General features: G+C 40.7%; 2 protein-coding genes across 2 annotated transcripts in view; both read left to right on the top strand.

The window, feature by feature from the left end:
- Positions 1-3,631: 3,631 nt before the first annotated feature.
- Positions 3,632-83,022, top strand: LOC126409044 (cGMP-inhibited 3',5'-cyclic phosphodiesterase 3A-like). The gene is made up of 16 exons (XM_050074926.1): positions 3,632-4,871; positions 44,315-44,365; positions 56,266-56,511; positions 62,168-62,313; positions 62,416-62,525; positions 62,849-63,092; positions 63,356-63,432; positions 63,535-63,728; positions 64,968-65,105; positions 66,961-67,072; positions 67,592-67,699; positions 67,976-68,175; positions 68,378-68,581; positions 68,795-68,956; positions 73,315-73,582; positions 73,875-83,022. The coding sequence occupies exons 1-16, from the start codon at positions 3,948-3,950 to the stop codon at positions 74,189-74,191; spliced, it is 3,501 nt and encodes a 1,166-aa protein (XP_049930883.1). The 5' UTR covers positions 3,632-3,947; the 3' UTR covers positions 74,192-83,022.
- Positions 83,023-87,265: 4,243 nt separating this feature from the next.
- Positions 87,266-117,822, top strand: part of LOC126409139 (solute carrier organic anion transporter family member 1C1-like) — a 55,387-nt gene continuing 24,830 nt past the window's right edge. Inside the window, exons 1-7 of the mRNA XM_050075090.1 lie at positions 87,266-87,706; positions 95,353-95,525; positions 106,714-106,855; positions 115,345-115,477; positions 116,014-116,135; positions 116,210-116,356; positions 116,972-117,070. Coding sequence (XP_049931047.1) covers positions 95,430-95,525; positions 106,714-106,855; positions 115,345-115,477; positions 116,014-116,135; positions 116,210-116,356; positions 116,972-117,070 — 739 coding nt within the window. The 5' untranslated portion in view covers positions 87,266-87,706; positions 95,353-95,429. The remainder of the gene's footprint in view (positions 87,707-95,352; positions 95,526-106,713; positions 106,856-115,344; positions 115,478-116,013; positions 116,136-116,209; positions 116,357-116,971; positions 117,071-117,822) is intronic.

Genomic DNA, 117,822 nt, shown 5'->3' with positions numbered 1-117,822 from the left:
CGCTACGGCTGTATCTAGGCTAACGGCTAACATGCTAACTATTATTTCTATGTCACTAGTCACTTGAAAAAAATTTAGGACGATAGGAGACGGGTTGAAATAAACAGAAATTTCCCTTTAAGAAACTTTAATATTTCGTTCTACGACATAAAATACATCAGTTTGAGGGCTTTAAGAAACTTTAATATTTCGTTCTACGACATAAAATACATCAGTTTGAGGGCTTTATGTTCAATAAGACGGTTACTAACAAGCTGCTAAATGAGACCACAGAACAACATCATGCTGAACACTGCATCGTCGTGATGGTGACCTTGAAGTCATACTGCCATTGTGTAGTTTGTTTATAGCCTAACGTCAGCTTTTTATTTCTGGCTACTGCATTTATGCTTCGGAGATCATGAAGGTGGTGTTAATTCATGACAACCTGGTCTCACACTGAAGTCATCGTAATCCGACACTTGGGCAGTGACTTGTGGCAGTAACGTCGGCATACGTGTCCGGTTGCCGTTATAGTTAAATGGCGCTCGGCAGCATCAAGGAGAAACAGCAGGACAAGAACTAAAGTAAAGGCAGCGGAAGTCAAAGTAGGGCGGGCAGGGTCCAAAAAACATCGACTTTCACCTGAGAGAGCGGCGTTTTTTCCTAAACCTAACCAGGTGTATTGGCTGTTGGAGGGAAAAAAAGCATCAATATTTGTTGTTGTACTGACGTAGAGCGTTTATTTTGAAAAAGACTGTATGTAAACTGTAAATTTCCTGTGAAAAAGGAAGTGTATTTTGAAAGAAGACAATGCATGTAACAGGCAGAACTTGACACGGTGTCCCAGAACATCAACAAGCAACGCACCCAGGGTACCTTTCACGTCATATCTGAAAGAGGAAGGTCCATGACCAAACGTCAATATGTGACGAGGTCGGAGTGAGAATGTGTTGTTTATGAAGGTTATCTGGCTGAACAGAACCTGTAAGTATTGTAAACCTTTGTTTGCCACAGAGCTTATTTTCTGCAATAATCCAAAATCCAATGGAAAAATCCCTCTGACTTTCTCTAAGGGAACCAGGGCAATGTTACCATCTGTGTTGGCCTACAAATAAACATCATTCCTGCAGCACTCTGTTCTAAACCATTTGATGTTAGTAGCACAAGGCAGGCCTGATTAAAAAAAACACACACACAAAAAACAAAAACAAACATTGTAATGCTTTTTCTTTCTCACTACTGATTTATAAGATTCAGCTGCATTAATAGAACTATAGAAAGAGACGACAGACTTGAAAGAGCTTTATGTAATTACTGTGCATCCTTTTAAATCCTCTCATAAAATGTAGGGCAAACAGGTGAAGGCTGCTAACTTGTCCTCAGCCAGCCTGCCACACAGGAGGCAGAGGATGATGTGATTTAGGTTTTTAATCCGGAAAAAAAAGAAAAAAATCATGGGTTGCATGATGATTATTACTGGAGCTAAATTCTGCTCTTTGTTGTTTGTCGGATTGTGCTTCTCATTTATGGTGTAGATATCTGTGGAGTACATGTAACTGGCGGACTTGTGTTGTCTGCGTTGTGTTGATATGAAGAGGCCATGGATATCTTTGGAGGTGATCTCTGTTTATTCCTGACAACAAGAGGTAAAAACAAGATCCTCCGTCAATTAGACCACAAACTCAAGCCCCTCTTCTACAGTGCACAGCAGCAAAAGGGCAGCCAAGTTACCGAAAACATACCTGACAGCAAGAGGCAGAACCAAAATCCTCCATCAATTATGACCGTGTAACTTGGCCCCTACACAAATTAAGTGGCACAGGAATATGTTAGCATATTATACAATAAGTTCACGCGGAAAAATTAACTTATAAACAGCTCAACAGCGCTAAAACACAGAAATTACTACGAGAGCAATGTCACTTACCTCTCCCATGGGAGACAGGTAAGGCAGGAGACACCCCTTTATAGGAAGGGTCCCCCAAAGGTAAACGTAGGGGTACAGAAACCGTAATTATAATACTTAACATTAGGGCTGAAACGATTCCTTGATTAACTCGGATAATTCTATCGCTAAATCCAGTACAAATATACAGTGAGCTGTGCTTCACATGGATGGTTGTTTCTGTTGCACAACTCGCTTGTTACTTTCGCTGTAGATAGCCTGCACAGCTGTAATGTGGATGTGAAGCACGGACTGCAAAACTATGGAGGAAGAGGGACAAGAAAAGAGCGAGAGACACCCCAAAGAAAATGAGAAAGTGTCAAGGGTGTGGGATGATTACAAGTTAAAACGAAAACAGTTCAGTGTGTGTTGCAAAACAGAGTTAGCATACCACAATAGCATGTCCTCAATGCTACAGCGTCTAAGTAGAAAACGTTAATGTCACGTTTAACTGCATTTAACCTTAATCAGTGATTGCTAGGATGCGTATTAGCCAAGTTTTGCCGTAGAAGATAGCAACACATGGAAAATGACATGCAGTAATCAACTTGTTACAGCCTTAGCTCCATTCATGTTATTATGTCAGTCACACACACATTAACACACACACCCATTACTCAGTCAAGCACTTTTGCACACATGCACCCCCTCAGTCACTCTCAGACACACACACACACACACGCACACACACACACACAGTTGAAAATGTAGCCTAAATGCACGTATCGAGTACAGGTATTTTAATTTGGATTGCAGTAAGTAGGGTCAGCAGGTGTAAGGCACCCTGTAACCACAGTGAAGTCTAAACTAGTCAGTCATAGGAACTTAAAGTATTATATTTATGAAGGCCAAGTAATAAATATCAATACAAAAAAATTATACTCTTAAGTTGCAGATTCTTACATTGGACAGCTTTGTGCAGAGGGGTCCACCATGTTCAACTGAGCAAGAACAAATTTGTTGCTCATTTCTCTTAGTTCAGAGACTTTTTAGTATTTTCTTTTTCTCTATATGTCACTATTGCATTTAAATAAAGCTAAAGCAGTTTAATGAAAACGCAGTATTTCTTATCCGATTACTCGATTAATCACCAGAATAATCAATGGATTACTCGATGAATCGATGGCTGCAGCACTACTTAATATTACAAGTGTACATCTGACTTTGCTACACATATTACTGCTGTATATTTGACCCTGTTACTGTACATACATCCATGAAAAAATGACCACTGCAGGCTGAAGGAAAGTGAAATAAGTAGCCTCCTCTGGCAGTGAAGACGTACAGATATCTATATAGTGAAGTGCCTTTGACATGTGAGTTTGGAGTGACCTCAGGTTGATAAATGCTGTAGCTTAATGCTGCGTGATATCCTTTTTTGGTCTCCTGACATATTTACACAGTGGAGTACCTTTAAAATTTATTAGGGGATTACTATAGGTGATTCACATAATGGGCCGCTCCATCTCCCAGAGCACGTCAGGAAATCTTGGTGTAAACATGGCATCCATCCACTGCGAACTGAGTCACATCAGGCTGCAGAATGAAGCGAAACACGAGGAAGAGCTGAAACGTGACGGAGGAATCACCGGAGCGGCACAAAAAAAGGGATAGTGTCTAGTGGGAGGGGAAAGAGAGAAGGAGAGAGGGAGAGAGACTATGTGGAGGAGTGGAGACAGTCCCCTAGATGTGTGAAACGCCAGGGGTTGCGTTTTTGGTTCACTGGTTGACTACCAGAGGCAACCCAATAATGTAATGGGAAAGTTCTCAACCACAAAACTTAAAGAAAAGTTGTGAGCCCCATGATATGGCAGTGTTTTTAAGTGATATGCATGCTGTTTGAACTTTTGTTTTGGAGCCAAGCATCACTGACCAATGTTTTGCTGCCAGCTGCGCACAGAGAAGACGCATTATCATGGGAATCATAGGTGGGACATGTAGACCACTGAGACACTCACACAGAGCCTAAATCTATTATTTTCCCGGACGGTCAGCGAAGCATTCCGCTTGACTGATAGCGATGGCCTTGGAGGCAGACAGCGACAGAGGTTCATCAAGAAGCGCTCATGAAAAATATCCCCGGGCAGCGTTGGAGCGCAACGGCTACGTGAAGACATGTGTCACCCCGTTGCACCAGGACGCAGGGAGCCAGTCGTGGCTGAGACTCGCCGTGACATGGACTTGCCGAGGAGTGTCGTCTGCGGTCTGCGTTGCCTCCGTCTCCGTTATTCTCGCTCTGCTGCTCAGATTGGTCGACTGGGATGCAGGCAGCAGCAGCAGCAGCAGCAGCAGCAACGGAAATAGCAGCGGCTCCGGTTCTCGTCTTCATTTCGCGGCGGGCTGCGCTGTGGAGCTGCTTTTGACCGCTTGTTACTGCGTCTCCCCCGTTTTTACACTCGTATGTGCCTTCTTCTGGGTCGGACTGTATCTGATTCGCAGCAGGGTGCTCATCCGCACCGCGGTTTTTTTGTTAGCAGTGTGCCACTTGGGCGAAGCCGCGGCGCAGTCCCTCCTGCGCGGCGCCGAGGAGCAGCTGCTGTCCCTCCCCGCAACCCTGGTAGTCCTCGGCTGCCTGGGCAGCGGGGCTCTGCTGGTCGTCCGGCTGCGTCAGGGAGTGTCCATCCTCGTCTTCATTAGCGTCATCAGGGCCGTCTCCCTCGTCTCTCTGAGCAGAGTCCGGGCCAGCTGGAGACCCTACCTGGCCTACCTGCTGGGGCTGCTGGGGGTTTTGCTTGCGAGTTATGCTGACCGGCTCCTGCCGGCCTCAGGGACCAGCGGGACGGGGTGCTGTGGCTCTGTGACCGGGGCGAAGGAGGAGGACATCCCTGTCTTCAAAAGGAGACGGAGGTCCAGCTCCATAGCGGCCTCGGAAATGATGGCTCACAGTCAGAGCAACAGCAAGTCCCACCGCAGGACTTCGCTGCCTTGCATTCCGCGGGACCAGGTAAGACATGTCCAACTTCGGACATCTGAACCAGAACAAACTCAGGGTTTTGTTATTGCTTTTTGTGACCTTTCACTTACTGTAGACCTGCAACGCTTTCTGGTATCCTCTGTGTTTCGCTGATGGCATGTGTGACAGCTTTACGCGCGTTTCCTTCATGACACCGAGAAAACCGGGGCAACACAGACTGTAATAACACGCTTTATTATCACCATAGCAAAGGTTTGTGTGCTCCGTAGACCTACATGTACACTCTCCGAGACCCATACTGGTATTTTTGTGATTTACTGCTGCTTTGGTGTTTGGAATTGCAACATCCTCTCCACCGTGCAATCACTGCTGTTTACTCTCGCTCTGACACCGCTGTTAATTTGGTCATCATCATTGTGCTGTGTTTGTGCTGCTGATAAGCAAATGGATGGCTCACTTAGCATGCCAAGTTACTGTGTGCCTGCCTGCCTGCGTGTGTGTGTATGCGCGCGCGCGCATGCATAGGTGTGAGGTCACATGTAAATATTTTGAAAGCCTCTGTTTATCCTGGGTGCTGGCTAGTGGTGTGGTGCACGTGTTTCCAAACTTAACACATGATGGAGCCAAATTTGATACAACTGTGTCCTCATGAGAACCTCCTCTTATGGTGCATGATTACTGCAGTAGTGTTCCTGGAAGCAACACCAGAGAGGGCTGTGAATAATTATAGTTACACTGTATATCACTGTGTTTATATTCTGATGTGTTCATTAACATTTAACAGAGGTGCCCCTGCTGTTGATCCTGAAGGTGTCTGGACTATTTTGGAAACTGTGCAGAGAGTGGTGAATGAAGGTGTAGTGATAAGGGAATATGTACACAGTGTGATCCAGGATAATTAGCTAAATGTGACCAAAAATCCATGAATGAGGTGGATGTGCTTTGCCCTAAATACTTTTTCAATGAGCTAACTTGGAGCTTGAAGCACACTCTGTGTTTGTTATCCAACTTGAGCTGTTCACATCCCAAAATAGCTCTGATTTCAGCTTCTGTACACTTCACTTATATCGTGTTGGTTTATTTTTCATCGAAAAACATTTATTTTGGGGATGTAAGTGTGACAATGTTAAGGATCGTTGTCTATGAATCAGTGCATCAACATCTGGCTTGTGTTGTGATTAAAGGTCCAGTGTGAAGGATTTAGGGGGTTGTATTGGCAGAAATGGAATATAATAAAATAAGTATAGTTTTTTTTAGTGGATATTCACCTGAAAATAAAAATTGTCCTGATTTTGTTACCTTAGAATGAGCTGTTGATAGGGAGCAGGTCCTTGTTTACGGAGATTGCTATATTCACCGCTATGCTTCTACAGTAGCCCAGAACAAACAAAATAAAGACAGGCGTTTTCACGTTGGCCACCATAGTTACTGTAGCAGCCCCTCTGTGACGACAGCTTCAGAAAAACACAGATTTTTTTTAACATAAACTGTTTTATTTAGTGTTTTTACCGGTTTAAATCGCAGATTTGGAGAGGAGGAGAACACTGTGGATAAATCAGCTCCTGGTAAAAACCTGAATGCCTGTATCTTAATTTATTACAGAAAAAAAATCAGCACACATCAGCATGTGGTGGGCGAGCTGCCCATCTCTGACATGCCAAAAAGCATCAGAAGAAACACTGATTTGTAACGTGAAACTTTTTTATTCAGTGTTTTTACTGGCTTTTACCCTTTCTGCATCCGCATACACCTGGTCTATTTGTTTTGGAGAGGAAGAGTCAGGAGACGGCACTCCTCACTGCCAGATACCTCTAAATCCCCTAAATCAGTGGTTCCCAACTGGTGGGTCGCAGGTCCAAGTGACTTGCAAATGTGTCAGTTGTGAACACAAAACAAACAAAAAAAAAACACTTTGTTTTGGAGTGCAGTGAATATGCAGAGCTTTTATTCTGAAGTGCTGTTTCCTGCTGTAGAGTGAGTGACTAGCGGATAGCTACTTAACAGAGACAACAAACTAGCTCTACGACATGGCCAAACGTAAGTATGAAGCTTAATACAATAAACTGTGTGGACCTTGAACTTCTGACTAGGGAGAAATCTGGACCTTGTGTCTGGACCAGTTGGGAACCACTGCTCAAAATCTTACACACTGGACCTTTAAATGTGCAGATTTGAACAACATGATTCAGACTGTGATTGACCCCTGGTTGCAGAGTGGCGTACCGTATTTATTTTTATGGTTTACAGGCAAAATGTGCTTTCATGAAAGCTGGTAGCTTTGCAGCCTAATGGCATGTAGAAAAAACCCCACTTTTTATAAGTGAATGGTATTTATTTTTAGCTCAGTTACAGACAGCCAGAGTTTGAAGTCCTTCAAGAAATATCTTGTATACTGCATTTTTTCCACAAAGACACTTCTTTGATTTGCCATTTCCATATCCTATATCGCCTATATCTGTATACTGACAGTCTTTGTTGGACACGGTTTAGTTCAATCTCAATACTGAGCCTCCACCAACTATCCATGGACTGCCTACTTTACAATTCACTTTTTAGTGCCGCAGCATAACTTGACAGAGAGTTGAATGTTCACTTTAAAGAGGGACCCAATATAAAGCACTCTTCAGATGAGGCATGCTCTGCAAGGTTAACCTCACACCCACATCTAATCTTTGTTTTGTGCTTTGCTTCATAAAAGGAATCATAAGATATCACCATGCCAAAAAAGAGCTTGGAAAAAAATCAGTCATAATAATCTATTTGATAACACAAATACGTTGAGGGAAATTTAAGACTGTAAATACATTATTAAATTAAAAAATGAAGGAAAACATGACTCATCTTTCAGGCCTGGGAAGTGGTTTCTGTTTTTTTGTGATTTCTGTGTTTTCAGCTTCAGCATTTTTCCACACCTGACTATATCATCTGATACGTATGCCTGACACTCACTTGCTCTCTTTTGCGCACCTTGAAAACAGATCACATTTTGATGATGTTATTTACGGCTGGGTGTTGACCTCTCGCTGAAACAAGTGATGCCTCCGCTGATCATCCTTTGATACTGGTGAATGCCTGCTGCGCTGAAGGTTACTCTCCTGCAGTCTTTGCCCCTAAATGTGCTCATGCCCTCTAGTGACAAACTGAGATAAACACTGAGAAATTTGGGGGGAATGAACAAGGAGCTGGCACTGTTGTTGCCAAATGGGAGATAGAGACGGTGATCCTTACACATCCATGTACAGTGGGGATTCACAGTGATCACTGTGAGTGGGTGTGCTTGTTTTTCCTCTGTTTGCAAAGTTGCCCTGATCTCATCTATAGATTTGACTAGAGAGGGAAACAAAGTGCGACTGAGTAAGAAATACTTGATAGCAGTAATTAAATGCCTCATCAGCTCTCCTCCTTTGATTGAATATACACTTTTGAAATGAAGCAAACATTAACGACCTCCTTCCTCAAAAGCACAACCCTTCAGTTAGTCACTCCAGTGCTGTTTGTAATCAAAATGGTCAAGCCAATTTTACGGTGTTAGGCATATCACTCTTCAGCAACCGCCATACATTTAGCCTCAGATTGGGCTAGTTTATATACGTAGTCTATGTGGCTGATGGTGACTCATCACTGGATCACACACCTTTCCAAGTGCCCTGATCTAGAATCCCACATGTTGTCCCATCTCACAAATGCCATTCTCTCATTTGGAAGCTGGAGCTGATCCCACATCAGCTGGCCGACTTTAGATGCCTGGTTGTTCACTGCTAATTGGTATCCAGGGAACGCTGACTTAGTGGACTATCTGCACTATTAGAACAGCTCCATTACCCGCTTTACCTCGTCGTCTCTGGAACAGGACTGATGACAAATTGAACTTTGAAACTTAAAACACCTCACAATTGACCAGATGCTGAGGACAGCGTGTCCTCCTGTAGTGTGTCCTCTGTGTAATCTGAAGGACCGGTGAGAGGAACATGGAGATTGATGTAGGGCACAGAAAGAGAGAGAAAAACACAAACAAATGGACTGTACTTTGGGTTTCAAAGTCGTTAAAGACATTAGTTTTACAGTATATAATAGAATAATCCTAAATCCTGGCCACTGGACAAATGGAAGTTCAATGTCAGTCCTGTCCTTTTAGCTCCGTTGTCGTCTTTTACCTTCCAAGACCCTCGACCATCTTCGCCATTTAGCCGCTAACTCTGTCCGTCTGCTGTTTAGTGCTGTGAATTTAATATACAGGTCTTTGTCACAGCTTTCACCTGAGTGGAAATTCACCAAAGATGTCCCTCAAACTAAATGAAGCTAAATACGCTATCATGCACTCTTATGCCTGCTAGATGTACAAATTGGGACTGTACCTGATTTCATATTATGTCAGCCATATCAGATTTAGCTGTTCAGTATGAATATTTGACTATTCATTCTTTTTTTCCCTGTTTGAGAGTTTGAACAGGGTTCAGTGGGACATTCAGGGTGTCAGTGATTTTCATGTAATATACAGTAGATGATTAGAATCTTCAACTTTCAGAGGGCAGCCATAGTATAAATTCAAGTTATGCAATGCAACACTGATCAGAGACAATGCTGCAAAATAATGATGGTTTATTAGTGTTAATTTTTTTTTTTACTAACTGTAGAGTAAGCCCTTAAGTGTTTTAATGAAGGCAAATGAGTGAACAAGGGAGTGATTTCTAAAACCATCCCAGTCTGCATATTAAACCACCCTAAATGGCAGGGATCCTCAACTTGCTTTGCCTGGGGGCCACTTTTGCAAAATGACAGGCCAGGGGCCAGATAATAAACAACCATAAATAATAATTATCAGTATGTATAATAAGTTAATTGCCTGTTTTCAATCTTTTGACATTCCAAATCCAGTCGTGGCAGCCCCACATAGATCAAGTGTATGCAGGAGTGTAACTAGGATTTGAGGACATTTGGGGCTTAGCTTGGACCTTTGTCCAGGGGTCCAAGGGATCTTCCACTGGCACTTGATAAACAATTTCCATATAGATGCCTTTTTATTAGGGATGGGGGGGAAAATTGATACAGTATAGTATCGCGATATTTTTGTGTGGCAATATCTAGGGGTGTAACGATACATTGATCCACATCGATACATCGACTCATTGATTAACGATCCGATTATATTGATGCAAAATGAAAACATCGATCCATATCGTCATCTTAAAGATACACATTTATTTTGAAATTCACATAGCACGTCTGTGTCACCATTTCTAGGCAAGCGCGCCTCCGCTCAAACAACAAACAGAGCTCAGAAATAAAATGGTCAAATCATATTCTAGTTGTTTTTGTGAGTTGATGTAAATGATTGTGTTAGATGGGCATATGATATGGTGTCATATCGATCACAGGCTCCTGAATCGAATCGAATCAAAATCGTATCGTGACAGACTTTGTGATATCGGCAAACATCGTATCGTCATCCAAACAAATCGATATAATATCGTATCGTGATGAAGCTGGTGATTTACACCCTTAGCAATATCGTATCGTCACACAGTGCCAAGTTTCGATTTTTGTATTTATATTTTATTTTTTTATTTCATTTATTACAAATACAAATTAAACTTGAGGTAGCCTATTAGAATAATATTATCAGTTGCTTTTTCAGTCCACTAGACACGTTAAAACTAGACATTTTGGTGCTGTAAATAATGGCTGAAGTGAGACGAACAGACTGAAGACTTGATCTTATTTGATAGAACAGATGTTAAAAAAGTTTCTTTTGGGGACACAGTTACAGTTGAAAAAGGTAATGAATCGCAAAATATATTTTATCGTAATAATCAGCATAGCGCAGCATATTTAAAATCGCAACAATAGTGTATCGCGACTAAAGTATTGTGATAACATCGTATCGTGAATCCTTTGGTGAATCCCACCCCTATTTTTTAACGCACCCTGACGCCTTATGAACATCAAAGTACAAAAAAAAATTCCCAGTGTGAGTCCATTTATTTTCATTGTTAATTTTAAAATGGTCAACGAGCCACCCAGCACCCTATCAGGCCGTGAGTTGAGTATTAGTGCGGCATGGGATCATGACCCCGAGGCGGAGAAAGTAAGAATCCTGCCATAAATATTTAATACTTTAAGAATATATTTTATCTCCTGACGCCTCTTACTACTACCTCATGTCATTAAACTAAATATTTGCGCCTTTACATGAACACACTCATAGATTATATTTGTGTGGACCATTTTGGAACCTGCCATTTGTCCATTCGCTCGCGGTATTACAGGACATTTAACAAATGAGTCAAATAAATCAGTTTCTCACATTTGCTCTCTCTCACTGTCACCTTTCATTCTCTCCCAAAGTCTGTCTCTGACACAAACACACACAGTTTGTAGGTACAGTTTATCCATACTGTAGATAATGAAGCTCTCCAGAGTGCAGTTGTACCTGAGAGAAGCGGGGGTTTTCATCAAGCGTTGCTTGTGCAGTATTTATGAAGCAGGCTGGTGCAGCCTGCCAAGCCAGAGGCAAGACAGGCACTCTGCTAAACTGGAAGCTGGAAAATAGCTTTGGTTATGTGGCTTTATTTCTGTTTTTTTTCTTTTAAAGGTGAGAGGGATTTATTGTTTTGGTGTTGTATGGCTATGCAGAACAAACAAGCTTATATTAATGTAATGAGACGTGTCTATAGTGTCTTTATGATGCCAGGTTGTGTCTTAATATTTGAGGATTTTGACATGAATTTTACTCCACTGTGATCTTTCTGGGCTAGCTCCACACAGAGGCCTGTGACAGAAGTTGTTTGTCTTTTAGCCAGGGTCTCAGTGGGATGGGGATTTCGGGAGGGGGGGGGAGGCCTCTGCTAGTGGTTTTTGGGTCACATGCAATTGAAAAGCACTCGCTCTATACAAGATAACAACAGCCATAAATAGAATGTCTAAAAAAAGCAGCAATATTTCCAAGTGTTTTTTGTTTTTGTTTTTTTACGTTTCGTCATGCAGTTTTCTTTCTCTCCATGTTACACAGTCACAATAGTTCATTACAGAAATGTTAACATACACTTGTTTCATCTAAGGCCATAGAACCTCTACACCAGAAACAAATCAAAGTATAAAGCAAAAGCAGGGTGAAACAAATTGGTTTTCTTGTGATTTTAAAATCTTTCTTCACTTGAAAATGGAGGTCAGATGTTGAATGAGGCCATACTGTGCTGCTTTACATACTCATCATCTCAGCGTCATATACAGTGGAGGGGGGGAGACAGATATAAGATATGAAAGCAGGGACATGTGCTCAGAGATCTATTTGAGGAAAGGCCCATATTCTCTGATTGACGCAAATACATTTCCGGGGAGACACGCAACCTTTCCAGCTGCTAGAGCCATCTGACTTTGTGTCACACTGAGGGTTATTATACCTTGAGAAAATGGAGACTGTTGTTTTTATTTCTAATGAATATTACGTAACACAGTTAGGTTTTTAAATCCTTTTTCACAGGAAAGAGCATTTACAGTTTGCTTTTATTTTCATTACATTGGACACAAGCTCATGGCACATTCAAAATACATGCACATCAGGTAAAGATAAAACTCCTGGTTAGGTATGTGACGATATACCAATTTAGTGGAGCCATTATAAAAAAATGCTCACAATAAGCTGATTGTGGTGAACTTCCATTATCAGGATATTGGTGAAATTTGTACCAAATTTGTGTGTTGTATCAGTACTCTACACCTTGAAGGTATCAACCGCACCACTTGGTACCCAGTACCAAGTAGTATCAAAACATCTTCAGTCAAACGATACCTGCATTCAGTCGTTTTTGTGCTGGGGTCTGATCCTGGACTATCTCGGATCAGCAAACTTTCTGTTAATGCTGTCTCTGGAGTAGGGCTGGGCGATACGTCCTGAAAATTAATTAAATCATGATATTTTTAGGCTATACCTCGATACATGATATATATCTCCAGTGTTGGGCAGGACAGTAACGCCGTTTGTTTTGGCAGTAACTAATACTCTAACACATTAGTTTTTAAATTCAGTAACTCAGTTACCGTTACCAAACAATGCGTTACTCCGTTATTTTTGGCCAGGTTTTAAAACCGCGCACAGCATGCAGTATTCCTTCACAAACTGAAGTTCCCTTTCACTAAAGCATTTTAGCCCTAAACAATAAAAGATAGTCAAGTCAGATAGAGGTATATGAACAATTCTTACCAGAGCATCTTAATAAAAGACGTCTCTCACCAAGTCACTGTCAACCTGCTGGCCTCACCACAGTGCTGTAACGTTACACAAAGCGGTAGCGCTTCTGTAGATTTTTAGTCCCAGTAACATTATATCCAGTGACGTGATATCCATTGTTATCCCGAGGAAGCTTTTAGCTCATTTTCCATATTTGTATCCAAGTACCGTAGTTGTAAAACTTTCAGCTGCCTGACAGCGAGTGACTCCACTGTAGAAGACAGTTGCATGTTTCCTCTACCGTTCAGTTGTTTTGTCAAGTTGTAGTCTAACAGTCCCTTGGTTAAATTCCAGCCGCTGTCGCTTAGGCAATGTAGCTACGAGCCAATACAGTTAGGGAAAGTTTTGGGCTGCTAGGCTGAGTTTCCCAAAACATGATCCTTCTTAGCAATGTTGTCTTCTTTGTGGCTTAGAAAAACTACACTGCAAAAAAGAAAAGCACCTAGCGCCCTCTAGCGTCCCCACTCAGTCATCTACAGCCAGGACGTACTCAGAGTATAGATGACAAGTGTGCGTGCGTCATGGTCATGGCGTGATGGCAAGCCAAGACCAGAGTCCTAAGTCGAGTTTTTAGGGGGAACTAAAAAGGGGAACTAAAAAGTTACTTTTCTCAGTAATGCATTACTTTTTGGTTTAAGTAACTGAGTTACTAACTGAGTTACTTTTTAATGAAGTAACGGTAACTAGTTACTATTTTTCAGTAACTAGCACAACACTGTATATCTCAATGTTTTTAAATCTTCTCAAATGCATATAACATAATATTTCTGACAAAATATGCTCTCTGATGCAAAAAAAAAGTTGTATGGATAACTATTGTTTTGTTTTTTGTTCAGAAAATATTAACACAATAATGACTAAGTGAGTAAAGGCAAGCGTTAAAACAAATAAAAAGTCTGGTAAGATGATAAATTTACATCACTTTACTGTAGGGCTGCAACTAACAACTAATTTGATAATCGATTAATCTGTTGAATATTACTTCGATTAATCGATTATTAATCGGATAAAAAGTCAATAACTACATTTCTATCCTTTCCAGTATTTTATTCAAAAAACAGCATACTGGTCTTCTTGTACCATGTTCTTTCAAACAACTTGCCAAATAAAANCATAACATAGATCCAACGAATCGATGACTAAATTAATCACCAACTATTTTTAGAATCGATTTTAATCGATTTAATCGATTAGTTGTTGCAGCCCTACTTTACTGTAATGCAGCCTTTAAAGCGAGGGAGAAAACACCATTTATGCCATATCACGATACAACGATATCCAAAATCTAAGATGATATGTTGCCTTATATCTTGATAACGATATATCTATATTGCCCAACCCTACTCAGAAGCCACTCTCCTCCTGGCAAGTCTGCCATGTTAGCACAAGCTAGCAGAGCAGCACCGCTAATATCCAACTCTGAGCTGTTAAACGGTCCCAACAAACTCACATTGACATGAAACGCCTCAACTTGGTTTTTAAAGCTGGTATTAACGGTTAGATAACATTAGCCACGTAATGCTAACTGTTAGCCCAGTCACTGTGTTTGCAGCGGGATGGACTCTCGCAACTGTCTCTGGTGTGGAGCTCACACTCCAGCAGCAGCTACAACCCATACAGTCTGTGGTGTGGTGAAGTTGAGCGAGTTGGCAGTTCAATGTGTCAAGATGCCACCAAAATGTTTGAAAGTACACCTCCATTCACAGTATGGATATCAAATGTAATCTTATCCTTGTCGGTATCACTTTAAGGGTAATGGTATCACTACCGGTATCGTAATTTTTCAAACAATACCCAGCTCTACTGGACAACCAACAATAAAACTGACTCTGCAAAAAACAGGCTGCATACACACGAAACTCAAAAAGATCTCGATGAATCATTGGTATCATTCATATAGAAATATATGAAGCCATTTCAAGTAGTTGAGAAGCCTGGCTTTTTAAGACTGTTTGTTGTTTACTAAAAAAAGGATGTGTGTCATAGTTGCGATGCCATGAAAATTTTTGTTTCTTAACAAAATGCAAGGCTAGGGCACTTCATTTTAAGAGTTTTAAGCATATTTTGATTATTTTCAGCATAATATCGTGAATCGCAATTATTCTGGCCAGGGTCATCGTGACATGAGAATTTCATATTCTCCAATGCCTACTCCTGGTGTTAATTTCTTAGGAAAAAAGACAGATGAATGCAAATTCAATCAGAGGCCAAAAGCGCCGGAGCATAATCGGATGAATGATCAACTGTCCTACTCTTGGGGGCTCTTGATTGTTCGTTGCTAGGAGAAGAGAGTGAAAGAGTAGTGTTAAGGAGAGAAACTGAGAAGGGGGAAAGGAATGGAGTGAGATGTGCAGAAATTAGACAAGGTTTAGGAAAAACACGCTGAGAGAGTGGGGATTCAGTATCCAGGTCTGTGTTGCCAGAGGTGCAGCTGTGGCCTTCTTGAATGGATCATTTCATTCAAAAGAAACACTGAGAAACACATGAAAGGTAGACAGAGCGAGGGACGCTGAAGATAGTGGAACAGAGATGGAAAGTCGGGTTAAAAAAAGACGTGATTGAAGGAAAAGAACACACTGGCATTAGCACAGGCTGCATCCAGCCCCAAGCAGCAGTCAAATAGCCAAATGTGGGTGAGTGAGTGTTTGTGTGTGAGAGAGAGGGGCGGTGGAGGAGGGGGGCGGACAAACTAGCTTGAGGGGACCTAATGCAGGAGCTACTGCGTGAGAGGAGCAGGGAGGGAGTGAGAGGAGGGGGAAGAAGAGAGTGTTGAAAGATTTGCTGGGGAGGGTGAGGAAAAGAGGGGGAGTGAGAGGACGTTTGCTGCCAAGCGCAGCAGAAGTGTTGATGGTAAAAGGACAACTATCTGGTCCCCGTGTTTCAACCTCTCTGCTGCCGTTTTCATAAACACACCATCGCTCCCAGCTCTCACACGGGCACTCTGTTGAGGCAAGTTCGTGCCGATTGCATGTGGTTATGTGCGACAGATATTCCGTGTCTGTTTCTGTGTGTTTGTCTCCGCATAATGTGAATATGGCCCTATGCCATATGCTCCCACAGAGAGAAGAGAGGGCCGGGCAAAGCGAGCAAAAAAATGTGTGTGTATGTGTGTGTGTGTGTGTGTGTCTGAGAGTAGCCTCCACAGCTTGCCTCTGAAAGGCAGCAGCAAATAATTTTAACCTGGCCTGGCCACTACTGTATACACGTGCTCACAGACACACACACACACACACACATACACGCACAGTGGCTTCCCTGCTGGCTGTCCAGATGAGGTTTGGTGGCCTTGGACAAGGAATGCCTTGTTACTGGATTCAATGGCGTGTTTTAACTCCAAAATATGCTTGGTGAGAGGTGAGAGGGGGAAGGGTGGTTGGCCTGGGCAGGGGGCAGCATCAACGAGGAGAACCTCGACCTGTCCATACGTCCGACTGTATGTCTGTCTGCTTCTCTCTTGCACTGCAGTAAACACTCAGTCAGCAGGAGAGAGTTATAAACAGTTCTGCTCTGACTGTTTTATGTGAGTGCTCTACTTTTGTGACATTTGTTAGTTTGAGCTTTTAAGAAAATCAATTTCATTTAAATAATTAAGGCATCAAGCAGATTGTTTCTCTTTATATCGACAAGATCACTAGACGCTAATGCTCTTTTGATGTATGTAAATCTGATTTCAGAAACATCTGATGTGGCTTATGACCTTCTGTGAAAACATGTTTCACATTTGTATTGAATTTTTATTTTGTTCAAGATCAAGAATGCGTCATGTTTAATAATGTATACACAAATAGTCCCACTATGTTAAAAGTGTCAAAAGTTATTCTGGAAAATGCAAAGATTCAGACCACCTGCAGGGTAGCACTACAGGGATCTGAACTCTTACCCTTAGCATTAAAATACAACCTCCTTACTACTCAACTACTGAACAAATCAGCTGGTCAAGGTAGGCCATAGTCGGCTTTGACAGGATGAATTATGAATTAAATGAATCCGCTTTTACGTCTAGAACCTTCCATCTACAACGGGCTTGAGACGCGCCCTCGTTGAGGACTTGGCTCAGAATCCATGGTTACTCTCTTATCCTGAAGCCTGAAGCCTCCTTAAGGAATCTGATCCCGTTTGATCCGGCGGTGGGAACCTCTAGCCACCGCATGCCTTTGCTGACGTCGACCCCATGAATTATGTGAATTATGAATTGAATGAAGTTCTTTTTACTTGAGTTGAGTATATTAGATATTTGAGATTCGTCACAGGAAATTGGAAAATGTAGTTTGGAAATTAATGAAGTATCAGATGACATGGCACGTCTACTTTTTAACTACAAGAGCTCCCAACAGATGGGTAGAAACATGAGATCTACCCAGGTGCAGGTAGTTCCCTGACGACCTCTTCAACCCTGCCCACTGACTCCAAAGCCAGGAAGTCTAACCAGCCTCAGAAGTAGAAGGCAGAGAGTGAAGTTACAAAACATAAAATATTCACAACAATTTAACTATTGGGGATACAATCCTGAAAAATAACCCGACATCAACCCGCTGGTTTCTGGTGCATTGTCAAAGTATTCAGAAAGTGAAGCACTTTCCACCCTGGGATTTGAACTTTGACCCTCTGTATCAGCAGAGAGTCCCCTTCTGACAACTTAATTGATTAATACCACATGTGCAAAACTGGGGTAATTATTTTTTTTATTTTTATTTTTTAAAAAAAATCTTTTTAGGCTAAAAGCACTTACAAGCCTTAATTACTACAGATCCGAATCATATCCTCCATAAGGAGTATGAATTGATGCCTTCAGGCAGAAGGTACAGGTTACCCAACTATAAGTTGAACAGGTACAAATTTTCATTTATCCCACTGTCAATCGAGCTACTTAATAGCAGGAAATGAAGGTCAACTTTTTAAACTTAGGGGCAATGTGCAATACTTGGGGATGTTGGGGCGGGGGGTATATATTTGTCTTCTTAATTTATATGTTGTCTGTATATGTGGCGGCTGTGTGACGGTGGACAGTCTCTCGCAGCTCCAAAACAAATTTCTTCTAAGGAAGACAATAAAGATCTTATCTTATCTTAGTGATACAATTCTGAAAAAAATCTCACATTATTCTGCTGGTTTTGGATGTATTGTTTGATATTTTGGTGAAATTTGGTTAAAAATGAGATGAAATAGAAAATGCTGTGTGCATACGGTACAAATTACAACAATACTGAATATCACTGCGTGCTCACCGTTAAACTGACCTGAACCCCATTTGAAACATGCGATATCTAGTATCCAAAGAATGTCTGAGTCACTTTTGGTAACACTTGAATGAAGACTTGTGGATACACAGATGTTAATTATTTAGCATATTCTTAGAGATGGACTTCTGAAGTGGCCCGAAGTTTCAGCCTAACAAAATTCCGACACAGTTTAGTGGATGTGCCACTGTGTTCCGCTCTGTAGGATGTACTGGTGATTTATTGTGATTTTTTTGAAGTTTAGAATGAGGAATATCCTGAAATTTAGATCTGTTTAATAAGCCACACCCTCTTTAGGCAGTCATTACCATATTTCATGCATTGACCGAGTCATGACTCTAGATGGTGCAAACCTAATTTCGTACTTTCTCTGTAGCTCATTATGAGATATATGCTTTTTGCATTTGTGGTGCCCTCTAGTGGCAGAACGCCCAAGACTGCTTAGCAAAGCCTGGACAAAGCATCTGCACATGTGCACCAAGTTTGCTTACAATTGCTTCAGCCATTTTTGATTTATGAGTATTTATGTAAAATTGAACTTACTGTGTAGACAAATGTTTAAACATGTATAACCTCAAAACGGATTCACATATTGAAATTTCTGTGATAACCTTAGATCAGCATTGTCTGAAAACAATCCTGCCAAAGTTTCAGGACAATTAGACAAACGATCTGAGATTGAGTTTGTGAAAGTATGATTTGAAGAAAATTGAGAAAAAGTCATTAATTTTGACATTTTTAGAGCAAAGATGCAGATGAAATGAGAGATTAACATGGTGAGAGAAATGTGACTCTAAGCCGAGTCATTTTTGAGAAAATTGTGGAAGCATAATTTGATTGTTACAGCGTCATTTTTTGTGCCTGAGTCGTGGGTAGTGGGGAACACAGAGCATGGGCAGTTTGGGAACGCTGGAATCAGTTAGGAGACAAGAGACAAGATTTTTTTTTTGTGTTTGCAGTAATGGTTTGCATTTACTGTCATGTGTTCTTTCATAGCTATGTCCTAGGTTTGTAGACTTAGTGAACACCTACTGACCTACCTGGGAGCTGCCCAAGAGTACAACTGTCTTGCAGTGCATTGTGTGCTCATACAATGGCTCATGTGATATCTTATGAAAATGCACATACAATTGTTCATACAGGCTGTTCTTATTCGCTATTCGTACACTTTCCTAAGAAAATTAATGCACCAAAAGTCTTGCATATCCTACATAATCATGAGCCAGTAATTTGTGTCTAACCTATGTATCTGGGAAGGCTGCAATCACGTGACCGATGCACTGACAGGAGGAAAGAAGGAAGTGGTTATCATGTGAATCGTTGTATGAGGATACATTGGTTCATAAGATGATATGTAACGAATTGGTACCCCTACCGGTTAGGTTAGGTTTAGGAAAATAATTGTGGTTGGGTGTTGTCACAGTACGTACTTAATGTAAAGTTGCCTAGGTTTGGTTTAGGAAAGCAAAGTTACGTTGGTAAAGAAACATGGTTGGGCGTCATCAGGGTAACTCACTAGTTCACTTGGTCTCATATGGGACACAAACACTGGTCTCCAGAAGGAAAGTCCTGTGTTTATTTGACCCATCCTCCACCCCAGCCTGCTTTCTTACACCGACTTTTGTTCTTAATACTACTTATTTCTTCACTCCTATCGACACATCCATCACGTGATCGCAGCCTTCACGATTATATGGGTTATATGACTTACTGGCTTGTGATTACGTGGGTTATTTATGCATTCTGGTGCATTACTTTTTGTAGGTATATGTTTTAGTAGCTTTTCGTAGCCAACTTTGAAATGCAGCAGTTGGCATCATCAGGGGTCCACCTAAGTGATGTAATTTCCTGTCACGTGGTGCTTTTGCACAGTAGTAACAAGATGGTGCTTTGAATGGCGGTTACATCATCTTGTCACTTCTGCAAGTTGACTTGACTGACATCATTACCCAAATAATTATAATATTCAGTAGCTACATTGGCGTTCTATTACTTTAATTACTATTAAATCATTTTACTGGGAGATTATTCCTGAGCACCGACCACAGGCCGGTGACGGCCCTACTGAAACTGCTCCGTTTATTATTATTAATGGGGTGTTTTATTAAGAATTTCACTTTGTTAAAGCAATTTTGATTATTTGGTACAAAGTTTTTAAGGTTACACCACATTTACATTTTTGCCAACATTCCCCACATATTCTCTCAAAATGCATTAAAACCAGACACTTTTGACTAGGTCTTCACTACTACTACTTAATGTTGAAATACTGACCCTTTTATATTTACCTAAACCATGCAGACACAAAAAATCAATGTCAAGTCATGATCCACATATGAACAGTCATGAGAACAGCCTGTGCAGTGTTATTGACTGAGCTACCTCACTTCAAGAATAATGTTGGTTTCAGTTTATCTTTTTGATAATTATCAGCCAATCCCATGAAAACCAACAAACAATTCATCCTGTTAACAAGCAAAGCTCCAGGCTACTATTCAAGGCTACAGGCCTCAGTGCCATCATCATCCAAACACTATTAAAAACACATTAAAGAGCCACACAGTTTCACAGGGTGACGTGTTTCCTCTGGTGGTGAACACTGACAGTACAGTTTACTCTCATCTCATCTCAGTTAGATGTACATTTCCTCTTGTTAGCAAGATAAATTCATTGTTTGTTTTGGACATTTTCATGGGACTTAATGGGAAAAAATGGCAGCATAATTCTTTAAAAGCTGGATACTGGTTGATCTTAGAGGAGAGATCATTACTTATTCAGTAATCTCACACATTTTGGGCGCCATTTGTAAGAATCCTCATTTAAATGTAGAACCAATTAAAAATTCTGCCTGTGGCCTTCTTTTTTCCTGCATTGTATGATGACAGTTTCTCCAAACCTCTGTTCCTCTACATAGATAGGAGATTATTTATTTACGACACTTTAATGCTGCCACCTCATTTGCAAAGCAGCATTATCAGGTCACCACTTCAGTAAACTGTAGGCCACAAGTGAGTTCTAACTGTTAAAAAAACCTATGGGACTGAAACCAGGAAAAACATCTGAAGCCTGAGACTGGAGTCCTGTGCCACAGCCTCGGCACCAGTATGTGTAAAGCTGGGAAATGACCTGGGGTGTATACGGTTACAGTGCTAAAGTAACACTTTGTGAGTAGCTGTTGGAAGATGTTAAAATGTCTCCTAAAAGAAGTTGTCATTATTTAAAGCTGCGCTGATCAATATTTTTGTATTCGCACTGGATTAGGATTGCAGCTATCGATTATTTTAGTAACTGAGCACTGCCAATTAATTTGTTGCTTAATTGAGTAATCAGATGAAAGATATTAATGCTTTATCAGAGAGCAATAATGGATGATAGGATCCATAATGGATGGATGATAATGAAGCTCAGGCTTTCAGAAACTGACTGAAGCATTTAATTTCTGTGGTTATCCCTAAGTCAGCTAACGCAAGTTTTACTTAAGACAATAAAAATAGAAAATAAAATGCCACAGCTGGGGTTTCTGGGTTTTGTGTCATCAACTGGACTTTTGCCAGCGGACGAGCAGGTAGCTCCAGGCACTGGCAGCCCAGAGGGAAGCTAACGTTAATGCTAACATTAATGTTTATCTGTTAGGTCTGCTCTGTGGACTGGATGCTCTCTGTTGAGATGCTAAACTATTGACGTTATGCTGTTGTGGTGAGCTAGTTTGAGTTTACAATGGAGGCCCTGAGTTTTTCTTTTGTTTCAGCTTGAAATGATTCCAAACTTTGGACTCTTTCTGTTGTTGTATCTAGTCCGTCTCAGCTCCCTTCTGCTCGATGAGGCATTTTAGTGTCCTTTAGCTCATTGTTTTGATTTTGCATCTCACAATTCACAGTAGAAAAGCTCTTAAAAACCACAGTTCACTACTCATCCAGCATCAAATAGCAGGTGGACAAGTTAACAACTACCTGGTGAACATAGTGAAGGATTTAGCCTCTGAAGAGTCAGATTTTTCCATCAGGGATAGGTTTAGACCAAAAACAGAGTTAAAAGAGTGTGAATAATTGACTTTGTCAGGTTGACACAAACATGTCGCTCTGGTAATATGTCAGTGTTGTATTTACAGCTTGTCATGACGCCCTTGAGTGGGCAAAAAATCAGTTACTGCAAATTAAATGAAAATGACTGTTTCCAGCACACCTTTGCCAAACTGTCTCATGTGATCAGAGACATGGCTGTGTGTTTAATTTAAACTTTAAATTCAAGAGATTATGCCAGATTTTATGATGTCTTTAATGTCTTTGCAATAAGCACTAAAAGAGATAACTCAAGCTATTTTGTTTTGCGTCAGTCATTCATAGTGAATTTGTGGAAATCTGTAATGTACCATAGTCTCAGCATTTGAAGCAGCTTCTGTTGGCATATTAAACCTATTTCCTTTTCAGGACCCTATCTGGTGTGTATTCTGTACGGCTGATGATGCGTGTATAACACACATTGCATGAGGACATGTGCGGACACAAACTGTACACTCACACACACACACACACACACACACACACACACATACATGGCCTGGCCTTCACAAAGCTCCCAGATGTGCTGTGTCCTTGTAAAGCAGGATCTTTTTCCATATTGAGTTGAAGTGTCATTGTGGGTTAGATTGACCTGATCAAGCTGCGTCTCTGTCACACACACACGCACAGCACATGCTTTCAGCTGTTAGCCTTATATGTCTGTATGTACGTTTGTCACGAATGTTTCAATACAGTCAGTGGCTCGGTTTCCACAACTTGCCTCCATAGTACAGCCCCCCCCCACCCCCCCCCCACTGCTCAAATACAGGTGTGTGTGTGTGTGTGTGTGTGTGTGTGTGTGTGACTTCCTAGTGGTTTATGCTCGGTCAACAGTCTGCGACAGTGTGTTTGTCTTGGACGCCTCCAGCCTGCCTGTAGATTACCCGATCAGATAATCAAGGGTATAATTGCATCACATGCATCTGGGAGTGTTTTTCCCTTCCATTATCCCTCATAATGCACGCATACATGTCGCACACACGCACACACACACTCTCTCTCTTACACACACATGCACACATATTGCTGCAGACACACCTTGATGACGTACATACAGAAGCTAATTGCCAGAGGTTGTCTGTGTTGAGAGACAATAAGCTTGTAGTCACCTGGATATAAAAATGTGAATTTATATATAGATTTTTTTTTTTTGATACACATAAAACATGTATTTGTTCCCATGCATGTTACACAAAACTGCAGTACATACTCACACTTCAGAGTCCCACCAAAAAGGATGTCCTCCCAAATCCCAAATCCCACATGTGTACATTAAGGAGCAGATATTGTGCATTAGGTTGCTGCAAAACCCCGAATATACCTTACTCTGAGACGTTTTTGAAAGCATAACATCTGAAATTCAGAGCAAAGCTAAGCAGCTATTAGATAAGCCCACATCATAAGTCCCCACAGTCTAAATTGGTATCATCTGATCTGCTGTCTTAAAAATTTAAAGGAAGTGGTTGATGAAAAAAAATCCCAAAACTGATCAAACATTTGGAGTCATCTTAAATTCAAAATATGCACTTCAAATCTGTAAATGAATAGCATTTCTCTGGTAGAGCGTGTATCAGGAGGAATGCACCCATCTGAATATATCCAGCTATTTCTTTACATTATTTAATACATTATGGATATATGAGGTGATAAGAGGTGTGGTATGCGTTAAGCTTTGAAGGGTATTTGAAAAGTACTTTGGTGCATTATTTCACAGTCTCAAGCTGCAGTGTCGACGGGGAAAGGCTTTAGTGACTCTTGATGAAATAAAAAAACTGAGAAGACATGAAAATGACTGGACCACAGCATAATTTGGGTAGTATTTTCCCGCAGGGCATTTTGCCTCCGGCCATTGGCATCTCTCTGTCTCTGTTTGTATCTCTTTCATCCTCAGCCTTTCTCTGCCCTCCTCTCTTTCTCCCTCTCACTTTGTGTCACTTTTTTGTCTGCCTGTCCCTCTCTGTTTTCTCTCCCACTCACCCGATTTCCTCCCTGTCCAACTTTCACAGGACAAATGCCAAAGGCAGTATTATTGTGTCCTCAGCTGCCATCACTCACTGTGTTATGTAAGACACTGCTGATGTGTGTGTGTATGCATGTATGCTTGTGTTTTTGCCTGGCTTCAGTCCTGATATGCCTTCTCTGAATTCACAATCATCCCAGCGTATCCAGACTGAGGCCAGGCTTGTTTCAGCTCTACAGATGTGTTTCAACCGTGACCTCTTGTCCTATTAGGCCACACTCTGATTTATGTATCAATAATATTAGCATCAGTGGGCTGGAGTGAGTACAGAGAAGCAGGCTGCAGTCCTTATTTACCAAACAGTCAGTTTATATGACTTTTAAGATGCTCATTGGTGTCTGACGCTGACCTGTAGAGATGGACAAGAATAAAATACTACTTTATATGTCTGTCTGTCTGTCTGTCTGTCTGTCTGTCTGTCTGTCTGTCTGTCTGTGGACAGATTTTTGTCATTGCAATAGCATTTCAACCACTCAAAATACCGTCATGGAACTTTTACAGGTGTGCAGTTAACATCAAAATGAAGGCTGCGTTCAAAGATGGGTGTGGTCCAAGCAAAGAAGCCAGACATAGGGGCTTAGGAAGTAGGAGAGGAGCCCCCCTCTCCTTAATGCCCATGGCTCGCAAAACTTCACGTGTGTAGTCTGGGTGTAATGATCCATCGATCTACATTGATATATTGAGTCAGTCGTCATTGATCCAACATGATCGATGCAAAGTGAAAACATCAGTCCACATCAGCATCTTTAAGACACACCTTTGTTATGAAATTCCCATGGCATGTCTTTGTCACCATGAAATAGTGCAAGACAGAGAATGGCAAGCAGCCAAGAAAAGGACAATGAAGATATTTACTTCTGTCTCTGGAGCAGTGCGAAAACATTGAAATTTTGGGAGCAGCAGTCACTTAAACTAAGAAAAAGTTTAAATAATAAAAGTCAAATTTTTTTTAAAGATATTTTTGGCCATTTTTAGCCTTTAATTGATATGACAGACAAGTGTGAAAGGGGGTAGAGAGAGAGGGAGTGACATGCAGCAAAGGGCCACAGGCTGGAGTCGAACCCGGGCCGCTGCGGCAACAGCATTGTACATGGGGCGCCTGCTCTACCACTAAGCCACAGACGCCCCATCGAAGTCAATTTAAAGTAAACCTTAGTGCGCTGAACCGCTTACAATTATTTACTATTTATTTATTTGTTGTTTTTTTCCTTTAGAAAGACATGCAGGTTTGATTAATTGGTGACTAAATTGCCCATAGGTGTAAATGTGGTTGTGAATGGTTGTCTGTCTCTAAGTGTCAGCCTTGTGGTAGTCTGATGACCCCGCCTCTCAGTCAGTGTCAGGTGAAATAGGCCCCAGCCTCCCCAACCCTGAATAGGAGAAGGGGTTTTGGATAATGAATGAATGAGTGTCTTGAGCAAAAGAAAAGAAAGGGACGGCAGCTTCTTCAGAAACCTGTGTTAAATGGGTATATGATGTATTGATCCAGGCTCCTGAATTGAATTGATGTACAATGTTCTCCCTGTGTCAGCGTGGGTTTTCTTTGGGTACTCCAGCTTCCTCCCACCGTCCAAAGACATGCAGATTAATTAGTGACTCTAAATTGCCTGTAGGTGTGACTGTGAATGTGAGTGTGAATGGTTGTCTGTCTCTATGTCCAGCCCCCCCCGCGACCCTCAAGAGGATAAGCGGTTACGAAAATGGGTGGATGAATTGAATTGAATTGAACTGAAATCATATCGTGGCAGCAAATACTGTATTGTTTTCCAAAGAATTGATATCAAATCATATCATGTCATGATTAAACTCGTGATTTACACCCCTGATGTGTAGTTGATGTCAGTGGAGGCTGAGTTTGAAGATGGGTGTGGGCTGAGCTAGGGCGTCAGAAGTAGGGGGGGTAGGAAGTAGGCAAGGGGCCATTGGACCATACTGTCCACCCCTGGCCCACACCTGTTTTAAATCGTGGATCACTGTATCGCCGCATTACAAGATGGTCTTTAGTTTTGAACTGTTAAAGGAAAGTGAATCAAAATCCAACTGGAAGATGTGTTCAAATAAATGAGGCACAAGAGCGAGTGACGTTTCTGCCCATGTCAGTGCATGTTGGGTTTTTTTGTGGCAGGAGAGGAAGGCAGTTACAGTAACGAGGGGTAGCTACAGTCAACCTGAGTATAATATAGAGATGTAAGGCCATTGTGATTGAAACAAGCGTACCCTTTTCCCACATTTCACATCAGTGTTTTTCACATTCAAAAAAGGAAATTGTTTTCAAATCAAGCAGTGAAGTGGTTTGTGTAGTGTACCATGGTGAGCCTATTTTCCCTACTGCTCTGCATACTTTACAATGTGACAACTGCACATTCATACAGAACATGTGAAACTACTTTGTTCAGCCCCACTGTGAGTGAAAACAACTTTCAACTGAATCCTAAAATGACTTCATTAAAAGAAATACATCACTTTGCACCACAGGCATTCAAAACCAGAGGATCACATAGACCACGTTTTTAATTTCTCCAGTGCATTGTGCTGATTTGTAATACATTCTCAAGGTGTCTCGAACATCTTTCTGGGTCTGTTTAACCAGGTATGGAGCAGAGAGTTTATTCCAGGTCAAGTTTTAATATTCAGAAATAATTGGATCCCTTCTATAAATGGCACCCTGTTTTCTCCGCGAGCTGCGGTAAAGCATCACGAAGTGAGCGCTTGGTTCTCATCTGAAGAGCAGACGAAGGAGTTGGCCTTGGGCTGTGATGTGTATACGGGATGGTAGACACACTGCACACACAAACTGTCTTTCTATCTCTCCCTCTCTGTCTCTCTCTTGCTCCGTCTCAATCAAACACCCACATAAACACACACAGAGCTTCATATGAACTCGTGTATATACGTGTGGCCTGTTTGGTTCCTGTCAGCCTGATTCAGCTTTTGCTAATGTCAACGTGTTCCCTTGGTTCATTCAGATTATTTTCTCCAACATCGTTCTCTTTATCCGCCTCCCACTTTTTTTTCCCCTCTCCACCTCTCTCTGTCCAATCTCATTCAGCAAGGAATTCAATGAGCAAGTCCTTATTGGATGAAGCTGCTCTGGTGTGAAACAGGCTGAGTGTCTTTGCTTTAGCCTGAAGACAAGGCTACCCAGAAGAGGCGCTTTCTTTCTATGGATTTGTTCTCCTTCAAGTTTTATACTCAGTGTCTTTGTTTCTGTTGTCAGTCTCGCAGACCAGTGTTTACTAAGTGTTATCTTTTGTGCACACACACACACACAAAAACAGGGGCACATTCAATCTCAAAATGGTGTGCACTGCTTTGCTATGGTTTCCAGGTTGAGCGACATGTTTCTTTGAAACAATGTAAAAAGGTGAGCTGTGGGTTTTAGGTATGTTTTCGCTTGTTTGGTGAGTGTGTCAGAGGTGTTACCCAATCAGCAATGACATTCATACATTTTTTGATTGTGTTTTACACTTGATTCAGCAATGTTAACATATGTTTCCCATGCCAATAATGCCCTTTAAATTGAATTGAATGTAACGCCACTGTACTAAAAGTGTGTTTGTGTAACAGAGCCAGATTAACAGCCATAAAATAGTAAAATTGTAGAATCTAACAGTTATAGTTTTTTTTTTTGTTGCAAAGAATATTGATTGGAATAGTTTATAACTTTGGACACAGACTTTGTTTTCTGCTTATATATTAACTATACCATACCCATTGAGTGCACAGTTGCCCACATACAGTTTCACATGGTGTGTGTTTGGGATACAGGTCATAGGAAATTGCAGATTAAATAGTCAACTGAACCCATTAAGAAGAGCAATGTATTCAGACAGTTTTTGTGAATTTCATAGTACGATTGCTTTATTGAAAGTACAGTAGTACCATTGCCAATAGTGGGATAGTTAGTGGGCTAAAACTGTACATTAGTAGTTGAGGTAGCACGTTGAAAGGAAGATAGTTAAAGTGTTTATATGTTGTATTGACTTAAAAGTGAGGTGCACTGGTAGTTCACATGGGAAAGGTGTGGCTAGCCCTTGTTGCAGCGGTGGGGGTTGGAATCCGGCTTTCGTTCTTTGCTGCATGTCTTCCTTGCTCTCTGTCTCTGTCATGCTTCACTGTCCTGTCAAATATAGGCAAAAAATGCCTATATTTCGAGAGATCAATTTTAAGTGTTTTTCAAAAAAAATTCAAAATGGAGGAAAATCTATATAACCGGAAGTTATGGGTTCTTGAGGCAAATTTGTTCCTCATGAGGAGAGGCATCTCTGTGCAAAGTTTCATGTCTCTACGACATACGGGGCATGAGATATGCCCATTCAAAGTTTGCAATTTCAATCGGTTGCTATAGCGCCCCCCTTTGGCCAATTGATGTAATATTGCTTCATTCGCATCCTCCCATGACCCTCTACCACTGTGCCAAATTTCACATGGATTGACCAAGTCAGTGAGGAGAAAAACGTGGAACAGACACACAGACAGAGTTTTCATCATTATATAGTAAGATATTTTTGGGTGCTTTCAGACCTAAAGTTGCCTTCCTTTGGTCCAAATCAGGGACTAATTTTGTCACAAAGTTGCATAATTGCTCATTTACAAGTGAACCAGGTAAAATGCCTTGCTCGAGAAAGCTGCTCTTGATTGGTCAGAATCCAGGAAGTTAACAAAATGTTGAAGACGAGTACACTTGCAAGATAAATGTGACACTTTCTAATGTCACAATGGAGGGACAACTACGCAGGTTGATTTAGCGCTGGTCATCGTGGACTATATCGCTGTCATTGTTCATTGTAGTCAAACCATACAGTTTGAAAATGAGGCGCGGCTCCAACTAGAAAACAATGTTTTGATCCATTGCAGTCACAGTGTCATGTGACTGCAGTTGGTTCAGATAGAGGTCGGAACACGTTCTCACCACAAACGAACCACACCAGACTTCGTTTGTAACCAGACCGAGACCTCCTCTTCAAGAAGGTCTTGGTCTGGTTGTTTTGGTGCACACCTGAGTGTGATTGCTGTGTTCACACCTGCCCAAACGAACCACAAACTTGAGGGCAAACAAACTTGAGTTTGACTGAACCGAACCAAACAGGGCAGGTGTGAAAGCACCCTTTGTCGCCTGATTAGAGCTCTCAGGCAACAACTCCCTTGGTCTCTAGTTGGAAAGTTTACACTTTTACTGTTGTTATTAGTTTGTAGAGTTTGATGATATTACGTACTTTCAAGCATAGGTCCATCGAACTTCAGCCTGACTAGAGGTCCAGTCAAAGTGATTGACCTTTAAGGCCTTGAAGTATCCAAGCAGTTTATCAAATAATGAACTATACACACATACCCTATATTTATTTTTACCTATGGATTTGAGTTTAAAGCACTAATCATATTTACAGCTGTCTGCAGGAAGTGATATTTGTATGTAGCACATTTTCAAATATCTGACTTTAATGCTAAAGGATAGGGAATGTAGTTAATCTATTAACACAGGGTGTCTACAGGTCCTTAAAAAAGTCTTAAATTGTCTTCAATTCAGATTCGATGGGTCTGAAATATTTTCAGTCACATTGCTGAAAAAAATCTCCAGCCTGACAGACCCAGTGACTGTTTACAATCACTGGACAGACCCAAGAATTGCAATAATAAATAGCATTATGACAGCGATGAGATTTTGTTTTCTCTTTACATTAAACACATTTAACTGAAACTCACCTTATTGCTGTCATTTTTCCTCACTGTTCATTTTGGACTCACATCAGTGTGTTTACTTGAAATAGTACTTACACGTGTGTGTCACACTTACAGGTTTGGTCGTAAATTTCATATCAGGTGGTATTACAAAGGTCTTAAAAAGTGCTGTGAAGTCAGACTTTTCCCATCAGGCATTGAGCTCCTGCATTTGATGAAAAAAGCAGTTCAAGGACCTAGCTCTTAACACTTCAACTTGGGAGATCTTTAGCTCAAACCTGAAATGTTTGCACCACAGATCTTATTGTGAAGTATGGCAGAGAGTGTTGTGGCATAAATATCTGTTATCTTCCTTGAAGAGTATTATTGGGAAGATTTTGCAGGGGGGGGGGGACTTGAAAGAGCAAAAACTTTAGGAAACGCGGACACAAAATGGGATGTAAGTCATTATGCATGCAGCTCCAAATGGAAGACCAGTGTCTGGACGCTCACGTTGTTCCCACGGGACTCAGCCTGAAATGCTAACGCCCGGCAACGTCAGTGTCAGTCAGGGAGAGCAGAAAGCTGACAGAGAGAAGTGGGTTGTGGGAGCTGTGACGCACTCCCCTCTCACAGTAATAGGAGTAGAGAATGACAAGCTGGCGTCAGTAGCCTAACATGGGTACAACAACACGAGGGAAAAGCACTCCACTTAGCCGTGGAGCCTTGGAGAGGAGGAGGAGGGGAGGGAGGAGGAAGACAGGAATGAAATGGTGTGTGTGTGTGTGTGTGTGTGTGTGAGAGAGATGAGTTTTGAGCATGCATGAGGGCCCATTTGCGTGTGATTCAGTGAAGTAAATATGACAAGTAGACCATGCAAGAATACGGATGCACGCTGATATCATTTTAACTGTTTGAATGGTATATACGGATATCTTTCGTTATTATTAGTACTCTATTGTGTATCATGCATTATCATTCATTCACTTACTCATGTATTCATAGTAGTGCAGGTTTTAGTTGTTTTGGTATTAGTTTATTGATATTTTAGTATTTCCTACTAATTTTCATTGTTAAGGTCAAGTCACCCTGGAATCAATAAAATGTCTTTCACTGCACAACTTTCCAAAAAAATAAAATGATAAAAAAAAGCAAAGATATAAAATCTCTTACCATGGTATATGTAATTTGACATATCGTGATATAATATATCTGGAACGATTCACAAATAAATACAAATAAAATAAACAGATGGTAATACAGTGACTTAAATATCCAGCCAAAAAATGAAATGAAAAAAAACAAAAAAAAAAAAAAAACAGAAAACAATACCAAACAACAACAACAATAAAACAAACATAGGATTTCATTGCGTTGAAACATTACCTATAATTAACCAAATAAAACTACATATATTACATAGATATTCTGGAAAGGAGTTGTGGCAAAATAAATGTGTTCATTTGCACATCTCTATAATCTCATTATTTACAGTGTCATATTGCACAACACTGTCCAGCATTACTAAAATATGGTAAAAGCTGCATTTAGATCAAACAGTAACCCCCTGGCCTGAAAAATGACGATCATGGTGAAATGACATGTTGATCTCCTTGATGAGGACCCACTGTTGTTTTACACAAAATAAGATAAATAAATAAAACATACTTTTTACATTGTATCCCGTTTCTGCCACTATCTCCCCCTAAATCCAGCCTGGTTAAAAAAACAACAACAAAAAAAAAAACAGATTTGATCTCTACAGCTAAATTCCTGATTTGTAATTTTTATGACTCACCTGTTTACATTTTAGAAGCTCAAAGTTAAGCATGATTAAGGACATGGCTGCTTTGAGTGACAGGTTGTCTGCGAGGTGTCACCACAGTCGAGTCAGATCCAACTCTGGCTCCTCCACAACACCAACCTCTCACCCAAATATGGTCAGGTCTGGCTCAACAAACAAAAACATAAACAAAAAAACATGATGGTGGCAGCCAAAATGCCAAACTCGAGGCGTCAAAACAGGAGTCCACAAACCAATGGGTGACATCATGGTGGCTAAGTTCATTATTTTGACACAGTTTATGGCTTAGATACAGGGGAATTGTCAGAGGCGCTCACTGTGGTCCTTTCTCTACTAACCTTTTTGCTGTTCCAGTATTTACCAGCATTTTTTGCCCTGTTTCTTCTGCCAAATACTGAGAAAATAACGGTTTCTTTTTGCTAAATGTTCGACTTTCTTCACTTGTCAACACAGGTATTGTAGTTAGCTTGCATAAGCCCCTGTGCGAGGAATGCATAGTCCAGTGATGCAGTATTGGGTTGTTTTTGTTGGTCCAGATAACCAAAACATGGAGCTGGAACTGGCTAAAAGGTGTGTGAAGCTGCAGAGTTGGGTGTTGATTCTTAATTGTTTGGGTAACAGTAGCAACCCTGTCATTTGTCAATGTCGATGAAAAAGAGTAGATTATTAGGTGCAGTGTTTAGCACAGGTGAGGAAAAATTGTGACTTCAGAAAAATCTTAGGATAGTTTCATTGCAGCATTGTTGTTAAAGAACGAACGAACAAAGAACAAAGGTTGCCATTCAAAAATGAAACGTAAAGTTTGTTAACATGATTAGTTAACAAACCTCAGTTATTGATTAGTGGTTTTATCTGTTAAAGAACATACATACTTATAGTTAAAGACACAGTCAAGACAGATAAGTCATATTTCATTAATTTATGGGGTTAAAATTTTGAGCATGTGGTGTAATTATGCGCTAGTTATACTGGCTAGTTACATTAAGCATTAAACACATCAACAGATACAAAACATCATGCTACAGGACACATGACCACACGCAAACCCACTGTTGTTCCTGTCATGAGCTGCTGTTTATGTGTCACACGTGAGAAAGACACAACAAAGATGTAAATCTAAATTTGCTGACAGATGCATGCATGCATATATATGACAGTACATGCAACGGCTTAGTCATGCAACACCGCTGTGAACCACACGCACACGCACACACACACACACGCACACGCACACACACACTCTTGCCTGAGGCTATGTTGGTGGCTGCCATCAGCACAGTCCATTCACAGGGGACAAAAAAGGGTAGATGCAAATAAAATGATGAAAACAATTTTGATATTCTGCACTTCACACGAATATTTTATCTATATATTCTCTGAGAAGTGATTATTCATCTTAGCACATACTGTATATGTCCTACGAAGCATAAGAGAGACTTTTAAAAGTGGCCTTTCTCCTACTGTCTTGTCAACTTTTACTTATTAATAGCTACTGTAAACGAGTCATCTGACTGTGACTTCTGGGATTGCAGCAGATTTAGGGGAACTTGCACCGGTCATTAATGATACACAACAAGACTTTTTATACCTAACATTTAACCTTATCATCCAGTTGTGTCACCCCAGTCGTAACTATAAGTGTATGAGTGATAAGTATATACTCTAGCGCAGAGAGGTTTTAGAGGTTTAGATTTAAAGTTGTGATAGGGTCATTGTGAGTCTTTGTAATACTATTATATTCTCAAATATACTGAAGAACATAAAATATGTTGAGCAAATTTTCAGTCTGCATTGGGGAAGTCTATCCAAATTATTCCTAACCTATAGACCTAAATAACCTTTTATGGTGGAATATAATCAGTAGAAAAGCTTTTCTAATCTCAAAAAGAACATTTTAATTGCCTTTTTAGCCATGTTTTTATTTTATTTTAGTAGTAGTATGACTTTTAGACACACCTACTGACTTTTATAATCCCATGGCTTTTCCTTTAGCGCCACCACAAGATTAACATTTGTGCTTTTTAGAGACATGTCTTGACAACTGTTGGATAGATTGCCATAAAAATTGGACTTTTGTGTCCCATCAGAATCCCTTAAGTTCTTTATCTATCGCCATCATCAGGTCAAAATTTCACTTAAGTCTAATACATTTGTTTTTGACTGAATACTAGGGTTGGGTCGGTTCTCGGTAATACCAGTTCGGTTTGGTACTCCGTCTTGGACTGGGTTTTTTTTTTTTTGAGACCGACCGGTGAAAGTGGACGTCCGCAAGCCCTGTGCGCGCAAAGCAAGACCGCGCGGACTTCGCTCCACGCACCAGTGTCACACAAAAGACTGTTCAGCATGTATTTTTCACATCGCGGGGATTTTTCACGGACACTTTTACACGGAGTCCGCTCCGCTTATAGTACGCCCGAGTCTGTGGGCACCTGTGTCTGCCTCTCCGCCAAGCGCACAGCAAGCAGGAGAGAGAGGGGGGTGGGGCGGGGACTGAGCTAGGGGGTGCGACTGTGCATGAGCCTCTACTGTAGCCTGGAGTTTGTTTAACAGTGACGGGGAGTCGATAATGGCGGACAATTTAGTCTCGACGAAATCAAAGAATGCGCCAGTATCGCAACACTTTGGCTTTGAGCCAGACGAAGGAGGCAACCCTTGTTTGCACTGATTGAGTAAGCTGCAACATTTATTTGTAAGGAATAAAAGAAACAACGTGTTACTGTCACTCTGTTGTCCTAAGGTCATTTTTTTAATTTTAAATGAGTCAATTGCGCCCCCAAGTGGCGAAAATCCGATATTACCGACTTGATGCGTTTTTTTTACAAAAACCTGACCTTTTTTTTTTCTCATAACGACCCAACCCTACTGAATACCACCAAACTTAATAACATTTCCATCAGCCTCCATTGCACTGCACTGTATGTTTAGTGCTACAATAATTAGCACGTTAGCATGTGGAGAGCTAATAATGTTAGCTGTTAGCAGCTGGTGGCCAGTACTAACAGCTAACGGAGATTGCATTGAGTTACATTATGATACTTTCAAGCTCTACGTGGTAAAATGAGTACTGGGCAAAGGTAAATTATAATGTTCTCATAATATGTTCAGTGCAATCTTGCAAGAAACATTTCTAATCACATTTGTTTGAAGGAAAAATTTCTTGATGTTTTTACAGCAAAATAAAACAAATTAGGGAGAGAATTATGATATATTATATATAGTAAAAAAGCCTTTTAAATGTTTTCAAAAACTATGTTTTCCATGTGAGAGAACGTTATATTAAAGGTTGCTTCATAAATGTCTGCGTATATAATTAAATCTGCGCTCAGTGTAATGAAGGGTGGAGTGAATTTAAAACAATTCAGTTATTTTTTTTATAATAAATATTTCTTTGTTTCCCTGGCACAATGGGGGGAATAAATAACATTAAGCTCAACTTTTGTCCAAATTGTTATTTTAAACATCTGTAACAGTATTAGTCAGTATTGGCGCATCCCTAGTTAACACTTAACTTAGATGGTGATAATAGTAAACTGTGTACCTGCTAAACAGCATGTTAGCATTGTCATTGTGAGCATGCTAGCATTTAGCTGAAAGCACTGCTGAACCCTAAGTACTGCCTCACACAGCAGCCATCACGGCTGCAGACTTTCAATAAATAAAACCGTTTAGTATTGATTACATGCTGAGATCATCCTTAGTTTTAAATAGTTGTAGTGTTGGGCTCAGTCATAGAAGCCCTGATCAGTCACACATGTGCGCACAGACACACGAACGCCTGCTTGACGGGCTGACGTGAGCGTGTAATGAGATCGATAAGCAATCGCTGGTGTGGTCTGGTTTCACGGTGCATTGACAGGACCTCTGATACACTGATTGGAAACAATTAGCATCAGTGAGCGGGGCTAACATGGTTTTGAGTGATGACGGTGATGAGTGCACGTCTGAATTCACGTGTGTGAGTGTGTGTGGGTGGGTGAGTCATCATCATCCAGCCCAGGAGTCCCATCTCTCTCCCTCACACACACACACACACGCACACACAGGCAAACCATGCATACACAGGCAGCTTTGCCAAATCCTTTTGGCAAGCTAGTTGTGTTGAGTAGGTAAACAGTGATTCTTGGGGTCACTATGATTCAGTTAGTATAGAAAACATCATGTGCTGTATCATCACTGAAACTATTGGCTTTTACTACACTAAAAGGAATACAACAAAACAGGCTGTTAAACAGATCCAGCAGGTCAACACACATCACACCCTTTTTACTGTACTTTCTTTACATTTCTTTACATAGGCTTTAGGATTCATGTTAAGGTATTCGCCCTTCATGACCTCCTCCATCCCTATGTCTCCAGTCGGTCTTCGGACCAGGGCCAACTGGCTGTCCCGCACTCTAGACTTAAAACAAAAGGTGATTGTGCCTTTGAGGTAGTGTCTACAATATAGAACTGTCCTCCACTAACTATACCATCTGCAGTCTCATTAGAAACCTTTAAAAAACAACCGAAGACCCATCTTTTCAAAATGGCCTTTGTCCCAACCTAAATTGTCTAGTGCTTGTTCCCTGGTGTGTTTCTTTGGGTCCTTAGCAGCCTGTATTTACTCTTTGGTTTATGGTCTTTTCTTTTGGACTTGCTTGAGTTTCTTGAAGACGTTTTAGCTGTCATCCAAGAGGCTTCTTCAGTTCTTGCTAAACAATTTGGGAAGAATGCCCTTCGACTGGTACGGGAATTCGAAAGAACATCTAGGAAGCTGGCTGATTACAGCAACCACCTGTTATTCAATTTAAGATGCAGGCGACACAGGATCTCAGAACTGTTGGGTGAGAGGTGAAACATCTTCAAAAAACTCAAGCAAGTCCAGTTGCCTACGAAATAGCACTTGAAATTATCATGACCTGGATGACTGAGACTCTTCACCAGCTTGGTTTGCCTTTGTTTTTATTAGGTGCATGTTTTTACTGTCTTGATTTGTGAAGCACTTTGTGAATTTTATTTCTGTTTCAGGTGCTATATCAACCATTTTTTAAATGATTATCATTATTGAATTAGGGTATTGAGCAACAACACTACACTACAAGCAAACTTACTTCAATAACGTGTCTTTTCAGAAGCCTAAAAAGTGACGAGCTACAACAGGGAGTGCTGGTTAAGATGAGATGAAAGCAGATCAACTAACCTTATTTTAATACTTAAATATTATTGTGTTATTGACCTTCGGTAACTGTGACGATTGAAACGTATCATATTATCATTTTGCTATATTCTGTTTTCCCAGCATGTGTTATATGCTCCTTTTGTGTCTTGTTTTTGCTTTAATTATTTATATATGTAATATTTCCTAGTGGTAATGTAATGATAGAGAAACTGTATCTATATTCTACTGTATTTTCTTATTCTTTAAATTCTGGTTTGTGTGTCTCTCCGTGTATCTCTTCGCTCTCTCTCTGCTGTCCTCTTTTCTGCCTCAACTGGGATCTAGTAAGAACAGTTGCTGGTCAGTAGGGGTTTCTGTCTGGCTTGCTGGGTTCTTCAGGACTGGAGTGTCTGAGTCGTGACAAACAGAGAGTGTCTGTGTGTGTGTGTGTGTGTGTGTGTGTGTGTGTGTCTGTTAATGTGTGTGTTGGTGCACGTGTGTGCACTTGCGTGTGCTTGTGCCTCTGTGTGTGTGCAAGTGTGTGGGTGTGTATGCGTAAAGATAGACTCACATGCAGTCATCCGGGCAGCTCTTCTGTCCCTTTAGCCCTTACATGGCTTTGTCATAGTATGTCATTACACACAACATAAAACACACACACACATACGCAAACACACAACTTTGAGTTTACATAAGAACCCAGGGTTAAGGATAGTAACACAGTGTGATTCAGTGCTGTAAACAACCCTAAATGTTTTCTTATGTTGACAGAGTGGATTTCATAAAGTGCTTCAAGAGCAGTTCAAGGAAAAAGGGGATTTTCGTGTCGAGTACACAATAATTTGTCATATTTCCATGTTGCACCTGTGGTGGATTGAAGTAGCATTTTGTACAATGCAAAAGAAGAATGTTTTCTTATAACTTAGGGGGCTGATGAAGACGGTTTTAATGATGAGATTGATGAAGAACATGCAGCGTAGATGTCATTTAGAAGCAGTCAAGATTAACGTAAGTCATTCATAATATGCATGATAGGGTACAGTGTGCCATGTATTATTTGGGAGGGCCTGATAAGTAATGCCTCTCAAAGACAAAGCTCAAATTTGTAACTTTGGTATGGTGTCTTTTAGTATGGTCGGCTGTCATCTGTTTTTTTCTCAGTCAGTGTGACGTATCATCCCCTGTGCCGAGGATTGTGGGTCAGAATAGCCAGAAAAACATGCTGGCTTGCATGCTGCAAAATCGGACCGGATGTAGTATGACATCCTGTTATTTTTGGCATATTGCATTTTACATACTATGTGTTAGGACATACTAAATGTTTTTCTGTCATATTAAATAGTATAGTAGTTTGAGTATTGGAACGCACAGCCAGTCCAGGTCTGTCCAGTGCATGATGGGATTGTATCCAGCCCTCCTTGAACTCGAAAGATTTTTATGAAATATGTTAACTTCTGTGAATTCACAGAAAATTTGTGTTGCTTGCTGTGTTTTTTTTAATTAAAAAAAGGACAAAACTGCACAATTATATAAAATCATAGTTGTTTTTAAATAGCTGTCACATGTATGGATTTATCACATACACACAGGACACTTGTGCCTGTGAACAGATTTACAGCAAAAACACCCCTGAGACCAGCAGTGTTCATGTAAACAAAAAGAGCTCCCTCTGCAGTGTGCAGTGTGTTCATGCATGCAGTGTAACACTCAGGTGTGTGATTGAATGGACCATCCTTACTTGCACACACCATCGACTGGTTTTTTTTTTTTTTTTTTTGTAACCTATGCTGATATGACGCGTTGCTTATATTTGCATGAGTGAAATTAGAAGCACTCTACTTAAGTCTGAATGATGGAGCTGTCAAAGATTATGTGGCTCAGAAGTGCATTAGACCTCTGTGATTTCCCAGCCTCTTATAGACTTGACATGAGAAGTGTATTTGAGCTGTAATGGAGGCCTTCAAGGAACAGCAGAGCACAGAGGAGGATTTAAGGGCCTGGGTAAATGACAGAAGCTGAAGTGTGTGTACTTCGTGTTAGAGAGAAAAGGGACTCATTTGGTTTTCTCCAGTCTGATTTCTGTCATGTTGCAGCTCTGTAACTGCATCATTACTTTAATATAGCGGCTTGTTTACCAGCCTAACGCTTAAATAAACATTATCAACAAAAAAAGAACGACACACACAATGTTCCAAAATGAGTTATACATATTTTACATGATCATGGAGTTCAATGTGATTCTGCATTACAGTGCTGTTATTCTTCCAAACAACATCCCCCCTCATCCTGAGGGGCTCACATAAAACATGAATCCGCTGTATTAGGCAGATTATCTCATCTGCCATTCAAGATGCAAAGTCATCTCCAGTGGATGACAGTCGCACTGTCAGGTCACCTCATTTTATGCCGTTTTATACATCAGCCTACAAACTGTGACAGCTAGGGCATAACACAGACACAACACACACTCACAGACGCACACAGACATGCACACTAGGCCTGGGACCAGTTTTTAAATAATAATTATTATCATTATCAAGAATTAAGCAATAGAATAATCCATTTCTTTTTGCACAAGCAACATTCTGCACATTGACCTTATGCAGTCAGTTAAATAAAAGATAAAGTAAAGCCTTTATTTAATGTCCAGCTGAAATAACATTTTTGTATCACTTATTTTTTTATTGTAACATAAACACATAAACAGAGACACTCTCTCTGGTACCAGTCCCATGTGATTTCCTATGCTTGGCATTAGATATGCTCCATGACAAAATTCAAATGTATATGTTGGTCATTTGGGTTTCTTGAGGCACCAGCGACATAGTTCCAAATTGCATCCCCTTTTAAATCTTGTCCCACATTCAGATATATCCCTCTCCCACGCTTTCGATCCTGATGTAGGCATAAACTTTTGAGAAATTATTTATTATAGATGTATGACACTAACCGTCTTGGGGTATTCTGTAACCAAGTTAGACTAGGATGGGGTCTTCTGGATCTGACTTCTAGAGAACCCCATAGTCTGTACAGGCTGAACTTATTCTGAAGTAGAAATAAAGAGACTGCTCATCAATGTTATATTGAATTGTTATTATTGAATTCTAGAAAATTGAGGACAGTGTTTCAGTGTCTTCAACAGTTGTATACATTTATCCTCCCAAGGTTTGTTAGTGAATGGTTTCCTTGCAGAAAGAAGATGACCGTTGTTCCATAACTGAGATGATTTGCATGAATATTAATTTTAGAAAATTTTCTGCTGCTTTAAACACTTGTAGTATATGTGTTAAAATTATAAAACCATAATAAAAACCATGGTAGATATAACCATATTGCCGTTATTAACTCTTGTTCTATATTTTTACATAATGAAATTCTATCCTCCATCTAATAACTGAGACTTCTTAATACAAATTGCTGGTAATATAATTTAAAGTCTGGACATGCCCAACCCCTATCTGACTTTTTGAATTGAAGAGTTGATCACTTTATTTTTGGTCGTTTACCATTCCAAACATAGCGCTGTAATAATGAGTCCAGTTTTTGCCAATATCCTGCTGGAGGTGCAAATGCGATCATTGAGCTGATAAAATTAATGCAGGATAAGATGTTCATTTTGATGACCAATATACGTGCTAAGACTGATGCATGGAGGTGTCCTTATCTTTTAATATCTTCATGTATTTTTTCAGAATTAAAGAGTAATTTGTTTTAGCCATAGATAATAGAGGAGTACTAACTTGAATGCCCAAGTAAACAACCTAATTTGTGCCATTAATCTGGGGAGGAGGAGACACCTTACTTTGGTCTGTATTAATAAGCATCAGTGTTGATTTTGACAGCTTAACCTTGTATCCTGAAAAACATCTAAAGTGCTCAAGTGTTTTTAAAAACACAGGAGAGAGTTTGTTGAACATCTGCCATATAAACGAATGAGTCATCTGCATAGAGTGATATTGAATGCGATGCTATTGTGATAGGACAATTTCTAATTAATTGTGCAAGTGGCTCGATAGATACATTAAAGATTAGAGGGGACAGAAGGTCCCCGTGCCATGTGCCCTGCTCTATATCAAATAAGTCTGAGTAGCCTCCTCCCACACAAACCTGTGCTGACGGATTAGCATACAGTGTTTGAATCATATTGACATATTCATCTTGGAACATAAATTCCTTTAGAACCCTCCAAAGATAGGGCCATTGAAGACAATCGAATGCCTCTTCAGCACCCAGAAACAGCAGGCCACAGGCAGGTGAGATTTTGTGTGTTGCATTCAGAGAGCTTGTGAATATCATCAGAGGCGAGATGCCCTCTGATAAAACCTGTTTGATCTGGGATAATTATTTTCCCAACCACTGTCTCAAGTCTTCTGGCTGAGGCTTTGGAAAATATTTTGAAGTCAGCATTTATCAGTGAGATTGTGACTGGCTGATTTCAAGGGGTCCTTACCGGGTTTACCTGCGTCTAACTATGATTAGGGCTGTATTTAGGCATCCGAGGAAAGTGCCTTTTACAGTAGCGTAATTTAGTGTTTCTAACCATATTGGTCCAAAAATATTTCAGACTGCAAGGAAAAGCTCCACCGGCATGCTATTGATACTTGCCGTATGGCCCTTGTTTGTAGCTTTGACTGCTTTAAGTAGCTCCTACAGTGTAATAGAAGAGTGCAGAGATGTGGTTCTCTCTACTGACAACACAGAGAGGTCTAATTCACTAAAAAAAAAAAGAAAAATGGAGAAGTCAACTTTGGTAGGAACTGAGCTACTTCTATGCAGTCCTTAAAAGTAATTCTTGAATGTTGCATTTATTTCCTCTGTTGAAGATACTCCTCCACGTTTAGCACATCTATTTGCTGGACCTTTGAGCTTCTTGTTGTTTGAGAGTTAGTACCAAAAGATGGCACTGTCTGCTGCCTTTTGCATAGCACTTATGTTTGGTTATAGGTATCATATATTCTTCCCTACTTCTTAACTAATCATTTAATTCTGCTTGTTCTGTTTTGAACTCATTTTCTTTGTTTATGGCATATTTCCTTTTTAGATAATTCTCCAAACTAATACATTGTCCCTCTAGGGTGAAAATCTTTTGAAGCTGGCTTTAATGTAGCTAGGCTATTAACCATATGGTATTATTTTATACAAAATCCTTGAAATTAAAATTTTTATGATTTTTTGGGGGGTTTTTTAGTTTGTTTTTTTGCTGGTTAAAAGACCACCAGAGTGGCGAGTCTTTCTTAGGGAGCTCTGATTCCAGGATTAAACAGTTAGCTTGGTATCATCATTAGGCATGGAGGTGTCACTTGTTACCGTGATATAAATATGAACTGATACCTGGGACACAGTTTTTCAATAAGGTGAAACACGCCAGGTAAAACATGCAATGGTAAATTTTGAGATGTTGAGCTATTTTGCTTCCATAACATAACTTCTTTCAGATTAGTGGAGAAGAAACATCAAAAATACAATTTAGGTGTGTATTTAAACTGAATAATTTTAGTTTAGTTAGTTTAGTTTAATTTAGTAGATTAATGCAAAAAGTGCATTTTTTTTTAGATAATGTTTCATTTGCATATTTACATGTAAAATTTCAGAAAACTTGTAATGCAAAGAAATAACTGCCTAAATAGAAGTAGTCATCTGGGGAAGTGTCATAGTGATATCTATTAAACATTTGACCATATATATTTATAGTGTGTAATTTTCTTTTTTTTTTTTGTCTGAAAGTTTTGGGAATTTTACAGTACATCATTTTAGAAAAAAATGTTGTTTTTTTTTTGTTTTTGTTTTTTTTTATACTCTGAGCCAAAAATCTCGACTTCAGTAGCACTTACGTACACCAGACTTTCCAGTTTTATTCTTTTCTACATTCTGAAGGTTTTTACAGAGGGCTCTCAACATACATTATTTAAGCTAACAACATTTATTCCTAAAAACATGGCGAAAATCGATTTTTTTTTATGGCTGTTGGCAGTTTTTCTCTGATTTACGGAGTGATAAGAGAAATTAAAAATTCCCTCTGTAAAAACATTTGACTCTAATTTGACTCAACAAAATGAAACAATAATTTTGAACCTAACTTAATCCAATTTTCAGATTTTTGCTCTGGAAATGTATGCAAAATTGTGGATATTTAATTAGATAATGCATCATTTGTATATTTAAACATACTATTTCGGAAAACTTGTAATACAAAAAACAATTGTCTTAATTTAAGTCATAAACTTGGGAGGTTTCATGTTGATATCTGTATGTTAAAAAAAATGTACCCTATTTCATTTGGCCACATTCATTGATTAAGAAATGCAGTTTTATATGATAAGACATTATACAACACTTTTTGTTGTTGTTTTGACTCAAGCAACAGAACCTTAGCAAGGTTGCATGCTGGCGATCAACCTTTCTTCTTGCTGTGGTGACAGACCCTGGAAGGCAAGGGACCAAAATGATGAAACCCTGTGTGGTGTAAAACTCCACTGGACAGATTTTGTAAATGCAAAAAACCCACTCACTTTTATTTCACACAGTGGGGATGCAACCTAGAAGAGCATCCTAAGATGCCGTAGATTCCAAATTAATGTCTGCTGTCAGGTATGATCACTTGTGTGAAACCCTCTCTATGAACATAAAATAATTAATCAAAACTAAAGCACAAAATGCTCAACTTGCTCCAACACAACAATGTTTAGTTTCTTGATTCAGTCTTCTTCGTCCCCACTACACCTGCTGTTAGCAACATGAAATGTAGATCAGAGGAGAGCGTGCTCCATGATTTCTGCATTGCCTTGAAGCGTCACAATTCAAACAGTTACGTCTTGCTGCCATTTGGGACCGCTCGTTATCTACTGCAGCTTTTAATGACCCCTCTTATATTCTGGGTGCACAAAGAGGAAACAGGAGGAAACAGGTAACGTAGCTCCATTAAAGGTGCCTTCCAAAGACTTCAAAGCTGTCATATTTAGAGAAATCCACTCGGAAACTCATCGTCTGGCTGTGAAATTGAATTACAGTTTTCTCTTATTGAGCAAAAGTGGAAAATCATTGCAGTGAGGGAACAGATAGAGGGGGTGGTGGTGATGGTGGTGGTGGTTGTGGGGAGCTGTATGTGGATCAGCCCTCCAGCATTAAGGGTGATGTGCTCTTTTCTTTTTCTTCATCAGCAGCGCCTGCTCTTCTTTTATTTTTAGATGGCATGATGGAGAGAGGGATGAAGGGAGGAGGAAGTGAAGGACAGCAGAAGAAATGAAAAGAAGATGTGTTTAGATAGTACTGTATTGTGTCACATAGTGGACAGGTCTCTGACGGGAGCTTCTGTTTGTGTCTTTCTATCTCCAGACTATGTGCCAGCCAGAATGGGACTACAAGAGAGCTCTGAGCAGATCGCAGGTCAGTGCAGCCCTGAGGGAAAGAGAGGAAGAATGTGTGTGTGTGTTTGACATAATTTCTTCCCATTTGAGTATAGTACAATGGCACTGGACCCATTACTGCGGGACATTTTTAAGCAACTAATTTTAATTAGTGTGTGAGTTCACAGATGTGTTAGGATTTGAAGGTTGTTTAGCAGAATGCCTGAAAGTAGGGTTGGGCAATATGACGGTAGAAATGGATCCATTAGAAGAGATTTGGCGATACCATTTCCATCTTGAAAGAATTTTAGTTTAGTTTGAGCGTTTTTTTTTTGTTTTTTTTTACTTTTAATTATTTTTGTCATACATATTTTCATTGCCCTTTTTAGTTTTAATTTTTAACTTTTCATATAAGATTCAAGATAACCATTTATTTCAACATAGTCAATAGGAATTTGGCTTAGTTGGCTCACACAAAAAAAGCTGTTTTACATATATTTTTTTACCACTTCAGGATAACATTGAGCGGGGAGTGGGGTGAGGAACACACTGTGATTCAACACTCTAGCTAACATTAGCTAACGTTACATAAACATACCGTACATAAACGTGAACTTGAAGCAGCAACCTTGAGCCTTTAGCTACGGTTAACAGAAGGCTAAACCAGTGGTTCTCAAATGATGTGCCTCGGCACATGGTGTGCCGTGATGCCAATCCAGGTGTGCCGTGGGATTTTGTGATAACACATCATTATGGCAATAGTCAACTGGGTCTGTACAAAAAGTTCTGAATGAATTTTTAATTGACTGTATCAGTATGTTGTGCACATTCATTTCCTAGTAAAGAGGCAAACTCTGCTAAAAAGTGTAATTTTGTTTAATGTAATTTAAAAAACCTTCATGGGGAACCTATTTGTTGCCGTTTGCATGTGGGAAATACACGTGTGTGACACATCCAAAGCCCTGATTGGCAGCCAGTGTGAGGGATGATAACATTTAAAAGGAGAAAGCTGTGAGTGGAACAATGGATCGCTTTATTGTATGGAGCACATCACAACAAAGCACAAACAAAGACGACCGACCACTGAAAGAACAGAGAAAAAGATGTCAGTAGACAGTATCACCAAAGCTACTACCTGTATTATTTTTTCTTATTGTTATTGTCTTACACTGGGATAAGAGTGATAACACACCTTATAGAAGCTAGTGTACAGATGTAAATACAGGTGTGACTTGAGATTTTAGCTTGCCCTTTGGTGTGCCTTGGGCACAAAAAGTTTGAAAACCTCTTGGCTGAACTATCTGCATTTTTTCTCCATCTCTGAAACACTTTGCTGATATTAACACATGTTCCATTTTGTTAATTGTCCGATTCTTTTGTCGACATTTGGGTTGCTTTGCAGTGTAGGCACTTGCTGCCAGTGTTTTTGAATAGTTTTCAACATAGATATTGCTAGTTTGACTTCTCCCAATAAGACTGCCACATTTACTTTATGTATTACTCACCACCTGTGTATTACATTGGTTTGAATTTAATATTTAAATCATCAATAATGTTCTCCATACTGGACGTGCAGCTCCAGCTCTAGCCGAGAACAAACCTCCCATCCAAATAGACTTTTAATGAATCAATATGTACCTCAGTTTCCTGATGCAGAAAGCCCTGTTCTGATAATGCACATTACTCGCTGCTCAGTTGTCATGCATCACTTACTATCACAGGAAACACTTGACAAGTAGTGGGCGTAGTATCAGTGGCCAACTGAGCCCCGAACAACAATTTTATGGTCCATAGTCGAGTCACTTTGATCTTTGTCCCGATGTATCCTAGCAACCAGGTATGTTCAATACAACTGATTTCAGCGTACTGCAGGTCTTCTCATTTCTGAGCCAATGGTGAACATTTGCAATTGGCAGATGCCGAGGTAGGGGCGGGTGAGAGGACGGAGGGAGGTTCATGAAGCAGCAGAGAAGAGGAGAGCAGAGCAGAGGAGAGGGCGAGGAAGTGTTTGTGGACTACATTATTGAAATGTCATTTGCTCTGGATCGACATTGTTACGACCGTGACATTTGAAACAAGGGTTTAAGGAAGAAAAGAGAGCATAAAGCTGCTGTGCCACATATATAGGAATCTAGATAGCGAGACCAGGATTGAGTTTTCAAACTGGACACGAATGATGCAGAGAAGGCACTCAGCAAGTACTATGGGACGCCATCAGGACAATCCACATCCTCCTAAACAGGTTCAGTATTGGTTTAACTGGAGTCTCTCCCATTCAGTCTGGCTGTATGTTCTTCACGTTCATGTGCATGCACTTTGTCTGTGTGTGTGGGAAAGGGAAGCCATTTAATCAGTAATGATGAGACGGTTTAAATAGGACAACTTGAAGCAATGTCTAAATTAAGCGTCTTGAGTTTTTAGGTCAATTACGCATGTGAGAGACTGGTGCTCCTAAGCAGGAGGATGAAGACACTGTTGGGTGATTCAGTGTCACTCTTGTTCTTCGATGGGTGCTAACTGTTGAGTAGTAGTTTCATTACCTTCGACTTCAAAGATTGCATCATTATTTATTATTATAGATATTATAAACCACCTTGGCACACTTGTTAATATGAGAGAAAGGAATATTAATTGCAAAATGACGTCTCTGGTGTTCATACATCTTGACAAGCTCATACAACACAGCCTGTGCTCCCTCAAACACATCATTGTAGCCATATGAATTTAACAATTCATAGCCTCACAATCCTGCTACTGTTTGCTATTCTCCAACCATCCTCCTGTATCCAGAACATAAACTTGACCTATGGCATTGCTTGGTCGGCCACTACTGCCCCAGCATGAATTCTTAAAGCAGAGAGAGGTGTGAAGGCTTCCTACATATTTTCTGTATCGGTGGTGGTGTAGCACCATCGGCTCCCCACTGTAGTGCTGCATTTACAGTTGTTGTAGATGAGACTGTGGAGGAGCTCAGCTGGCCTGCTCGAGTGAGCTGTACTCTTTTTCACTTGACTGCCCATGGCCTGCCTGTGGACCCGGCTCCTCTCTCTCTCTCCGTCCATCACTCGCTTTCTCCCTCTGTCGCTCTTTATCTCCCTCTCTCTGCTCTCACCATCTGCCTTTATGCCTGATCTGCCTACATATCTCCTAACTCTCTCTCAGGAGAGGGCTGGGGGATGGGGCAGAGAGGGAAAACTGAAACAGTGGGAAATAGCAGAGACAAGGAGGAAGAAGAGGGGGAAAAGGAAACTTGAGGAAAAATAAGGGGGGGGGGGGGGGGGGTGATAGTGAACATCCCCGTGATAATAATGTAGACGTACATCTGCGCTCAAAGGAAATAGTCCCATGTGTTGGGTCCAGGCATTATGACTGGAATCAAATCATAGCATTTTGATTGCATGGGCTGTCTTCAGATAGGTTTATGTTAATTTATTTAGAAAGGAACAGAGCACAGTAATGAACATGATCACTTAAGTCACGTAAATGTGCCAGATTTAGCCATACAGGGTAATTTTCATCTGCAGTCCCTGGCAGGTATATGTGTATACAAGAAAAAGACATAGGCACAGATAAAAGCAGACTGATGGCATGTCCACAGAAGGGCACATAAGCAAAGAGCAGGCATATAACCATAGACAAAAGCCCACAGCAAAGCATATGAGCAAAAACATAAGCACTATTAATAAAACAATGACATAACCATATGACCAAAAACATTAAGAGCGTACTATACAAAAGTACAACAGAAAACACAACATAGACCAAAGCACTTAGCCACAAACAGACACACAAAAGCACAAAGCAAAGCACATAAGCAAGGACAACAGCACACAAGCACAAGTAGCGAGACAGTGACATCACCATAAAAGCAAAGCACCTAACGTTAACACAACGTACTATACAAAAGCCCTAACAAACAGTAATGAAACAAGAACATAAGCACTAATTCAGGTCAAGACAACAAAAGGTATAAGTCAGGTTTCCTTATGTCCTTATTTGAGATTCGTGCACTTGGTTGCCTTTTAAATTGTTGAATTTTAAGGTACTGTAATATAAAAAGATATGTTAAGGAGATTTGCATTGGTAAAGAATTTCTTTCACAGTTAGTTTCTTTATTTGGATTGATGACGGTGACGTCACTCTAACAACAATATTCACTTCCGGGTAGACAGCTAGCAATCGATATCAACTGTGGAGACGTGTCATCGGCAAACTTGTTTATTTCTGTTTCATTTTCAGAAGTAACTGTAACATTTAAATGTATATAGCAAAACACGGTGGTCTGACCTGTCTGACGTTTCTGCTGGGCTTAGTTCATGTGCTGTGTTGCTTTGCTATTATCTTTGCTAAACTAAATCTACTGGCACGGAAACTAAGCAATGTACGGCTGTGGATGGAGGCAGCAGCAAAACGTTGTTTAACCACTTTACCCACTTTAAAAAAGAAGTATTAGTCCAAGTGTTATTGAAAAAAAAGACACGAACATACAAACAAGCAGATAGACAGAAAGAAAGTAGTATTTGCAAATAATGAAAAGCAGTTGTCAGTGTATAGTTACTTTGATTTACACATTTGAAAAGGAGTGGGAGGAAGTATAAACTTATTAAATCTCCCCTCTTCTCCATAACTCATTGAGTGAAATGAAACAGACAGCTTCCTTACACAGATAATATGGGGTGCCGTTTGTAAAGTGGCTCACGCTGAAAATAACATCAACATTTTGCCACATTTAGTTTCAAACAATGTTTAAAAAAGTGTTGTGAATTTTTTAACGTCACCTTTTACCACATTTACAGCAATATTTGTTAACTTAGAAATATATTAAATAGTTAAATCTAAATATTAAATATGGCACCTAAATGTTAAATCTAAATGCTAAATCTAACTCTAAATATTAAATCTAAATCTAAATACTAAATCTAAATGTTAAATCTAAATATTAAATCTAAATCTAAATCTAAATGTTAAATCTAAATGCTAAATATAAATATAAATGTTAAATCTAAATGCTAAATATAAATATAAATATAAATGATAAATCTAAATGCTAAATATAAATATAAATAGATTTAACATTTAGATTTAGATTTAGATTTAACATTTAACATTTAGATTTAGATTTAGATTCAACATTTAACATTTAGGTGCCACATTTAATATTTAGATTTAACTATTTAATATATTTCTAAGTTAACAAATATTGCTGTAAATGTGGTAAAAGGTGACGTTAAAAAATTCACAATACTTTTTTAAACATTGTTTGAAGCTAAATGTGGCAAAATGTTGATGTTATTTTCAGCGTGAGACACTTTACAAACGGCACCCCATAAGATAAACCTATACTGAAGACTTTTCTAAATATACCATTGTTATTACCTTTTAACTTTGTCACAGTAAAATAACCCATGTGTATGTGTACAATAGTAATTACCAAATACCTATCTCACAAAAATCTTTCTTAGTATAAATGACCAATAATCCGTGATGAGTATAAACCAGTCCAAATGTATGATATATATAATACCAGTTGACGCTTATTTCTTGCTTTAAACATTATTGGAGCAGTTTGACACAAGATCAGAAAATTTTATAAACTTTGACTGAGTTGGTGTGATCCCAATACTCAGCGTTATGAATTATTCGTATTGCTCTTTTTTGGAGAATATAAAGTGAATGCAGTGAACTTTTGTGATTGTTGCCCCAAACCTCTGCACCGTACTTTAAATATAAATAAGTGTATGTGATATCTGGAATATTTTCTGTGCTGTACCTTACACACTAACCAATCGAGGCAGTCATTGACTAACTCCCCTGTTCTGTTTTTGTCAACGGAGTCTGGTTGCTTTGAGATAGCAGCTTCAGTTCCTGTCAGAAAAGTCTTTCTGACGACAAGGTAAAGTGGGGAAAATATTCCAAATATAGCGTACACTTAACCTCATGTTGATTTTTTTCGGTGGGGCTTTTTTAGGTGGTTAAAAACTAACCAATCCAGGCAGCATTTGCTCTGTGCTGTTTGATTTTTATGCGTGACGTGGGGGCTTCTACCCACAAGTTTTTGGATACAAACATTTGGTTTATGTAATGCAATCAATTCAATAGAATAATCTAGCAATAACTGTTATAAAGCTTTTTTTGTTGTTGCTGTATCACACATATTGACTCAATATCATGGTCATGTTGTAATGTATATAAACCTGTAAAGTGTGACCACATGTTGTATGTTTCCATCTAAATGGCCAGCCCCACTCTGGACGGATATCGGTTTACCTTTTAACATTGATGATGTTATGTGGCTTCGACTAGCGATCTAAATCAGTGGTTCTATTCTTAGGAGCTTGATGTACACAGATCTTATTTTACTTATCTGTGCTCATCATCATAGACCTGGGTTTAATACTGTCTTTTGTTACAGAGCACTGCATTTGTTGAGGGACTTTGACCCATCATTCTGTGCTCAGCATGTACAGTATTACTCTGAAAGCCTGACAGAGTGGTCCCAAGGGGCAATTCTGGTACATGCGTGCATGTTTGCGTGTGTGTGTGTGTGTGTGTGTGTGTGTGTGTGTACCCTCATTTGTGTGTGTGCCCACTGTTGATTTACTCATTGACCATCACTCCGCCCGCTGTCTCCTGTGGGCCTTTATGCTGGGAGGAATCGATAACCTTCTCCCTCGCCTTGCCTCTCCACTGTGTCTCTACCAGAGCGGCGCTCTGTGGCACTCCATCAGCTCACATGCTTATGCATGTTGCTCTGAATGGACTTACAAATGCACACATACAGTATACTGTGGACTTGTTTTTTTCAATACTCAATTGTAAGAATTCTAACAGAGAAAGGGGCCACAAATAAGCTATAGAACTAGCTGCAATACACACACACACACACACACATTCAAGCCCCCCCTATCTGACTCTCTCCCTGACATTAGCCGAACAGAGACCATTACTGCCAGGTAATGGGTGAATGTCACAATAGCAGGATGTCATAAAGCTCTGGAGTGGTCTAATGGGTTTTGTTCAGGTTGAGGTGACACATGCACACACTCGCACATGCACGCATACAGACACACACTCTTCCAGGAAACTATCTTCCTATGTGCTTGATGCATTTACTTATCACATCGCAGCCCCGAGCTCTGACATGTTTGAAGAGCTAATACAATCTGTTTAAGGAAGCAAATTATGAGCATCATCTGTCACTGTGTTTAAATACAGAGGGAGGGGGTGCTGCTGTTGTTGCCTTTTATGCTCCCCCTCCCTTTACTCCACTTGCGCATCTTTATCTACCTAAGACGGAGCTCTACCAGACAAATATTGGTACGTGAGATAGAGAAAAGAGACAGTGTGAGTTAAATAGAGCAAAATAAGTAAACTCCCAGGGTCAGTATATGAGAAACGACTAAATGAAACTGGAGTGAAAAAGTTCGGCACAGATACAAGCAGAGTGGCAAAAGCAGAGGTTGCTGCCAGTCGCCAAGCCTAGCAGCCTCAGGGGGCAGGCAGATGGGAGAATGAGGGCTGATGGAGTGATCATGTGAGCTCATCTTGTGTTTGCACAAAGGCGGAGAGGAGGATGCAGGAGGAAAGCAGGAGTCTGTTTGAATACCTTGAATCACCTGCTCCATGAGCTCTCCATTCATTTCCATTTCACTTTTTATTTTACTTTAACAGCTTTTTATTGTTGGTTGTGATTTGCCTTCATCAAGGTGTCAGCGGTAGCGATACATACATTATACAACACGGATTGTTATCAAATTAATGATGGGCAAAATACAAACTACATAGACAGTGTTTGTACAAAGTTCAGCCGCAACTGCAGCGGCTGTAATCATTAGGCTACATCGTGTTTTTTTTTTACAAGTGATTTTTTTAATACTGAATAGCGTATGAGCTGTTGGGAATAACTATTGTTTAACATACCCTTCCTCCACTATGTTCATGATAACCAAATTTATCCTTGCTATCGAAATGCTTTACACACACACATATGAGCACCAGTGTTCATTTTACAGTTATTTTAGATTTAGTCTTAGTCTTGAGAGAAAATGCTTATTAGTTTGAGGACACATTCACACTGGCGCTATTTGGTCCGTTTTAAACGAACCCTGGTCCGCTTCCACGGATAGTTTGGTTCATTTGGAGTGGTGTGAATGCTCATTCAAACTCTGGTGCGGACCAAACGAGCGAACCCTGGTCCGCTTGAAAACTGGGGGTCTCGGTTCACTTGCAAGTGAACCCTGGTGCGGTTTGCGTACAGTGGGAAATGCAACGGACTATCCAGCGAACCAAAGAGAGGAAGTGAACCAAAGACAGGAAGTGACGTAGAGCGCAGTGCACCTTATTTATGAGAAAAGTGATTAATTCTCTCTTACGTATGATGTACGGACATATTTGTAATCTGAAAACTTTTAAATCCTTGCAATACCTCGCTCGGCGTCTGCGTAACCACAGCAGCACGTCGTAGTCTCTCACTCTCCGCCGTCTTTTTCGGTACTGCTGCATTTGTCTCATGTACAGAGCAACATGCTGGATAGCTCGCTGCCTCGCCTGCTGCTGCTCTTCTTGTAAAAAAACAATTAGGTTTGAACACCAAAGTAAAAACAGAAACCCCAAGACCGCATAAATTTGGTGTTGCTCCATTGTTTTTGTGGTGGCCGGCTGAAGGGGATGGATTTCTGTTTTCGGTCCTGGCCAATACATGAGCCGGGTTTTCTTCTTCCACATGCTTCTTTTCTTCCTGCCACCACTACATTTAACAAACTCCACATATCCATTAAACAGCTCCACCATCCACAGTCAGACACACAGCTGATTATCTACAGCTCACAACTCACACCAACGGCTGATGCTGTTCTGGTGTGAGTGTTTTTGCTGGCTAGCAAAACATCCTGGTGCAGACTATTTGCTGGAGTTTACCAGCCTGTTGCTCATGCGGTATTTTAAGATAATTACAAGCACGGCCATTCTCAGCATTCAATGTCCGATAGTCAACCGCGAACACTTTCATCACGTCTCTTCTTGTCAATAAAACTGAAGCATAGATTTGTCTTAATTTTTATTATCAAGATGTATTTTTAGCTCATCACCATCTCGCTTTCATCATGGATAAAAGGTCGTTTATGAAAAATGTTTGTTGTAGTTTTCTTCAACGAAATTAACACTGAACAGCACTGGTCCAAAAGATCATGGCATGTTCCTCCAAGTAAGAGTCAACCTGAAACTTTAGCAGTGAACAAACATACCAGTTGTTCAAATGTAAATCAAAATTTAGGACTATTTTACTAAGGCAAAGCTCTTGTACAGCTGTTTGTGTTGAAACAGCATGTAACATTTGACAATATTTTTTCTTTGTTTCTTAAAGGAGAAAAGAGTTTTGCAGAAAAAAATGTGTTGTTATGTCTCAAAGTCCATTTCAGAAAAAAGTTTCCATAGTGGTACCAGGACTTGGGTGTTGTATTAGCACTTATATTGACAAACAGGCAAAATCGAGCGTTTGGCTAAAGACAGGCGTTGCCAGTCACTAGTATATTATGAATTAGGCACTGTGTGATGTGTAAAGGAATACTTCACTTCCCCTTTGTTACATTGAATTTTCTAAGAGAATGTCATTTTAATCACATGCCTTCATGGTGAACGAAGAAACGAAAACATGCTCGATGAATTGAAGTCATAGGGTCCCCTTTAAACAACAGCACAACATCAAAACACTCAGAAAAGCTCAGTTGGATTCTTCTTTCACTGTGGAGGCATGTGAGAAAAACAAGCTGTCTTCACAAATTCAAAATAACACTGTGCCAGTATTTGATATACAAATGGTCATTTGGGGAGTGAGGAATTCCTTTAAGGACTCAAACGTGTCAAGCATTAGCTTTCTGGTTCAGTAGCTGCCAGTCATTCCCATTAAGATTATTTTAAAAGTACACAAAGTTTTAAGGATTCAAACTAGAAGTGTCAACATCACAGGCATGAGTGGGAGAAATAATACTTTAGAAAAAACAGGAGGCAAGTAAACAGTAAAACGGTGTGATCTGCCATGAGTTTGACAGTATTGTTTTATAACACGGTTCATCCAGGGTTCAGTGGAGAGCTGCAGCTCAGCTGACTCTTCCAAAGTTCACTCACTGCCAATTCCCTCTGCAGTGCAGTCCTGGCTTCCTCTTTCTCTTCTATTTAACCAAATTTGGTGTTTTTCTTTATTTTATTCACAGATTACACACAAGTACTTGTGTTCTGGCAAGGTTCTGAGGGGATGCATATCAACACACCTTTCTAGTCATGGCTTTTCTAGTCATTAAGTGTGTAGTCTGCTGTGTCCAGCCCTACACAACTGTTCGGGCTGTGCCTCTTTGTGACTTAAAGTTGCAATAACCATGGCACATAAACATGTCATATTGTTTTAATGTTTTATGCTTCTGGAAATACTGTCCATATATTATTATTGATTTTCAGATTTTAAATTTTAGACTTCAAGGAACAAATCACCGCACTCACGACTAGAGTATGCCAAGGTGCCAGAAAACCATTTGTAAACTTGTGTAAAAATAGGATCTGCACACTTGGATCAATGCAAGTATCTTGATATACTTGCATTGATCCAAGTGTGCAGATCCTATTTTTACACAAATTTTAGACTTCAAAAAAATTATCTGTACTCTAGTAAACACATCTGTTTTCCATTGTTGTATAGTTGCAAGATATGTAAATTACATTCAAAGTCTACAGTGTAGCAACGCCTTCTTTTTCATGTACTCTGCCTACATTTACATGAACAAAATATTCTGTTTTTTACCCATATTCCCAAAAAGACAACATTCCTATGAAGCTGTGTACATGGCTAATGAAAATGAGTATTCCACTAATATTCCCATTTGCATGCAGTTGAGTATATTTCGATTAACGTGCGCTAACATGTCGTTTATCACGTTAAAGTATGGAAAAGTGGAATGGCAGGAACCACTTGCCATTTTGCTGGTAATGCATTAAGATATGATTTTTTTCATAGTTTTCCACCAGTGGCGGGCTTGTTTGACATTGTGACAGCAAAGCCTTTTTCTTTCATTCCTTTAATCGCTTTCTTGAAAAGGTTGATGTTGCCATATTTACGCTACGCATATCCAAAAACGTGCCTAATTTGGAATAGCCAGCAACCTCTCTTTTTGGCAATAGTCAAATATTATGTTTGCATGTAAACATAGTCACGTTTCTTTAGCTTTCTCCGCATTCATATGGATTGACTTTGCTAATATCACATGCTAAATGTTGCATGCATGCAATTATATACACTCTACACGTATATAAACTTTAAATGTCTGTGTAGGTGTGTGTGGGTACGTGCATTTCAGAGTGTGTGTAAATTGATTATAAGCTAAAGAGGAGCTGATTAGCACATGTTGACATTAACAGTGGAATCCATCACTGAAGCCTAACATGGCTGACCTTTGACATAGACGATCCTTTGGGCCTTCCAGTCAATATGATGAATCAGTGGCAGCTACGTGTGAGCAGGAGTGGGTGGCATGGGAGACGGGTGTGTTTTTCTTTATAAGAATATTGCAGAATGACTGCTAATGATGTTTTTCTGGCGTCGACATGTTTAACACTGTCATTACTCCTTTCTATCATTCATATGTTCAACCTACTCTCACATCACCTGACGGAGCTGTTGATACACCAACAGACAGGATGTCATAGTCAGTTCCTCCTGGGACTGTGAAATGTTTAATTTAGCATAAAGACAGATGCTCACACACATATACACACACAATGCACATGTGCCGTCTCCACTACACACAAACATATGCTCTTTCTCTTTCAGGTACAGAGATAAAGAAGCTGCGTACGTCAGTCTGTTGTGACGTTTGTTCACCGCATCATCATTGCATTACACCAGAAAAGATGAACAAAGAATTCTTATCTCCGTCTCTATCTCCTCTTCTCCAGTCTTCGGGCACCAGCGTGGTAGTGGACATCGCGGTGATGGGTGAGGCACACGGTCTGATCTCAGACCTGCTGGCAGACCCCTCGCTGCCCCCTAACACCTGCAGCTCTCTGAAGGCCGTCAGCAACCTCCTCAGCACCCAGATCAGCCTCCAGCCGCTCCACCGGCCTCGTGTCCCTGCAGACACACACACCTACTCTGACTCCGAGGACGGGCCGGAAAAAGCGGAGAGACTGGCCATTCCAAAGGTAAATGTCTGTCTTCTTTAAAAAATGTGTTTTAGTTCATTCTTGTGTCTGTGGTTAGGTGTATGAGCTGATATCCCATGGCTGAACCACATTTTCAAATCACATAAGTTCACTCAGCAGCTAATAGAAAGCATTGATTCGGGGCGCCCAGTACCTCAGTGGGGACAGTGGGCGTCCCATGTATAAAGGCAATGTCCTTGTCGCAGCGGTCGAGGGTTCGATTCCAGCCTGCGGCCCTCTGCTGCATGTCATCCCCTCTCTCTGTCCCCCTTTACACCTCATACTGTCCTATTGATTAAAGGTAAAAGCCAAAAAAAATGAAAGCATTGATTTGCTGCCCAAAAGGACTTCAAATGACAGTAATTGTGTTCCATCACATCTACAGTCTGTTGCACAGGGCTGATTAAAGAACCAGACATTGACTGTTGTGTTGCCTCACGTTGCCTGTGTCCCAGCCGAAACGTTGCACATGAACACCGCAAAGCCTACAGCCAATGGTCAACTAGCACATACGCTCTACGCCCATGTTCGTCATTCAGAAAGGGAAACCGCAAAACCGAAAGGTCGAATTCAAGATGCTACTTAGCCAGTTAGCACATTAACAACACAACCTGATATTGAAAGAACAAAGAATATTTACTTTTCACTAGCAAACAATTACTAACTGTGAAGTGCTCAATTGCTAAAAAAAATAATCTTACCTACTGTAACAAGTTGGTTTTAAACTCACTCTCTCTTGACTTTAGCCGTTTCTTTGCTTTCCTTACTCCCGTTTCTCTTCACCTGCAAGAACTGAGCTGAACTGCCCGTCAGTGATTTCATTCAATCTCTGCTGGTTCTGATGGCGATTCAACAAGCTGAATCAGCCAAACAGCAGGTGACAAGGGCTGACTAATGTCAACAATGCGGGACTGCAATAACTAAAGGCCCTGACACACCAAGCCGACAGTTGGCCGTCGGTCAAAGTCGGGCCGTCGGTGAGCGTCTGTCGCCCTAGTTTTTGCGGTGTGTCCCGCACCGTCGGCGGCTTTTCGGCCGACTGAGCATGTTGAATTGGCGGTGGAGCTTGTCAGTGAGAGAGATCACTCTGATTGGCTGTTCAGGTTTTATTTCCTCGCCCCTGTAGCGAGTGAATCTGCCTGTAGTGAAACCGGGGCGAACCGGTGCTTCCTCCTCAGGCTCCACTTCACTCAGCTGCCCAACAGACCCGCTGCTTCTTCCCACTTTAACCTGAATAACAAACCTGAATACAGATAGATATATCAACACATGGGTCATTAGAAGAGGTGTCACGATTCTTGAACCACGACTTGACCGGGCTTTTGATTTTAAGGTCACAAACAATATTTGGGCACCCACTAGCTCGCTTGGTTGAGCAGGCGCACCATATACAAAGGCCTTGTCCTTGCTGCAGCGGCCACTGGTCGGCTTCCAACTCACAGCCCTTTGCTGCATGTCATCCCCACTCTCTCTCTCCCTTTTATGCTATATCTGTCCAACAGCTACAGTTTCCTCACTTGTAAAACGCCATCAGATCCTGTTTTTGCCTGAGGTGGCCTATGGTACCAGTGGATGGTGTAATATAACCTAAAAACTGTAGTTTTTCTGTCAACGACGTGTTCATTGTTAACTTAACTCCCAGGGAACACCACACCACTGACTTCAGTGAAGTAGGAGGAGTTTCCAGTTCTGTTTTTTCTCCATCTCTGGCTCAGACGTTGGCCATGGTGTCTCGAAAAGTGCAGCTGCAGGTTAGCAGTTTGAAGCCTTGTTGTTGTTGTCTTCCTAGGATGCGCACATGTCAGTGGATGTATAGAGGGAAAAAAATGGGAAAATTGCCTGTTCACTTTTGATTCTGAAAGTCAGAATCGAAAGCTCATTTCCATTTATTTTTGATTTAGAATAGAAATCATGACAGTCCTAATCATTTAGCGATGGTCCCAAACCTGAGGGTCGGACCCCCAAATGATTAGAGAAGATTAGAAACTTAAATTTTTGCTTTTTCGTCTTGTGAAATATAAAACATATTTTCACCTCCCCGACCTCTAGAGATTGCATTTTGGTTGAACTGCGTACAACTCACTTTAATACTTGCAGCGTGGGTCATGATGAGTAATCACTTCATTCTAACAGAATGAAGTGATTACTCATAAATCAACACAGCAGAACATGTGATATTGTCCTTTTCATTACAAGCATTCTTCATCTTTGGCAAAACCTGGTGCCTACATTACCCACAATGCACCACCAGTGCTCACAGTGCTGTCAGAAATTCAGGTGCATTATGTGATATGAACAGCCTCTACGCTTACCCCTCACCCAAATTTATCAGATTTACTCAGCTCCCTCTGGAGCCTCAAAAGGATTTCTTGCAGCTTTTGTTTGTTACATATTTGTGGAGAAGCACTCCACAAGACCTTGATGTGTCAAACTGGTGGAGTTTCCCTTAAAACTTAAATCATGTTTTCCATCAGGAAGTAAATATGTTAAAGAAAAATTGTTGTATGCTGCAGTACATGTCAATACACACACACACACACACACTCACACTGTCGTCACCCCTGTTTCCTCCCTCACTGCTGGGGTGGTGTGGGGCTCTAATGTAGCTAACAATGACGCACAGGCTTCAAGAGGGCTTTTTAATGTTTTACAAGGCCAGTGCTTCAAAATGTATGCGGGCACTTAAGGCGGCAAGGAAACTAAATAAAGCGTGTGATGCAATGCAGGATAGCCTACCAGGAAAGTGACAAGCAGCTTTAACGCTGCCTGAGTGCACTCAAATGCTCGACCCATGTAGTGAAACTCAATGAGATGCTGCCTCATTTTAGCTCATCGGGGATTTGTGAGTCTGCGTGAAGCAGTGGGTTGAAGTTGGTGATTCAGCTCACTCGTGATGCCCTGCTGTATGGCTCTGAACTAAGGACAGAAATAGCGGTTACATAAAGGTAATAAGAAATGTTGATGACTGAGGTGCATTTGTTATTTTGGGACAGCAAAGCGCTTTGTTTCATTTCTTGTTAAAAGCTGGGGAACCATTTGGCTTTCGCTCGTCTTTTCCCATGGTGTAACTCCAGCAGTGCTGGCTATTTGTCAAGTTTATAGCAGCTCCTGAACATTGAGCCACAATTCTGATGCACAGATTTTTCTTTATAATACAGCCACATATTTTCTACAGCACACCATAGTGGATTATATTTATTTGTCTACAGCAGGGAAATAAAGTAGTGAAGAGACTTTGTGTAAAACATCCAAGATAACATGCAGGAATCCATCACAGCCAACATGTCTGCTTACATTATTATCAGAAACATTATTGCATAATAATGTAGTGCAGATGTTTCAGATCAGCACTTAAGGCTTCATTAATGAACAGTAATAATATTCACAACAGTGAAAGCAGACATGATGTTCACAGTGATTGATTACCAGCAAATGCCCTTTATCTCACTCTCCTCCTCCTCTGTCGTTCTTTCACACACTATTAGATGCCTTTGATTAGCTTGCCTTCACTGTTGGAGGGAAGTATGCCACAGAGCACAGTGTGTGTGTGTGTGTGTGTGTGTGTGTGTGTGTGTTTGGATGGCAGTGATGCGTCTCAGTGTGTATCTGCCGATGAAGTAAACAGACAAAGAGGGATGGACATGATTTTCTTCGATACTATGTGAAATTTGATCCTTTGCTGCCCTCTACTGTGTGTGTGTGTGTGTGTGTGTGTGTGTGTGTGTGTGTGTGCGCGTGTGTGTGTGTGTGTGTGTGTGTGTGTGAAAAAGAGAGAGAGATGCACAAACTTACAAACATCTGAGTTTAGCTCATGGCTTTACAACACAATGTACAGCACTGGATAGACTGACACCACAGGGCGAAACAAGCATGACTCCTTTCCACTCACTATTCTGCCTCCCAAGTGCTGAAAAAAAACAAAAATGTCATCCTTCAAGTTTGACATATTCAGTTTTTGGGATTAAAAGGGAAGCACAACAGTTCTCTGTTTCTCTGTGTGTGAAAATATAGTTCAGTTTATTGGGTAAAACATGTACCTGAGGCTGAAACATCACTTATACTTCTAAATAGAGCTGTATTATTTATGTGGTCCTGTGTTTTCCTTTCTTTTCCAGATTCCAGTTTTGTTTTGAGTCGTGTGAACTGTGTGCTCTTTTATGGTCATATAATAAATATGAGCCAAGCTTTTTGTCAGCCGTGCCTGGCATTTATAAGTCAGTACCTCAAGGATTTCGCAGGCTTCTTTTGGGGATTGACTAAAAAATTGTGATGTGTGTTGAAATATATTTAGGTGTTGTTGTTTGTTTTTTTGTTAATTTTTTTTTTTTTTACAATGAAATTGCAAGACCAGATGAAAAATTGCAAAAAAAGAGTTACCTCTTGTTCATAATTTATTAAAAATCAAAGGCTTACGTGATAGACATGATGATTTATACCACTAACGTGACCACTTACTATGTATGTTTAAACTTACCTTGATTCTTTTAATGCGTGCAATACATCTGGATGTAACAGTCTCTGTCATGGTTATTTGTGAAGCTCATGGGGCATTATGTGAGACATTAAAGTTGTGGTGATAAGTCAAAAGTTGCTCAAAATTCACAGGGATTGGTTGAATTTGTGTTAACGGTTACAAACTCAACATTGCAACATCCTGGAGGGGCTGATATGAAGAAGTATGAATTGTTAATGCAAAATTTTGCCATATTAACTCACTTTCCAGGCTTAAGGAGTAACATATACACTCACCAGCCACTTTATTAGGTACACCTGTTCAACTGCCTTTTAACGGAAAAAGTTAATAAGCCAATCACGTGGAATCAACTCAGTGCATTTAGGTAAGATGTCCTGCTGAAGTTCAAACCGAGCATCAGAATGGGGAAGAGGCTGGTGGTGGTGGTGTAATGGTGTGGGGGATATTTTCTTGGCACACTTTGGGCCCCTTAGTACCAACTGAGCATGGTTTAAACACCACAGCCTACCTGAGTATTGTTGCTGACCGTGTCCATCCCTTTATGACCACAGTGTACCCATCTTCTGATGGCTACTTCCAGCAGGATAACGCACCATGTCACAAAGCTCAAATCATCTCAAACTGGTTTCTTGAACATGACAATGAGTTCACTGTACTCCAATGGCCTCCACAGTCACCAGATCTCAATCCAATAGAGCACCTTTGGGATGTGGTGGAACAGGAGATTCACATCATGGATGTGCAGCTGACAAATCTGCAGCAACTGTGTGATGCTATCATGTCAATATGGACCAAAATGTCTGAGGAATGTTTCCAGCACCTTGTTGAATCTATGCTATGAAGAATTAAGGTAGTACTGAAGGCAAAAGGGGTCCAACCTGGTACTAGCAAGGTGTACCTAATAAAGTGGCCAGTAAGTGTATATTGAAGTGTTTAGGTAAAAGTGTTGACATGCAAAGAATATGCTCATTATTAGTTCCATGTATCAGAACATATACTTTTCATACAAACACACAGGCAAGGCCATATCTTTGTAGTTTCCAATAAGATGCTACTGTTGGTAGCTTTAATTGAAAACAGCCTCAATTCTGAGAATCTGTCCAGTGCACGAGGACATTAATGCTGTCGTACCTCGATGCCTCTGTGAGTGTGTAAATATGCGTTTGTTTATTTGCATTGCAGCGTCTAAGACGGAGTCTGCCCCCAGGATTGCTTAGGAGAATCTCATCAACTTGGACCACAACCACGTCAGCTACGGGGCTGCCCACCATCGAGCCAGGCCCTGTACGCCGAGACCGCTCAGCCAGCATCAAACACACCACAGAAAGGTCATTCTCACTCACATTAACTTTGAATGGTAACAGAGGTCACAAAGAAATGTTAGGGTTACAGTAAATAATTTTCCTGATTTTTCTCTTAAATTAAATCAGTGAGTCGTGGAACCATTCAGTGATGATGACCATCTCAAAGAGTCGCTCCATGTCCTGTGCTGCCACCGTCACCTCCAACCACCTCTACAGCAAACCACTGGGAAGACCAGGTACGTCTGTATGTACAAAGCTACTTGACACGCTGAGTACAAATTGAATTGCTTTGTAGAATTTTTTTGAACTGGAAATAATTTTTACAAAACAAAAATTCCCTTTTTAGCTTCACTTTTCACTGCTCACAGTTCGTTGTCAAATTTAGGATTTTGTAGTTGTGGATGTAAATAAAATTAGCTCTGAAATTGATGTGACTTAAAAACAGAAAAAACAATAAAAACTTAATTCAAAAATAAATGACTTCGATAAAGATAGGTAAATACTAGTATCAAGAGTAAAGTACATAACTGAAACATTAAAGTCTATTTTTTTTCTCCAGGTTTCCCCCCCTCCAACGTATCACCTCTGGGCTCTCCGTGCCCATCTCCTCCCATCCAGGGCACGCCTGTCTCCAGCCCTACCATCAAGACATGTTCAGTGCAGCTTCCTGAGCCGGCTGGGCCCCTGACGGAGCGGACCCCTGGCTCTGTGGCTCCCAAGAGCCACCACAGAGCCTTAACTCACAGCCAGAGCGCCCCGAGCTCCACCACCCCTCACTGGCGGCCTCCTTCACTCTGCGGCAGGTAACAGTTATGCTCCTATTACATTTTAATTATTAATATAGAAAGTTCAAATTCACAGATATTATAATGAGGTTTCACAAGCATCTGTGTCTTTTTGTGGGTATGACTGTCCATTTGTGTGAAGATCAGGGAATTGAGTTATATCATTAGTCTATGTTGGGAGGACAGGAAGTGTTTCAATTATCAGATGAGGGAGAATGATCAGGATGGACCAGTATTTATCCTCTGAATGTGTCAGTGTTTCTCTGCTGTCTCTCCATCAGCTGTGGCAGGCCATTCAACAATCGACTAAACCACGGGGTAGAATCTGTCGACAAAATGGACAGAATACCCCATCCAGGTAAACAGCAAAGTACAGCCTACAGCCCACTGTTCCTCCTCCACACCTGCCTTCATGGTAACACTAAATTGTACATGTCTAACATGTGTAATTTGTCCCCAGATGAGCGTGCTGTAATTTCTTCAGACTATGACAGCACCTACGACAGCACCTACGAGACCAACCACAGTGACAGCAGCGACTTTGCACAGAATGAAGAGGAGGGAGAGGGAAACAAAAAGCCTGAAGCAAGGGAAGGTTGCAGGGAGTATCTGGCGGAGGGCATCGTTCTTCAACCACTCCTGCCATCACCAGAGGTAGGCAATCAGAGGGGCTTCATTTAGTAACGAGAAAAGATGTCTGTTATGTTTTATGTGCTTTAATTTGCTTAAAATCCCTCCAAAGACAGTAAGAAATATAGAAGATTTATCATTTATTTTAAATAGGTTACAATGATTTAACCATTTGCTGTCATTGGGTAAACATACAGCTCAATAAACAACATACATTTTTTGTAAAGGCTTTCCATCCATCCATCCATCCATCCATTTTCAACTCCTTATCCGAAGCTGGGTCGCAGGGGCAGCAGGCCGAGCAAAGCATTCCAGACATCCCTCTCCCCAGCAACGCTTTCAAGCTCCTCCTGAGGGACCCCAAGGTGTTTCCAGGCCAGACAAAATATGTTATCACTCCAGCGTGTTCTGGGTCTGCCCTGGGGTCCCCCACCAGTGGGACGTCCCCAGAACACTTCCAACAGGATGTGCCCAGAAGGCACCCTGATCAGATGTCCGTACCACCTCAACTGACCCCTTTCGACACAAAGGAGCAGCAGCTCTACTCCGAGCTCCCTCTAGATGTCCAAGCTGCTTACCCTATCTCTAAGACTGAGCCCAGTTACCCCTCTGAGGAAACTCATTTGGGCCACTTGTATTCAGTCATTACCCAGAGCTCATGACCATAGGTGAGGGTCGGGACGTAGATGGACCAGTAAATCGAAATCTTTGCCTTCCGGCTCAGCTCTCTCTTCACCACGACAGTCCGGCGCAGCACCCGCATCACTGCGGACGCTGCACCAAACTGACAATCCATCTCACGTTCTATTCTACCCTCACTTGTGAACAAGACCCCGAGATACTTGAACTCTCTCGCTTGAGGCAGTAACTCTCTCCCAACCCGGAGGGGGCATTCCACCATTTTCCGGCAGAGAACTGTGGCCTCAAATTTGGAGCTGCTGACTCTCATACCAACCGCTTCACACTTGGCTGCAAACTGCTCCATTGCCTGCTAGAGGTCACGGTATGATGAAGCCAACAGAACCACATCATCTGCAAAAAGCAGAGATTCGATTCTGAGGTCGCACAACCAGAAAGAAAAGCCTTTACACCAGTTGGAGACCTCAGGAGGTGTAAAGGCTGGAAACAAAGCAGTGGTGCAGTCCGATAGTGAATATATACAGAGTGGATTGTAAAATGACTTAAATTTGCCAATTTGTTGACCATCAAGTTATTTCACTGAATTTACAAGTATCTTTCTGTACCCCTACCTTCACCTGACAGGACAAGCCAATCTCGGCTGTGGAGCCTGTGATGACATCAGCGCTGGAGCCTCTGATGAGTCAACTCAACAACTGGAACTTTCCCATTTTCAGGCTAGTGGAGAAGACCGATGGCAAGACAGGCTCCATCCTCAGTCAGGTAGACACTAATTAGTGGGGCAGTGTTAAAACTCATGACATCTATTTGATGAAGACATATCAATACAAATCAATTTTTCATTTTCTCAATTAGCAGCTTAATGTGGTAGGGACATTAGCTGTCAATGCAGGTGGTAGTAAGAGTGAATTTCCATTTTAAGCCTGCAACAACAACAACATCAAAAACAACACTAGAAAATGAAAGCACAGATCAGTGACACATGTAGCGTTGACCAAAATGTCGGCTCCAAAAACAATTTGTGTTGACTTGTGGATTCTTGACCTTACTATAACAAAAAGTGTGCTGTGGAATGACAAGTGACTTGACCCAACTATACATCTGGGGTGTATTCCAGAAAGTGGGTCAAGTGAAAACTTTGAGTTTGTTTGTTTCAGAAAGAGAGGTCACTTGAACTCTGGGTTTGTTACCATGGTAATTGACTGTGAGCCAAACCTGCTCGCTGGCAGGTTTTCTCTGTGTCTCCTTCCTCTAACAGAGCCAGACATGCTATTTGATTTCACCAAACACATTATTACTAGATATGATTGTGTGCTTACAATCATGTCTCCAAGTCTTAGATGTATTTGTTGATCCAATAGAGGTCCCCTGAACACATATTAAGCTGTTGCCCAAAAGCACATTATTGGCGCCGCAACCAGGTGCTGAGGGTTATGGCAGAGGCCATCAGCGCAGGGATCTCTCTCAGTAGGCAGCAACAACCAGCGAAGCACTCCATTGCTTTTGTTAAAGCCGAAGAGAAGCTACAACAGCGCACAAACCCGTCAGAAGGACTTTGGGCAGCTAAAGGTTGACCTGGGGAGACAGCTCAAATTCCCAGACACCATAGCTGTGACCACGCTCAGGCCTGATATGGTTCTCGTGTCAGAATCATCAAGGCTGGTGGTCCTGCTAGAATTGATCGTGCCCTGGGAAGCCCAGATGGGAGAGGCGTTTGAGAGGAAGAAAGCCAAGTTTGACAAGCTCGCTGGTGAATGCCAAAGCAATGGATGGAAGTCTTGATGCTACCCCATCGAGGTCAGCTGCAGAGGATTTGCCAGCCAGTCCCTCTACAGGGCCCTCAAGTTGCTGGGGATCAGAGGACTGCACAGCAAGAGAGCCATAAGGAACATCACTGATGCTGCTGAGAGGGCATCAAGATGGCTGTGGATCAAAAAGGGGTGATCCGTGGATCACACTGGCTACATAAGAAACACAGCCTGGGGTCTGATTTACCCTGGCTGGATCGCCTGAGCGAGGGTGTATGATGTTGAAAGACTCGAAACACCCGATGACCACAGGTTACATCACTGATGATGTGTCTAGGCTGCACCTTAAGGTGTGTGTAAAATCATTAAAATCATCTGCTGCCCAGTGTTTTGTCCCCATTAGATTAAAGCCGAACAATTTAATTTAAGATCTTATGTTGGCTAGGACCTAAATAGTGAATTAATGGACAACACTGAATATAAAACTTTATTGTTTTAACTTATTGACATCTCTCTCTCCTCTGGCTGTTTTTTTTTTTTAAGATAAATGAGCACAATTTCCATATACATGCGTTAATATCTGTACATCCACCACATTAAATGGAGGCTCTGCTTCTTATTACCTGTTGCCATGGTGAACTGTAGTATGAGAGCTCCATTCATTGTGGCATTTTTCATTCACTGCACACGAGCTTAACTCTGACTGAACATACTCAGAGTTGGTTGAACTGATCAGAAATACAGAGTTTTCCATCTCAGGGTTCTTTAACTCAGAGTTCAAGGTTAGACCTGCTTTCTGGAATAGACCCCTGAACCTCCACAAAGATGAGATACGACTCACAGTGTGTGTTCCTTGTGTTATGTCCCAGGTTTCCTATAAGCTCTTTGAGGACACAGGTCTGTTTGAGACCTTTAGAATTCCCGTACAAGAGTTCATGAACTACTTCCATGCTTTGGAGAACGGATACAGGGTCATCCCTTGTGAGTAGAAGATCTCCATGTTTATTCAATAGTACCAGTGAATTATTTATATCCAGCATTACCTTTATCTGCCACAAGAGGGATGTATTGCATTGTCATAGTAATGAAGCACCACTAACAGGCCTACTTTCTGCTTCGGTAATATAAGGCAAGCTCTCCTTGTTCACAGTTGGCAGGAATATCAGGTTTCCTGTTTGTGTTTGGTATCGGAAGATGATCATGTAATTTCACATTAAAACTAAAGATGTAGTTGACGATTACATGAAGTCTTAAAATGTTTTTACAGCAAGGAATTTAAATGACACCATGGGACAGAAGTACTGTACATTTAAAATGAAATATTAATGCTTGTTTTAACCATTTTTCATACTTTTCAGGGGGACAACTATATTTAATGCACTGTAGAGTTGTTTAACTGAGAGCTTTTGCAATACCAGTACCTCAAATTTAAGATGAAGCTGACTGCTATTAATAAATGTCATCTCTTTTCCAACATACAAATAATCTTATTCTATCCAGATCACAACCGGATCCATGCCACTGATGTGCTACATGCTGTTTGGTTCCTCACCACTCAGCCTGTGCCAGGCCTGCCCACCCTGCTGACTGAGAATGGGATACACACTGGTGAGGACTTTTAATGCAGATAATGGTTAACATGCAAGAACGTTCCCTCTTCTTGTCATCCCTCAATATTATCGGTATCTAATAAAGTCATAAAATGCCCTCAGAAATAATTATAAAAGAGAAGAGCTAGATAATGTCGAGTAGGAGAAATGAGACAACATGCTTGATATTTCTTACTGAATAAACACCTTAAACACTCTAATGAAATGGCAGCATTTGAGTAAAGAGTACTATCAGTGACTGGGGCGTGAACTTTGTTCTCTTTATTGCCCCTAGACGCAGAGAATGGCATTACACCTGGTGCCACAGGCTTCCTGGTGTCTAAGATGAACTCTGTGCTGGAGGACGGCTATGGCTCCCTGGCTGGCCTTATACCTGGCCTGGAGCTCATGGCCCTGTATGTAGCTGCTGCCATGCACGACTATGACCATCCGGGAAGAACCAACGCCTTTCTAGTAGCTACCAGTGCACCACAGGTAAATGCACCACAGGTAAATTCACCAGCATGTTCGTGCAGCAGCAAGCTGCAGGAGCAGGAGCTCAGCAGTTCAGATATTAATTGTGATATGAAGAAGTGTAAAGCAGAGCCAATACCAGAGCTCCGGAAACACGAGCTTACATCTTGAATACCAAATTTGAATGTGACTTTCACTTTCTTCCCTTGGTCTTCCGCTGTAGGCTCTTCTGTACAACGATCGTTCAGTCTTGGAAAATCACCATGCAGCTGCAGCGTGGAACCTCTTCATGTCTCGACCTGAGTTTAACTTCCTGGCTAATCTTGAACATGTGGAGTTCAAGCGCTTCCGCTTCCTGGTCATTGAAGCCATCCTGGCCACCGACCTCAAAAAGCACTTTGACTTTCTTGCAGAGTTTAATGCAAAGGTAAAACTATGAAATAAACTGTAGATCAACAAAGGAACCATCCGTCATCCATCTAAAGTTATTATCATTAGTGATCTTTTCTCTTCTCCCTTTAAATAATTTGTTCTGTTCCTGTAATTTCTCTTTCTTCTAAATTGTCCTAAACTAAAGCTGACTACCAGTCAGTGGGAAATTCTTTACAATCCACAAACATTCCTGTGCACATCTCTTCAGGTGGGCGATGAAGGGGTGGCTGGTATTGATTGGACCAACGAAAACGATCGATTGCTGGTGTGCCAGATGTGCATCAAGCTGGCTGATGTCAATGGACCGCTGAAGTGTAAGGAGCTGCACCTGCAGTGGACGGAGGGGATCGTCAACGAGTTCTACGAACAAGTATGCTAAGAAATCTCCTTCAAAATCTAACTTTTAAAGTTTATACATAGATGGAAGTGCACTATACTAAGTACAGTAAGTGCTGAATAATTCTCACTGATAAAAACTAAGAATCATGTTTTTGTTACCTTAGAATGAACCATTTATATCTACAGCACATACGGAGTGTGTCCTCTTCCACGGCGTCTGCCATGTTGTTCTACAGTATTCAAGAATGGACAAATAACACTGGCTCTAAAAAGGGCAGTTCACGTTTTGACTCGGCCCCCATAGTTCTTATACACGCTTGGCACACCAGGAAGTTTCAGTTCATCCAGGAACACTTTAGTCAAAGAAACATTTCCATTTTGTGTTCTGGGGCCTCTCTGCCTTTCCTCGGGCCTATGCAGAAAGCCTCCTCCACATGCTTATGAGGAAAGCCTGAGGCAGAGAGAGCACACCTCTCTGCCCTTCCATGCGCCTACATGGAAAGCCTGAGACAGGGAGAGCAGCAGCAAAGACCCCCCGGGAACAGAACAGAGCAGCATCAGTGACAAACAGAAATGACATTGATAGGTCAGACACAGCATTAAAAGGAGGAGCTGGAGTGGAGGCGGGTTGCAGAGGAAGCAGCAACAGTAGGCAGGCCAGAGCAGTTTAAATAGGGCGCCCTGAATGAGATTCGCCAATTGGTTGCATAGAAAGGAATCATGTGATCTATCAGCTGACTCCCTTCCATCAATCAGTTGCTCCATCAGCTGATGTAGCTGGGATGTGAGCTGAGCTTGACATCGTGTCCTGCCTGCATTAAGGCTATGCTCACATTCTGCAACCTCACAGCTAGATGCCACTAATCCCACACACTACATCTTTAATATTAGCCAACATTACAAACACTTAAGGAATGTTAAACCTGGAGAAGTTTCAGCTGGTTGCAATCTGCAGTTCTCACCACTAGATGCCACTAAATCCCCCAAAATCTTACACACCGTCCCTTGAAACGGTCAAGAACTCAATTATTCTCTTTCATCAGGACTCTGTGTGTGTTACTTGATTGGATTTGATGGACAGGGACCAAACAACCTACAAACTGTCATTAGATTCTAAAAATATCTAAAAATGATATTAAGGATGAAGATGTAACTGTAATGTTCTATTTCTCTCAAGAGGCAATTCATCTTTTTGCTCATTTCCTCCTCAGCAAGGTCAGGGTAGACTACATAGCGTCACCTCTGCAGATGATAGTGATTTACTTTCTGACTCAAGGACCCTTCAGCAAGTGTTTTATGTGCGGCACTTGGTGTTCCCTCTGAACAGAAATAGAGTAGTCAAAAGAGTCACCTGATACCTCATGAATTTGTCAGAGACTATAGTAGGTGGAAGCCTGGCAACAAATCCTGCTCCTAACTAAGAATGCCTCTGATTGGTCAGTCCAGTTAGTGCCGAGGAAGTCAATAAAGATAAAATCCGATTAGCCAGGGAGATACAGTACGATGACCTGTCTAGTAAGGGCATGTTTTTAGTGGAAGTGCACTAATGTGAGACTTTTGATATTTACTGTCCTCAGTATTTGTTCACATATGTAACAAACGTGTGGAGTTAGTGAGAGACAGAGTGAGTGTGTATGTTTTTCTCTTCAGTGGGGAGACAGATGTCCTAAATGAGTCATCCTTCACAACGCTCATTCACAGCCAAACAGGGAGATCACAAGGACGGAACTGGCACACACACATATACATGTATATGTGCTGCACTGTATATATTGCACACACATAAATGTATTTATATTATGTTCTTCTTGTTATGATAAACAATTCCCTCTCTCTCTCTCTCTCTCTCTCTCTCTCTCTCTCTCTCTCTCTCTCTGTCTCTCTCTCTCTGTCTCTCTCTCTCTCCACTTACTATACATATACACACACACCTATCGCATGAACCACTTGTGCAGTGCACTGACGCCAATCAGGTTTCAGGTTGCCATAGCAATGACAGCCCTTACCCCGCTGTCCTCCTACTGAATTGCTTTAAAAGCCCTGACATCAGAAAACAAACACAAAAGCTCACTACATGCCTGCCACAATATAGGAAGTTACAACAGAAGCTACATCTCATCGCACACTGAAACATAAACCATGGCCACACAGCGCCACGTTTATTATCAGCAAATGTCAAAATAATGGAAAACATCCCAAAGTGAGCGACAAACTCTGTTAAGAAAACCAATTCATGCTGTGTAAGATGGTCAGTGCCACCAGGACTGCAGTCAGCAGAACAAATCCAAAGATGAGATTCCGTTGCCAGATTTATAGCTCTGTCTTGTTGGGCACAAAACAGAAAAATAGAAAAGGCATTAACAACAAATACCCCAAGTACAAGGAAGGAGCAGCATGGCTCCACTTTAGCTCGTCTTAATCCAGCCTCCATTTACAGTAGACAGTTGTTATATAAATAGCTCCTTCAACAAGTACAATTACAAACATCTGATATATTGGATGTTGTGTCTCTGCATATGTGGAGGTCAGAGATAATTAGTCAGAATATTTATGTCAGTATTTATCAGTGGTGACCTTGTGGGGCCATGTAACAGTCTCATTTGTATGATTGATTCAGCATAGTTTGAATTGATGTTTTTCTATTTCTAGTCTTCTTGACCTACTTTCCAGAGATTGTATCCAGAGGTAGTGTATCTGGGACTGTCTGTGCTTTCCAGAGGAACTTTATAGCTGCATATTCAGCGTATATGAATTAAAAAACAAAAACATGAAACTTATAATATGGCGTTAACCTGCATGTACAAGCCAGATAAATTATTAAAATGTTATAAACAATATCAATGTATTTGATAAATCATTAAATGTATGTAATGTAGTACTTTTCTCAGTATAGTTACAAATGAAACAGTAAATGTAAGGAGAAACACATGAAAAAGAAAACAAAAATACAATCAAAACACTAGAGACTGTTTTGTGATCGGCTCATTCCAGTCGCGGTAAAACGATCCATGACTTAAAAGAGGATGTAGGCCAGGGGCATAAAGTTGGGGAGGGGGGCAATCGCCCTTTATCTTGCTTCCGACCACACTACTTCCAGGGCCTTTGCTTAGACCACACCCATCTTTGAACTTGGCCTACGTTTTGATCTCAATAGACCCCTGTAAAGTTTTGTGATTGCATCTTGCATGGTTGCGTCTTTATTGTGTTGACAAAATCTGTTTACGGACAGACAGATGTATAAACATGCGCAGAAGTAGTCAAAACAGCTTCTGTGGTAGTTCCCTCTACAGTATGTGTCACCAGGACCACATTATGCCATGATGACGAGCCCTGTTTCCACCAAACACTTTCGGTATGGTACCTTTGGAACCAAAAGTAACCCTTCAGACATGGTACCTAGACCCTGGCTTTACTCTTAAATGTACAGTACTCTTAAATGTGGGCGGGGTTGTTGTCACTCACTGCTCCATCCAGCACTCACTGTATGTCCTTATTACAGGTGACACAGATGGAAGTCTGCACCTTGTTTATCGTCCACAGAACAAGGTTGTATGCCGCCATTTTCTGAACAAAACAGAACAGGCTGCAGTGAGTCTCTCTCTATGGGATATTTAAGAATAGCTGGTTTGTGCATTTAGTCCTTCTAAGGCAAGCTCAGGGGTTTAGTGTTGCCAGAGCCCACAGGAACAATGCCCTACAACGCTTTTTTTTCCTCCAAGTGAGGATTAGAGTATATACCGTTCACATGATCCAGTTGAAATTAATATAAACCCTTGAAGACTTACCACGGTATGAACAGTGGTTACATAAGCCTCAAAACCAGCCACAACTCAGCCCTGAGCAGAGTGACCATCTGCCGTTGACCAATAAACAGACTGCAGTGTTCACAGCTCCACCTTTTAGTACCAGATCTGTGTGCTAGGTACCCCAACAGAGGGGGGACCAAAAATGGGGACAGCACGGAACAGTTCCATTGGTACCATCCACAACTTTTCACAGTGGAAACAGAAAAATGCGTACTGTACCATACTGTACTGCTTGGTGGAAATGGGGCTAAACTCACAAAGTGAAAACAATACCAGTCGTCGCAGCTGGTAACAATGAAATGCAGAGAGAACTAGAGACCACCTTGGAATAGGATCACTCCAGCCCCAATACAGCATTCTGTGACTTCAATAAATGTGGGCCAGAGGTGTTGGGGGGCTAATGGGTCCTGCCCTACTTCCTGCCCCATTAATTCTGGCCTCCTTGATTGGACCAGACCAATCTTAGAACTCAACTTGTATGATTATAAAATATAATGTGTATATATGTTTCATTTTCCAGAACATTGCTATATATTATCATCTCTGTGCATCTTACACATTTGCCATGTTTGTACCCTTCTAGGGTGACGAGGAAGCAAGCCTGGGCCTTCCCATCAGCCCATTCATGGACCGGTCTGCTCCACAGCTTGCTAAACTACAGGAGTCATTCATCACTCACATAGTGGGGCCTCTGTGCTCCTCCTACGCCTCTGCTGCTCTTATGCCAGGACACTGGGTTGACCCACCTGAGGGGGAGACGGAGTCAGAAGAGGCGAAGGAGGGACAAGACACAGAAGAGGAAGAGGAGGATACTGCAGATGAGGAAGCCTCAACAGGTTCTGACACCTCCCGTATGTCAACCTCTTAATAATTAATGTTTGGGGTTTTTTTTAGTTTCAGTAGTGTCAAGTGTAGATTTGAGGCGTGGTTAATTTGGAAAGGAACAGGTTTGGATTTTACATAAAGGTTTTTGTATGTATGAGACTAATGACATATAACTTGTTCACTCTTGATGCTAAACTAAGCTAAGCTAATGTACGGACATCAGTGCAGCTATTAATCCTTTAGTCTCAGTCTTGGGAAAGCAAGGTCATGGCCAACTTTTCCAAGGTTGTGTCTAACTCTTGACTTTGTGTCTGACAGAGCGGCAACAAACCAAAAAGGTGAGCAGGAGGAAAGTGTTTTGCCAGATCACGCAGCATATTCTGGAAAACCATGAAATGTGGAAAAGAGTAATCGCTGCAGAAGTCCAGGAGGAGGCTCAGAAAGAGGACCCGAAGTGCATCAGCAGCCCCACCGATCCAATCACAGCCATTCACGAGGAAGAGGAGGAGCAAGCAAGCAAAGAGGATGATTCAACTGATGGCCTTGATGAAAGGGAAGAGGTGCCGGCTATAGAGGAAGAAGAAATCCTTTCGCAATCAGAACCTTCAGGGGAAAATGAGGAGGAGCCAGAGTGATATTATGAGCTTTGACCTCCGCTTAAAACCAGGATTCTGAACGTTGTCTAAACATATTTGTTTCTTTCCTAACTAAACTCTTGATATGGTAGCCAGCACATCACTTTGACACAACACTGTAGAAGATGTTTTGGGTAATATGTGCCTAACAAAAACTGGGTTTGAGGACAGGGATGATGCATGCCCAGTTCATCTGAGAGAGGTGAGATGAGCAAAACATGGCGTGACTGAGGAGTAGAAGATGAAAAACAAAAAGAGAATGATTGGGACTTTACTTGTCTTTGCTGTAGTGTTTGTTTTAGTCTGAATCTGCTGCCCTGCCCTCACCCAGACTGCCCAACCTGCACTACGGGCCATACCACGCCAATTCACAGATTCACTCCACCAGTGAGTAATACACTGTCACGAGCCCCGCTCCACCCTTCTTAGTGCTCCCATGCTGGCTGAGGATGTGCAACAAGCCCCCTCTCCTTGAAGACAATGGGATGAAAGCCAGGGAAAAAGCTGTGTCCTCTGAGGCTAGACGGGTGGATTTCGGAGGGAGATGGAAAGAAAGGGACAGTTGTAGTACATTGTGTATACAACCATACAGCCACACTCTCTCTCACACACACACACACACACACACACACACGCAAACACACACACCCACAATGCTACTGTAGAAACACATTCCATACTCAGAACAGATAGGAAGTCAAACAAAGAGGTCCTGTTGCTCTAAAAGCTTTATTCTCGCTCAAGGAAAAACATACAAAACAAGGTTTTGTTCATGTAAAACAATGTTTGTCAGCATGTTTTTTCCCTGTCTTTTGTTACTCAGTAAGTCCAGCACACCTACACGTTTCCAGGCCACACAACTCAGGAAGGCAGAAACCCGTAGAGAAAAAGAATCAAATAGGACTCGCAGTTTCCTTCTCTTTGCCACTGCTTTAAGAGTTTCTTTCTCTGCTGCTTGCGATGCTATTATTTCACAGATGTCCACAGAGACATGCTGTTGCGGATCACAAAGGTACCACAAGGAAAACAAGGTTATTGACGATGTTATACTCTGTATCACAATTCTATTTTATTTATTTTGTGCTCTCTCAGTGTCAGCCTCCCATTGGTTCTTGTACAATGCAGCTGCTCACACTGTTAATCACATCCAAACTAACTTACAAGACACAAGACTAACTGGTAAGGTAATGTGCTTTGTTAAGGAAATGTCATTTGTGTCTATGCCACTTCCCAACTTGTTTTCTTTACAGTAATGTACTCACTAATGACAAGAATTCTTTCTTCTTTGCAGTATCATTTATAGGCTGGTATGTAGGCCAAATGTTTCAGAAAGTGGAGTAATCCAGTAAGCCATAGTGGCTCGAGCCAGAGCTGACGTACAGCTCTCAAATCACCCAAGAGGATTTACTTCAATGAGACATAGAAAGAAAACCCTGTGGCTCCTATTGCCATCCAGGGGGTGCTGTGCACCCACAACAAATTGTCTAAAAATCTCAATTAGATTAAATCATTCAATCATTTTTGTTGTTGCACAAAGAGGCAAAGAAAGTTATGAAGAAAAAATGATATCAGCTATTTCTGAGTAATGGAACCCATGGACTTTAAAAAAAGGAAAAGAAAAACGAAACAAAAAAACAGAAAAAGAGTCCCAGCTGCAGAAATGTGTAATGATAATTAATATATATATGATGTTAATAATTAAGTCCAGTCAAGACAATTTCAGGATTGGTTGCAAAGGCTGCTAGTGTTTTTTGCCGACTCTGATTCTGCGTATTGATTCCAAAATGGTTAACAACAACAGAAAAAAAAAGAGGTCAAATCTTCATATACCAAAAATATCTTTATTCTTTCAAAATATTCACAAAGTAAATAATATTTACTATTTGCTAGTCCATTACATGGTCTGTCAGTCATACTGTTGTGACGTTAGCCATGCATGCTAGCTTGTATCGCATGTAGTCACATAGACAGGTCCTGGCAGATAGCTACATCCTAGCAGATATGTAGCCATTGTTTGCAATAATATAGGTTTATGGCATTTAGGGACCTATAAGAACCAAAATTGTGTTCTTTCTAACAAATACTCGCTACTTGGCATTTTGGATATGATTCCAATTTGGATATGATTTTTGGCTCCCAGCTGTAAATGCGGCTGTCTCTAATCTTCTGTGATACTGTCAGGGTTTTTTTTATTTTTTACCTGCACTAAGGAAATCAAAATATTTTGTATATGTAGTCTATCCTTAATGAGAGCAAATAAAAAAGAGATCTAAGAATGAGAGATGAAAGATGTGCTTTGACAAAAGCTGTCATTGAAGATGATGTCTGCGTTCTGCAATAGATTGAAAGGAAGTTCCACTGATATCTGATCTTAGGTCAGCAGACCTCTGGATTTTTTCTCCATTTATTGTCCTTAATAATGACTTAGCATGTGGCTGCACAGGTCGTGTCTGTGCTCCCCTTTGATGTCCTCAGAGATTCAGATTGGTGATGAATTTGAAGGTGATGTGAACAAGGAGAACAGCCTTAGTAATGAGACTTAGTAATGAAACAGGAAGGAGGAGAGGGAGAAGCCTGTTGGCTTGACTTGTAGCTGCTTATGAAGGGTCAGGTGGGGCTCAGATCTTTTTCACATTTAAGTAGATTCCTCTAGATGTAACTCTTTGAAGATGAGCCAGTTCGGTCGGATTCATCATCATTATGTGGATCATCAATCATGTGATGATCCACATATCCAAAGTGTGCAATACGGTAGAGTGTATTTGAAGGGAAAGGCACTGGGAAAGGAACAGGCGAACAGAACCAGAGACTGAAGGCGGCTTTGTGTCCTCACTGAGGGTACCAATCTGTAGCAAGTACTTTATGTCAAAATTGCAAAGTGAACAGTGACACATTTTAATACAAGTGAAGGACCTTCTTAGATTTTGATAGCACTTTTTTGAGAAGCTGCCTGAGACTTAAGGCAGGCTCAAGAGTAGAGGTGGACTTTGATAGGTAAGTCAAAGTCGGCAGTGTGTAGTTATATCTGCAGCGGCACTAGTTGTCAGAGGCATTTAAGCAGCATTGATAAGTAATTTTGCTTCAGTTTTGTAGCAGGTATGGGAAATTTGTGGTTGCAGAATTTCCTTCCTGAATGAGTAGCTGAGGTGAACAAGGTGACACAAAATGCCTACTTAGATTCAGTCTCACGTGCTGGTGAGTTCTTGGGTGAGGGCCGATCACAAGAGAAAAACATTACCAGGAAAAGGAAACTAAGCAATCTGTTTAACAGGTTTGTTTGCAGACACTGTCTACGTTTTTACTGGCTGAACTTGCCCTACTGTGACCCAATTTCTTAACTCAATTAGAGTTTTGCTAATGTTAATACTGTCTAAATCCTCAGCTGTATCCATTGCACTGTTATCAAAACGCCCATTGTGCAGAGGAGAGCTAAACTGTGCAACGTAATGCCCTTGAATGCTTATTCCATGTACTTACAAAAGGATGCAGTGGTTGAGCTTGTTTTTACTGCTAGGAAAAAGAAAGTCTGTGCTAACCAAAGCCTGAGCTTATTGTTTGTGTTTCAGTTCTAGTTGAGAGGAGAGCTAAGGCAAGTTTATTTGTAAAGCACCTTTCAACAATAAGTGCTTTACACAAGACATAAAAGGCATTAAGGAAATACAAGGCAATATAAAAAGACACATTAAAATAGGATTTAAGAGTAAAATAAAATGGAAGATGACAATGAAAGCAGCAAACAGAAAAGTCTGAAGCTCTGATTCAAAATAACAAAGAGTTGGAGCAGTTTTCCGTAAGTTTGCTCCAGGTATATGATGTTTAAAAAGTGAATGCTGCTGAGACATACGTTGTTTAATTCTTGATATATTCTTAAGGTGCTCATAGGCTGCCCTAAAGTGGTTTTTAAAACTAAGGCCCATGACTACGCCAAGATATCTGGTTTTGTTTGTGGTTTCAGAGATTTTAATGGAAACTATTGCAGATATTTAAATAGTTAACCTTTATTTTGAAAAACTGTCTCTTTACAAACTGCAAAGGAATTAATTAAAAGCGAAACAACCCTCCCGCGCTGGTGAAAATTAGATCGGAAGCACTGGATAAGTACGTAATGAAAGAAGATTATGTTGCTCGGGACCATAAAAAAGAAAAAGCAAAGAGATCCCTGAAACATTATGTTTCTAAACCCCAGCTCAGACCAAACATTTATGACAGGACAAAACCATTTTAGCAATGTGACCTGGCCCATCTCAGATTGACTCAAGTTGGCTGACGGTGTTTCCTGTGACTCAGCTTCTCAAGTCGCCAGTGGCTGGTTTTGCACCTTAAGACCCGTCACCAGTTTTCAACCGCCAATCAGCTTGTAGCAAGATCAGCTGGTCAAGTCAGTTACAGATTTTCAGGTGGTCAAAATGGCAGAGTTTTAGACGGAGTAAGGAAAGGATCACCTCATCGATTTATTTGAGGAGCAGCCTGTTCTGTATAACATTGTTGAATTTGACCTGTTTTTCTTGGGAACAATGAAAAAAATACAAGATCTCCTGTTGCAGCACCAATGGATAGCTCCAATTCTCGACCCTCTTGGTTTTTTAATGTTCCTGCCATTTCATCACTACTAGAAATGCAACAGTAGCAAGTGTCACTCTATCACTATCCTCATTCATATTTTGAGACACTGCAAATTACATCCAACTACAACAAAAGCCTGAAAAGCCAGAAGTTAGAACGGAGGCACAGAAGGTCTTTGCTACCAAGACGAATCACCATCTCGTCACCATCTTGGCTTTGAAGCTATTTTTTGTAGTGGTAAACAGTGGAATTACAAACTTCTGAGTCCGTCACGTGATGCTGTAGGGCACAAAAAGACTTGTTTTCCACTCTTGCTGTATGGCCCAATGATGCCAAAGAGTTGCTGATCATCCGGGTAATTTTACACACAGCAGTTGAACATTTTTATGTTCTTCATGTGCCACTGAGCAGCTTTTATAGGAATGAATGGAGTCCCACCTCCAGCACTGTATCCAGTTCTCCTTATACATCCATGGTGTAAACTAGCAGGTGTCAGAGTGATGTAGATCAGCGCATTGCAAGTTTCAACTTGTTTCATTGCGAATTTGTGGTCTGAACTGGGCTTTACCTGCCAACACAAATGTTGGATGCAGTGTGATTTATCCAAGTCCCCTCCTGGACCAAATGTCTTCCAATAGTCTCTCCTTGCGTTGGCTTGTCATGATAAGTCTACCAGTAGCAGCGATCTATAAACACCAGCTGATACATGACTGATCTGCACGTCTGTGGGTCACTACAGCATTGACTGGGGTCTTTTAGTTGAGCATTTTCTAAGCTTTGTACAGCAACGTAGCTTTCAACCTTCAGCTATTCTAAAAATAAGCAAGACTGTAAAAAGCTCAGCAAGCCGCCTGTACACAACAGGCGTTTGAGCACACATGAATGAGCTTGAGCTCCATGCACTGTAAATACCCAACGCACCGTACAGTATATTGATGCCTCACTTGCAATCTAATGTGCATTGCAATGGATTTTCTCTCAAACACTTTTCTCACCTTTGTACCATCCCATACTCCATCTCTGTGTTTGGATTTGTAGCATCTCATACTCCCTTTTCTTTATTTTCTCGAATTGTATGGGATCCGAGAATACAAAGCTCACTAGGGATCCAGTTGGTCAAAATAGATGCTTCCCTCCTCTGATTTCCCCTTCCAGCCTGCCTCACTAACTGTGTACACTACAGTGCAGCAATCAAAGAGACTTAATCAAAGCTGTGATAGACTATGGGGTCGCTATTTTTGCCGTGAACAATCCAAGCTGTGTGTAGCCATTTAGGGGGTTTTGTGAGACATATTGTAAGGGGGCGGTCAGCTGGTTGTTTGCTTCAGTCTTTTAAGAATAGGTTTCAGTTCTTTTTGCAGCAAAATGAAAGGACCATACCAGTGTTTCTGCAAGTTCTTTGCTTCTTGAATTCAAACCAGGGTTTTCATCCATTTTTCTTAAGTATAAAAATATATTAGCACAGCCCATCTCAGTGATCATTTGTCTGGATTAATTTGTGTCGTTTTGCAATTTAAGTGAAGATAAATTTAAAAACTCTGCACTGCATTACTTGAGAACGTTGGGGGGATTTAAGTACTCAAACAAGTTTCAAGAGCGTGCTTATAGATTTTCATGTTGTGATAAATGAATAGCAACCAATGCATGCCTGGAACAGCCGATGAAATACATCCAAACTTGTGAAACACGCATTGTCACAAAGGTCACTTGTATTGTTAAATGTAAGTGGTTTAGTAAATGGGCCTAAGACATGTTGGACTGCTGGTATGGATCCAGTTTACAGTGACTTAACACCAGTTTGAAAGCAGTGGTTTCACCTCCGACCAGATGCTGCATCAGTGTCATGGGAGATGTTTTCTTTGTTGCACCTGTAACCACACCTAGTAGTGGTAATAGTAATGTCACTGTGTAATGACACACCCCAGAATACACTTGCTGGCCTGGCTTGACTTGGTTTGACTCAGCACGTCAGCTCAGCGCTGCAGATTTACGTCTCCATACAATAGAGCTACCCGCTTGAAGGTATCTTATACTGATGACACACTTGTGCTTGTGAACCAACAGAACGTTCTTCTGTCTGCCACGCTTGTGTTCCTGTGTTCAACAACTTTCTTGTACTGTTGTCAGAGTTTTTGAATTTTCCCTCTGCACTGCATGAACGTACGCCGGATGCCCATCTCCTGCCTGCTAAAATCCTGACAAAATCCATCTGTCATCACCGCAACTAGCTTTAAGGTGGTCAGGCGTGCTTTGGCTCAACAAGATGGTCCATCTTGCGCATCACTCGCCACAAATAAGCACGTTTTAACTGGTAATGAAAACACAAATCAACGGAGCTTGATCTGACTTGGCATGTCCAAAAGTGCCGATAGGAAAGCCCTACTGTTCTGTACATCCGTTGCCAGATATCAGACAGAATTGTGAGCTTGTTAAATTCCATTTCCGTCCTCAGTCTGATATTATGTCCACTCTGACTGATTTTCGTAAAGGAGGTTGATATGATTTTCCCCAGCTGATCACTAGAGACCCACATATCCGTCTGAATCTTACGTCATTTTGGCATAGCCATGCCTAAATACCTGTTTTGCTGGGGTTTTAGAAGCGCAGTAAAACTAACTCCAATGTCGGTCGATATTGTAAAGACAAACAGCCTCCATAGCAGCGTCTATCTTGTCTCTAGCGCTTTTCATTGTTGGTATAACTCCTTATTGGTCTTGGCACACTGCTCGACAAAAGCCTGACAACATTAGTCCCACCCGTGGTCCTGATTGGCTAATCAAGTCCCACCGTGGTGCTCATTGGTAGTTTTTTATTTTAACCGAGAAACCGCTGTGTCAGAGGAATAAGTCAACTCGAACTCGGTGAAGTGCGCGGGTTTAAAGGTCTGGACCCAGGCAAGTACATCCCTGTAGCAAGGTGAAAAGTTAAATCACTGGAGGTCAGCAAAAACAAGATTTTCAGAGGGTGTTTAAGTTGCTCTCAAAGTTCATTAGATTCCCCTTCTTTTGGTCCCTGGTAATATAATAACTACCTGCTGGCTCTATGAATTCTGTATTTTCATCCTAGGTAAAGATTCTTGGTCACAAAAGCATGAAAGCTCATGTCATCTGTTTTGTTTTGGTCTGAGTCTTCTTGGCAACATGGCCCAGTGGTTTGTAGCAGGCAATTGCATTCATAAATTTCACCACTAAAGCAACAAAAGTACAGGGTCTTCAGCTTCATTATGTCCATTTGTCAAAGCCAGTAACAGTGGTTTCTTTTAAGTGACGATGAGAGGAAGGGGGTTGCTGCACACTGGATTAACTTGTGCAAACCAAAGACACTTTTTGAACTCTGTGTTTTTTTGTGATTTGCACAAAATGAGCCCTTAAAGGAGCATGTTTCTTGCATCTTCTTATTTGTCAGTGTTATCCAGAACCTGGACGAGGATGTCTGGATATGCTTATCCTTTGTAACACTTCTCATGTGAGGACAGGACAGGTTAAAGCAACATAAGAACCATCTTAGCATTGATATAACAGACCGGAGCTCACGGCGTTGTCCACACGTCTTTGCTGTCTGTTATTACTTCACTGCCGTGTCAATAGGCAGCAGTAGCACTACAGTGGACCTGAGCGACCGTTCTGTTCTCAGACTGAAGCCCTTGTAGTTTCTTTTGATGGTCTGAACCAAAAACATTCCTTTTTGTATTGTTTGTTGTTTCAGCCATTTTAAAAGGGGGCTCTGCTCCTGTGCCATACCATTTTCACATGTATGTACATTGTTTGAATGCTACATTTATCAGCTTTCCTTGTTTGTCACAAAGGAAACCAAAACAAACTTTCTTTTTTTCCACCACCTTTAAAGCAAGACAAACAAGACTGGTATGTTTTTATTTTCTGTAGCAGGCACTTCACAGACTCAATTATTTTCTTCTCTCCAGTATCTTGCACTTAACACATGTAGCAATACCTACAGGATGGGGAAATTGTGTGATTCACCAGTATTTGTTTAAGTGAAATATGACATTTTATTTCTAGATATTGTTTGACTTTGTATAAAAAAAAATATATACTGTACAGATTAAAAAGTATATTATAACAAAAAACTTTTAGAAAAAATATTTATTTTTACTGTTTTGTAATTTAGACACAATACTGTAGCTCCTCTATTGCCAGACTTACTGGAAGTGCCTCTCGATAATGTATTACAAAGTAACTATACAATATATTGGGATTATTAGAACCTGTCACTAGCAGAGCAGTGTTGATGTTGTAATGTGAATATTGTTGAATAATAAGATTTATAAATGCTGCACACGTGTCTGTCTTGTTCTTTAGCCACTTCTTCAAGTCTCAGATTTTACAACATTTTTATTACAAATTTTAAATTTACTAAATCACTGAAAAAAATTGAGTTTCACTTCATATGAGTTGCAATTGTTGCCTTTATATTTTTAGCTGGTAATGAGTAACAGGTACTCTAGTATATGCCTGCTTCTTTTAAGTATATTTTCCAGTCCTGCTGGTTTATAATTAGTTAACTTGACATACAATAGCCACTCCTAACTAACATGAAGCACAGCTCTATACCATTGGCCTATTTAATTGTAGTTCTGCCCATATGCTGATGACACTGTAATAAATAATGCTGTTAGATGTAGACTCACAAGTCAGTCTTTAGACGCTTTGCTTAACTAAAGACTGATGACTTTCTCCCTGATTTTGTGTTTAGATGGGCGGATACAATTTCAGAGTTTAAAAAAACTCTCTACGTTGCAGAACCAATAGTAAATCCGCAGGGCGGTCTTTCGGTGGCTCGCTGAACTCTTGTGCTCGTAAACATAGTCCGACTAGAAACACGTGTAGCGGTACAAAATGGCTCAAGTCGCTGTAAGTCCTTCATTTCCACAATCTTGTGGACTGAGCACACGTTTGATAAAACGGAGTTAAATCTCTCGGCATCCGTTTTCAAGCTCTCTGTGTGTTTGTGTCCTTGCAGATGAAAAAAGGGGGAGCGCACATTTCCGGGAGGGCATGTCCTTTTCAAAAATGCAAGAGGCGTTGCTTTGTTGCCGGCCGTTTTTGCCGGTGTGTTAAACACACTTTAGAAAGGAGTGTCCCCAGACTATCAGAAGGCGGAGATCTCTGATTGTCTGGTGGCGAGACTAGTTAGATGTTCATGTATTTTCCACTTGGCTGAATCTTTATAATAACCTCCTTATAATTTGTGTAATGGAAGTGCGGCCACATTAACACTGTTCTACACACTGGTAAGAGTAGGGCTGGGTATCATCTAAGAAATTACAACACCAGTACCTATGAAGTAATACTGTTACCGATACAGTACTTTTCTACATCATTTGATACCTATCAGGTGAATGCATTTCAGCATGCTGAACTGCTAACTCTGTCAAATACACTGGACTTCAGCACAGATATGTTTGGGTTGTAGCTACTGTGACAGTGGGCCAGTCAAACGTTGCATTAAATCAAAGAGTGCTTGCGGTGATTGGCTGCTAACAAAACCATACAAGTAGTCTTTTTTTCCTAGATCTGGGTACAAAAAGGATTGAATGCAGGTTTGTTTCATTTAAGAAATTCTGACACTACTAATCACTGGGTTATTTTGGTCAATATAAAAAGAAGGACTAAATTGTAATGCACATATTGAAGGAGCTGACAGAAAATATTACACTGGAGTTTTACCTTGTATGATATCATGGGACAAAAAAAAGGTTACCTGATACCTTAAAGGTATTGAGTACCTTATACCCATCCCTTATTAAGAGAGAGTGGTGAGTAACAACAAAAACACCTACTGCCAGCACTGAGCCTTTGTGGCTGTAAGAATTCATTTTTACAGGTTGAGAGAAAGAGCGGATCGGGAGCCTCAACGGATCATGCAGTATATATATCTGATTTCAAGTGACATCTAATTGGTAAGCACATTACTTTGCAGCATGACGTTGACATTACAGCTAGACAGTATTCTTGTTCAGAATCCAAGTGTGCTACTTGTCATTGACATTTTTATGCCTCCATGTCGGAGGTAGCCTTAGCCAGAGGCGGTATTTTTTTGTATTGTCCATATGTACTTATGTCTGGTATGACTGGTGTGTGGAGGCATACAACCATGAAGCAATAATTTTGGTTTCTACTTTGCTTCCCAAAGCTTATATTCAGGTTATTATTACCCAGGAATGTTCACAATGACCTTCAATAAGAGCCTCAAACCGAACTGCATTTTGACCTATACTATGAAATATGAGTTAAAGAGTGTTCATAGGTCTCATCTGCTTTGGTTCCCAACTCCACACCTTCTGATTTGTCAGTGCAAAATATTGCAAGTTAGTGCTGCCTAAAAGGAAGACAGACAGAAGGTTGTGTGATGTGATGATGCCAGAAATGTTCAATAAATTGTTGCATTGCTTCATGTTGCTCGTCATACTGAGCCAGTTACACAGTTGTTTTGAGTTCTAATGTGTGCACAGAGTGACCCCTGGGGTTTGGAGCTCTTTATGTTCATTGTTACTATCTCTAAACTTTCAGTGACGATATCATCAAATTAATTCTTTGAGATTTTGCTGTAGGTATTTCCAGAGCTGAGGATCTCATAAATTGACTGTATGTTCTGTCTAGCGCAGACTGAAAGTAATCCCTCTGGTAATCTTGTTTTCATTGAAGCTGCCTTCTCTTTGAAGTGCTCCCTGTCTGATCAGTTTGCCTCAGCCTTTGGAATTTACGAGTGGATGTGTGTTTAAGTATCAACACCAGACATCCTCCTCTTCCTGGGTGGACTTAAGAATATAGGATAAGTTGGTGCCGGATTTATACTTTGATATCAACATTTCCTCTTCCCCATCTCCCTATCCTGCTCCTTCTTTGCTCTCTGCTATCATCTCTCCCTCTCTTTCACCACCTGTCTGTACCCACGGCTATCTCCCAGCTTCACTTCCTCCCCTTCATTCATTCCTTTCTCCCGATAAGCTGTGCCCTTCTTAGATCTAATCTTGTGAGGTCTCCATGTGGATAATGAGCATGCATGGGAATATAAAAAAATTCTGGATACATTCAAAACACCTGTAAAACCAAGGAGTATGCTGCTGTTTTCAAAGCTATACCAGAAAGTGTCCTTATACTTCTATGACACTCTGGTGCTTTGGATCTGCCTGTTAATCTTAATCTTGTGCAGAAATTAATTCACATTGGTGGAACTAATATATTACTGTACTTTCATGTGTATGTTTTTTGTCTACCTTATTTAATGATATACAGTAGGAGAAAACATGGAAAATCTGAGATAAATAATAAATAAATAACAATCTCAAGGAAGTATCTTTCAAAATATGACATAGAATTCACCCAGTAAAGTTTGCTTTAGAAAGATTCAAGCTGAATATTGACGATAAGTGTGATTTCTTTGGACTGGAAAAAGAGAGTATTTGTCATTTACGTATTTTGTCACTGTACATATACCTGAGTGTTTCGGATTGATGGTGCCAACTTAAGAAAGAAACGTAAGATCAACGTTGAAATAAATATGTTTGATTTAATCCTATATTTTGATAAAGACAAGATTGAAATTAACATGTTGTATATTGTACCACTTGGTCAGAAACCAAACCAACTTTCCTGCACTTTATTTATGAACAGCAGTTTAGCACCATCTTATCTAATGTTAAGAACAACAAAGTTATTAAGACCTTTAAATTGTTAAACGGTTAAATGTGATGCATATAACACAAATTTTGGCATTATAAAAAGCTTCTTTTTTTTAGTTTTGTCTTCATAGGATGGTATTTATTTTGTTTTATTTTATTCTATTTTTGTCTGTATTTCTGTTAATGACATTGTGCAAAATAAAGACAGAAAGAAAGGGGGGAAAAAGGAAACAATATGGCAGTATTACAGTTAAAAGGTAAGCCATAATATATGTCATCATGGATAACATCAGCATTTATTGCAATGTAATCTGTAAAGCACCAACCCTGGCCAATTCCCTCTGAGGCTGAAATTAAAGGCAACTTCAACCACAACATTTCCAAGAAAAATGTCTGATCCAGAACTTAAAGATATAACTCCATCACATGCCTGCTTTATTTATTTATTTACTGAAAGCTTTGAGGGGTAAACATGAGTCATAGTCACTTTAATAAACATGGATAAAGAGAATTTTCTCCAAATTAATTGACTCAGGCAGACAAGTCATTACAAAATGCAGGTTGACCATGTGACCATAAGAGGGAAAGTCTCAATGATCACATTTTGTAAAGCAAAGATATCAGACAAGTGTTATTTTAAAAGTTTAAATATGTGTTTTCTGATGCTGAAAAATATGATGCTTTCAATGACCTTGTTTATAGCTTATAAATATAACTGACAAATGCATGACACTGTAGATGCTCTGTGATTCTAAATAAAGCTCAGATGAGATGTGCAGAAATTAGAGAGGGAGGGATGAATGGAGGAGAGAGGCTGGCAGACACAGGGGCGGGAGACAGAAAGAAAGAGAGAAGAAAGCGACACCGAGAGAGCGAGCTGCAGATTAAGACGTGTTTTTTTCCTGTGTAAGCCTGCACTGCTGCAGCCCATCTATCCGCGTAGTCAGTCCAAGAAACAGAGGCAGCGACGGGGTCACTTTTTTTCCCCCGAGCGCGTCTAACGCACCGCATCTCCGCGCCGCGTCTCACCGATGCACAGCAGCCGGGTGAAGACATGTTTCAGGAGATAAGAATCCCTCTCTGATTTGGATTAGTCTGTCTGGGAGTCACCGTGAAGTCTGCTGGAAATGAACACTGAAGGTGCGTGTCGGTCTCAGAGCATTCATGATACGAGTCGGCGCTTCTCCTCCTTCCCCATCCACATGAGAAGTTTGACCGGAGCTGGCTGAAGGGAGGCTACCTGTGATTCCCATTGGCTGGTAAATCTTTGGAGCTCAAGCAACTGGACGACTGTTTCACAGGACACTGTGGTAAGTGGTGCTTTTTTCCCCCTCATCCTGATGCTCATTGTTGGATAACTCAGCTGCATGATGTAGGATGTCACAGTGTGTGTCTTTACTAATGAAAATTTGCATTTTTTAAAATTGCCTGTCTGAGGTAGCACAGTCTGACCTGACTATCGCACCTCTTTTTGTTCTGCTCTGTACTTTTTGAATATCGTCTGCAACTAATAATTATCTCATTCAAGGTCATTAATTCCCCTTTTCACATTTCCATTGAAAACCTAACTGTAACTCAGTGTTTCATGAACTGAAATAACTTTATTGAGTTAACACAAGTGGTTAACAGTGAGCTGACTGTAAGATGTACAGGTGTATATTGCCCAGGAGCCCAATAGCAGCATCTTCAGTTTAGATCTGTCAGAGTTGTTACCTGCATGTCAGATTGTTAGAAAGTGTTCCTTTGATGAAGGTTGCTTGCCCCACTTGATAGAGATATCTGCCACATGCCTTGCCAGATAACTCCGGTCCTGAGAGATGCCACGAGACTGCTCAAAATGTCTAAATAACTTTTCCTTCTATTCTCTAAATTGTAAACAGCTCTTTGCCCCCATCTCTATTGCTGTATGCTAAAAAATAAACATTGAATACAATGATATCTCTATTCTCATTGACCCAAGTCTCATGTTTAAAAACAAATCATACAAAAAGTGGTTACTGAGGTTATTGAGCTCTCACTTTTACCAGGCCATAGTATCACAGTCATTAGTGCCAGTTGTCCTAATTAGTTGTCAAAGCAAATGTGCAGAAATCATTCAAGCTGGCATCAGTAACACCTGCATGTCAACCATCACCAGTGTTGAGAGCTGACTGAAATGGTGTTCAGACCGTAGCAGAGATGGTGGAGCTGATGTGGACAGTTGTGTGGATGCCATCTGATCCCACCCGTTTAGACAAAGTGTAACTAAACCTTTTCCTAACCCTAACCACAAATCTTAATCCAAACATAGCCTGAGCTGTACCCGATTCATTAGTTGGTGTCTGCATGTCTGTGTGTGTGTGTGTGTTTGACCTTGTTAGCGGCGTGGTTAGACTAGTTGAAGAGGCCATTAAATAGTTTTTACTGGTTGAACGCCTTTCTGTTTCCACTAATACCCTTTACTCCATAATGAAGGCGACATTTGCTCATGTGTTAAGTGAGTGTCTTGACCTTTGGGCAGTTAAGCCTGTGAAACTGTGGATGCTCTTACAGAAACAACATTTTCATTATTTTCATTATTGCCATTATTGTCATTAATAAAATGTAGAACGTTTTGTTTTAGTAGATGGAATATTGTATGTGAGAACATGGAAAGCTGTGGAACTGGTGTTGCCAGTGGCTGCTACGGCAGACTTTATTTCTACAGTCCAGCTTTGCACCTGATAATTCTCAGTAAATTCAGATGGCAATACTGACATTATGAAGTTATGACCACGGGGTGCTGCCCTTTAGCAGCATGCTAAGGATTCAATCAACATCCCCAGAGGTTTACAGAGCAGTGAATAGAGATATTACATATAAGAGAGAAGACACATAACATTTCATTTAGTTTATTAAGCAAGAAATGAAGGAGGAGGCTGCGGTGGTGGAGGGAGTCAGCAGCACAACCAGTCAGTTGCTGTTTGCTGTTTGTGGCAGGTCGAAATCAGTGAATGAAGAGCTGAAACATGAACATATTAAAGAGCCAGTGCCCCACTGTCAGCATATGTATATATATATATATATATATATATATATATACTGTATATATGTATATATGTATATATATATATATATATATATATATATATAGAAAGCAAGCGAGCATTTGCACATAATGCCCTCCCTGTTTACTGTAGGTATGGCATTTCTATCTGAACTGATTACAGGTGGCCTTTAAAGGCCAGTGCCTTGAAAAACAAAGCTAATGTTAGGGGTGAGCTGAGTAATGACACGGTATGGATGCTTTTCAGAGTTCAATTTACAGCCATCAGTAGAGATACATTAGGCTGGAAAAAACAACTGGTGTTTCTTTAGTCTCACTGGGTTAATTTGCTGTTTGACAGTAACACTAAATGAGAGCCAAAATAAAGACAGAACAAGATGAAGATGAAGTGTGCTCACTCAACTGTTTTGTGGGTTTGCTGGTGACAGATTGTGCAGCTAATGTAGCTTTTTGGCTCTCTCTCCTTTGTTAAGCATGGTTACTATCAGTTATTAAGAACTTGCTTGTCTTCATTCTAATAAAGATTATTCTATAATAATAAATGATTATGTTCCAGCAGCATGAAACTTATTGGAGCAAAGCACAACCAGCGATACTACGAGTGAATGACAGCATGTAATTCAAGCATGTATTGGTCCTAACCTTTGGGAACAGTTTATGGCAAGGGGTGGGAGAAAGTCACACATATGCAGTCACAAGCAAGTCTCAAGTCTTAACCTTCAAGTCTCAAGCAAGTCCCAAGTTACTGTGGTGAGAAACAAGCAGGTCAAATATGATCCCTTCTTTAAGTCAAGGAAGAAAAGTCAAGTCATTGCTCAGGTCAAGCAAGTCATGAGTCATATGAAAATATGATGATCTGGTTAAAAGTTAGCTTTTGAGCCAATAAGCTAATAGGTTAGCTAAAATGACTCATTCACATACTTTTTTGTGGGTTTTGTAGTTTTGGATGAAGTTGGGTGTTGTGGTTGTAGGGTCACTGATTTTACAGCTGCCGACCTGGCGTACCACTGTCCTCTTCTTACTACCATCATCGTCAACATAATCCTTGAATCCAGATTTTATTATTATTGGGTCGTGGCCTCTGTTGTTCTGTTGTGTCCTAACAGGTTGCCCTAAGGACAAAACACCCAGGCATAAGCAGAGTACTGTAGTGAATGCAGTTCACTGCAGCCAGGAATGCACAGATTTGTACCTTGGTGAAACAAAACAACCACTCCACAAGCGCGTGGCACAGCACAGGAGAGCCAGCTCCTCAGGTCAAGACTCGACAGTCTTGAGATCCCTTCCCAGATGACTAAACACCCATTCTCACCTGGACCCATCTAACCCCAACAACACACGATGTAGCACTTATGATTACCAGGCCCTGGAGAACCTTCACCAACAACAGGTTAGCGTTTTGTGCGAACTGCACTGGGAATCACCCAATTGTGTTTCAAAAACACAACTTCTCAATACCTGGAAAAATTCCTATATTTAATAAAATAGTCAAGTCCTTTCGAGTCATCTGTCTCAAGTATTTTACCAATGTTAGTCAAGCAAGTCTCAAGTCCTCAAATTTGTGACTCGAGTCAGACTCTGTTGAAGTCATATGACTTTAGTCCCCCACCTCTGGTGTATGTAAAGATAAAATAAGCACCAGCATCATCTTGCTATCTTCAGCATTTCAGTGTAGACCTTTAGATGCCCTTTAAAGCTTTGATGCATGTAAGTATACTTGTGACGTATTCATACTATGTGACTTGAATAATTTATTAAAACTGGGTAAGTAATGCTAGAACAAGTCACCCCCATTAACCTCATGGTCTAGTGGCTGAAATCACCCACTTCCGTTCCTGCTGCTCTAAGTTTGAGTCTGAATAAAGAAGTCTTTTTAGCAGACATTACATAACAGTGACAGATTAAATGTGGTTTGATATAATACTGTGCTGACCTCAGCACAGCGTTGGTGGGAATGCGAAAAAGAGGTTCAATATAAACATTGGTGGTACACGAGGAAAAGCGGTGGACTACTGCTTTATATTGGCCTACTTAAAGCGGCTGTTGGTCTAATTCCTTGAAAGTAGGTCAACCTGTTGCGATTAGCCAGCTCTTTCTGTCTGCTCTGGTCTTCAAGACAGAAAAATCATTCAGGGAGAAATGCAGACGTGCTACATTTGGCACCAGTCGCAGTGTCATCAACAGAAAGGGTGACGGTATTGTGTTTGTGTTCTTTGCTGCATAGCACTCACTAACTCGGCCCCCTTGAGCAATTACATTCACTGTTTCACATGACTGCTGGAAACGGACTAAGGGCGGAGGAGAGGGCAATACGTGAAATGAGCAAGATGAATGTGAGGAGTTAGAAGAGAGTATCCATAGACAGGAAGATAAAGAGGTCAGTAAGGACGAGATGAAAGGAGGTGGAAAGGAGGTAAAATCTGCTTTTAGTTCATTCCATCTGTCTCCATATACACGGAGTAGAATAGATTGGAATAAATGAATACTTAGTTTGCATAATGTGCGAGTCATTGTTTGGATTTAATGTTGCTTTGCTATTTTCAATATCAGTTCATTTGAAGCTCCATAAATTATCAATCTACTTTTCTGTACCATGCTTTGTAAGACAGCCACTCTGTTCAATCTGATCCATCGCAAACTATTTAAAAAAAAATATATATATATATATATCTATATAGATAGATATAGATATATATATCTATATTTATATATATATATATACATACATATATATACTTTTATTAATCCCCCTGAGGGGAAATTCAATTTTTTTCACTCTTTTTTTTTGTCATTAACACACAGGTCTGAAAGACACACACATGCACAAACAGGACCTATACAATACATGCACAAAGTGGAGAGATGTCAGAGTGAGGGGGCTGCCTTGGTCAGGCGCCCCGAGCGGTTGGGGGGTTCAGTGCCTTGCTCAAGGGCACCTCGGCAGTGCCCAGGAGGTGAACACATCCAAACCTCAGCGAGTGACTCAGACCTCCCTGCAGCTGCTTCACAGTAAAAACCTTTCCTGTGGTTAATGCTGCTTTTCATCAAATTTCTAATGAATGACACAAAAAATTGATGTGAATAAAACAAAACAAAACTTAATCTACACATCTTGCAAAAGATAGGAAGTGCAGGAGCACCAGTGGAAGGCTTTTATAGTGAAGCAGCTGTTGATTGTTCTGTGTTCCTAGTTCTGCATTCGACACAGTGGACCATAAAATCTTCATTAACAGGTTGCGCATTAGAATGGTTTTCTTCATACCTCTCTGACAGAAGTTTCTCTGTCTCAATAAGGAACTTCGTATCTGATTCCTCTCCACTGTCCTGTGGTGTCCCGCAGGGCTCGGTTCTTGGGCCTTTGTTATTTTCTCTATATTTTCTACCATTAGGACAAATAGTAAACAGATAGAACATCTCATATCATTTATAAGCAGATGATATCCAGCTCTGCTTCTCGTTCAAACTGTCCTAGTGAGATAAGTGTCTGGAATGCTGAAATTTTTTTACAGCTCAATGCTGATAAGATGGGGGTTCTGGTTGTTGCTCCTGAAAATGTTGTCCCCCTCATTATGCAAAGTATCGGACCTCTTTCCACTGCTGCTCACACAAACCTGTGTAATTTAGGGGTAATATTTGATCAATCAATGTCATTTGATTCCCACATGAAGCACCTGAGAAATTTAAGTAAACTGAGATCTGTTGTTTCAACTGCTGAACTGGAAATGATTATACAAAATGTTGTGTATTGTTGTTGTGTCGTGTGAATTCTTATTTTTTTCATTTGTGTACAAATAGTTTTGCTAGTTGTGTACTCTTTACTATGTGACTCATGTAGTCACTTTGTCTCCATGATTTCTTTCTTGTTATATAATGCCCCTGTGAAGGACTTCATGACCTATGTCTGCAAAAAACGCTATATAAATACATTTTACTTAGTGAAGCAGCTGCCACCAGGAAGTGTTGATTTTGCATCTGCAGTAAATGCCTTGCAAGGGAGTATTGAAATTTATTGTTATTAAGGGATATACAGTAGCAATATAGGATCAGAAAACACTGAAGCTTCTTTGGATTGTAAGAACAGGAACCTAAAAATCTAACTCAGTTCAAACAGCAGCAACTCTTCCTCTACACACGAGCTATACTGAATGGTTAGCATATGTGAGTGTTTTCCGTGATGCCTTTTTTCTTTGTTTGAGCCACTCTGTTGACCATGATGTCAATATAGCTCTGCCGAGGGTGGCACAATCATGCTTTGGTTCTGTTCACAAGCACTGCATGGATACTGCATAGGTTGACTCAGGAATTTCCTACTGCGAATGCATGATGGACCAGATTGGCAGACCTAAAGTGGGAAATAAATACTGTGCTGGCTAAAGTGGATGAGAGAGGCCCCCCAAAAAACTAAAGGTACATGTGCATCATCCATCAGTTGTTCCAGTTTTCCTGAATACTGCCTACAGTATAACCATATGGTGAACAATGGAACTCAGTCTCTTATGTGTATATGTCATTACATTATACCATAATATTTATGTGTAACATACACAAGTCCAAAAAATTTATTCCACACGGCACTCTCACATGTTGGCCAGCCAAAAATAATTGCAAGAAGATTGCAGAGCTTGCAAAAAATTTAGATTAAATAGCACAGTGTTGGTTCTGCATAGAAAATTGAGCATAGCATTAGTTCAGGCAGGACACGATGTCAAGCTCAGCTCACATCCCGGCTACATTAGCTGATCTCAAACAGCCCAATCAACTGATGGAGGAGCTGATTGATGGAGGGGAGTCAGCTGATAGATCACGTGATTCCTTTCTATACAACCAATTAGTGAATCTCATTCAGGGCGCCCTATTTAAACTGCTCTGGCCTGCCTACTGTTGCTGCTTCCTCTGCAAGCCGCTTTGCAACCTGCGTCCACCAAGTTCCTCCTTTTCATGTTGTCTGACTTATCAGTGTCATTTCTGTTTGTCATTGCTGCTGCTCTGTTCTGTTCCCGGAGGTCTTTGCTACTGCTTTTCCTGCCTTAGGCTTTCCATGTAGGCGCATGGAAGGGCAGGGAGGTTTGCTCTCTCTGCCTCAGGCTTTCCCCGAGTAAATGCAGAGAGACCCCAGAACAGAGCCATACTGCCAAATATAATACTGCAAATGGAAATAAAATTTTCTTTGACTGAAGTGTTCCTGACTGAACTGCTTTTGATGAACATGAGTGGTGATCCCACATTTTTAATTCCTCCAGTCTTATCAGTAGATGTTGGAAAAAAAGGGAATAATGACCTGTACCTGTTAGTCTTACTAGGTAAATTAAGACAAATGTCCACTTTACTTCCACCAACTCACATGGCGTGGGCAATCAATGGGCAGATCACTGACAACAGAGTTAACATGAGGGCAAATATCAGAGCAGCAGTACTGTCAGTATTGGTGATAATCTGACACATATTTTCACCCTGTTTACAAAACCTTTCCACACTGAATGAGATGTTCTGGCTTCAAAAGCAAACAGAAGTTCACCATATTACCAAATCAAATTTCATCTCAAGTAGTTTCTCTATGATTTTAGGTTAAGATCTTGATCTTACCACACTTCAAAACCCGGGTTTATGCTTCATAGCTCTTAGTCACATGCTCTCAGTTACGAGCTGAACAATACAACAAAGTATGTAGTTGTGATACATTGGAATGTTTAGCTCAGAGATTTTGATGCTGCGGCTCAAAACAGTTAACTAAATATGAAAACCTTTTATCGTGAAAAAGTGCACCTGTGTCATTACAATGTTTAGTTGTGATTTAAGTCTTAAGATCTCTTTAACACACACAGACAGTACTGTTTGTGTGTCAGTCTACCCTCTGCATGCTGCTGCAGACATGTTTCTGTTTTTGTGCTGAGGATGAGAAGTGGGTCACATGCTTGAATTATCCATTTGCAGGGTTGCATGCATCAGTGCCAAGAAATTGCATTACGTGGGAGACTTCTGCTAAGGAGACACAGAGACGTTTCTGGAGGATGGAGGTGGGAGCTGAGCAAGGACGTGCACAGAGGAACGGACGCAGTGACGCCGTGGCCAGAGAACCGCGCCCCTCTCCCTGCACCAGCCTGAAGGTACACAAACTAACATGTCTGGGATGAGGGAGCTCCAGACATCTATTTGTCATGTGCTGTCTGTGTGTAGGGGAGAGGTCACGTGGTCTGGTAGCATGATGCCTGCATGCAGTGGTGTGTGTATAAAACAAAATTACAGTCCAACAAATCATTTCCACAAGATTGATGTGTTTGTCCACGAGGAATACTGTAGTTTTTCTGTATTATTATACAGGCATTCATTGGACGCAGAGGAAATGAATGCTTCTATTCATCGACACCCTGTAGCGTCTAATATGAGATTGTCTGGCAGGTACGCACCTGGCAAATATACCAAGCACTAGGTCTGAGATTTCAGAGGTTTTGCTGATGTTACTAATGTAATATGCAGAATGAGGGGCCTTCTGTGCTCTTAACATACATACTAATGTTGTTTTTTAATGCTATTATTAGTTGTGTGAGGTGGCTTCTGTGCTATAACCATGTTACTTGTTGATAGTTTAGGACACACTGTCATTTCTCATCACATGCTAAGATTTGCATCATTGCTGCTACCACACCTGTTGTTTCTCACTGGGATATGTGTCATTGTAGCTGGTCAGAGCCACCATTTGTCTATCAAAGTGTATCATGGGCTAAAAAAAATGTTTTGTAAATACCAGGATGTGTGCCACTCACACAGCTCTAAACAGTTGCTTTATTTCTAAACACTGAAAATATCCATATGCTGTGTAAGCTATCATGTTTTCCAGCCCCCACCTGCTGGGCGATTGTTTGTTAACAGGAAACCCGTCTATTGGCACTTATCTTCTTGGCACTTTTATGTCGAGCCTTGCCTTCTCACAGAACTCATTTGGCAGAAGGCGAGGCTGTACATTGCTGATGCTTCCTTCCTTCCTTTTGCTCACAAAACAAAATTTAATAGATCCCATCTTTTTATTGTTCTTTGTCGAAGAGTTTTAAAGTTCACTTTTGACCTTGGAAAAGCGGTTGGCAAAACAATCTCATTTCAAGGTGAGAGGTAGCTGCTGTTCTGGATCTTTCGATTATATCACAGAATATCAAAGTCCTGCTCCAGCCAGTGATACTTCCTGTTATTCCATTAACGTTCTCTCTCAGACAAAGAATTAGGGTGCGGTTAATAGTTTGACGTAATCTATTACCATGGCAAACAGATTGCTGTTATATCATATGTGTCAAAGCGATAGCATGGATATTAGCGTGGATAGCTTTAGCGGTAACTTCTCATATCAGCAGGAATTCAGTTCCATCTGAGTGACGACCAGTTAGCTTTATTTAACTGACAGTTGATGTGGGCAACTATATTGTTTGCTAGTTTCTGTAACACAAACAAGTTAATGAAAAAAAAACATTTTAAATCAATATTTCTCAACAATTTATAATTATCTTTGATGAGTAAGTTAGCCATACTGTATATCACCTACTTTGTATCAAACTGGGCTTTCACTATGGGGTCTTAATCACCTTGTCAGCATCTATTTTGCCAGTACCAGCTGGCGTTTGCTTAGCAACTTTGTCCCGTACATAGCCTACTGTGTTATGTAAATGATAACTTACCAATATTTCACTAACTCGGTGAAAAAGCTGAAGTTTCATAGCGCCTTGCTGGTCCAAATACTGAAAAAAACTATTCCAGACATTCCCAAAATGAAAGCTCACTGTCTTGTTTTTGCCTGTGACTCACACAAACCTACACCTTATGTGTACTGCAGGTGTAGCCAGTAAAAAGATACATTCAGTGGTGCATCCGCTCAACGAATTGTTCACAGGTATTTCTTCAATGTAGCCGAAATACAACATAAGTTGACCAGCTAGCTTACGTTGGTTTTGTTGCTGTGATGCATGACAGTGCACCTGTGCAAGCATGGAGGATGATGTATGACCTACAGCTTCTAGTATAGACCATTTTAGGGCCGATGTCACAATGACGTCATTTGGAGGCAAGACACGACTCGTCACCACAGGGCTGTAGGCTAAATAGGAGTCTTAAAATGTCATCTTGTTGTGTTATTGGGAGCCAGAATAGAAGGAGTCATGGCTCAAAACTTTCATTTGATCTCATAACAGATGCCACTGCCCTTCAAAAAACACTATGGTTAAATGCGAGATGAAACGACTGAGCGGATGTGATTATTAAAAATGCACACATGTAGCCTTCAGCACCACTTCATATCAAGTTAAGGAAAAAGTATTTACTGTTGTAGGGATGAATAACATTATGTGTATTAAGGGTCATCATGTCCACCTAATCAGAAATTGGGGAAGTATTAACAGGAATATTGAATTTTTCCATAATGGCTAACTTTTTAGTGCGTTAGCTAGCGTTAGCTTTGATTGCAAAACAAACCGGAGGAAACCGTTCAAGTGTTGTCCTCCTTTGTAAGATCGGCAGAGTAATCAACCACAAAGCCGGTGTTCTGACAAATAGTGCTACCACTCAGAATGACCTACTAACACAAACTGCGCATTCATGGTGCATTTAAGTGACGGAAAAAAACAAACACCAAAACCATACCAGGCGACACAACCATACTTTTAACCACATTTATAGAGGTAGTAGCATATTCTGATGGATAATTCCTACCCTATATCTGCTTTTAACCACATTGTGATAGATATTTCTACCTGACAGAATGAGCTGCTCTACTTTTACCTAGAACTTGTGGTCTATTCTGATAGATTATTTCGCTACTGGTAGGTCATTCTGAGCGGGTAGCTCTATTTGTCAGAACACCGACTATCCCACCTTCAGCAGTCCTGTCAAATCATCCATCCACTGAGTGAGAGCCTACGGGTAGGCCAGTCTGATCCCGTTGGTCAGTGTTTACTTTTTCCTGGAGAGTGAATGACCTGACATGGTGTGTTCGTAAATTCAGTCTGACGCTCTACACTAAAATGAAGAAAGGGAGCCTTAACGAACGGTTAACTTCATCACACATTCACTCCATTCGGTGCTCTGCTGCTCTGTCTCCACAGACAGACTGCAGGGAGTGCGCTCTGCCACTCAGAGAGTGCGGCGCTCTGGATAACTGAACGGTACATTCTGACAATGCTCCGATTTGACAAAAGCTCCAGTTTGTGCCAGAGTGCACTCAGTCACCCGAAATGAGTATTTCTGAATTCACCACTTATATCATCTTCCCCCATTGTCTAAAACAAGCCAACAGAGCTTGCTAGCTCACGCTGACTAATTTCTGTGGAGAATTGTTTTCCCTCCAGCTAAGCCCCGCCCACCAAACATCACACTGTTTACTAACAGTAAAAGGGTTTATGGTTGTCTGTCATTTTCCTGTTTTAGCAACAACTTTTTTTTTTTTTTCTTGAGCATAAAATTAAATTTCATGTCATAAAATGGTGTGGCTTATCAACATTGTCAGGAAATGCCTTAAGAGAAATAGGAAATATCATAAAAATGCCAAAATACACTGGAGTCAGCAGATTGAGGTTGCTCAGTTGTTCTCAGCACATAGAGGACTTTTCATTCATGTTTACTTAAAGGAGTCTCAAAATGCATTCTTGACTGTAAACAGCAATTGACAAACCAAGGTCCATTTAGTAGCTCTTCTGGAGATGTTGATCATACCACATGATCTTCACCAGAAGCTGAAGTTAAAATCTATTTTGTCCTAACAAAGGTTCCAGTCATTTATCTGTCTGTCTGTAATGTGATGCACGTGCAGGAAGTGCTGAGTAAGTATCAAATATAACTTTTGTGCAGCTTACTGTCATGAACATAGCAGAAAACAATATGGCTCCTGTTGTGACTTTTCCATTTGAAGAATGACCTCTGATAAATATAAAGCAAGGCAATGTGCTTTTGAAAGAAAAAATGACATATTTATTCTCACAAATTACATTTAAAATTCATAAGCAACAAAATGCACCAGTGCTCAGTTCAATACACTCTTCAGTTTTGCTGCTGTAACCTCTCTTGGTCTGATATGATCAGTAGCAAAGGATGACCAATGTTAGCTCATGTTACCATATGATGTTAGCGTATGACAGACATAACTGAATTAACTTGCTGACTTCATGGCTTTTTTTCTGTTATGCTTTCCAGCATTTTATGTCTGTATTAAAAAGCTGTCAGTGGAGAGATGACAGGAAAAGAGGAAACAGAGAGTTGAGTAATGACGTGCAACATAGGTTGACAGCTGGATGCAATCGGAAGATTTGGTTTGTGGGTAGCGCCTTAACTATAGGCTACCAGGGCAAACCATTACTCTTCTTTTACCTTTAATTAAATTAAATGATTGAATTAAATGCTAATTTTCACTTCTAAGTGCAGTGGAAGTTGATTATTAGTATCTGCAAAGATGGTGCACGTGGTACTGAAGGGCAAAGGTTAACACAATTTAGGTTTAACATTTTCCAAAATAGCCTTTTTTAAATGGCTCTTTAAAGGGGGCATATTATGCTTTTCCAATGTTACAATCTCTGATGTTCATGTTAAAGGTGGCCAAAGATTCAGATAATGTGGTAAATTTATGTAAAATCTCTGTGCAGCAACCTTAGGCTGTTCTGAATACTCTGTTTAATACTTCTGAGACAAGCTGACATCACTTCATGATGGATTTTTTTATATGGTCATCTGCTCTGGGCACTTTATTGCTAGTGTTCACATCAACCTGGTCGCACTCCTAAGCTGTCAAAATATGGCGCTTGGGCAGTGACTTGCAGCATCGGACACTGATGAAAAAGCTGTCCATTAACGTTGGCATGAGACATAGCTGGTTGCCGTTATAGTTTAATGGCGCCCAGCAGCGTTGGGGGAAATTTGGTGGGACAAGAGTGCAAGTTAAGGTGGCGAAAGTCCAAGTGGGGCAGGTGGGAGGGGTGGTGGATGGGTTCAACAAACATGGACTTTTACCCAGGAGAGTGGTGTTTGTGTCTCATAAAATTATTAAGCCAAACCCTGTTCTTTTTTCCTAAACCCAACCACGTGCATTTGTTGTTGAAGGAAAAAAAAAAGTCAATTTGCAGTGTTGTACTGACGTAGTGCGTCTATTTTGAAAGAGACTGTATGTAAACAGTAAATTTCCTGTAAAAACATCAGTGTATTTTGAGAGAAGACAACGCATGTAAGAGGCAGAACTTGACACGGTGTCCGAGAACGTCAACAACCAACACACCCAGGGTACCTTGCATGTTGTATCTGGACATGGAAAGTCCATGACCAAATGTCGATATGTGAAGAGGTCGGAGTGAGAATGCGTTGACATTATGAACACTGTAACATGTAGCTACATGCCAGCATCAGGGAAATATGCAATCTTGGTTGCTTATGTGCTGTTGTTAATTTCTCCCTGATTTGGGATCTTATTCCTGCTGCAAATGTAGGATAAACCTTTTTCAATTTAAAAAGCTATATCCAATCTCCTTGTAATATAGAAAAAGCACAGTCTGTCATCCTAACATCATTGATTCAACAGGTAGAACCAAACCACAGCTAATTTAACTTATCTCTCAACAAGTTAGTACAAAAAACTTAAAATTTCATTGTGTTAGTAGAAGTCATCTAGATATAGAGATCTGTGAATGAAGCAAACCTAAGCTACTGGCTTTTTACTTCAGCAACTACATGCTTTTTAACAATACTGTTCCTATTGTGTCCTCTTGTTGCCATAGTGAAAATGTCACAATTGTTACTTATGTTTCTTTCCTAGAAAATGAGGCAGAACATGATGTGAATCTCATTGTTATTAATAGACCACCTCAGTCTCTTTCTTTTCTTTCTCCCACCTCAAACAACCTTCAAAAAAGAAAAAAGTCCAGTTGGCTGAAAGCATATCTTCTGCTAACGACATGAAAGTTAGTAAATCCCTGAATGAGATCAGACACTCTTGTTGCTTTTTCCCCACATGAAAGTGATGTGAGACAATGGTGTTCAAGCAGCTTATCATAATATAGACTGCAGTGGCAGGACAGACTTGTATTTCTTCTCAGAATTGTTTGGTTCCCTGACCGGCTGGGTGGGACATGGCACAGCCTGTTTCAACTCTAATTATGGGCTCAGTGTTATCCTCTGCTTTTTTGTTAATTCCAGCTTTTGGTGCTACAATGTCCCAGTGTTTTGTTTTTTTTTAAATATCTCATTTGTTTCTTGCTTCAAACATCATCTCAGAACTCCCTAAACACTTTCTGATCATGTAACGTTTTTTATGAGACTTTTTTTTTCATTTCTTGGACATCTCTCTAACTGTGTTTGTGTGTGTGTCTGTGTGTGGCAGACTCCTGGTGTTAGTCTAAGCGTATTAGGTGGGTGACATCAATGAGCTAAGAACAATAGCAGGTCGCAGGTCAAGAGGCTTTGTTTAAATTTCAAACAGTCTTAGTGTGAATCCCTTTTCAATGATCTTTAGTCACAATTAGGCCACTGCTTATTTGGCACTTCCCAAAAACCAATTAAAATAACAGAGAAAGGCATATTGTACTCTATTGTTGCAAATTCCAATATGAGCAAAACAACATTAAAAAAAGATCCACTACTTTCTTTAATCATGACTTATTTAGTAAGGAAAGGAATGATTTGGCTGTTTTTCTTGGAGTTAGACGAGAAGATGGATACCACTGTCATATCTTGAATTTGAATTTGATGAAATGATAGCCCCTTCAGATGTAACATCTCATTTTCAAGGGTGTCCTCGAGAAACAAATACAAAACAAAAACATACAGAAAAAACTGCATTACATAACAAACATACACTACATATACACGGCTACAGACATCTCGCTCATCTCTCCCACCCACACCCCCTGCCCTCAGCAGTTGTACAGGAGAAACTAGAACTGGATATGGTGACCTTGAATAGTAGTATATAATAGTATATAGTACATAGTAGTTTTCAGTACAACATTTTAAAAACATGAAAAGTTGTTTTGAGATGTGAATATGGAGAAGTCCTTCAGCAGTGGAAAGAGGTCACAGATCTTAAGAAAAGAGGAAGATTATTCCAGTCAAAAGTAGCTTTTTACTGGAATAATCTTCATCCAACTTCTTTGAAAATCCTGGGGACAAAAGGGATATCGCATATGTCTAAGGGGAAATGACAAATTTAATGGGGTCAAACCCTGTTTCAAATAGGAGGGACAATTGAAATGAACACATTTAAAAATGAATTCAATCCCGTGAAATAGCCCTCTAGAGTTTGGCTGCAGCCAGTTCAGTGATTCATACATGAAACATTAGTGAGTTCTGTATGGACACCTCAAAACAAATCTACAGACTTATACACTACATTAACGGGTCTAAGATGAGTGTCAGATGTGTTTTGATAGACAATGTCAGCATAATCAATAAAAGGTAATATCAACAAAATTAGTCTTTTTCTGACCTGAAGTATAAAACAGTTAATTGATCGATAAAGAGAAGTCAGACAACCATACACTCTTCTAATAATAAAATCAATAGCAGGCTAAAAGGAGAGTTCAGGGTCAATCCAAAGTCCAAGAATCAGCTTTGTCAAGAGGTGATCCATCATCAAAATGAATATGCAAATTAAGGGGATGGAAATGGTTGTTTGTTGTTATGAAACCAATTTTGGACCAAGTTAACAGTGAGCCGTACAGAATCTTGGATTTGTAATATATCTGAGTTGGACATGTAAATAACAGTGTCATCAGCATACAAATTGGTGTGGCAGTTTGAACATACTTGAGGTAAGTCAATAATAAAAAATAAAAAAAAGGAGTTGACCCAATACAATAGAGCTTGTCAAGGGGGAGGTTGTGATCACCATATCAAAAGCTTTGGAGAGATCAATGAAAATGGCACCTGTAACCTGGCCTTTATCAAAGGATGAGAACACATCATTAGTGAATTTTAGAAGAGCTGTCCATTAACTAACTCGGCTCTGTCCAAAGGTAACAAAATCCATTTTTATCACGTTATTTCTAGGGTTTTTTTTCAGCACTCTAATGGGAACTACTGAATAAGACCACAATTCCACTAAAAATAATTAACAAAAAACAGACCTAATGTGAGAGGGATGTGTGACGTCAGCCCTCTGAATTAGCTTTCAGTTCTCATTTCCTTTGAAAGTAGTTTTGTTTCCGTCATAGCACATTAAAGGGTTACAGAGGATGAGTCAAATCAAAGAAAAGCCATGTCAGAGGTTCAAAAGTGTCTTTCATTATTCATAATTATTTTTACAATCATATGTTTCTAAAGGACTCTGTAACCCACTCTGGTACAAACAACGTCAGTGTGGGGCGTTAAATAACTGAACAGGCACTAGATAATATCTATTAACTGATAGCCTGCATGCTATTTCCGAATATTTAAACGGTTTTACAAATCATTTTCTGCAGCATTGATTCATCTGTTCCATCTGCACTTTCTCTCTTACTGTTAATGTTACAGTCGTTCTGCTGTTTTCTGCTAGTAATCAAGAAAAGAAAAGTTGTTGTTGTCACGTTATAGCCTCGTCTTTTTTTTTTTTTTTTTTTTACATTAAATTTGATAACGTCAATATCAGTTCCGCCCCCATGGTATCAAAATTTCTATCAGATATCAATATTTTTCAAGTTATTGTATTAAAGTTACAAATTCCAATAGATACTTCATGCTAAGCTTGAATCAACAAAGACATATTGCACAGACTCAAACAGTTTAAAATGTAAAATGTGATGCCAATGTTAACTTAATTCCTACTGATAAAAAATATAGGGGGGTTGGAGGAAAGCAACCACTGGATTTTCTGACAATTCATAACTTAGATTGTTTATTAGCTTCACATAAAGTTTTTGCTTTTTGTTTTGGAGGGAAACATAAGTGTATGCAGACCTTCATGTAATGTTAATCCCCAAGGAAATGCACATGTGATGAGCTACTTTTGTTAATGCCCCACAGCTAGCACTGCATGACCTTAATGGACGTCTGTTTGCATTGATCCGATCATATCATGTAAAGGGCACTTAACGAGGAGAGGTGGTGCATGTATAAGACGAGTTATTACAATTACAGTAAAGCTCCTGATTATCTTAGAACTGTTTTCATACTTGCTGAATACACTCAGACCTTCTCTTTCCCTCTGTAACCTTTTTAAATGTGGTTTTACCAGCACTGGTAGTAGTCAGCTGCTTCCAATTCAACCACCACCCTATGGTTAAAAGGTCAAATTGTATCCTCAGTGTTAATTATTTTCACTTTACGAGCAATTTTATTGGGATATCCTATAGGCGAATAATACTTCCATCTCCTATGGTATGTCTTTGCATGATCATTAACGTAATGTGACTCTCATGTGCGTGGGTTTTCTCACGTCAGCACTTGATAGCCAGTAAGAGGACGGGATGTAATAAAAGAACCATGACCAAGGCCACAACCGTTACTTATTTACAAGCACTCAGGGAGCCTGAAAGAGATTACATTATTATATAGACAACACAAAGGTTTTATTCTCCTTCTGTCTAAACTCTGCGTGAAACCACTGCCATTTTGCTGGCAGGGGAAACTGGCAAGAAAGGAGTGAGCACTTATTTGAAGTAGATGTAGAGAGTCAATGAGGAGAAAAGAAATAGAGAAGTGTAAGGAAAAGAGAAGAAGAAGTGCTTTTTCAAAATCACATTTTGTAGGTTCCCCTTAAGCATTGCTTTAGAAGATGGACACTTTCAGATGGACTCTATCTGTAAGCATGTGGATATGTTCATTCTAGTAAAAACCCCTCGCTTATTCAGTATTAGCCTACATTCATCCAGCTATTGTCTAATTGGTCTCTTTGTGTCTTATTGATGTCAAGCTACAGTCTGACAGCAAAAGAAACATTTGGTTGCCTACACTGATTAACATAAATGAGTAACTAGAAGTGGCATGCCCCAATTCGTTGCATGTTATGCCAGGGTTGTTATGGTGGCTCCTGTTTGTGTCTGTTTGTGTGTGTGTATTGTCAGAGCACTTGTTGCGTAAATAAGCATGTTAGCAAATGTGTTATTAAGACCTCAGTTTCAACTTTTACAAATCTTTAATCCAAATCAGTGTATGTACCTTTTGCTTTTTCTAACATGTTTTAAAGATAAATACTGAAACAGATCATTAGTAAGATGATCTGAGCTCTCTATGCCATCGGTGTGACACAGAAAATTATGTATGCTTTATACCTTACATTATCTATGCTATTTGCTGCTATGGGCAAGGAGAGACAAACATGTGACTCTAGATTAGATTAGACTAGTCTATTTCTGACATATTTCACAGAAGTCTGTGTTCGCTTTACGAACGAATAACCCTTTAAAGATTTATTAGGTTAGGTGTGAAAGAATCTGAAAAAGTTGTCGTAGAAAAAATAATTATTTCAAACTTTTGGAAAAATCTTGAGTATACATTGACTATTGCTCATGAAAATCCCTAAACATATCTAACATTATATGAAATATGCTCTCTGTATTACTAATTTACAGTCTATTGCTGCGCTATGTAAACATTGAAATGTATCATGTGGTGCACATCGAGCCTTGTGCAAGTCCATCCTAGAGATGCAGCCACCTAGAATTTCGCCTCCCAACTAAAGGCCTATTGGCTGCCAGACAGCTGGCAGTCAGCTCCCAACCAGTGGTTTCCTGACAGGGCATGTCTAGAGTCCACTATCAACACATACAATCTCATCCCAGCCAAGGGCCAGGCAAGGTCCCAGTGGGGATCCACCACAGATTTGCTTGGGCCCTATCACAGACAAACGGAAAAAATGCAGGTGTCTGGATCTGTGCATGGATTACCCTCCTTCTTTTATCAATAAATTCATCCATTTGTTTGTCTGGCTGTCTTTACTCAAATGTAAGCCAGTTATTCTGTCTTTGTTCTTGGCAGTTCATGCTATCTGACCTACAGTTTGTGTTCATCTCCATCCCTCTCCTCCCACTCGACAAGCTTCAACTCATCTAAACACCATTATTCTTGTGATGCTGGCACTCGTGTTAATTAGGGAACGTTGGAGCGGTAAAAGTAGGCTAATGAGGGGAGTTCATGCATCATAGCAACTGTAGTGATATCACAGTGCTTCTTCTGTTGTTCATTCCCTGTGGACAAAGCACAAGTGTGAACCTCACACAATCAAGTTACTATTAGTAATAATCAGGTTAAAACACTGCATTTGTCTGACTGTATTTTCATGCTCCGCTGCATTTTGATCTAAATTCTCTTTCTTTCTTTGTTTCTTCTATCTCCTTTTCTCATCTTACTCTCTTCCCCCAGATGTTTCTGGTGGCTTTGTCCTTTGCCTATTTTGCAAAGGCTCTGTCAGGGAGCTACATGAAAAGCACAATAACTCAGCTGGAGAGGCGCTTTGACATCCCCAGTTACCTAATAGGTGTCATTGACGGAAGCTTCGAGATAGGTGAGTAGGCCTGCCTGTCACTGCTGTTATTTTGTTGTTCTGTTCGCAGCCTCTGTTTCATGCACTCCCCTCCCTTCTCTTTTTCTGTCTTTGGGCCGGAAATATGAATGGGTCACAGAGGTATTCAAGCTGCAGATAAAGGATTCATCAGGCTTCCCAGAAGAGGACAGAGGGGTGTGTGTCTGCGTGTGTATTTGTACGTGTGTGCCTAATGAGTCATGGTGTCGAGCAGGGACATAACAGGCTCCAAGCTCTCCTTTTGCTATGGACAGCTGGACTTTAGGATTTGTAAAGTTTTGTTATGCAATAACCTCTCTATACTACTACTTTATTCTCAGCTTACCATTCGTAATTTACACGGAAATCAAATGGCATTTCCCAGCTTTTATTAGACATGCAATTAGCTAGGATACGGACCCTGCAGCCAGTAATAAAATAATTTGTTGTGTAAGCACAACACGAAGTAAAACATCACATTCACCCTTCTTTTCTTTGACTCCATGTCCAACTGATTTTATTCCACACTGGTGATTAAGTTATTTAGGGATGCATAATGTTTCAATAAAAAAATGAGAGATGGTTGCAAAAAAGAAAGAAAACACACACAAAAAAGTGGATAAAAAGCAATTTTCCTTGTTAGAGCCAGTAATATCAGCCAGATACTGTATCTGTATCTATGTATATGTTGGCTCACTAGTGACAAGAAATTGCTGCTGCCACCTGGAAATTGTCTGATTCATGAAGCAGCTGCTTTTAAAGAGGAACTGCACAGATTTTACACATCAAGCCTGTAAGACTGCATATGTTAAAAAGGTTGTATAAAGTCTTCTGTGGCTCCAGAGGGAGCTGTATGAAGTCTGATACATGTTCTCAGTGTCAGTTGGAGCTGAAGGCTACAAGCTTGAAAATGAATACAAAATGGGGAATGTGGAGTTACCCTGAAATCCATTACAAGTCGGAAGTTGATAATTCTGATTGGGTATTCCTGACTTTTGATCTAAATGCATCCCAGAGCATCGCTTCAGGATGGACAAACATGGACACCCGCTGCAAACTTATGTTGCTATGTCAAGTCTCTTAGCTTCACAAGTATCTATAGCGGACCTACATCACACCAACAACACCATTCACTAACAAAGACCACGCCAATAGAGTTATGGATTTCAGAGGGATAGAAGGATGTGGGTTGAAGGAAGTAGGGAAAAGGATTGAGGGATGTGGGTTGAACGGATGAGGGTCGAAGGGATGAGGGTTGTGGGATGGAGGGATGAAGGTCGAAGGAATGAGGGTCGTGGGATGGAGGGATGAGGGTTGAAGGAATGAGAGATGAGGGTCGAAGGGATGAGGGTTGTGGGATAGAGGGATGAAGGTCGAAGGAATGAGGGTCGTGGGATGGAGGGATGAGGGTCAAAGAAATGAGGGTCATGGGATGGAGGGATGAGGGTCGAAGGAATGAGAGATGAGGGTCGAAGGGATGAGGGTTGAGGGATGGAGGGATGAGGGTCGAAGAAATGAGGGTCATGGGATGGAGGGTCGAAGGAATGAGGGTCGTGGGATGGAGGGATGAGGGTCGAAGGGATGAGGGTTGTGGGATGGAGGGATGAGGGTCGAAGGTATGAAGGGATGAGGGTTGAGGAATTTGGGATGAGGGCTGAGGGATGTGGGATGAAGGGATGAGGGTCGAGAGATGAAGGGATGAGGGTTGTGGGATGGAGGGATGAGGGTCGAAGGTATGAAGGGATGAGGGTTGAGGAAGATGGAGGGATGAGGGTCGAAGGTATGAAGGGATGAGGGTTGAGGAATTTGGGATGAGGGCTGAGGGATGTGGGATGAAGGGATGAGGGTCGAGGGATGAAGGGATGAGGGATGTGGGATGAAGGGGTAAGGGCCAAAGGGATGAGGGTCGAAGAGATGTGGGTCTTGGGATGGAGGGATGGAGGGATGAGGGTCGAAGGGATGAGGGTTGTGGGATGAAGGGATGAGGGTTGAGAGAAGCAGGGAAAAGGACTGAGGGATATTGGATGAAGGGATGAGGGTCGTGGGATGGAGGGATGAGGGGATGTAGGGACAGGGAAGGAAGGAAGGTTGGGGGAATGATGGGAGGAATCAGGGTCACAGACAGGCGGAGGGTGGAATCTGATGGTGGTCCGGTGTCGGCTGAAGGGAGGAGGGCTCAACGGAACCAGGGAAGTTGAGAAGGAGTGGGGGAGCCATCTCTTTGCCTGTTCTACTATGAATAGAGCCCCCTGGTGATTCCTGTATTCTGTGGAGAGAGAAAAGGGAGAGATAACAGCAAAAAGAAAAACAAAGAAAAGTGTTTTATTGTGGAAATGGATGAGACTGAGGCATGGTCTTTGTTCCCCAACTTAGTTATAAAACTTCATTTACTGAAGAGAAACAGCGTGGAAACTAAGTCGACTGTCTCACTCATCTTTTTTTCATTAAAGCAACATGCAACAGCTCAAAATGGTGTAAACAGGTGCAGAACAAAATAGTTTGAACCACAGCCAATAGCATAAAGTTGTAGAATTTGTGAACATGTGTTTTTGGTGTTACAGTGAAACACTACAGATAGTAAAAACAGATGGAAAGCTAATTCTGCTTGGTTAACTGTGGTTGCTGCTATGTTGCTGCTATGTTGCTGTGCCGTAAGGTGTGTTTACATCAGCAAACTACGGCTTGGTGAATCTTGCCCAAGTTTCCCATTTGAAATTTTACCTTGAATGACCTCTCCATCGCACTTTTTGGTGTCTGAGGTAGTTTTTTCCTGAGTTCCAATTAAAATGCATTGCAGGGTTAGAAAGACGTGAGCTTACCAGACCTCTGTAGCCCACTCCTCATCTATGCTTGAGGCTAGCAGCTCAAGGCTACTTACTCACTATACTAGCATAACACACCTGAATATCCAGTTGAACTGTTGGTGGTTTAGTTGCATTGTGGGTAATTTAGGTGACAGGTTTCGACAAGGAAGACGAATGTGTGGAATAAGATTTTCCTTTTCATGTGTTTTAAGCTAATTTTTGGCTTTCAGGTACCACTTGTCCTGTTGGTTGTACTATGACTTATAGTTGGATCAGGAGAGACAGAAAATGAAGTGAAGATAATACTTAATACAGAATATGAGTTTATAGATTAACAGATGATTTGTATTGATTAAGACTTAACAGAAGTCTTCGGCACTTGGACACCAGAGAGAAATATTTTGCTGCTGACTTCCGAGGTGTATGAGGCTGATGAATCCGTAAAGACTAGGTGGTGATGGGGAGGTGGAGGGTGCGCACGACGGCAGCACGAAAGAACTATGGCAGAAAAAGCCATATTTTAAATGAGGAGCAGTAAGATGATAGGCTGACAGAGAAGGTGTGTCACTGTGTTAGTGGTTGATTGTGAATCAGCTGATGACTCAATTGACAGCCCCAGACAATGACAGCTAGAGAGAGTGAGTGAGCATACCTGCAAGGAGTTAATGGCAGGGTGAGAAAGAAATTACAGCGTTTACTAGAGTTTCATTTGTGTGATATAGCATTAAAGTTTGATTAAAATTATTTGACCGCCACAATTTCATTTTTGAATGTACAGATAGTGAACAGATCTGGCTTGCAGCATGCTGTAAACATAGGCTACCACAACTACTGTACATACTGTATGTAACTTATGGGTCCTCCTATCACTGAACAATTCTTGATGACATTCAGCAAAGTATGGTCCCAGATTGTCCCTTGACCAGTTTCTAGGCCAGTTGTGTAAGGCTAATCCATTCAACCTAAGTGTCTCTTGTAGGCTATAAATTATACATGTCACGAGGACTCTTTGTTGTTTTGTCTGGCCTGGCTCTCTGTCCCTGACTTCGGCCAATGCTGACTTCCCCCAGGCCATATACCCTCCTCTCACTCCCCAGAGCTGCCATCCTCAAACCCTCCTCCAGATGTCATCAGACTGTCTTGCCATTCCTGCTCACCTGACAGCCCCTCCCACCTACACACCTGTTGCCAATTTACTTATCAGTCCTGCAGTTAGCAGGGCTCCAGAGCCCCGACATAACATAGCAAAATGTTCATTAGAACAGAAACGGTGGTGCGTTCAACACCCTGCTGCATTAAGGTTGTGTTACGCCTTTTAATACAACGAGGTCTAATTCAGTTCACTTCAAAGGGGCTTTATTGGCATGGGAAACTATGTTTATATTGCCAGAGCAAGTTTGAAATAAACAAAAATTCTATGTACAATAAATAACAATCTACCAGAACACCCACCAAACAAGAGAAAACGTACCTCAAAGCTTGTTGAGCCCTGTTGCGCACCATTGGGCATTCAACTTCAGCAAAATGGTACACATCAGTGTCAGAAGGAATTTGGTCCTGACTTTCCCCGCCTACGTTCACTCATTTGTCCTGCACTTTAAAACTGTCCCTTTCTTACAAACATTTTGCCAGGTTGTATTCATTGCCATGCGCTTCTTGTCTGTGTGTCCTAGTGTCTATTATCTGTAACCTGGCCTCTGAAAGTTATTACCTGCCTCTTTGAATCTCTATGTTTTTGGACTTTGTTTTTCCTCGCCTGTCCCTCATCTGATCTGTTTCCCCCTTTGAACACCTGTTTGGTGAAAAGCCACGTCCTTATAAATAATTACACTTTAATAGTCAGTCTGCATTGTCTGCAGTTGGGTCCTATCCTGTTACCCCACACACAACAGTTGTTACAATAGGCTGCATAGCTTGCAGAGCGAGATGAAACCCAAAGAGACATGAATCATATAAGATAAGTCGTCATCTACTATCAGCCATTCTAATTCTGTTCTCTTGCTGTTGGGGAGGCGGTTATGGCCCATGATAGTAGTAAAAAATCATTAATATTTTTCTTCAATAACGTCATGGCTGAGTGTGCAACCTGCTGTTACTCTGATGGAGGTGGCGTGTATCTGCTAGACCGCAAAGGTGAGGACAACACCTCCAACGCGGTCAGAGCTGAATACCCCGGATCCCTCTCTCCCTCCATATCTCTCCATCGCTCCGTCTCCTGTGAAAGCTGCTCCTCTCGCGTGGCCTAGGCAACAAGCTTTTTCTATAGGACCGTTGCCAGGGTAACATGGAGGCAGAGCAGGGCAACGTGAAGAGGAAGGAGAAAGAGAGGAAAGTGCAAGAAACAAGAGAGGAGAGCAGAGCAGATGGAAGACAAAGGATGAGAAGAGGGAAATAAAGAATAATAGAGAAGAGAAAGGAGAGTGGAGAATGATGGATGATTGGCTGATGTAAAATTAGTCCTTGTACATATGCTGCATGAATCATTCTTAGCGTGCACTTCCAAATACTATGCACCAAAATCAAAAAGCTAGAATAAATAACAAAACTATCACATATAAAACACAAATGAATAAGTTTAAGAGAAAACAGATACTTCCTGTTTCACTCCATGAAAGTACACACAGCCACCGCACTTCCGTGTGGTCACTAAACACTGTAATTACCATGTAGACTACTGTGTCAGATACACATTTCTTATAGCCACACACTGAGGTTACACATGTCCATTTCCTCATAATTACGTGACATATTTCAATGCTGCTGTCTCTCACACAAACACACACGACAGCAGCTGAAGGATTATTGAAGGGTTTGACGTCATTCCATCAAATTAGCCTTTACAATAGAAAAAGGTCAGGCAGCATGGCTTAAGCTTATCTTTCTGGGTCAGTTTTCCACCTCGTTTTCACAATGGAGTTTCCATGTCACCAATAGGAGACAAGATGCACTAAAAAGGCGATAGAAGGGAAATAGCCATGTTTCCATCCAGCATTGTTTAATTTTTATTCCGCTGTTTTTTGAATGATGTTTGCTGCTACATGCTGTAGATAATAAAAATCTCTTGGAGCATGAAGATAACGTGTGAGAACACAACCTCATCTGCCCTGCCATTTCATCCGATACTTTTCACAAGAAAATTGAATGCAGAAGTCATCCTACATGGCACATCAAAATGTTCAGACATACAATGATAATGATATGTATCTGCAATATGACTATTATACTGACTAAGGACTATAGGGGAAATAACCATAGGCATATATACGTAGACGCTGCATCGAGCGCTGAGCCGTACGTCAACATCGCCGCCATATTGGATGTGGCAAGGCTGCGCTGTAAACTAATACCAAATGGACTTAATTTCATAAAGCGCCTTTCTACAAAGAAATTTACGTTAATGCCTCTCGTTTATTCATTCACACACACACTAATATACTTGGGAAACAGCTAGGCACCAAAAACAATGTATTTGATCTTCTCAGATGGCTAAGTTAAGAACTTTATTGATCCCACACAGGAGGTAATTCACGTTACATCAGCTATAGAAAACAAGGTAGTACCGAAAAACAATACACAGTATATATATATATATATATATACACATACATATATATACTGTAGCGTCCGCCAGGACGTGTGGAAAGGATGACACAGTTATTTGGCAAACCACCGTTTATTACTGTAGTAGGCCGTAACCACGCCAAACAACCCACAAACAAGAACTTAGCTGTAACTCCAACTGTGCACTCCTGCTCTCTCCTCCAGCTTGTAACTCCAACTGTGCACTCCTGCTCTCTCCTCCAGCTCGCTCCTACACACACCAGCACGCAGCGGCCCTCATCCCTGTCACACTCGCACCCCGCCCCCCTACCTATACTCATTCAATCCCAAACATGCCATTAACTCACAGAACATTGACATTATAACAGAACATTTACTGCAGGGTCGCTACAATACACACATGTATATATATATACATATATATATATATATATATATGTATACATATACCTTGTTTTCTGTAGCTGATGTAAGGTGAATTACCTCCTGTGTGAGATCAATAAAGTTCTTATCTTAGCCATCTGAGAAGATCAAATACATTGTTTTTGGTGCCAAACTGTTCCCCAAGTATATTAGTGTGTGTGTGAATGAATAAACGACAGGCATTAACGTAAATTTCTTTGTAGAAAGGCACTTTATGAAATTAAGTCCATTTACTTGTATTAGTTTACAGCGCAGCCTTGCCCCATCCAGTATGGCGGCGACATTGACGTATCCCAGCAGTGGGCAAACCCACTCGATGCGGCATCTACGTATATATGTCTATGGAAATAACTGTTTTGATTTTTTTTTTTCAGACTTTTTTTTTTTCCAGCTTTGCTATCTTATGTTATTTTGCTAAAGAAAGCAAGTAAAAAGAAGACACATACTGTTTATTCAGCATTTACACACTCATCCCTCATTTAGTAGTATCACATTTTGACACACTGCGGCACGGTGGTGCAGTGGTTAGCATTGTTGCCTCACAGCAAGACACAGTTTGCAGAGTGGGGTAGCCCCTCTGTGTGGAGTTTGCATGTTCTCACCGTGTCAGCGAGGGTTTTTCTATGGGTACTCTGGCTTCTTCCCACAGTCCAAAGACAAGCAGGCTAAGTTAATTGGTGACTCTAAATAGAGTGTGCCAGTAAACCCGGAACTCCGTTAGCGCTTTTAGCACTTCTGGTTCTCTCGTCTAAAAATCAATACGTTTTTTGAATGGGATTTTGGTAAAATGCCTCAAATAAGGTCTGCGGTTAACAATAGCTTAAGCGAGTTTCAGGTTTTGTTCTACGACATAAAACACGTCAGTAAATATCCTACTTGTGAATTTTGAAGCTTTTATGTGTCGTAGAAAAGGCAGTTGCTAACAAATTGCTCAATACGACTACAAACCCTGTCGGGGACATTAAACATCATCACCCCCGAACAGGCGAGAGTGCTGGCAGTCCGCCATTACAGCTTCTTATTTAGCTTAAACAGTCCGATTTCCCCATTTTACAATGTTTTTAAAATAAAGCGGCCGAAATCAGTTGAAAGCTTAGTGGCGGTGATGTCAAGAGTCATGCAACCGTGGAGTAGTCATGTAGTCCGTTAAAGCCTAACATTAGCGTTTTACTTCTGGCGATCGCATTTAAGCTTCAAATGCGGTATGAAAGGTGTTCATATATGAAGATTATCTCGCTGAACAAAACCTGTAAGTATCATAAACTTGTGTTAGCCACAGAGCTTATTTTCTGACATAATCCAAAAAGCAACGCAAAAATCACATTCACTTTCTTTTCCGGGAACCAGCGCGATGCTAAACTTCCGGGTTTTGACGTCAGCCCTGGCACACTCTATTGGCCGTGGGTGTGAGTGTGAATAGTTGTCTATCTCTATGTGTCAGCCCTGTGATAGTCTGGCGACCTGTCCAGGGTGTACTCTGCCTCTCGCCCAATGTCAGCTGGGATAGGCTCCAGCTTCCCCGCGACTCCCAACAGGATGTGCAGTTATGGAAAATGAATGAATTTTGACACAAGAGCATATACAGAGCCACATCTGGATTACCCACAGTGTCACAAAAAAGCTGTATACCTCAAACGTAGTGAGGCACAGTCGCACTGCAAAACCCAATATATATTAATTCCATGTTTTTTCATGTCCCCCTAGGTAACCTGTTGGTGATAGCTTTCGTCAGTTACTTTGGAGCCAAGCTCCATCGGCCAAAGATCATCGCAGTGGGTTGTGTACTGATGTCCATTGGCACCTTCATCATCGCTCTGCCTCACTTCATCATAGGACGGTGAGTCAAAAAGACCCAATAGGCTACAACTACAACTACAGACTCAATCTCAGCTACTATCGATTACACATCAACACATCGATTACATCTGCACAGGAGCTACATAACACATGGCAATGTATTACTAACCAATTAGGGTCTCATTGACACAACATCCCATACATATGATGAGGGCACATTAGTTCCAGGAGATTTGTATCAGTACAACAGGACAACTTTCTTTTGTGCTATTTTTCATTTTCGCTGCTAACGTATATAATTAAGATAAGATAACCAAATGCCACCATTATTTTTCCATGATATATTTCTGTACCTAGTATAGCACTGTAATTGGGTCAGCCTATACCAGGTCAAACATGTTGCTGTTCCAATGAGTCTTGACAGTAAATGCTTCACATTTTCCCTACTGACATGTTACTTATGAAATCTACTTCCAGAAAGATTAACAAATTGTATCCTTTAACTAAGTAAAGGGAGTGTTTCATCTTTGTCCCCTGTATTTTAATTTATGGTTCCCTTTGCGTTTTTGTGTACAGCTATGAATTCGAAACGTCGGTGCGGTGGGTAGTGAACTCAACACTTAACCCTTCTCCTTGTCCAGTGGGCTCACCAGCAGACCTGACCCAAGATGGTAAAATGCCTCAAGTGCCAGCCAAAGGTGAGCTCTTATACACACATACACATCAGTGTAGACAAGTAAAGATGTCTGATTACACTCATCTTTTGCTCCAGGTTGTGAAGGCGAGTCCAACCTGTCGATGTGGATCTATGTACTCCTGGGAAATGTCTTGCGAGGGATCGGAGAGACGCCTGTTCAGCCACTTGGGATCTCTTATATAGATGATTTTGCTACTGAGGAGAATGCAGCACTATATGTTGGTAAGAAAAAGTTCATCCAATGGTAGAGATATACTTAATTTAGAACATACTTTATGACTGATGCACATGATCTGCAAAAAGGGATTCCTAAAGTGTGGATGTGTTTATACCTCCACCATAGATAAGCAGTGCACAAGGGTTCTATATAGACGCACCTACAGTTGAACATGATTTTCTTGCAACTTTTTTGACTCTGGACTGTACAACATTGTCAGTATTTATTACTGTCATCCATAATCTATGAAATAACCAAGATACATATGCTCTATATTGAGGAAAAAAGGCTTTGCTTGATGTTATAAGTTTGGCTGTAGCCCTCATGTGAAGCAGCAAAAACAGTCATCTCAGAGCACATAACAGTATCCTGCTAAAAGCTCTGCTGTGTGCAATGTTGTTTTGCCCAGATATGCTATTTCAGTTCTACAATAGCAGATGAGTATTACTGAGCAAGAACACGTTTACTTAGTAAGTCCTTCCCAAACAAATGTGGCATTAAAGCATGATTATAACATGGATATATTGTAAATCTATATGCAATGTAAGTAAGAATGTAAAATTTGTGGTGAAATGTTTTTGTGTTGTGTTTCTTTGGGTGTGTTTATCACATTATCCTAGGCTGTGTGCAGACCATTTCAGTAGTGGGACCCGTGTTTGGCTACCTGTTAGGCTCCCTCTGTGCCAAAATATATGTGGACATTGGATTCGTTAAAATGGGTGAGTTTAAACACAAGTACATGTCTATATTTAAAGACCAGACAATTATATGAATTAGCAGACCATCTTGACTGGTGGTTCCCAACTGGTCCAGCCACAGGGTCCAGACTTCTTCTTCATCATTAGTTTAAGGTCCACATAGTTTGATACATTCAGTGTCATACTTCTATTTGGCCATGCCGCTGAGTTAGTTTGCTGTCTCTGTCAAGGATCTGTCCGTTAGTCACTAACTCTACAACAGGAAATGGTACTTGAAAGCTCTGGAAAGTCACTTGCGGTCCATTCAGAATGGACCCGCGACCCACTTTTGGGCCGTGACCCACCAGTTGGGAACCACTGATCTAGATACCCTAGATTCCACATCAAGCTTGTGTGAATAGATTTGTAAAAAGTGTTTGTTTTTACTAACATCATACATCATATTGAAGCTTGACCATCTTAGAGAGCCTATTAACTCTTGTTTCATAAAGCAATGGTTTGATTTGTTGTCAGTCTGTATCATATTTACCTTTAAAAGTCACTGTAATATTAGTGACAAGAATGAGCAAATAGAAAATAACTTTTCTAATACTGTCATAATGAATTATTAGAATACACTACTCTAGTATACCAGTATGGGGTGCCATTTGTAAAGTGGCTCACGCTGAAAATAACATCAACATTTTGCCACATTTAGCTTCAAACAATGTTTAAAAAAGTGTTGTGAATTTTTTAACGTCACCCTTTACCACATTTACAGCAATATTTGTTAA

The sequence above is a fragment of the Epinephelus moara genome, chromosome 2, assembly GCF_006386435.1.
Source record: "Epinephelus moara isolate mb chromosome 2, YSFRI_EMoa_1.0, whole genome shotgun sequence".
Taxonomy (NCBI): domain Eukaryota; kingdom Metazoa; phylum Chordata; class Actinopteri; order Perciformes; family Serranidae; genus Epinephelus; species Epinephelus moara.
This window is presented reverse-complemented; position numbering and strand designations above follow the sequence as displayed.

What these genes read in the sequence shown, in the direction of transcription:
- LOC126409044 (XM_050074926.1), top strand. Translation starts at nt 3,948, where the DNA reads ATGGCCTTGGAGGCAGACAGCGACAGAGGTTCATCAAGAAGCGCTCAT. An exon ending in CCTCCTTCACTCTGCGGCAG is followed by an intron (nt 63,093 to 63,355) that starts GTAACAGTTATG and finishes TCTCTCCATCAG; the next exon opens with CTGTGGCAGGCCATTCAACA. An exon ending in GGACAGAATACCCCATCCAG is followed by an intron (nt 63,433 to 63,534) that starts GTAAACAGCAAA and finishes ATTTGTCCCCAG; the next exon opens with ATGAGCGTGCTGTAATTTCT.